The 144,179-nt window shown below is 35.6% G+C and overlaps 1 long non-coding RNA gene and 2 pseudogenes across 1 annotated transcript; 2 read left to right on the top strand and 1 right to left on the bottom strand.

Annotated features, from left to right (window-relative positions):
* Positions 1-27,982: 27,982 nt before the first annotated feature.
* LOC140598568 (uncharacterized) lies at positions 27,983-110,764 on the top strand. The gene is made up of 3 exons (XR_012001020.1): positions 27,983-28,547; positions 29,947-30,053; positions 110,563-110,764. It is a non-coding gene; the product is annotated as an uncharacterized lncRNA (long non-coding RNA).
* Positions 54,116-72,798, top strand: LOC112931018 (ATP synthase subunit alpha, mitochondrial pseudogene; annotated as a pseudogene).
* LOC112931019 (KAT8 regulatory NSL complex subunit 3-like) lies at positions 100,379-103,824 on the bottom strand (annotated as a pseudogene).
* Positions 110,765-144,179: the final 33,415 nt, after the last annotated feature.

The raw sequence follows: 144,179 nt of genomic DNA, 5'->3' as shown, positions 1-144,179 counted from the left end.
TAAAAATTAAACGCTGGGACACCTGGGTGGCTCAGCAGTTGAGCATCTGCCTTCATGCTTAGGGTGTAATCCCGGAGTTCCAGGATTGAGTCCTGCATTGGGCTACTTGCGAGGAGCCTCCTTCTCCCTCTGCCTGCGTCTCTGCCTCTCTCTGTGTCTCTCATGAATAAATAAATAAAATCTTTAAAATAAATAGATAAATAAATAAATAAAATGCTGTAAGCTTTGCAATTTGCAAATTAGTAAGATTAGTTTTATTTAAATCTAAAACATTGCACTAAATATCAGATACTCAAGAGAGATAGTGACTAAATCTATCCCTTTTTCACACCTAAATTCTTACTCAGTTGAGATAATTTCATGTATTCTTGCCATTAATCACATTAGAGATGTAAATAGAATGCACAACTTGGTGGGAGAGTGAAAAATAAAATTCCATAACTTATCTAGTAAACTAGATTTTTTTTTCCCAAAGAAGCAGATTTAATTAATTCAGCAACCTTGCAAAAAAGAAAAAAAAAAAGTATTGGATTTATACTTACCAGGTTATTACATTTCTTTTAAAAAATATTTGTATTGTTTGTGTAAAAGGGAGAAAAATATAAAAAACATCATGGATACATGTCATTATACATTTTTCCAAAATCAGAATTTGCAACACCAAGAGTGAACTATGAGGTTTAGGTGATTACGATATGACTATACAGAGAGGTTCAGCCTTAGTAAAAAACGTACCATTTTGGCAATTGATGCTGATAATGGGCAGGTTTGTTATGTATGTGTGTGTAGTAGAAGGTATATGGAAAATCTATGTGCCTTCCTCTGAACGTTGTTTTAAACCTAAAACTGCTCTAAAAATATCTTTAAAAAATAATTTTCAGCCTTTTAAAAAATAATCACTCAAAAACAGTAGAGGAACAGATTTACATATACTGGTAAAATGACAATGGCTATGATTTTTTTTCTCCTAGTGGGATTATAGGATATTGTGAGCAATTATGACAAATAGTCTCTTTTTTTATCTGATGGGTGATTTACAACGTGGGAGAGTAGATAAATTATTTTTACATTAACATGTCATAGTTTCTATTTTATTCCCATTTTCAGCATTGTACTATTTTACTGTAATATTCAATTATCAAATCCTTTTGCTACTCTCTCTCATCATCTGAGTGTCACTGAGGTTGGTGTCACTCTTAGATCTGATATAAACTTAACATGATGTCAGACCCTATTTGATGTCTGACTCCATCCCCTGCACTTTGATAACCATCACTGAGACACCCCACTTTCTCTAAGATTTACTACTGGCCTTTCTCTGGGAAATGGCTTTCTTAATAGGTATTATTGATAACATTGAGATTATTTTCTGATCATGAAAAGTTATTTCCTCTAGAGTGAAAACAACCTGAATTTAGAAAGCAGACACACACACACACACACACACACTCACACACAAGAGAAACTCAACAAAGTGATGCCCATCATTAACATCTTAGAGTACATCATTCCAATATCTACTAATAACACAGATGCCATTTTTGTTTCCTGTTGATATGGGCAAACTCTCTCAATCATTTCAAACCTCAGTGAGAATCCTCACAGGACTTTATATCACTTACTGTTTTCCACAGGGGTTTGTTTGCTTTGCTTTTTTTTTTTTTTATTAGTTTCAGACGTAGAATTTAGTGATTCATCAGTTGCATCTAATACCCAGTACTCATCGTATCAGATGTCCTCCTTAATGCTCATCACCCAATAATCCTTTCACCCCACTCACTACCCCTCCAGCAACCCTGTTTGTTTCCTAGAGATCAGAGTCTCTTATGGTTTGTGTCCCTCTCAATTTTCTTCCCTTCCCTTCCCTTCCCCTATGTTCATCTGTTTTGTTTCTTAAATTCTGCATATGAATGAAATCATATGGTATTTGTCTTTCCCTGACTTATTTTTGTTTTTTTTTTAAAGATTTTATTTATTCATGAGAGACACAGAGACATAGAGGTAGAGACATAGGCAGAGGAGAAGCAGGCTCCCCAAAAGGAGCCCAGTGTGGGACTCGATCCCAGATCCCAGGATCATGCCTTGAGCCGAAGGCAGGCACTCAACCGCAGAGCCACCCAGGCGTCCCTCTGACTGACTTATTTTTGCTTGACATAACACACTCTAATACACTCTAGTTCCATCCAACTCATTACAAATGGCAAGATTTTATTCTTTTTGATGGCTGACTAATATTCCAAAATAGATAAGTAGATAGATGATAGGTAGGTAGATAGATGATAGATAGATAGATAGATAGATAGATAGAGAGATATCCCACCTCTTTGTTATCCATTCATCTGTCAGTGGACATCTGGGCCCTCTCCATATTTTGTCTGTTGTGGACATTTCTGCTATACACATTGGTATGCATGTGCCCCTTTGAATCACTGTTTTTATACTTTGGACAAATACCTAGTAGTGGAATTTTTGGGTCACAGGGTAGCACTATAACTAGAGCTGAATTCCTGAATTGTTCATTGTAGCCATTCTGATTGGTATGAGGTGGTATATCATTGTAGCTTTGATTTGCATTTCCCTAATACCCAGTGTCTGTTCACCATTTGTATGTCTTATTTGGAGAAATGTCTGTTCATATCTTCTGCGCATTTCTTGACTGGATTTTTTGTTCTTTGGGTGTTGAGTTTGATAAGTTTTTTGTAGGTTTTGGATATGAGGGAGTTCTTTATCTGGTGAGACATTTGCAAGTAACTTCTTTCATTCCATAGGTTGCTTTTTAGTTTTATTGACTATTTCCTTTGCTGTGCAAAAGCTTTTTATCTTGATGAGGTCCCGATAGTTTATTTTTGATTCTATTTCCATAGGTTCTTAATATAACAAAACCTATTTATCATTTTTTAGCTTTTATTTTCAATTCTTTTGTTGTTTGTTTATTATTTATTTATTTATTTATTTAATTTTTAGTTGCCAGAGACTTGTGGAATCATGGAGATGTCATCACTTAGTACACAACAATGCATGCAGCACTCTATGTTACTTTCTTTTTACTCCTTGGTAGTTAGAGTAACCTCATTTTTCTACATGAAGCCAAAAGCTGGTTTCAGCAAGAATGAATCTTCCCTGAAAAAGAAAACTTAAATTCTTTAGTAAGGTAATAACCTTGCATTCTCTCCATGTCCTTATATGGAAATATTATCCAAAAAATGAAAAAAGAGAAACAGTATCAGAATTTTACCATCAGCAAGTAAGCAAATGCCTAAGTCAGACAGAACTGAGTAACAGAAAATATGTTGGCTTACACAAATGATCATTTGAGATAGGATCAACTTCCAGAATGGTGTAATTCCTGATCCATTTCACTGTAGTTTTCTTGTCTTTTCTTTCCATGTAGCAAGACGGCAGTGTAATTCAGGTTTAACATCGTATGTAACTGCCAGGAAAGCTGAGGGAAACTTCCTTGAAGATTTCCCAGTGATCTGAATTTTAACATCTGTCCATTCTAAACTCATCACTGGTAAAATAAATAAATAAATAAATAGATAAATAAATAAATAAATAAATAAATAAATAAATAAATAAATGCATATATTCTTAGACTTGTCACCCAACATTGCCAGTGTTGGGGGATCATGTCATCCTCTCATGGTTTATATGGGTTAAATGAAGTAAAGTGTATATGCCGAACAAAATAGATGCTCAGATAGGAAGGAGGAAGAATGGATGCTCTTTGGGCAAGGAGTAAGGCCCACAATAGGTACATCTTCTTATATAAAATATATTGGATTTATTTCTTTGTTTTGCCAATTTTTGTTTTTGTTTGGCAATATAGCATTAAAATGTCTGCATCATTGGTTTTAAAAAATTCTTGCTCCAGAGCTGTAAATGCTTTAGGTGGGATGCATGTTATAATTCTTTGCTTCTTTAAATTAATATTTTTATTTATTACTATTTATTTAGCCAGGTAGATTTTAATTATAATAAAGTAAGTGTGCAAAAGGTATCATTCAATTTATGCATGTACTAGGCTCACTACTTGATTGACCATAATTATCTTATAATGATCTTATAATGATCCTAATCAATCAATATATACATATGAGTACCCGAGGCTATATTTATTCAAAGACATGCTGTCCATATGAGTGGTTTGCCTGACACATCTAAGGCCAATCAGTTTACTTTTTCAAAATTTTCATTGAGGTAGGTAAATGATACTGTACTAGAGACAGAAGGCAAACTCTTACTACTAAGGTTCCTAAAGATTTCATGATTGTTGATGTTTTCAAATCTTTGTGGTTCATGGTTTCTTTTCTGTGAACTACCACTGTACCCTTCAAAAACAATTCCCTTCATTATACAGAGCCAAAGTCAATGTTTCAAATTTGAAATACAAAGCATCTATCCCTAACAATGAGGAAAAGTGGAAGTTTAGAGAAGAAATGACAGGAAAATAAAACCATCAACATTATCATTCTTCCCTTATTAATTTCCAGTATGGATTTAAGCACCAATGTATGCAACCAACAGAATGAGTGGAAATGTTCAGTCAACTGGAATCCTTAAAAGCTGAAGTATTAAAAATTATAAACCTATCAACTATTCTTCCTTGAGTTCAGTGATTCTTTGATACTGAGCAGGCAATTGACCATCTCTAATGAGTATTGAAAAAGGAAAACATGGTAATTTACTTGAGTTGTACTGTTTCTTACTCGACCTCTATTATTTTAAAAACATTTTAGAAAACTGCGTTATGTTAGTCTTTCCTCTTCAACTGTTTGATTTTTTATATAAACATATTGGGTTCTCAGAAGCATATATTTATATCACAACCTTTATGATGTAATTTGTAAGGCATTTTCTTTTCCTATCCTTGATACTTAGGTGGTAACATCTGAATCAAAATATTCCAGTGAAAATGTATTCTAACAATAAGAATCAACAGATTAAAGATTCCCTACTGAAACACTGACAGTCTAATGAAAGGGTTCTAGAAGTATATCAATCTTTTTTTAATAGACTTTATTTTTTAGGCAAGTTTTAAGTTTATAAAAAAAAATTGGTAGAGACAACAATTTCCCATCTGTTTCATGCTTCTCTATATGCATAGATTCCCTCATTATCAACATTTCACACCACCATTGTCCATTTGTCAAAATATATATACCCATGTATATACATCATTATCACCTGAAGTTGATAATTTATATTAGGGATTACTCTTGTTTTGGATAAATGTATAATGACATACATCCACCATGACAATATCATCCAGAGTAGTTTTTGCAACCCTAAAAATCCTCTTTGCTTTGCCTATTCACTACCCCTCCACCAACTCCTGGCAACCACAGATCTTTTTATTATTTTCATAGTTTTGCCTTCCTAGAATGTTGGAATCACAAAGTATGTAGGTTTTTCATTTGATATCTTTCACTTAATAAAATATAGTCAAGATTCCTTTATGTCTTTTCATGGCTTAAGAGTTCACTTAGTTTTAGTGCTGAATATTATTCCACTGTTTGGATGTATCACAGTTTATCTATTCACTTACCAAGTTTATTTCTTGCTTCCAAGTTCTGGCAATTTTTGAAGTAGGCTGCTATAGACAACTATGTGCAGGTTTTTGTGTAAACACAAAATAATTAACTCTTTTGGGTACATATCAAGAAACATCACTGTTGGATTGTATCATAAGAGTGAGATTAGTTGGGTAAGAAATCCAAAACTGTATTCCAAAGTAGCTGTGCCATTTTGCATTTTGACCAGCAATGAACAAAAGTTCTATTGCTGCACATCTTCATTAGTATTGGGCATTGTCAGTGTTCTGCATTTTGGTCATAGGTGATTTTAATTGTGGTTTAATTTTCATTTCACCGATTAACATACGATGTGGGGCAACTTTTATATAATTATTGTATCTGTCTACCTTCCTTTGTGAGGAATCTATGAAGATCCTTTTTCTAAGCTATTTGTTTCATTTTTAAATCAAGTAATTTGTTTTCTTATTGTTGAATTTTAAGTATTCTTTGTGTATTTTGCATAATATTTCAGATTTATTTTTGCAAATGTTTTCTTTGAGTCTGTGACTTGGCTTTTCCTTCTCTCGACAGTGTCTTTTGCAAAGCAATAATAATAATAATGATAATTTTAATGAAGTTCACCTTGCCAATTCTTTTTTTCATGGATTGTGTCTTGGTGTAGTGTCTAGAGTTATCATCATATCCAAGATTATCTAGGGTTTTTCTTGTTATTTTCTAAGAGTTTTACAGTTCTGAGTTTTACATTTAGTTCTATGATCTGTTTTGGGGTCTTTGTGTGTGTGTGTGTGTGTGAAGGGTGTGGTTATGTTTAGATTCTTTTTTTTTTTTAATGTAGGTGCCCATTTGTTTCAACACTATTTGGTTGAAAAAACTTTCTTTCCTTCATTGTATTACTTTTGCTCTTTTATAATAGATCAGACTATATTTATCTTGGTCTACTTTTGGAATCTCTATTCTATTCCATTGATCTATTTGTCACCTTTTTAGCCAGTATTATACTCTTCCTATTTGTAGCCTTATAGTATGTCTGAAGTTTCATAGCATTAGTGCTCCAACATTGTTTTACTCCTTCAATATTAGGGTGGCTATTCTGGGTTGTTATCATTTTTGAGTTTTAGTTGGTCTCATGAACTAAGTTTGTAAACTAACTTTTTCTATTCTCAGAAAGAATTTGTGTATGATCAACATTATTTTTTTCCTTAAATGTTTGAAAAGATTTATCAGTGAAGCTAGCCATCTTGACTTTGATGTGTTTGTTTTGTTTGTTTTATCTTGGGGTGAGGGAGTAATTTTCCAGAACAGATTCAATGTCCTTAAAGATACAGGGATGTTATATATTTTTCTTTTTTCTTTTTTTTTTAAGATTTTATTTATTTATTCATGACAGACAGAGAGAGAGAGAGGAGCAGAGACACAAGCAGAGGGAGAAGCAGGCTCCATGCAAGGAGCCCAACGCGGGACTCTATCCCGAGACTTCAGGATCACACCCCAGGCTGAAGGCAGCGCTAAACCGCTGAGCCACCGGGCCTGCCCTATATTTTTATTTCTTATGATAGTTTTGATAAATTGTATAAAAATTATCAATTTGTTATATTTATATTTTGTTGTCATAAACATACTTTTACAATAACATCCTATTAATTTATTTTTATTTTTATTTAAAATTTTATTTATGTATTTGAAAGAAAGAGAGAGAGAGCATGAGCAGAGTGAGAGGGTAAAGGAAGAGAGAAAAGCATACTCCCTGTTGAACAGGGAGCCCAATGTAGGACTGGATCCCAAGACCCCCAAGACCCTAGGGTCACAATCTGAGCTGAAGGCAGATGCTTAACCGACTGAGTCACCCAGGGCCCAAATATGAATGTTTTATAATGTTACATGCTGGCACAATTCTTCCTGCTTTTCAGGAGAGAATAAAGCTACAATGGGAGCATGTCCTGAAACATTCGTGTTATTCATCATTCAAATCTCTCTAAATAAACAAAATATCTCTGAACTTACGGGACACTCAAAAGAGAAGTGGTGCTTATTAATTCATAGAAATTGCATATGTTCGTGTGTTTGATGATGAACAAACCTCAGATAACATCTCATATCTGCCCTTCTTGCAGGTGGAACCAGTTATAGCACCTTTCAGAAAAAAAAAAACTGTCATCTTTTGTGTAAAGAGTTTGTAGTTGTTTATATCACAATATACTCACATGTCTTTAAAAAGTATGTTGAAGTATCTACAATTTTGAATATTCACTTTTAAACTAATAATGAACATGCACACTGTAGAAAAAAATCCAGGACAGATAAAATGTCCAAAAATTATTCCATCATAGTATTTTAGTTTAATACCTTAAACACAAAATAATTTTTATTAAATTCAGAGTGCATCCCAGAGAGTTCTTTGGATAGGGGGAATTTTGGAACCTGAGATAATAATAATAACAAAATAATAATAGTAGTAATAAAACAACAATGTTATCTAACATTTATTAAAAAAATTTTAAAATATTTTATTTATTCATGAGAGACACAGAGAGAGGCAGAAACATAGGCAGAGGGAAAAGCAAGCTCCCTGTGGGGATTCCGATGTAGGACTTGATCCCAGGACTTTGGGATCCCGACCTGAGCCAAAAGCAGATGCTCAACACTGAGCCACCCAGGTACTCCCTATTAAACACTTTCAATGTGCCAAATATTTGTTAAACATTTTTTGTAAATCATCACATTTAATAATTTCAGACTGGTTAAGGGTAAATGATATTAACATTTAATTTCTGCACGTGAGGAAACATATATATAGTCAAGTTAAAATCTCAAAGCTAGTAAGTGCTGGAGTTGTTTGACAATATAAACATCATTCCCTAGTATCTCCAAACAGTGGCCATAACTCTTAGAAACAAACAATAGTAGAATTGGACAGGCATGCTTTCTAGACTGATGTATTGTTTAGTCAATTAATTCCTCATGGTGGAAAAATTTATGATCTCACTGGGTCAGTTCCTCAGGAAACAGAGTGCCTAAGTGAGGAATCCATTAGCTATAAAAGAATAGTAGCATCTTATAACTGATGAGAGTGAAAAAGGACCATCAATTTAAAGATATCAGCTAAACAGAATTTGTAAAAGCATTATTTTAGGAATAAGAGAGTGTTAAGTTTGTTAATTGAGTTAGCTAGGTATAATTCCCAATAGAAAAAGCACCTGATGATTTGTAGAGGAGAATATTAGAAACAAAACCACCTTTTCAAAATTTGGCTAGTATTCTGTTTTAACTAAGTCTGTCAAAGGAAAGACATTGTGCTTAACATGGGATCTAACACAAACTCATGGAAGGGGAATTTAGCTTTGAATTTACACAGGCTTGAGTTCGAATTGCAACTAAACAAGTTTTGAATTATAAGATTTGGGACCAGTTACATGCTTTCAATAATTGATTTTTAATCCCTTGCAAAACTAATATTAAAAACATTACTAAAGATTTATTTTGTAAGACTAAGAAGTAACTCTCTTAAGTAACTGTTAAACAAAGATGGTCTTAAAATTGCAAAAATTATAATTATCATTATTATGTTTGAAATTTATTTTACTGATTCTTAAAATTAGTGATCACTTGAAAATAATTCTCCCAAGTCAGGTTAATTGAAATCAGTAAAGTTATTTCCTAGACAGTAAACCTTTCTTCAGATGTTTTCCAAAATGTAAAAAAGACAATTTTCATTCTTATTTTAGGTTACTTTAAAGCATGCAAACATGAGAAAAATAAATTAAAATAAATTAGTGTTCCTGAAATTCAAAAATCATAAGAAACTTAAAAACTGGTAAAGCCAAAAGCTCCAATATAACAGTCTTCCTAGGTCTTTCCTTTAAAACTTAAAAAAAAAGTCTTGAAAAAATATGTAATGGACAATAACAAACACTGTATTTCCACAACCACTTGTTGGCACCCTGTAAAGCTTGGAATAAAAAAAATGTCTGCTGTGGAATTACACAAAATCACATCCTGTTCTTGTGAGAAAAACTCTTAGTGATAAGTTTCAACTTCAAAATTACATTTGAATGAGAAGGTGAACTTTTAATGGAACTTGTATAACTGCTTGCATATATTGTGTTTATCTGTATCTTGTGTGAAAATTTAATCAGAGATGTCGGAATAAAAGAACAGATGGAAGCTTTATTTAAATTTAGAGAGAATGAATACCACATGCTGAGCTCAATAAAGCAATTTAAATAAGTTTTCCATCTTATATAAATTTTATTTAATGATGTATTCAATTTAGGAATTCTAAAATAGCAAAAACACTATTTATAAAACAACTAAACTTACCTTTATTTCTCACATGTAATAAGCATAAAAATACATTCTGAGACTATGGAAAATTTTGTGTTGTTGTCCAAAGAATATTAAACTTCCATTATTGATTGATTAGGCCATTTTTTTAAGTCCATCCTGTCCCACAAAAGAAAAACTAAATCACTAATGATTCCAAGATATAAACAAGGTTTGTGGTTGAATGCAAAGATGATAATGCATTTTAAGCAGATCCCAGTGAGCTGTCATAGGCATTAGCAGCCTCATAAGATTTAATGCCAGATTTTCTTCAATTACTATCCTTCTTTTCATTTTTGGTTATTATTGTGTATTCCCCTCCCTGGTTTAGTTTCATAAATTAAATGAAAATAATTTTTTTGCTTCACCTTTTTTTTAGCACTGTAAAGATAAAGAATATAAAAAAGACTTTTTGTCTTTTAACTATTTTTCTTTATTACAATGCATAAGAATATAAAATATTTACAGAACTAAATAATACAAATACAGTAGTATTAGTCATCTTTATTATTAATGTAATTGTTTGAAGATTGATAAATAACATAGAATTTATCCAAGTTAGAAAATAGGTAAGGAGAAGGATTTTGATAATACCTTGGTATTAGACCAACTTTTGCAGAGGACAAAGTTATATACTCTGCACAATACTTAGAAATATTTAAGGTCACTAGAAAGTGACAAAAAACAGGTAGAAACTTGAGGATATTTGACCCGTAACAAAAGGGAACTACACGGAGTGAGTCTTACTAAAATAAAACTTTTCTGAGAGCGTTCCACAATCCAAGTCGCTCAGCACACCTAGAACCTAAGCAGAGAGCCTCTGAATTGGACTTGAGGTGTCAGAAAATGGACCTGAGAGATGACCAGAGTGGCAGGGAGTTGAGAGGTGCATCCATAAAGGAATGAATTGTGGCAGAAGCCCCCAAATATACATACGAACCCTTTCCAAATCCTTAGATTGTATCTAAACTCTACATGCAGAAGGAAACTTCAAAGTTTTCAGTGCGAAGCCACAGCAAAAGGTTGAAAGAACTAAGCAGTTATAGCTTATATGCATGACTCTTGGGTTTCGAGTTCAAGGAGTTATTTGACTACTAGAACAAAGACCAACACACTTAAGAAGTAAGAAAACTAAACAATAAACTTTTCCAGATGTGCAAAGAACAGTGAAAAATCACCAATGGTTAACATAAAAGTAGTTGGGGGGGATGTAAACCTGAGGTGATCTAAACATACACACAAACACACACAGACCAAAGGAAAATATCATAATAAATGGCTTAATGGGGAATCGAGAAAAATAGCAAAACAAGACAAAATAAAAACAGAAACTCTACGACCAAAACGTTAAATAATCAAAATGAAAAATAACCTTATAGGCTTATTAGAGGTCAGAGAGAGCAAAAGAATCTGGAACCAGATATCTACCGAAATGACCCTATCTGAGGGATATAAAGAAAAGGGTTTATGAAAAGTGCAGAACATGGACTTTTGCATAATACCAAGCAATCAATTTAAATATAATTGGATTCTTCATAAATAAAAGAGAGAAAGAGAGAAAGAACGGTTCAGGGAAATAGAGTGAAGAATTAATGGCAAAATTTGTTCCCAATTTTGGTGATGTTTTCAGGTATTTTTTTACAACTATACAGTAGACAGTCTGAGAAGTAAGCATAGCAATTTTGCTGCTTGTCCTTTTATAAGTGTCCCCCAGGTATCTAGGATTTTCATATACTGCTTCTTGGCTATGCAGAAGGTCTCAATATGGTTTATTTCAGTATATATCAAGCACAATTAAATTTTGTTTTTAATATATCACTAAAGTATATTTCCCTCAACTTATCTACTTCTTAAGAAAATAGTAATTTGTTAATCAGGGCTAAGGTGTAAGAAACTGAGTTGTAACCTACTCCCAAGGTATCAGCATTATAAATAATAAATTTATCTGCTCATAAGAATCAGTATGGAAAGGGAAAATTTTGCATATTTAAAGAAAGATGGTCTTTCCCAGTCAAATTGTCAATTAATAGCCATAATTCCTTTAGGATGGGTTCTGGATGTGCAGGTGTGAGTATACAAATTATTTTCTTTAATAGACTCTAGTTAGATGGATGAGTTTCTTTTTCCAGAGTAGTTTTACACGTGTCTCTATGAACATTCTTGAGGTAATTCATTTGAGAAGAAGCATATATCCATTTATCAATGAAAATAGGGCTGGATAGGGACACAGTGAAAAAAAAAATCAGCAGGAGAAGCATGTTAAAATTTATGTGACCTAGTGCTTCTTTAAATTACTATATCCAGTCCTATCTTATCTGTGTTTCTGTATCTGGAATCATGATGCCTCAGACCTGGGAAAACTTCCCCCTGGAATTAACATGTCTGAATATTATTCATTCTTCACATCTTTTCTAACACTTCATCTTTATCCTGACAACCTGTGCTTATTATCCAACTAAATGTGCTCAGATTTTTACAACGTGTATTTTTTTTGCTTATGCATATGTAAATTCAATTTCAAGTTTAAGAAAATCTACACACTTTGATCTAGACTGCACAACCCACAGCAGTGCACATGCTAAGATGCTATTTGAAATAAATTATTTGTTTAAAAAAATCAGTGAAAACAGAGCAGTGTAATTTAGAGGTACTCAAGAATATACAGTTGGATTCCAGGGCATATGCAATCTTCAACGTTTTCAGAAATATATTTGCTCTATTTTCTGCTTCTTTGTTAATGAGTATATCAACATTTTGAAACCTAAATATAAAAGGTAAGGAACTTGAACAACAGAACATGTCATGTGAGCATTTTTTTTCTTTGCAAAGCCAGAGTTAAATCTATAGAGAAGAAAGGAGGCTTGTAATGAGACATAAGTAGTTGTGAGAAAAAACATCACAAGCAGTTTCCTGACTGAAAGACTGAGATTTAATCACCAGAAGTTGCTTTTGCAGCCACTGCCAAAGCTCACTAGCTTCTCTGTCAGGAAGCAGGATGCCTGTGAAGCCTCCACTAAAGCAAACCAAATTGCTGCCAATGCACCGCCTCTGGACAATAGATAATCTTCATCGACCATTTATTTTACTTCTGCACATTTTGATCTTGTGTTTTGTTATCTATAAAAGAAATACCCGGCCTTTATATCACTAGAAAAGGACATCCAGGGAGAGAAGACTGCTATTAAATCTATGAAAAGGAGGAAAATGCTTCTTCAGGGTTTAAGCCACTAGGCAGGATCTTGCTGTTGAGAAAAGCAAAGATTTATATTGAGCACATATCCAAAACCTTTCACCTTTAGAGGAACCCAATTAAAATATTTCTTTGAAAAGAGAGGCAATGATAGGTATTATATAATCCATGTAATATTGTAATACTTTCAAATATAAACAAGTCCTTTAAGCTAGTTACGTCATACCTCTTGCGTGATCTTGAATGAGTATCTTAACCTCTTAATTGGTTTCCTGATCCAGAAAGTGGAAAAGTACATTTCTTTCACTGCTTAACAGAGAAGTAAGTTAGATGACCTATGTATGCTAGGACTCTAGCATATGATAGATACTTAAGACAAATGATCTTTCTTCTATTTTATAGAATTAAAGTAAAATCCTAGATCAACTGTTCTCATACAAGGAATCCACATCTGTTTATTATAATACTCATAGCTGTTCACTAAATATTCGCATAATTAAGTTAATGTGTGAACAGTAATATGTTCTAATGCTCACTTCTGCTGGGAAAACATGATACCTGAATCATGACAAAAGAGGACAGCAGTAAGAGACTGTCCACAGCATTGGAAAGAAGGCCAATTAGACTTAGGGTTTCACTACTCTCTCAATTCATTTTAATAGACATAGTGTGGGCTTTTAGAAGTGAAATTATGTGAAATTTTAACTTTCTAGGATCCCTCAAAATGTTATATTTTAGCTTTATAAATCTATAAAATTAAAAAATACTCAATATTATCCATTAGGTATAAGAATTACAAAGTGCTCAGTCTAATGAGTACTTTAATATAATATACTTGAATATACCATCTCACCTATTTCTCATAACTAACAGATACAGCTTTCTCTGAATATAATGTGTGTATGTGCACAAATGTGTGTACATGTATACACTCTGGATCACTTGTGAACTGTGTTACTGAGCCAAGAATTAAACTCAAGTATGTTTACCTTAAATGCCTATGCTACTTCTTTTTCCCTGTACTGGAAACAGCATTATAAATGTGAATGGTGCTGGTGATTAAAAACAGCCTAAGTGCATTAGAGCTGTCTGTACAGAATTTGATAAAATTACAGAAATTAATTGAGCCCTTCTCCTAGTTTCATATGAAAAACTGTCACTATACAATTATCTGCCCTAGCATATTTACAAGCACAAGAAAAAAATCTTTTATATATTTCTAACCACTCAGAGCCCTTAAAAAGATCTCCATTTCCATTTAGTCATACAAAATAGGGCTATGAAAAACACCAGGTCAAGATAGTTGGATGTGGTACCTATAGAAATATTCTGTACCTTCCCAAGAAGGTGAAAAGATAATTATAATGCAGAAAAAATAAAATTTCTATATCCATAGTTGGCTGATTTAGACTTCATGTGGCCTGGGAAAAAAGAAAGTAGAGTCAGAGAAAGGGACTTTTCGTATACTTTAACTGTTTCTCTACTAAACATATCATGAACAGGAACTGTAAATGTTTGTCATCTGCTGAATTTTCCCATTTTGCTGAAGTATATTTCCAGATTTGTAACTCATTGTGGTCTGAACTGCTGGCTCAAAACTGTCATAGTAAGAAAGTACATTCAGAGGCACAAAGCTTTGCATGTGGTGAAACCTCTGTGGTACAGCAGCTCTACAGTCACCAAAAGACACCCTCAAGCAACTATAGCAATGTTTAATTAAGTACTAACTGGAGATATCTGTAACTCCTTTCAGATGCTTCCTATGACAGAATCAAAGAAAGTCCCCCTTCAAATAGAGAGTCTATGAAAATGAAGGCTGGCATTCATAAGGCAAGGGTTGGCAAGTAAGTTTAGTTAAAATGACACTAACTAGGAATGCTTATGCTTCTATCTGTGAAGAATTAACTGCAGAGAATTACCTTCCCATGGAAAATAAAAAGAACTAGAAAAACTGGCAAATATATGAAAAGGAGATTTTTGTATATTGTCAATAGGCAAGGGAGGACTAATATATGAAAAGGAGATTTTATATTTTGTCAATAGGCAAGGGAGGACTATCTACTGATAAGTGAGAGGAGAAAAGCAAAGTATAGAGACTGCATCTGCCCCATCTTCAGTCCTGGAGGCAGTTTCTGAGCCTTGGGTTAGGAAGTAGAAGCTGAAACCTGTGCGGTAGTCATGATCAGTTGAAGAGACAGGGATTGGAGTTTCAAAAGACCTTTTCTTCCTCATGTTTATCCCCCTATAAAACATAACTGCTCTTCTGGTTCTGAATAAGATGGAAGATACAAACTTGTCCTTACCCTTCTTGGGACTGACAGTAAAAGCCCTGCATGGGATTTGTAAAGCAACCTACAGAGCCCCTGAAAGGTAGAGAAGAAAAGGCAACTAGGGGCGTGAAGAACTTGGGGCGTGAGACACAACACAATGATGAGGCCTCTGTTTTGCTTTGTTCTGTTTCTTTTGCCTCCAGTAAAAGTAGAATTTCAATAATCCATAAATTCAGCTATTGTTTTTATCAGTCATATTATTCTCTGTGATTTTTACATGAAGAATAATTCCTCCCTAAATAAGGAAGAGAAAAGAGACCTCTAGTGCAGGATATCTAAACTAGAAACTTACTTAAAAGGACCCAAGTCAGTGAACGTAAGAATGCCCTAAAATTCAAAGTTCAACCCTTCCATTTATACCAAACATGCTTTGTCATTCAACAAAATAAGACAGTCTTTTCTCCCCAAGACTCTCAGACTTTTACTCTAATATCATCCACCTTTCAAAGAGCCATTTCTTGTAGTCGATACTATTGCATCCTGTTGCAACAGTTTATTTAACTCAAAACCAAGAAGCATGATCAAGAAAGACATAAAGGTTGTTAATCCCATGAGCTAGTTGGGCAGACAATTTAGCAGTTCACCACAGACCGGGGAAGCCTAGGCCAGGGAACAAAACTCTCCCACAAAGAAGTAGTGATGGTGAGGATGCTGATATGGACTCTTAAGGACAGCTACTGTCTAAAGAAGATGGCTGACTTTGGTGGCAGCCTAAATAAATTGTGAGGGCATTTTGCATATGACACATCCTGTAGTTTTTATTGTGGGTTTCTAAACTGATTCTACATCTGGCCACCTCTCTGGTGTATACTTCAGCCTTACACTGTCTTCTTTGAGCTACCTTCTGATAAAGTTCCAAAGACAGCAAAAACACTTGGGTTATAAACACCAGAGAGAAAGTACATAATATAAAGATTCTGAAATCTACAGAAAGATTCCTGACTTTTCATGTCAGGATGGTGATTTTGTATGTCATACTGACACTGATGGAAAAACCACATACCAGAAAAAAAACACATTTATGAGAAATTCATTGGAGAATCACAGTGGCCCTCCTGCCATCTTGTTCAACAAATGGTGGACCCCCATATGTAATTTCATTTTTTCATCTGTTATGCTGGGAGTGGATCTGTTGTACTCATGCAGTCTCTGGCCAAGTAAGGGGAAAAATGAATACTGTGGAAGCCAGTAGAGTTTTGGTGCCTAGAATGCCAACACCCATAGAAGATCACCATTGCTTCAGTGTAGGATGGTATTGTGTGCTCCCATGACTTTTGTATCTGAGTAGCTCTTGCTGTCCCTGGTCTGCTCTCATACACTCACCTCTGTGCTTTTACTTTCTTTTCTTTGGTTTTACTTTCCCTCAACTTCTCCCTAAGTTCAGAATTTAAAAAAAAAATTACAAAAGAGGTGCACAAGAAGGAGAAGACCATGGGGAAGTGGCCTGAGATCTAAGTATTGAGGGGGCAAAGGTCTAGGGAGAAGGTAACTTTAGTGAACATAAATAAAGCTCAGTGGTCAATGTGTGCCATTATGGGGGAATCAAAAACAGAAACTAAAGCACCAGGTGAGTTATGAAGGCAGAAAGCACTTACTAAAATCATGGCACTCAGAGACGAAACTGTTGTTAGAAACAAGACAAACACCTACTTACCTGCTGTGGGACACCTGAGTAGTGAACTAAGTACCTTACTTATTCCACATCCTGGGGAAATGACCACTGACACAACAGAGGTTTGAAGGATCCAGCTGTAAAATTGGACATCCAGAAGAGATTAAAGGAAGATATTACATCACAAAAAGCAATTGAACATGCAAAAATCAACTTGTATTTATAATTGGGTTGTACACTAAGATTTTGAGAAAAATACTTCTTTTTGTAATATTAAACATAAATGGTAAAATATATGCTTGTTTTTATTTAGGTCTGATTTAAGGGATTTTCAAAGTGGCTATTTTATATCAGAATAGTTAGAAAATAATTTTGTATTTGATTCTACCTCTTTACTTTCATTAATTTAAACAAGAAATATCCACCTCAAGTTTAAGATCATACCAGATCTGAAATCTAACGATTTTCCCAAAGAACAAAGTTTGAGACATCCTGGGAGCTATTAAACATTACTCAAGTAAGGATGATGTGGAACTAAGAAAAAGTTTATCCTCGAACATAGGAGTATCATTTTTTGCTGGCCATCTTTCTGCTCAGACAGAAGGAAATGGCACCCTGCTCAATTCCAAAATGAAAAAAAAAAATGTGTTTTCTTTGAAAAACAACAACATTTTAATTTTCCCTAAATTTATATTTATTTCCAATTCCAACATAACAAAATTTTTGGAGACCAAGGAAACTGAACCAAGTGGAACAGAGCAACTGTGTAAGAACATCAACGGAGTCCCTCCCAGATGATTTATTTGCATATCAGATTGTGACATATCTCACACTTCTTTCTTTTTCTTTTTCTTTTTTCTTTTTCTTTTTCTTTTTCTTTTTCTTTTTCTTTTTCTTTTTTTCTTTTCTTTTCTTTCTTTTCTTCTTTTCTTCTTTTCTTTTCTTCTTTTCTTTTCCTTTTTCTTTTCTTTACTTCTTTTCTTTTTTTTTTTGTTTTCTTTTTTTCTTTTTTCTTTTCTTTTGATAGAGAGAGAGACAGCGACAGCGACAGAGACAGAGAACAAGGAGAGGCAGGAGAAGAGGGTGAGAGAAAATCTCAGGGAGGCTCCACACCCAGGGCAGTCTAACCCAGGGCTCCACGTGGGGCTTGACTTCACAATGCTGAACTCAAAGCCAAAATCAAAAGTCTGACGCTTAACCAAATGAGCCACCCAGGCACCCAGAGCTCATTTCTGATTAAGAAAACTAAATTGTGAAGGTCGGAAACTGCCAAGGTTAGTTTGTGATGTTGCTTAACATAAGAGGAAGCAATCCTGGTATACTTGAGATGTTGAGATAATAGAAACAAAATCTACTCTTCTCACTTGTCATTTATCTCAGAAGAAGATTGAAATAATTGAGGTTGTTGAAGTCATAATTACTATTTGAAGGCTGAACACTCTCTTATAAAACTCAAATAATCTGGGAACGCCTGGGTGGCTCAGCGGTTGAATGTCTGCCTTTGGCTCAGGGTGTGATCCTGGAGTTCCAGGATCGAGTACCACATCAGACTCCCTGCATGGAGCCGGCTTCTCTCTGTCTGTCTGTCTGTCTCTCTTTCTCTCTCTGTGTCTCTCATGAATAAATAAACAAAATATTAAAAAAAAAACCACTCAAGTAATCTGATAGCATTGGAAATGTACTAAACATCTTTTCTAAAATACATATGTTTTCTAAATATCAGAGAAGAAATGGGGAAAGTAGGAACCACCAGAAACAAAAGTTAAATAGGGATAATTAAATCAATATTAATTGTGTGTTTTCTAGGGGCTCCTGGATGGCTCAATTGGTTGAACTTTTAATTCTTGATTTTGGCTCATGTCATGATCTTGGAGTCCTGGAATCAAGCCCCACCTTGGACTCTGTGGTCAGCGTGGAGTCTTCTTGAGATTTTCTTTATAAAGATAGTCCTCCTATAATGTTCATGCTATCTCTCTAAGACAAATAAAACATTTAAAAATATATTAATTATGTGTTTTCTAAATGTAAGTGATAGGAATATTGATAGCAGCTAGCAAATACAAAACATAGTCCCTGCTTTAAAAGCAGCATATAGGGATCCCTGGGTGGCACAGCGGTTTGGCGCCTGCCTTTGGCCCAGGGCGCGATCCTGGAGACCCGGGTTCAAATCCCACATCGGGCTCCCGGTGCACGGAGCCTGCTTCTCCTTCTGCCTGTGTCTCTGCCCCTCTCTCTCTCTGTGTGACTATCATAAGTAAATAAAGATTTAATAAAAAAAAAATAAAAGCAGCGTATATTTTAATCAACGGTCATAACAAACTAGAAATTAAAAATTATTTGTGTAAAAAAAGATAAGATGGGGTAGTTGAGACACATTATAAATGAAAGTAACAATCAATACAGAAGAAAAGGAATGAATCAAACTGTGGGGATTTCAGAAAAACAGTTTTATAACAAGGTGGAATTTAAAGTAAGTCTTAGAAGATGGACAATTTAGAGGTAGGTATATGTTACTTTACACATGGGATGTGCAAAAATGTATAATTATTTTACTCAAGTCAAATGTGGTCTATTGACTGCAGGTGACTGTTTCTATGTCAAGTTTGCACTCTAGAATCTTTGCTCCTGGTGCAACCCTGTAACTTAGATCTCTCTGGCTTGAGGATACCAGAAATCAAGTCAGTACCCACTGCTGTGTGGCCACCTGTTCTGGGCAATACTAGGGAATGAGCACTGTTCTCCTACACTCTCATTACCTGCTAATCTGCTTCCCCCTCACTTAAGGGTTTCCTTTATTATTATTTTTTCTCTCCCCACCCACTCTGTACTTTCTCCACTCTCCTTAATAAGTAAAGATCCCTCAAGATGTGTGGCCTTCTGGGAAATAAAAAATCCCACAGAATTAAGAAAACATGTTCCATGACAAATTTCTTCTTTCTCTGAAAAAATAAGTTTCCTTAGTCAAGATCTGTATGCTTGGGAACCAGTTTGGAATAACAAGATGAAAATAAACACCTAGAAGAATGTAAATTGATGTCCCAACAAATTATCCTTCCATTTGTGTGTGAAAAAAGATATGTTGGTAAGTCCAGGTTGGGAAACAAACACCCAAAGGAGCTAGTTGGGCAATGAGGTTTAAGAAATAAGGAACAAAGTGATCTCATATCTGCCAACAATTCTAATTCTCTAAAAGAGAATCTAGGGACCCCTGGGTGGCTCAGGAGGTTGAGTGTCTGCCTTTGGCTCAGGGCGTGATCCTGGGGCCCTGGGATCAAGTCCCGTATCGAGCTCCCTGTGAGGAGACTGCTTCTCTCTCTGCCTGTGTCTCTGCCTTTCTCTCTGTCTCTAATGAATAAATAAGATCTTAAAAAAAAAAAAAAAAAAAAAAAAAACAATAAAATAAAAGAGAATCTAAACAGGAAAATAGTTTTCTAGATATTCTAAATTAACATCTAAGTTAAGTTTGGGCAAAATTTAAAGAACATTGAATATAAGAATAAAAGATGTATAGAGATTACTCTAACCAATAAGGATTATTGATATTTTTTTGGCAGAAGGATAAGTTAATCAAATGATGTCTTAAAATTTCTTGGAGGACTAAAACAAAGACTGATAAAGGGAAAGGCTAAAAGAAAAAGAGTGAATAGTTAATCCAGTATGCAAATAAAGGATTTACCTTTTAGCATATTTTGTTTATGGTAGCTGTGTCATTAGTGAAATCTTGACAAATTAAAGTACCATTGAGTTGACTGACAAAATTAAGGGCAGTAGATTGATGGAAAAGGGAGTAAGGAATTAAAAACAAAAAAGATGATGAAAAGGGATTCAAGATACCAGTGGAATTTTAGGGTTTGTATAGAGAATGTAACCAATTCCTCATAAAAAAATCATTATAAATAATATCACAAATCATTTATTATTCTGAGAACTGCAAGAGACACAGAGGTCGGCATTTTGAAATCCCACTGTTTGGAGGAGACATTTGAAAAATGAGCAAAGTGGAACAAAAAGCTTTATTTAAATAAATTGTTTCAAATGTCAATGCCATTGGCGTGTTGAATGATGGCAAAGTTTCTACATTTGCATGCAAAATGCAAATCAAATGGGCAAAATTAATTTCCATTTTAATTAACTTTAATTTTTAAAAAGGCATTGCTTTAATGTTGGCAGAATGCCTCACACTTTTTTGTGGTTGCTGAATCTTTAAAGGAAATTGGGGTTTAGGAGGTCACATTAAAAAAGTTTTAGGAACCTCATAGTAGAATTTATACTTAATCAAAGAAAACAATCTCTAAATTTTATATGCCTAAATGCTAAGGCATCTTAAAAGGGTTTTTTTAGTTCTAATATTCATAAAGAAATTAAAACTTCATTTGCTTTTTAAGCTTGGCATGATAAAGAAGTTTTAATTGGTAGACAAATATATTGTGTAAAAATGACAATCCAGGATCCTTGGGTAGCATTGCCATTCTGTAACCAATTAATTCTGTGATCTCAGCTCTTAGTTCTTAGTTTCTTAGATGTTAGCCTCACTTCATAAGTTTTATATCCTAATTTCCAAAATAAAAGACTTTGAGCTAGAACCAGAGCTACATATGATGGTATCTTAATCCACTTAATCCACTCAATCCACTGCTGTAACAAAATACCACAGACTGGGTACCTTACAAACAACAGAAATCTATTTTGAACAGTTCTGGAAACTGAAGGCCCTAGTGGAGGACGCCATCATGGTCAGGTGAATAACCTTTTCTGGATTGCAGACTTCTTATATTCGCACATGGTGGGAGGGGTGAGAGATCTCTGTGGGGTCTTTCTTATAAGAACATTAATCCCTTTCATGAGGGTTTCATCCTCAGGATCTAATCAACTTCCTAAGTCTATACCTCCTTATGCCATTACCTTGGAGGGTTAGGTTTCAACATATGAATTTGAGTTGAGACAATTGCATTCATATCATGGGAGATGGCAAAAATCATTTAGTTGGCCCATGGTGTTATTTTTTTAAACATTCCAATGTCAAACAAAATTTTATATCAAAATCTATATGTAGAACTTCTTTTGTGCCTTGGGTCTATTTTCTCACTCAGTTGCTGTTGTCCTAATTGCATTGGTTACAGACTATAAGTGAAACCTCATCAGCTTTATCTATGTTATTGGCCTGGTCCTATTGAAGTTAAAAAATTCCTTATCTAGACTATGACTATGTTCCCCTAAATATCTAAGGCTGTTGGACACTGTCAAAGGATGGAATGGGTATAGAGGTATGTATATCTAGTATCTGTTTTTAACTTAGTTTTACAAATAATTTATTTTGTTATTTTCATTGTGTGTATTTCCCTTTCTCAAACAATATACTGTTGCTCTACATCATTTAAAATTTTAACTAACTTTATTATTGTGTATATTATTCCTTCACAGGAGCCACAGGTATTTTTGGAAATACGAATGAATGATATCTCTAGCACTATCTATACAGATACTTACATATACACACCCCGTACACATATTATATCAACATACATATACATTACATGCATATATATGAGAGACTACATAGAGAGAGTTAGCAAGAGGCAGACAGAAAGGGTATGGATATGTGGGGTTTTTTTTTTTGTGTGTGTGTGTGTGTGTGTGGACAGCAAAAAGAGAAAGAAAACAAGAGAGAGTGTATTTGATCATCTAACTCTGTGATATGACAGATTATATATATCCATTGTGAGAGTCACAAAAACTATCCTGTCCTGCGAATGCTCTATATAGCATTGAATGGTGCTATAACATTAAGCAAGTATGAAGGTAGCAAGGTATAAAACTATGAGCAACACAAAGGAATTATGTTTTTCTGAAGTATTTTAATGAGTAGATAAAACATTATTTAGTCACTAAGATGTAATATAAGCATTAAAATATTAACATATTTTAAAAGAGAAAACTTTATTTCATTTTTCTTCTAGGATATATTCACATTTCACTTGGTCTTGTAAATATTTGAGAACATAGTCTACATCAAGTTGCACTTTTCATGTTTTCGAGATTTAGCATTATAGCAGGTACATTCTTCAATGTCTAAATCATATTTCTAATTATTTTAAGGGCAGCATAATATGCTTTCCAATGAAGTACTTTAGTTTGCTTATTTCAAAATATTTATACAATTAAATGTGCCATTTTTATTTGTTATACTTATTGCTGCCATATGCTTCTCTGCACTTAATTTCCTCATTTTCTGTCTTCTTTTTCTTTTCCTACTCTTCTTCCTCTTTCCCCTACTTTTTCATCTAATCTTTTTCTTTTTCTTTTGAAGTGTTTCTATAAAGTACTTTCTCAAGAGAAGAATTATTGAAATAAAGGTCAAAGAGGTTTTTTAATAATCTATAATATGCATTGCTACATTCTTTTTTAAATAGAAGTATGAATTTGTATTGCCACAACAAATGAACCAGTTTTGTCCGAAACTTTGCAACACTTGGTTATTAGTATTTTAATGTCATGCTAATTAAAATATCTGATACTTATTTAAATTTTTTCATGCTAATAATGGGTGTTATTAGACTTGTAGTTATTAAAAAATAGACTGAACAACTAGGGTGCTATACATTCAAAACATTATCTTGCATACACATTGATTATTAAAGAGATTTTTCTTTCTACTTTTAGCCTACTTTTCTTTTTTCTTTTTTTTAGATTTATTTATTTATTTGAAGGGAGGCAGAGGGGGAGAGAGAGAGAGAGAGAGAGAGAGAGAGAGAGAGAGAGAATTCCAAGCAGACACTCCACTGAGTGTGAAGCCCCACGTGGGGCTTGATCCCAGGACCCTGAGATTACCACCTGAGCCAAAATGAAGAGTCAGAAACTTAACTGACCCAGCCACCCAGGCGCCACTCTACTTTTATTTATTTATTTTTTTGGCAAAATTGAGACAGCATATTGCAGGAAGTTAAGTTTCTATTTGAAGTATATGTTGTTAAGAAATGAGACTACAGATGCTATGGGATGCCTGGGTAGCTCGACTGATTGAGTGACAGACTCTTGGTTTCTTTGGCTCAGGCTGTAATCTCAAGGCTCGTGGGTTTCTGGTGGTGTAGGGCTCTGTGCTGAGGAGCTGTGTGGGGAGTCTGCTGGAGATTCTCTCTCCCCTCCCCCACTCATACTCTCTCTCAAATAAATAAATCTTAAAAAAAAAATGAAATGAAACTACAGATGTTTAATGCTATGAATTGGTTAACTTTTTTCAAGAAAATTTTTGTGTTCTTTCAGAAGTTAAATCTCAAAACCAAAATAAATTTTTTAATAGCTTTGGCAAAATTAGGAATTCTTCCCACTTTGAGATTGTGATAGTCATGGATAATTTTTCAAGTGACATCATTCCTACAGATATATTTTTTGTCTAGTAGTTTCATTCAGTTAAAGACCAAGGGTTTATAATGTAAGAAGTCCAGCTGAGTGATGATAATCTTTTCATTCATGAGGTAATTAAACAGATGAGACAAACTACAGGGAGCTGTTCAGTTAATGGTACTTCTTTGTATCTGATGCAGAGGGCATGTTGGCTACAATGATTTAGAAGAATGCCATGTTTCTTCACACCCCCTGATATGTCTCCTCTCCTCAATTTCATGCCCCCAAGTCTTTGGAGATCTGAGCGCAAGAGGAAAACTGTAACAGTTATTGGTTTTCTGGGAAATGAATTGCTTGACTCATGTCTTTTCATTTTGGTGACTTCCCTCAGTCTCCTGCTTTTCCATTATTGCCTTTTTCTGGTTGTGGCTGTTACCTAATGACTATGGATCTTTTCTCAACGCAATGATTGATTCACAATCTCAATCCCTCTGATCAAATCCTCTTGACTGCCTTCTGGCCTTGTGGGTCTTTATGATGATTGTAGCTTCCTGACTTCTGGTGATTGTCACTTCCTAGCCTCATGACCAAGTCATTACCTTTATGGATATCAATGAGCCCAGCTCTGTGAACATCTCTCCTGCTATTAACTCATGTCCACAGAGGAGAATCTCCACTAAACATCTTAGTAATGCTGGTGCCCTCTCACCATTCCTGATGACCTTCATTGAGTAGTATTTCCTCTGACCCTCCTGTGAAATATGATCCACTGGAGGTATTTTCGTCTCAAATAATATATTCTCACTTCCTGTAGCTCCTTTAGTCCCTTATCTGCTGTCTGCCAGAGCAACTAATGGTTATCAACTTGACTTAGTCTTAGCCATCACTTTTTAATAACCATAGTAGCAGCGAGTTCACCTATTCTCTTGGGCTCCTTCCTAGGGTATTCTATCTCATGTCCCAAGAAATTTGCCTCCAGTCAATAAATTCTTGCTTATTCAGTGTTAAATGTTTTGGTCATCTTGATCAAGCACCTACAAAACTTCATTTCAAAATGCTCATCTGGCTCCTGTCTGTAGATCCTGATTCATCCAACTTCTCTTTCACTCATGTCAAGCTCAGCATATCCCCAGTCAGGTCATGCTGGGATTTATCCCTAGATAAGGGATTTAGAACCAAAAGAGTAGGTGCGTGAAAGTGTTGAAGGGGGTATGTGGAGGGAAAAAATAAATCTCTATAACATTTTTTAGCACAGCATTATCTCTTATTTGGAAGTTGTGTGTGTGTGTGTGTGCGTGTGTGTGTGTGTGTGTGTCGGGGCGGGGGGGGGGGCAACTCTGCAAAGTGTGAGGATCCGGGTGGTTTAAAAAGCCAGGATCCTCAGAAGCATCCATCTACATATCAGCATCCGTGTTTTGGCATCCCATTTTTCTTTCCCTACAGGGGCTCTAATCTTAGCATAACAGACCTGAAGCAGTGGAGCATTTAAAAATCTCTAAAGCTAGGAAACTCTAATTTGTAATATTACAGAGTTCCGGAACTATGTCTTTTTATCTCTGATTGGCCTGCTTTGGAGCACAGTACAGATTTCTGAAATAATCGTCATTAAGAGGAGAATAAGTAACTTCTATTAAACAGGCTAGGACTATGTGCCCTGAATCAGGGCAGGAATTAGCATCACCTGAAGTAAATAGACTGAGACCAGGGAATGAGTCATCATTTATAAGCAAAATTTGGGTACTGTTTCCACAAAAGGGAAGGACTGATAGGCAGCAAACCTGCAAATATATATTTTTTTTAATTTTAAGTACCAAAGATTGATTCCTTTTTTTTTTTTTAAGATTTTATTTATTTGTTCATAAGAGACACACACACACACACACACACAGAGGCAGAGATACAGGCAGAGGGAGGAGCAGACTCCATGCAGGGAGCCTGATTCCAGACTCGATCCCAGGACTCCAGGATCATACCCTGGGATGAAGGCAGACGGTAAACCTCTGAGCCACCCAGGGATCCCATTGATTCCTATTTAATATATAAAGTATTTAAAATATTTATATGTTCTGAGCTACTTGGAACTAACAGAAATTTATAAAAAGGTAAAAACCTAATAAACCACAAATTTTAGATAGCAAAATCTCACATCTTAGATCGAAAAGCGATTATCGCAAACCAGTTCCTTTATTATTCATTCAAGGAAACCATCAGCTTGAAGCCACCATGTGACAGGGACATGGAGTTGATTCCGTAGATAAGACTCAACATCTCAGTTCTACTCTTAGCAGAGTTCTAGGTCTGTCCAGTAGGTGTGGATTAGAGAAATAAAGGAAACTGCAGAAGGGCAGGGAAGGGGGCAGGGGAGCAGCAATCATGGATAAGTAACGCCGAGGCCAAATGGCAGATCCCTGTACTCTACTGATAGTTATTGCCATTAGCTGAAGCGTAGGAGGAACTGCGCTTCCCACAGCCTGTCGAGGAGCGCAAGGTGAAGGCCCTTGGCCTAGGACTCCACTTGGCAGTGCTCCAACACCCATCTCCTGCCACCTGCGATACAGACGCTCCCGGGCGGCGCGACCCGCGTCACCCTTGGCTTGGCGGCCTCCACCCTCTGCGGGCAGCGGGCGACAGAAGCCCCCGCAGGGCGGCGCCCCCCACCCCGCAGGGCGCCCCCACCCCCACGAGGCCGCCAGACCCAGGCGCCGCCAGACCCAGGCGCGCCCCGCCCCTAACCCACCCACCCTCGCCCGCAGGGCGCCCCCCCATCCCCTCCGTCGCACGAGGCTGCCGGACCAGGCGCCCCCCGCCCCGCAGGGCGCCCCCACCCCCGCGTGGCCGCCAGACCCAGGCGCGCCCCGCCCCTCGGCGCCCCCCTATCCCCTCCGTCGCGCGAGGCTGCCGGACCAGGCGCCCCCCGCCCCGCCCCCACCCCCGACACCCGAAGGGCGCCCCCCTTCCCCTCCCCCGCGCGAGGCTGCCGGGACCAGGCGCCCCCCGCCCCCACCCACCCTCATCCGTAGGGAGCCCCCATCCCCTCCCCCGCCCCGCGCCAGGCTGCCGGACCCAGGCGCGCCCCGCCCCACCCCCGCAGGGCATCCCCGCTGGGCACCCCCGCCCCACCCCCACCCCACCCCGGGGCACGGAGCGGGCGCGCGCGGGCCGGGAGCGGGGAGCCGGGGCCGCGGGGCGCGTGGGAGCGAGCGCACGAGCCCCCGAGCCCCCGAGTCCCCGGGCGCCCGCCGCGCTCGCCCCGCCGCCGCTGCCAGCCGGGCCCCGCCCGCGCTCCCGCCCGAGTCGCCCCCCGGACCGTCGCGGAGGCCGCGGACCCCGGGAAGGAGGCCCCGGCGGACGGCTGCGGCCCCAGGTAACCGGCGCGGAGGACGGACGGACGGACGCACGGACGCTCCTCGCCCCAGAGCGCCCCCCGCGGCGGGGAGGGCGGCCCCGGAGGCGGCGCTGGGGGGGGGGGGCGGGGGGCTCGCGGCTTTGAATTGACAGGGTTGAAACGGACACTCATTTTAATAGCTATCTTTCCTCTATTTTAAAACAACTTTAAACCAAGGAGTGATACTTCCCTGGAGTTTTGGGGTTGAAACATTTTGAAAGTTTTTGTATGTTTTTGAAAGATTTATTTATTAGACGCGCAGAGAGAGAGGTAGAGACTCAGGCAGAGGGAGAAGCAGGCTCCGTGCAGGGAGCCCCCACGCGGGCCCCGATCCCGGGACTCCAGGATCACAGCCTGGGCTGAAGGCGGCGCTGAACCGCCGAGCCACCCGGGCTGCCCGAAAGTTTTTGTACGTTGTGGTTATTTGTGTCTGCATATCGGACTTTCTAGCTGATTAGAAACCCTTAAATTAACTCTTTAAAGCGCCCTGCAGGAGCGCTGGGGCACTTGAGCATCGTCTATCCGTGCAATCAGCCTCCGCCTTCTAGGGGAGGCACCACAGCGGGTGCCTTGCTGAGGGCTGAGCTTGCTGCACGCGGCTGCTGCGTTCCGAATCTGAGCGGTTCGTAGACGTCGTGGAGCTGTGTCCAGGGGCCTATTACACCCCCCAGATGACAGGGCCACCACCACGTAGGCCGGTTCCTGCGGAGACTCTTTCCAAAGAGCCTGAACGGATGGGAGTGGACACTGCAGGTTTCTGCTCTTTTATGCCTGCCTGTCTGAAAGTTTTCTGAAGTACTGACTTCTTCAGCTCATTGGCATTTAACTTTAAGTAAGTGTGTACGACTATTTGGCCTATCCAATAATAATAACCCATTTGTAAATATATTAACTTTTAAAACAAATTAAGCAACTTGCTGTTAGATTTAATTACTAAGATCATTTTGAGTTGACCAAGAGACTTAATTTTGTTCTCTTGGAATCATTTCAATTAAGTTACACCGAGTAAAACAAAATTAAAAAAAAAAATACTTCTGTGCTATTTGTAATTTTCTGCTTTGAAACATTCCAACATTGAAAAGAGTCACAATCCCCGCCCCCCTTGTAATTGTCTAAGATCTCTGTAAAAAAACCAAAAAAACAAAAAACAAAAAAACTTGCAATTGCCTTGTTAATGAGTGTGTTAAACAAACTAGGGTTCTCTGTTACTCCAGTGACTAGACTGGAATTGGGTAACAGATAGCAGGGATTCCTACTTGACACAATGCATGTTATTTTCTTTAATTAGTTGCTTAGAACCATTTGAATTTCATATTTAGTTAGGAATGAAGCTTTACTTCTCTTTTTATGAAAAATTATAGCAACAATGTAATAAAGAAGGATTTTGAGAATAAATATTTATTTATTTAATTTTTATTTATTCTTTTTGAGAATAAAACTTTAAAATAGCAGAAATGCCTTACTTAAAATTATTTTTTTCCCTTACTTAAAATTCTAATACTTAAGTATTGAGACATAATTGAAGCCAATCTCAAACACTTAGGCATTCATACTTTGTCCTTCAAAAGCCATATGAGAACAAAATATTGTTTAAGAAAATTTCTCAAAAGTCTACATAGAATGCAAATTTTTTTCTTTCCTGGATTTAATGAAATAGAGACTACTAAAAACAGGACTATAAATATCAAGAGGCTTCCTCTTATAGAGCTTATCTTTTTTTTTCCTCCCCTCCTCCCAGTTACAATATTTCCCTTACCTATGATATGCTAATATTTTTTAAAATTATTTTTCTTTAAATTCATTTAATGGGATAAATAGGCTATTTCCTCAGGTATACAAAATATTGATTCTAGGTGGTATCTCACCATTTAAAAGTTTTCTTTAGCATCTTTAAAATGAAGAGATTTCAAAATATTAAAATATCTTAGAATAGTTGTATTTTATTAATTTGATGATTTATAATATGGCATTTTCTTTTAGCGTTTTTTTGGGGGAAATAGTATTTCTGAAAATTATGGTCTATATTTGAGTAATTTTGGTAAAACTGAAAATTAGTTTTAATGATAGTAGGGATACTGTTTTATTTTTTTCTGGACCATATATCACGCAGATAAAGTATATTAAGCTAAAACTGAAATGTGCAATGGTTGATGTCATTCTGGAGAAATGATAACTTTAATATACATATATTTTTAGTTAAGGAAATGTTTAACTATCTAACTTTCTTGCAGTCAAGCTGTGCTTTAGCTGCTTTTTGGTGCTGGAGGCCAACTCATAATAACACAGCTACAGCTCTTCTGATACCCACTCCATGAGTAAACTTCAGGTCTTTTTCAAGGTAAAGTGCCATATTTATTGCAATATTCATGTATTTTTCAATCATTTAATATGTACAAAATTGTGCTGCCACATTAATTAGGTTCTAACTTTATTTTGTATGTGTCACTGACAAAGTTTCTGAGCTGTATACACCTAACTCTGTTTTGCATAGACTTTGTGGCTTACATTGCAAGATTTTTGCATAATTAGTGCTTTTGTAGCACTGCCTTTGTCAGATTATAGCAGAATTGACTATACATATATATGTATATTTAGGGATTTTATTATGTGTAGTCTAAAATATATACTTCATAGAATAAGTAATGTAATTATACTTACTGTTATGCCAAAATATAATATCTGTTTCAGTTATATATTGCTGTATAGTAAGTGATCCTGGAATTTAGTATCCTAAATTAAAATTAGAAACTTAAAAGCTATTAGCTTTTGATATCTCTCATGGTTCTGTGACTTGAATGGGCTCAGTTGGGCAGTTTCCCTGATCTCATTTGGGTTCTTAGAGCATTATAATCAAATGGCATTGGGGCTGGAAGCATCTGAGGTCAACTGGCAGGCCGTGATGGCCATGCTTTTCTCCAAGTAGCCCAAAGTCTCTTCTCTCCACCTGGTGGCTTTTTGTGTCATTCTTAACGGGTAGCCATGTTCCTTACATGAAAACTCAGGGTAACCCACAAGCACAAAAGTAGAGACTGCCAGGAGTTTTTGAGCCTTAGACTAGAATTGGCATAGCTTCCCTTTCCCCAACTCCAGTAGGCTAAGCAATTATAGAGCCAGCTCCAACTCAAAGAGAGGGGAAATCAGTACTACGTCTTGATGGGGGATGTAAAGTAGCCTCTCTTTTTAATCTACCACAATGTTCTTTACTAATAATTTTTCAGATGACTATCACAAGATTTTAGACCCAGAAGATTTAAGATCATTAGTTTGCTTGCAAAAATACTGGAACATACTATTATAATAATGGGAAGACCTAGAGCTATGACTCCCTCCCACCTTTTAAAAAAAAAAATTCTCAAAACACATGGAAAAGTGCCTGGGATATGGTAGGCATTTAATTATACTGTTTACATGGGACTTTATTAATAAGTAAAACCTAAGATTCTAATAGTCAAAGAAGCACCCGCATTTTTAACTTCTTAGAAATATGCCTGAATTTTCCAGAAGGCATTAGAACTTAAAAGAGATTTTAAATAGTACCAGAACAAGATATTTCAAAAACTTTTAACTATTTTTACATAATTAATTATTATTCTTTCCTTAAACATACATAAACACAGGGAAGTGGGATGTTATGATAAAATGACCCTAAGGTAAATTTTAAGGAATATATGGCATTGCATCATGATCTAATACCAAATTGTGCCTTAGGAAATGTTTGACTTCTCAGGTTTTGTCTTGAGAGATATCTGTGTAAATATGCATTTCTCAAAAAATAAATCAGGATGGGTAGCCTTATTTTTATTACCAAAAGGTTACATATTAATAAATACAATAAAAATGATTTTGATGTGAGCCTAAATTTAAAAATGTATTGACTAACAAAACTCATTGTGTATACGGCCACATAATGGGGAAAAAAGTTTGTTCTTTCTCTTTTTGAAGTATAATTGACATACAATATCCTCTTAGTTTCAAGTATATATTATAGTGGTTTGATATTTTTATGTTGTGAAAAGACCCCATGATAAGTCTAGTTATAATCTGTCACCATATGAAGTTATTCATATATTATTGGCTCTGTTTCTTGTGCTGTATATTATATGCCCGTGATTCATTTATTTTATCACTCAGTTTGTACCTCTTAATGCCCCTCATGTTCTTTACCTAACCCCCAACTTCTTCCCTCCTCTGGTAACCCATAGTTTATTTCCTGTATCTATGAGTCAGTTTCTATTTTACTTTGCTTTATTTTTTAGATTCTACATATAAGTGAAATAATACAATATTTGTCTTTCTCTAACTTATTTCACTTAGCAAAATATGCTCTAGGTTCATTCATGTTGTCAAAATTATAAGTTACCAGAGGGGAGGTTGGTGGGAGGATGGCTTAAATAGGTGATAGGGGTTAAGGAGCACTTATATGATGGGCACAGTGTGATGTGTGGAATTTTTGAAAAAACATATTGTGAACTTGAAACTAATATAACATTGTATGTTAACTATACTAGAATTAAAAACTAAGAAAGATAGAAAAATGAAGGGAGAAGGAATAAAGAAGGAAGGAAAGAAAGAATGAACAAACTATTCTGAATTAAAAAAAAAAAAAAAGCACCTGGGTGGTGCAGTTGGTTGAGTATCCAATTCTTGGTCATGATCTCAGGGTTGTGAGATTTAGTCCCATGTGGCTGTGGCTCCACACTCAGCAAGTAGTCTGCTTAAGACTCCTTCTTCCTCTGCCCTTCAGCCATTATCTTTCTCTATATATAAAATAAATCTTTTTAACAAAAAAGGAAAAGAAAAGAATGTGTGCAGACTCACTTGCCCTTGGGCACAGTAAAAAATGGTGGTTTAATGTACAACTAGATTATAAGTGAAGGAAATTCAATTACTAACCTTAGAATATCTACCGTGTGGATGGTAAACTATTGGAGCTCTCTCCAAGGTTGGACTTGCCAGCAAGCACTAACTTTCTGTTTTATTCCTCCGTCTTAATAGTCCTGGGTTCAGGCATGCTTGCCTCCCTGCTCGGGCTACCTCAGCACAGTCAAGCCCCTTTCCCAAACCAGCTCCAGCCATCTCCCTAAGGTGGCCTTGGGACCCCCAGTGGTCACCTGCTCCAGATCCGGTTGTCCCTCTCTTGGGACCCCTGACCTATATTGCTCCAGTTCTAGCAGTCTCATTGGGGCAGCCCTGTGAGGTACACCTCAGGACCTCTATTCTATAAACATTCCCTCTCTGGCCATCTTGTCAAGTGGGCCCTGACAGTGTGCCCCAGAAGCTCCCTAGCCTTTGCCCATTCCAGCTATGGCTAGCCTGCCACCAGCCATACACAGTCTGCCCAGGGGACACATCCATACAAGACCACTCTTTCAATACTCATGTATTTTTGAGAGAGATAGCTGTTTTGCCTAATCCATAGAAGCAAACACAGAAAATCAAAGAAGATGAAAAGACAGAGGAATATGTTCCAAATGAGCAAGATATAATACAAAACTGCAGAAAAAATATACCAATGAATGGAGATAAGTAATTTACCTGATAAAGAATTCAAAATAATGTTTGTAAAGATGCTCACCAAACTTGGGAGTAGAATGGAGGAACATAGAAAGAACTTCAACAGAGAGTTAGAAAATGAAAGGAAAAAAAAAAAAAACCTATTCAGAGATGAAGAATACAATAACTGAAATGAAAACTACACTAGAGAGAATCAATGGCAGATCAGATAATACATAAAAATGGATGAATGATCTAGAAGATAGAAATCACTCAATCAGAATAAGAAAAAGAAAAATAATTTAAAAAATGATACTTTCAAGCATAATAGCATTTGTATCATAGGGGTCTCAGAAAGCAAAGAGAGAGAAAAGGGCAGAAAAAGTATTTGGAGAAATAATGGCTGAATAATTTCTTTACCCTGGGGAAGAAAACAGACATTTAGGTCCAGGAAGCACAGAGAGTCACAGAAAAGTTAAGTCCAAAGAAATCTACACTGAGATTATAATTAAAATGGCAAGAGTTAAAAATAAAGAGAGAATCTTAAAGGCAAGAAGAGAAAAACAAATAGATACATGTGAGGGAAACCTCATAAAAGTATTTGCTGATATTTCAGCAGGAACTTTGCAGGCCAAAAGAAAGTGGCAAATATTTTTAAAGTTCTGAAAGGGAAAAAACTTCTAACCAAGAATACCCTACCCAATGAAGTTATCATTCAGAATTGAAGGAGATAGAAAGAGTTCTTCAGACAGGCAAAAACTAAAGAATTTCATCAGCACTAACCTGGCCTTAGAAGAAATATTTAAGGGTCTTTAAGTGGAATAGAAAAGGCCATAACTAGAAATAAGAAAATACATGAAAAAAAATCTCACTGGAAAGACAAATATATGGTAAAGGTAATGCATCTTACACTTAAAAACTAGTATAAAGGTTAAAAGTCAAAAATAGAAAAGTCAGCTACAGGTACAATAAGTAGATAAAGGATACTCATGCAACAGATGTAAAATGTAATGTCAAAAACATAAAATGTGATGAGGTGTAAAAGTGTAGTGCCTTTAGAATGTGTTCAAAATCAAGTGACTATCAGCTAAAATAGACTGCTATAAAAGTAGGTTGATATATATGAACTGCAAACCAAAAACCTATAATAGATACATAACAAAAGGAAGATAAAGGAACTCAAGCATAACACTGAAGAAAACAGTCAAACCACAAGGAAAGAGAGCAAGTGAAGAAAGGAGAAGAGAAGAATCATAGAACCAACCAGAAAACAATTAATAAATTATAGCAGTAAGTACATACCTATTAAGAATTCCCTATTTTTAAAAAGATTTGTTTATTTGAAAGAGAGCATACTCTCGAGCATAGCAGAAGGAAGCCGAGAGAGAGGGAGAGAGAGTCTTAAGTAGACTGTTATGAGCACGGAGCCCAAGTAGGGACTCAATCTCATGACCCTGAGATCACCACCTGAGCCAAAACCAAGAGTTGGACACTTAACAAGACTGGGCTGCCTGGGTGCCCAACTAATTCGTTTAAATGTAAATGGACTGTTCCAATCAAAAGATAATAGGCACTTTTTCAAAAAAAAAAAAAAAGATAATAGGGTAGCTGAATAGATTAAAAAAACAAAAGCACAATACCCACCTATGTACTGCCTACAAGAGACTCACTTCAGATCTATGACTGAAAGTGAAGAAATTGAGAAAGATATTCCATGTAAATGGAAACAAAAAGCTATGGAAGTAATACTCATATCAGACAAAATAGACTTTAAAACAAAGACTGTAGCAAAAGACTTAGAAGTATAGTTCCTTTAAGTGAGGCCCAGTTTGTGAACTGGGAACATTCAAACCAAAACATCAAAGGAGGCTCAGGGATATATTGTTGTTAAACAGCTGACACAGTGAGAAAGCAGTGACTAATCCTCACTGTGATTGGTTATAATGTTAGAATTTCTTGAATGATAGGGAATTGGTCAGTGATTATGTCATATCAGCCTTGGGTTCAGGTTTTGCTTGTGATTTGCAGAGGCAAAAACAAGAAATGGCCTAGGTTAAATGAGTCTTGAAAAATAGGCTAATTTGAACTTTTCTCAGAGAATTTTTAAGATTGGTCTCTGTTTTCAATTTTAACATTTTCAAGTGTTTCTGACCTTTTAGTATATATGTCCATTTTAGTTTAGCTCTCTCTTGCCCCACTTCTTTTTTTTTTTTTTTTCCTTTTTAACTGGTATTTTCATCTTACAATCTGTACTGTCAGCAACCTCTCTCATTAGCAACCTTCTCTCACTCTTAGGTGTCTTAATTATAACAACAATTGTTCTTTCCTCTCTGCTTAAGCTCATCTTCCTTATTTATATATAAATCTGTTTGTGTCCCATTTGTAACTGAACTAAACTTCATATTGTCTTGTTTTAGTTTTAGAATTGCTAATTGTCTGTTTTTCTATTGGGATTTTTCTTTTTGTTATTTATTAATATTGCTTCCCAAAGAAAAAAAAAATATGTATTAATTGGGAATAATAGGATTTGCTTGCTTTTCCTAGTATTTTTCTTTATTCTTATAACTAAAGGAAGGAATTTATTTTCTTATAAATTCAAGTCTCTGTTGTCAACATTTCTTTTATATATATAAAATACATTTATATATTTATATATATCATAAATATAATGGTTGGTTACTTAGTAAATGAAGCTCTAATGTCTGTGCTTCCAGAGAAGTACATAAAGCTTCTTATACATTAGATTTAGGAAAATCTCACTGATACTATAAAGAAGGGCTTGTGCAAGCTCCTTTAGAAATACCAAGTCTCAGCATTTCATGTTTCTCCTCTGTTTTTATTTCTATACAGTAGGAACCCAGTTGATAGTTGGTGGCACGTTAGCCTTCATGTGACTTTTCCTCTTCCAGTTACAATCCTGGGCCTAATTCATTTGTAAAACTGGGAATGAAAATAGCCACGCATCTTATTTTAAATGGCTATTAATAGAATGCAATGAGCACAAATTATAAATTTTTATCTGTTACAAATTATACATTTTTATCTGTTTCAATTTCAATGTTAGAAAACTTGAAAATTAGATTTAATCATTCCTGAAGTTTCTACTGGTTTGAACTATGTGAGGTTCTCTAAAACTTACTAGGGCAAATCCAGCACCTACTGATTTAAACATAGTAATTATCTGGTAAAATTGAGTAAACAGAACACCCTTTTTTGAGAGCTAAAATCCCAGTCATCCATCCACGTGGTAACCTTTGTTCAGCAGCTCTGCCACAGGGCTTGTATGAAAAGGTGTGGTGGGCCTCCCTGCATTAAAGCTGAGGGATGTGACTTTAAGACACCCTGTTCCCAGGATGAGTTCTGAGTTTCGCATCGAGCTCCTTGCAGGGAACCTGCTTCTCCCTCTGCCTATGTCTCTGCCTCTCTCTCTGTGTTTCTTATGAATAAATAAATAAAATATTTAAAAAATAATAAGACACCCTGGTTTCCCTGTTATCCATCTATAATATAACTTATTTAAAATATTTGAAGATATTTCTATAGTTATGCTCTACCATTTGTTATTATAAGATTTCCAACAGCTTACTTCTTATATGAAATTAATTTACCAGCCCCTCACCTTAACCAAGTAAGTCATTATTCTGCTCCTACAATTACACAGCTGAACTATTTTCCTCATTTTTTTTACATTTGTGTTTTAAATTTTTTACTGGTTTCTCTTTTCCTTATTATTTATTTACCCTTACTAGATACATAACTGGATACATTTGAAAGAGCTTGACTTTTAGAGTAAGATAAACCTTCATTTAAATATCAGCCTTGAAGAGTTATGCCTGTGGTCCTGAGCAAGTTCTTTAACTTTTGTTGGCCTTGGTTATCTTTCTGTGAAATGAGAATGGGGACCTCATAGGTTGTATGCATTATCTATGAGAGTTAAAGTCATATAAAATGCTTAGCACAATAAATCCTTAATAAATGTATACTATTTGTCATAATTAGACAATGAGTAAGGCTAGTATAATCAAAACATGTAGGTGAAATTCTAAAATGAGTAAAGTGAGTTTCCTTAAAAATATGAGAGGTATAAACTCAGAGAGTAGGATCATTTTTGGCATTCATTTGTTCAAAAGATACTTCAATGCTTACTATATGCCAAGCACACTTCCAGGAGTTGACTTTAAAATTTTTTTTTAATTTAATTTTATTTATTTATGATAGGCACACAGTGAGAGAGAGAGAGAGAGGCAAAGACATAGGCAGAGGGAGAAGCAGGCTCCATGCACCGGGAGCCTGACGTGGGATTCGATCCCGAGTCTCCAGGATCGCGCCCTGGGCCAAAGGCAGGCGCCAAACCGCTGCGCCACCCAGGGATCCCCAGGAGTTGACTTTAAAATGATGGACAATACAGGCAAGTCCCTCCCATTATGTAGCCTTTCTTCTAGTTTAGGAAAGACTGAAAATTAATACAAATAAATGTATGTGCAACTTCAGATGTGATAAGAACTATGCAGAAAACAAAATAGGTTATGTGATAAAGCGTGACAAGTGTGCGCAAGGAGGGCCATGTTGGTGATGGTAACTAAGGCAAGACTCTGCTGTAACACTGGAACGAGGACCTATAAGATTGGCAGAGCCTATAATCTGGATATCCAGGTTTAGAGACTCTAAAATGGAATATGCTTTTTATTATTCAGGGAGAGAAGGAAGACCAGTGTGACTAGAGAATGGTGGATGCAAGGGAGCCTGGAGTGAGCTCTCTGGGGGGATGGTTGGTCCTGGAGAGGAGCTTGGATTTTATTTTAATTTCAGGAGGCCTGTAGTGACATGGCCTAATTTGGTTTTAAAATGATCACACTGGCTGATATAAGGAGAAAGGACTTTAAGAAATGTGGAATATCCTATTGATGTACCTCAACTTAAAATGGTGGGATGTACATCGGGCTCTTGGTCTGGAGCCCGCTTCTCTCTCCTCCTGTGTCTCTGCCTCTCTCTCTATGTCTATAATAAATAAATAAATCTTTAAAAAATGGTGGAATGTAAGAGGCTGGTGACAGTGAAGATGGAGATAAGTAATCAGGTTTGAGGTATATGGTGAAGGTAGTGCTGAAAAGACATGCTTAATAATTGCATGGTAGGAATAACTGAAAGTAGAAGTCAGGGATAAGCCCCAGAGATTTGGCCTGCCTATTATATGGGTAAAAGTACATTCCTTTGGCAGAGTTGACTAGGAGAAGGAGAGGTGTGTAGTGCAGTGATTGTGAAAATGTGGACACTGGAGACAATAAAGATTGTTTGCATCTTCATCACTTACTGGCCATTGGCAAATTTTTAAAATTCTCTACACCTTAGTTTTCCCACTTATAAAATGAAAATTATGAAACCTGTCTCATCACTTGCTCTAAGAGGAGGCATGAAGGAGATTGTGCATTAAAATTGTTTATAACAGTGGTTGGCATATGGTATGTTTTATCTCTGAAAGAAGACCAAGAGAGAAAAATTAACACATAAGGTTTGAATATCTATTGGACATATGAACAGATATACATGGGTATGCCACAGGGTAATGGCTGTGAAGATGCAGAAAAGTGATCCCGTTTGAGATGGGTGCTGGAGGTAGATATGGAGAGATTTGGTGATAGTGTCATGGTTGATTGGAGGGACTCTGGAAGACAATGACTTTGCAAACCATTTTCAGCACTTCCTAGTCATAGGTGTGTTGTAGCCAGAATGCCTCAGGTTCTTCGTTTTCAAATTAGAAGCCTAATGGAAACTATCTCATAGTTTTGTTCTAAGGGTTAAACATCTAATTTATGGTATGTGCCAGTTAGGGAGAATGATCACAAGTCATATTTAGACAAAGTAAGTTTGATATGGGCTTTCAACATACAATGGAAGATGTGTTGAATAAATAAGTCTAGAGTTCAGAAATACTCAAGATATAAGTTGGGCATTCATCAGCACAGTGGTAGTATTTAAAGCTCCAGGACTAGATGAAATCTCAAGGGTTAAAAGGTAATACATATTACCTCTTAATTATTGTTAAGGGGAAAAACAAATAATCGAAATAGAAAAGAGTACAAGGTTGGGACATTTCACAATTAAAGTCATAGCTCAGGTATACTCAGGCTAGTAGTAGTAGGGAGTCAGAAATAAGTCCATGCCTTACTATTAGCGAAACTCTTATTCCTAAATTTACTCATGAAGCAGTCTCATTGGAAGTCTGGATTACAAACTATCCTCCATTTACCGTATCTCTTAAGGCCTTCAAATTAGATTGTAGACTTCTGGTGGATCACAAAATGTGGAGTATTTTTTTTGGTTTGTCACTGCCCCTAACATGGTGTAATGCAAATAGTGCTCATTTTAATACCCTCTTTAAATGATCATTTAATGTGGTGACTAAAATATTTTTTCCTTAGTACCTTATGGTAGACTAGCCGTAGGGGCCCTGAATCATTTTATTATAAGGAAGACATTTAAGTGGATAATTCACTTTATTGCCACACCTCCTCACCCCCAGTGGATTATTTTGGAAAACTAATCAAACTTAATGATTAAGCCTCAAAATATACCTTAATTTATACAAGTAGAATCCAGGAATTATATTTATCCTACTATAAAAACCTATATGGAAAGTCAAAAGATACTGTGTTTTGGACCTGAGCAAGCTAATGCAGAAATTTCAGATACACACTAGAGCAAGACCTTGCCAATTTCTTAATCTTCTGAACTATAGTCATCTTGAATGTAAAATGGAAACAGTACCACGTCATAATGTTTAAAGAGGCTGGACAAGGGTGTGTCCTTAATTACCTATCCTACAAAATATGTTTAATCTCAGGAAATGTTTTGAGCGTTCAGAAATTTCCATTTGACTGTGCCTACCAACTACAAATACACTATCAATTCATTGTACGCTTAAAATACTTAACCTATTTTGAAAAGGATGTATATAACCTAGTATTAAGTATTTGAATATAAATTTGTGGCTATAAAATTACAGAGTTGTGGAATTGTGCTTTTTACTTTCACAGATATAAATTACTTTTCTTATCATTTCTAAATGATTTTCACATGTCTATTACATGAGGGGCTTCTTATAGTTATACTAGTTTTGTTTATTTTTGTTCCTTTGCTTTGAAACAGATTCAACAGCATTCACAGTCAAGGACTGTCATGGTCTCATTATTTCCTGGCCCACAATGGAGAGCTGTGCTAATTAAGTATATTTAGTGGGGGAAATTAATGTTTCTTTGCCTATGTTCTCCTTGAGCAACTATTTCTTTACTTAGTTTTGGCTTGTTACAGTTTATTAACCATGAAGTTAACCATGAAGTATATATACATCCAAGTAAATGAAACCTTCCTTCTCTGCTCTCTGCCTCCCCACACTGAATTTACCAGGTAGAAAATTTGCATAAGGTTACAAACCAGTCAGCTTGAGAAAAAATGTGTTACTGAACAATTTCTTTTAGTGCTAAAGCTCAGAAAAATTCAACAGTGTTTGTAGATCCAACACTGATTTTCATTTTCAAGCCAGGAGCTAAATATATAAATCATGTTTAACACAGTGTACCTGTCTTTAGAAAGCTGTTTATAGTCATGTATTATATATTAGTTTTCCCAGTTGAGAGCTGCATGTTTTCTTTGCCCTCCTGTTCTTTGTATCAAGGCAACAACAACTCTCTCTCTCTCTCACACACACACACACTCTCTCTCTCTCTCTTTCTTCCCTATTACAAATCTGGTGCATTTATGACATTTTATTGCATGGTTAGTTTCTCCACCTATATCTTCATACCACTGTTTGATTGATACTTTAAATAAACTGGATTCTTTGCTATACATGGTTCTTTTGCAAGCTTTTGTCACTACAGTTTTTTTTTTCTTTTAGTATATTTGTAACAAATTAATACTATTATCAATACATGTGTTTTGAAAATTGCATTGATTTATTCCATATATATATAATCTTTAAGTTGTATTTTTCTATTCTAAAGAGATACTACTGAATTCCTTGGTTTTTGTTTGTTTGTTTGCTTTTAATGTCTCTATTTTTTTAAGGCTTGCCCAATCTACTTAACCTCTGTGTACTGATTTTCTCATCTATAAAATGCATTATATGAGTGAACTGGAGATAGTCCATGTATAATACTTAGCCCAGGGCTTCATTTAACTCTTATAACTGGTTGTGCAGTTATCTCATGAAAATATGAGATTGTTGTCCTATCTCTTTGAATCTTGAGGGGCTCTGTAATGGCTTTTGCTAATAGGAATGATTCTATAACATTTTCCCAGCCTAGGCAATTTTAAGCTATTATTTCTTGACAGGACATGGTGTGTTGGGAGTTCTGAGATGGCATGCATGTTTTCTGATTGCTCTTGAGATTGCCATGTTGGAGAGGCTATCTAGTCCACAGCTTTAGCCTAGGATTATAGCCATTTCCATCAAGACTTCAGACATGTGAATAAATCTCTCTTGAATGTTCCAGATTAATACATCTACCAGCAGAACACCACAGAGACCTTTGTTGATGTTCCATACAATAGAATAATTTCCTAGCCAGTTGAATTCCTGACCCACAAAACGTTGAGATTTAAGAGAAACTGTTGTTGTCATATGAGCCAGTAAGTTTTGGGCAGCAATAAATAACTGGAACACTGATATATGGAAAGAAAATGGCTTTTGTATCCTATGATATTACTAAAATCACTTTTTAGCTTCTAATATTTTTCTGTATAGATCCCTTACATATATTCCATATGTATATGTACATTCTTAATGTACATATGATTTTTAAAATATAAAATCATTTGCTTGAGAATAATTACTTTTATTCCTAAATTTCAATGTTCATTCATTCATTGTTTCTTCCCATGACTAGGACTTTTGGTATTTGTTGAATAAATGTGATGACAACAGAAGAGTAATACTCATCTTTATTTCTGTAGTAAAGCTATTAGGAATACTTCATTCAGTATGATATTTGCTTTAGGTTTTTTTAGATACTTCTAAGAAAGCTCCTGACCATTTCTGTTTTCCTGAGAGTTATCTTTTTAAGAAAGAATGGTTTTTGAAAGTACTTTTTAAATATATCTGTATATTATTTTTCTCCTCTAATATGAAAGCTCTAAGAGGTTATATATGTTATGTATGTTTATTACTATAACTTTAGCAACTAGAACAGTCATTGTTGAATAAATTTTACAGATACATAAATAAATAACAGAAAATATATTTGAGCATGTGGAAGTTAAACCTTAATGTTTTCTATTAGTATTTCTATAGAAAAACTAATCAGTTGAATTTGAAGATGTGAAAAACTATGGAAGGAAAGCAATTGTCAATATTAGGATGGATGAAATCTCTTTTATTTTAAATGCGCTTCACACTATCAAACATTACAAGTCTGAGGATGACAGAATTTCATAATTGAGCTGATCAACATATACTATTTCCCCCCAATTTTGTTGAGATATAATTGACATATAATACTGTATAAGTTTAAGGTCTACAGTGTAATGACTTGACATATGTATAGCATATATATTCATATATATGTGTATATATGATAACCTAACACATAACCATACCATGGGATAAGGTGTAATTCTTAAAAATATGAAGGTGCTAATACATAGTTGATAAGGAATGATTAGAAGTGATAAGATTATAATTTATATATAAAATGATGTTTATCTAATTCAAGATTCATCCACCTATTTTGTAGCTTAGGAAACTGAGTTATGGGTTGATTAAGTAACTTTCCCATGGTCACGTAGCTAGGTAAGTCTCTTATCTGAAAGTATTCATAATAAATTAGTGAGACTAGGCATTTCTGGAGAAGGAAATTGGGAAGTGGAAGGTAAAGGACAGAAATGAAAGAGATTTCTTACTTTATTGTTTCTTATACTTTTGAATTTGTATTGTATACATGTATTGTCTATATAAGTATGTCATATCTTTTGGTAAAATAAACACAAGTGATTTTTATTTTTATGTATTTTTTTAAAATTAATTTTTATTGGTGTTCAATTAACCAACATACAGAGAAACACCCAGTGCTCATCCCGTCAAGTGTCCACCTCAATGCCTGTCACCCATTCCCCTCCACCCCCCGCCCTCCTCCCCTTCCACCACCCCTAGTTCGTTTCCCAGAGTTAGGAGTCTTTATGTTCTGTCTCCCTTCCTGATATTTCCCAACATTTCTTTTCCCTTCCTTTATATTCCCTTTCACTATTTTTTATATTCCCCAAATGAGTGAGAACATACACTGTTTGTCCTTCTCCGATTGACTTATTTCACTCAGCATAATACCCTCCAGTTCCATCCACATCGAAGCAAATGGTGGGTATTTGTCGTTTCTAATTGCTGAGTAATATTCCATTGTATACATAAACCACATCTTCTTTATCCATTCATCTTTCGATGGACACCGAGGCTCCTTCCACAGTTTGGCTATTGTGGACATTGCTGCTAGAAACATCGGGGTGCAGGTGTCCTGGCGTTTCATTGCATCTGAATCTTTGGGGTAAATCCCCAACAGTGCAATTGCTGGGTCGTAGGGCAGGTCTATTTTTAACTCTTTGAGGAACCTCCACACAGTTTTCCAGAGTGGCTGCACCAGTTCACATTCCCACCAACAGTGTAAGAGGGTTCCCTTTTCTCCGCATCCTCTCCAACATTTGTGGTTTCCTGCCTTGTTAATTTGCCCCATTCTCACTGGTGTGAGGTGGTATCTCATTGTGGTTTTGATTTGTATTTCCCTGATGGCAAGTGATGCAGAGCATTTTCTCATGTGCATGTTGGCCATGTCCATGTCTTCCTCTGTGAGATTTCTCTTCATGTCTTTTGCCCATTTCATGATTGGATTGTTTGTTTCTTTGGTGTTGAGTTTAATAAGTTCTTCATAGATTTTGGAAACTAGCCCTTTATCTGATAGGTCATTTGCAAATATCTTCTCCCATTCTGTAGGTTGTATTTGAGTTTTGTTGACTGTATCTTTTGCTGTGCAAAAGCTTCTTATCTTGATGAAGTCCCAATAGTTCATTTTTGCTTTTGTTTCTTTTGCCTTCGTGGATGTATCTTGCAAGAAGTTACTGTGGCCGAGTTCAAAAACGGTGTTGCCTGTGTTCTCCTCTAGGATTTTGATGGAATCTTGTCTCACATTTAGATCTCTCACCCATTTTGTGTTTATCTTTGTGTATGGTGAAAGAGAGTGGTCCAGTTTCATTCTTCTGCATGTGGATGTCCAATTTTCCCAGCACCATTTATTGAAGAGACTGTCTTTCTTCCAGTGGATAGTCTTTCCTCCTTTATCGAATATTAGTTGACCATAAATTTCAGGGTCCACTTCTGGGTTCTCTAATCTGTTCCATTGATCTGTGTCTGTTTTTGTGCCAGTACCACACTGTCTTGATGACCACAGCTTTGTAGTCCAACCTGAAATCTGGCATTGTGATGCCCCCAGCTATGGTTTTCTTTTTTAAAATTCCCCTGGCTATTCGGGGTCTTTTCTGATTCCACACAAATCTTAAAATAATTTGTTCTAACTCTCTGAAGAAAGTCCATGGTATTTTGATAGGGATTGCATTAAACGTGTAAATTGCCCTGGGTAACATTGACATTTTTACAATATTAATTCTGCCAATCCATGAGCATGGAATATTTTTCCATCTCTTTGTGTCTTCCTCAATTTCTTTCAGAAGTGTTCTATAGTTTTTAGGGTATAGATCCTTTACCTCTTTGGTTAAGTTTATTCCTAGGTATCTTATGCTTTTGGGTGCAATTGTAAATGGGATTGACTCCTTAATTTCTGTTTCTTCAGTCTCATTGTTAGTGTATAGAAATGCCATTGATTTCTGGGCATTGATTTTGTATCCTGCCACGCTACCAAATTGCTGTATGAGTTCTAGCAATCTTGGGGTGGAGGCTTTTGGGTTTTCTATGTAGAGTATCATGTCATCGGCGAAGAGGGAGAGTTTGACTTCTTCTTTGCCAATTTGAATGCCTTTAATGTCTTTTTGTTGTCTGATTGCTGAGGCGAGGACTTCCAGAACTATGTTGAACAGCAGTGGTGAGAGTGGACATCCCTGTCTTGTTCCTGATCTTAGGGGAAAGGCTCCCAGTGCTTCCCCATTGAGAATGATATTTGCTGTGGGCTTTTCATAGATGGCTTTTAAGATGACGAGGAAAGTTCCCTCTATCCCAACACTCTGAATGGTTTTGATCAGGAATGGATGCTGTATTTTGTCAAATGCTTTCTCTGCATCTAATGAGAGGATCATATGGTTCTTGGTTTTTCTCTTGCTGATATGGTGAATCACATTGATGGTTTTATGAGTGTTGAACCAGCCTTGTGTCCCGGGGATAAATCCTACTTGGTCATGGTGAATAATTTTCTTAATGTGTTGTTGGATCCTATTGGCTAGTATCTTGTTAAGAATTTTTGAATCCATGTTCATCAGGGATATTGCTCTGTAATTCTCCTTTTTGGTGGAGTCTTTGTCTGGTTTTGGAATTAAGGTGATGCTGGCCTCATAGAACGAATTTGGAAGTACTCCATCTTTTTCTATCTTTCCAAACAGCTTTAGTAGAATAAGTATGATTTCTTCTTTAAACGTTTGATAGAATTCCCCTGGGAAGCCATCTGGCCCTGGACTCTTGTGTCTCGGGAGGTGTTTGATGACTGCTTCAATTTCCTCCCTGGTTATTGGCCTATTCAGGTTTTCTATTTCTTCCTGCTCCAGTTTTGGTAGTTTGTGGCTTTCCAGGAATGCGTCCATTTCTTCTAGATTTCCTAATTTATTGGCGTAGAGCTGTTCACGTTTTTAAAATCGTTTGTATTTCCTTGGTGTTGGTAGTGATCTCTCCTTTCTCATTCATGATTTTATTAATTTGAGTCTTCTCTCTCTTCTTTTTAATAAGGTTGGCTAATGGTTTATCTATCTTATTAATTCTTTCAAAGAACCAACTCCTGGTTCTGTTGATCTGTTCCACAGTTCTTTTGGTCTCGATTTCATTTAGTTCTCGAATTTTAATTAACTGTGTTTTTCTGCTGGGGGTGGGGTCTATTTGTTGCTTTTTCTCTAGTTCCTTTATGTGTAAGGTGAGCTTTTGAATTTGAGTTCTTTCCAGTTTTTGAATGGATGCTTGTATTGCGATGTATTTCCCCCTCAGGACTGCTTTTGCTGCATCCCAAAGATTTTGAATGGTTGTATCTTCATTCTCATTAGTTTCCATGAATCTTTTTAATTCTTCCTTAATTTCCTCGTTGACCTTTTCATCCTTTATCAGGATGGTCCTTAACCTCCACGTGTTTGTGGTCCTTCCAAACTTCTTGTTGTGATTAAGTTCTAATTTCAAGGCATTATGGTCTGAGAATATACAGGGGACTATCCCGATCTTTTGGTATCAGTTCAGACCCGATTTGTGACCCAGTATGTGGTCTATTCTGGAGAAAGTTCCATGTGCACTTGAGAAGAATGTGTATTCAGTTGAGTTTGGATGTAAAGTTCTGTAGATATCTGTGAAATCCATCTGGTCCAGTGTATCATTTAAAGCTCTCGTTTCTTTGGAGATATTGTGCTTAGAAGACCTATCGAGGGTAGAAAGAGCTAGATTGAAGTCACCAAGTATAAGTGTATTATGATCAAAGTATTTCTTGAGTTTGGTTATTAATTGGTTTAAATATTTGGCAGCTCCCACATTCGGGGCATATATATTGAGGATTGTTAAGTCCTCTTGTTGGATAGATCCTTTGAGTATGAGATAGTGTCCCTCTTCATCTCTCACTATAGTCTTCGGGGTAAATTTTAATTTATCTGATATAAGGATGACTACCCCTGCTTTCTTTTTAGGACCATTTGAATGGTAAATGGTTCTCCAACCTTTTATTTTCAGGTTGTAGGTGTCCTTCTTTCTAAAATGAGTCTCTTGTAGGCAGCAAATAGATGGGTCCTGCTTTTTTATCCAGTCTGAAACCCTGCGCCTTTTGATGGGGTCATTAAGCCCGTTCACGTTCAGAGTTACTATTGACAGATATGAGTTTAGTGTCATCATATCTATTTAGTCCTTGTTTTTGTGGATTGTTCCACTGAACTTCTTCTTAAAGGGGAATTTTAAGAGTCCCCCTTAACATTTCTTGCAGAGCTGGTTTGGAGGTCACATATTCTTTCAGTTCCTGCCTGTCTTGGAAGCTCTTTATCTCTCCTTCCATTTTGAATGAGAGCCTTGCTGGATAGAGTATTCTTGGTTGCATGTTCTTCTCATTTAGGACCCTGACTATATCCTGCCAGCCCTTTCTGGCCTGCCAGGTCTCTGTGGAGAGGTCTGCTGTTACCCTAATATTCCTCCCCATAAAAGTCAGGGACTTTTTTTCTCTTGCTGCTTTAAGGATCTTCTCCTTATCTTTGGAATTTGCAAGCTTCACTATTAAATGTCGAGGTGTTGAACAGTTTTTGTTGATTTTAGGGGTGGTTCTATTTCCTGGATCTGAATGCCTGTTTCCCTTCCCAGATTCGGAAAGTTTTCAGCTAGGATTTGTTCAAATACATATTCTGGCCCTCTGTCCCTTTTGGCGCCCTCAGGAACCCCAATTAAACGTAGGTTATTCTTCCTCAGGCTGTCATTTATCTCCCTTAATCTATCCTCATGGTTTTTTAATTGCCTGTCTCTTTTTTCCTCATTTTCCCTCTTTGCCATCAACTTGTCTTCTATGTCACTCACTCGTTCTTCCACCTCGTTAACCCTCGTCGTTAGGACTCCTAGCTTGGATTGCATCTCATTTAATTGATTTTTAATTTCTGCCTGATTGGACCTAAATTCTGCAGTCATGAAGTCTCTTGAGTCCTTTATGGTTCTTTCTAGAGTCACCAGTAGCTGTATAATAGTGCTTCTGAATTGGCTTTCTGACATTGAATTGTAATCCAGATTTTGTAACTGTGTGGGAGAGAGGGCTGTTTCTGATTCTTTTTTTTGAGGTGAGGTTTTTCTTCTAGTCATTTTGCTCAGTGCAGCGTGGCAAAAAACAAGTTGTATTGGGAAAAGGCGAAAAAGAGAGAGAAGGAAAGAAAAGAGAAAAAGAAAAAAGAGAAAGAAGAAAAAAAAGGGGGGGGAAGAAGAAAAAGAGAAAGAAAAAGAAAGGAGAGAAAAAAAAGGGTGGGGTGGGGTGGGGTAAGCAATCAGAAATCAAGGAGAAAGAAAAAAAAAACACAAACCAAAACAAAAACAAAAAAAGAAAAACAAAACAAACAAAAAAAAACACGGGGGAGTATCTTCCGATTCTGTATACTTTAGGTGCCTTGACTTCCCCTGGAACTGGTCCGTCTCGCTGGTCTTCTGGGGGAGGGGCCTGCTGTGCTGATTTTCAGGTGGAGCTGCTCTGCCCCTGCCTGGTGCAGGGCTCAGTGGGGGGTGTTTACCCCGTGAGGCCCCGGGAGGAAGCCACAGTGGCGGGGGCAGCTCTGGGACCCTGGAGTCAGCTCCCGCAGTAGCTCCGGGGCTCTCCGTCTGCAGGGCCTGGAGGCTCCGGGGGGCGGGGCCGCTGATCTGCTCAGTTCCAGGCAGGAGCGTCCTTGCTGTCCTGGGCCCTCCCGGCCTCTGCCTGTCCCGGGGGAGGCCGGATCCTGGGCTGTGTCCCGGCGCCCTGTGCTCCGGGGCCTGCGCTGTTGGATTCGCGCTCCCGCCCCGCAGCCCCCTCCGCGGAGCCGCCGCCCGAGCCCCTCCGAGCTGCTCCGGGTCCCGCCGAGCGCTGCAGCCCTTAGGGAGCTCGGCGCACTCTCCGGGGCGCAGTTCCTCTGTTACTGTCCCAGGGAGCCCGAGGGCATCCCCGCCTTTCTGGGGATCCTGCTCCAATTCCCCGGGAGGCCTTTCCGCGGGGAAGGTCGGTGCAGCTCCTGCTCCTCCGGGACGGGGCTCTCCTGTCCTGGGGACACTCGCCCCGGCCTCAGCCCGGCTCCTCGCGGGGCCCCTCCCCCTTGGAGGCCTTTTGTTTCTTTATTTCTTTTTCCCCGTCTTCCTACCTTGATAGAAGCGCGAACTCTTCTCACTGCAGCGTTCCAGCTGGTCTCTCTTTAAATCTCAGGCCGGATTCGTAGATTTTCAGGATGATTTCAAGGTTTTCTAGGTAATTTGTTGGGGACAGGTGACTTGGGGACCCTCCTCTTCAGCCATCTTGCCCCTCCTCCTCCAACACAAGTGATTTTTAAAACTGCTGCTATATTTACATAGGTCCGTTGTGACAATTTTGTATAATTGCACATGCTTTTACATTTTTTTCAGTACTAATGATTCCATTTTATTTTTTGAGACTTCTCAAGGATTTAATAAGCATAAAGATGAATAAAGTGCTGCTTAAATACTAATACCATTGTTAAAACTTCCAAGGGCATAAGAAAAATGCAAATATGTTTTAGAAAAAGTGAGGTCACATTTGTTTCCATGAAATTTAATGAAATGTGGGCCTTGATTCTAGTACGGTTGATATTACATTTTAATGAAAATTTGTGTTCTCAATTCGAGATTTTTGAAGGTTGTAAATATAATTTTAAGAGCTCCTAAAGGCCTTATTCCTGTAAGTGCCTTAATTTAAGTGAATAAAATAATATTCAGAACAGAATGCTGAATACACATTCTGTCCCTATAGTTCAAGTTTTGAAATTACATTATTATTGGGTCCTTTACATCCTAATAATGAAAATAAAAATGAATGTACAAACCCTAGAATGATGAGTGATTTTTTTGTAAGAATACCTCATGCTGCATTTTGATAGGAGTAAAACTTTGTTTGCTATGCTTGAATATACTTTCCCAACAAAAAACGTTCCTTTGCCTATTAACATGTTTTCCTCAAAAGTAGTTAAATTTGGAAACATATTTACCTCCTGCTGCCTTCGCATATGGCTACCTTGCTTGGAAGAGATAAATACCTGCTGTACTCCAAAATTATGAACATATTTTGAAAAGTACTGAAAAGTTCTTACATGCATTGCTAAGGAGAGGAATCACTTATAAATAAACTATAATCCATTATGTAAGGTTTTATGTTACTTTGGATGTAATTGGTATTCAAGAAAATTATAGTTCTGACACTAGTGAAAATGATAAGGAAGACTTTATCAGGATTATTGTGATAGGTATTGAGACTATAACAATCGAGGAGGGAGAGATCAGGCTTAACTGAATACAGTAAGCATGGTTGGGGATTTATAGCCTAAGAGCAGAATGGGTGAGGGGTTGGAAATTGGTGGATGGAAAATTACTAAGAGAAGATATCAAGGGCAGGGGGATTCTTGCTAAACCAACATAACAGGATTTGTGCTGAAGGCAGATCAAGGTGATCAGATATTAAGAGAAAAAATAAGGAATTTGATCATATGTCAAGGGTGGTACGATCAAGGGTGAAGGGAAGCTTATTTAACTGACTTAGTAGGATTCTTCCTACAACTGACTGAAGCCAAAGGATGAGGCATAGACGGAAGCACCTTCAGAGGAACCTGTTTAAAGTCTGGTCATTGAGAGAGTCTTTGTCACCAGTCAGAATATAGCAGGTGCTACTACAAATCAATAGAATATGAGACATATCCAGAGCACCCAGACTCCCATTAGCATATAGGGCAGTCTAGCATGCCAGATATGATGAACATTGACATTGACTTCCTGCATCTTTCTTGAGTGGGCTGAGCTGCTTTTGGTATGCCACATGCTGACCTTGAGGGGACACCTGACCTTCAAGAAAATAGGAAAGAGATATTCAAGAAGAGACCACTAGACATGTCAGCTAAGAGTAAGCAGTGGTTAAGGCAATGGGAGAGACTGGTCATTCCTACATTGGTGCACATCATCCACCCCATCACTTCCTCCTTGCTCACAGTTGCTATTAGCTTATTGAAGCAAATAAATACATGAAAGATCTTTAAGCCAAATCATGTTGATGTGAAATTTCTCTTGATCTTATCTGCTCATCTTCTTCACTTTAGTCCTTGTTTTGACATTGAAGCATGGTTATTTGGAATAAAAAAAGATATGACCGCTTGATGATCTTTCTTAAAATTTCTTGGTTATAGGATTATTGTGCCATCATCACAGATATTTATGGGGTGAGAGGCACAATAGTTCCTTAATGGCCCTAACAAAATTATAACCATAGCACTGCTAAAGTCAGTATAGGGAACACCATGACATTAAAGGATAGAGGATTGTTCACATCACTTTAAGCTGGCCTAATCACAAGATGGTTATCTTAGATGCCTTAGCATTCTTTGTATATGTGCAGTGGGGGAGGAGGTGTTGGATGAATTACTGAACACATAGGGGGTCCTGGAGTGCTTGAGGAATGACCCAAACATATGTTCTGGACACTTGGACCTTGATAGATCTGTGAGGCAGTGGGAAAGGGGAAATTAAAGGGAAGAACCATATAAACAAACTCTTGCCTACTACATTTATTCAGGAAACATTATATGGAAACTGAATATTTCTGTTCAATTCTAAGTCTTAAAAAATGAAGCCTTCTTCATTTGTTGTTCTTTGATCACAAACTTCAGTCTCTCTTTGTCCTTCTTGTCATCCAAGATATCCTTTTTCTTTCCCCAAGAAGCTCCCGCAGCTTCCATGATAATGTTCTTGAATTGCACAGGAGAACAAGAAGCACTGGGGCATGCATGCTACAGCCAAGGCTGGGGGAGTGTTGCCTTGTCAGATATCTGTATAACATATGTGGCTGCCTCAGTACTACAACCAGAATTCCAAAGAAGAGAAAAAGCATAAGGCAGTGAGAATTGTTAATAAATTGTAATCATGACTCTGAAATCTTTAAAACTGGGAAATTGCCAGCTTTGAAAGTAAAATAAATACTTTCCTTTTCCTATTGAAAATATCATCCATTTAACCAGCTTAGAGTAGGAGGAGAAAGTTCTGTCAAACAGTGTATTTGACTTTATTTTTTGAGTTCTGACTGTGCGACATTTTTTTTCTATGAATAATGGAAGGTTTGCATATTTTGTGAGAAATATAAAGATGAAATGTTAAGAAATAATACTTGCCCTTTGTTAAGCACTCATCGTGTTCTTGGCACTGTGCTAAGTGATTTCCTAGCGCTGTCTCATTGAATTCTAGGAGGCAGAGGCAATGTCTAGAAACCTTGTGTATAGATAACTGCTTAAAGATGCTCAAGGTTATACTGTTAAAAATAGTCTTAACTCTTATTTCATTTTCTACCTGACTGGTGATTTAGGACCTTTTTTAAAAAAAAAATTGTTATTATTTGGAAGGCAATCTGTGGCTAAGAAACTGAAATACAAAATACAAAAAAAAAAAAACAACAACAAAACCAAACTGATACTTCTTTGTTAATGGGTTGTCTAAGGCTAGAAGTGCCTGGGGCACTCACTTGGGTCCCTCCTTATTGAGGTGAACTTCCCTGGGTATTTCCCCCTTTCAGAGCCATTCTTGTGGCTAGACTGGCCCTTGTGGTTCTTATTATGATTGCAAAATGCACCTCAGCAACAACCAGCAAGGGATTTTGAGAAACCAAGATTTGTTACTTAAAAGTCCTAGAGCATACACCTGGCACCTCAGGGTCCACATAGGTCACTGGTAGAGGAAGAGGAAGAGGGAGGAGAGGGATAGGAGGAGGGAACCTGGGGTTCTGCCTTTATTGAGGTTAAGGGTGGGATGCTTAGGGTTTTGTGAATTTACTCTTTACTGGTGAATTTAAAACATAAGAGCAAGAATTAGGGCACAGGAAGGGAAAAGCGGATCACTTGGTGGTCAGTTATCTAGGTCACCCACAGCTTTCTATAAGGGGAACTTCATGGGTGGAGTGGCCTGGTTTCTTATCTAGTTCAGTTGTTTTACTAGTAGCTGTGTCATGCAGCTGGCAATATGTTTATTCCAGATGAATGTCTTTGAAGTGGGTGTCTGAGTGATGTTGCGCAGTTACACTACATTCTTACTTAGATTTGTGAGTTTTCTGAAGTCACTAAGCTCCAGTAATATTTGTAAATTCTAAAAATAGTCATAGAATTAGTTGCAAATTTAAGTAAAATCATAATTTTAAAAAGCAAACATATTCCCAAACTGTATGTCATATAAAGCACACAGGTTTAGAGTTGTTCAAACTAGATTTGAATTCAAATAACTTCCCCATAAATTCTGTTGACTTGGGGCAAATTACCTCTGCTTTCTGAGTCTCATTGGTCTCCTCTGTAAAATGGGGCTAACAGTGAGTTACCCCCTGGGGTTATTTATGAGAATCAAATGAGCTAATCTTATGAAGCATTTAGCAAGAAATTTGACACTGGTAGGTTCGTAATCAATGATTGTTTTTATATTAAGTGTAGGAAATTCTATGGATTAAATACTAGAGAGTTCTAAATTGTAAAAATAGTCACATACTATCAGTAGGTGATAATTTGCAATAATACAAAGAACATAATCTTTTCATAACTCAGGTGAGAGCACTTAAATTGAGGAATTTAAGGTCTAGCTCTTCTTTCTGTAGTTCTGACAAACATGGGGAAAATGTGAAACTGAAGGCACCACAAGACTTACCACAAGGGTAAGTCATCCATGAAGGACTAAATTCCAGCCTTTTAAAAAAAAATATAGAAGAAATAATAAGCAATGGACACTTATAGTAATATAATCAATTCTAATGTAAATAAAAACATCCTTAACTTGAGATTTAAGGATCCCAAAAAAGGCAGAGTCATGGAGAATAAAGGAAGGTGGGTGTCACTTGTTTAACTCCTACATGATTCAAATGCATGGATATTGTACCAGGATCACAAACCTGCAAACCCAAACCAAACACACAAGATTTGTTTCTCTGCCTTAATGAAGTTTGGACAGAGGACAACTAGAAAAATGAGTGAAGGAGAGATGGAGGAAAGATACGGGTAAAGATGGGAGTTGAATTGACCGAGAACATCGGTGGGGACCGCTCATCAGTCTCCGGTCTTGTTAATCATACTCGTTGCAGGGAGGAGCAGAACCACAAAAAAGTGACCAGACTATCTGGTTACTGCTGGAACTCTGGCCAATATTTCTGCTAGTTCTTAGTTTGGGAAGGAAAAAGAGCAGGAAGTAACTGATTTTCATGCTAGCTACTGTGTTTGTAGGAAATTATAAAAACAAAACACAAAACAGAAAAACAAAACAAAACAAAAACCCCAAACTCTCAGCAACTGGAAGATAGCATGGATAAAAGTAGAGATACTCAATTATGAGGAAACTAAACATCCCCCTCATGTCATCCTGCCCCTAAATCACCAGCCACATCTACAAAATCTATTTACCAGGCCCTCTTCCTTTACTCTGCGAAGGTTGCAAAGCCCAAAGCCTGGCCTGGATTGAGCTTTGCAAAGATAATTGTAAACCTTCTTTTGCATCTTCTTTTTCCTTGGCATTCCACCCACACCAGACAGCTTTCCTAGGCTGTAAAATAAACACTCTGAAGTCCCAGGAATGTGAGAATGGTTTACTCATTCGTCATGGTGTTGGAGTCATCAGGATGGTTTGGTCAGTCAGTGAACCCATTGTCCCCTTTGCCACAGGACACTCAGATGATATCCTGAGCCCAGAGGTGTGGGCATAATGACAAAACCCCAGGGAGGGGGCACCTGGATGGCTCAGTCACTTAAGCATTTGACTTTTGATTTTGGCTCTGGTCATGATCTCAGGGTGGTGAGAGTGAGCCCAAATTCTCCATGGCGCTCTGCACTGAGTGTTAGAGTCTGCTTAAGATTCTTTCTCTTCCTCTGCACCAGTGTCACCCCCAACCCCTATAACTCATGTGTTCTCTCTCTCTCTCTCAAAAACTAAACAAAACAGAAACTAAAACCAAAACCAAAACCAAAACCAAACAAGGAGATTTGGAACATGAGGATAACAAGAATGGTGGAACCCAGATGGCATTAGGAATACCTTAGTTATTTTTTGAGTAAGTGTAATTTCTATACAGTAAGTATTCTTTGCTTAAAAAAATGAGAGAATTACATATGAGCTGAAAATTTCCAATTCCAGTAGCCTGTAAGTTTCCACTACACAGTACCAAATGACGTACACTGTGGTACATCATATGGTATATGACAAAGAGGAAGAACAAGGAAAACACAGAAGATGTCCCTTATAACATTTCTTAGGTTTATAGGTTTTTTTTTCTTTATGATTTAATTATTCATTCATGAGAGACACAGAGAGAGAGAGGTAGAGACACAGGCAGAGGGAGAAGCAGGCTCCTCACAGCAACCCCAATGTGGGTCTCGATTCTGATCCTGGGATCACGCCCTGAGCCAAAGGCAGATGCTTAAACATTGAGCCACTCAGGTGTCCTAGTTTTTTGTTTTATTAAGATATAAGTGACATATTATATTAATTTCAAGTGTACCTCTTTTAACTCATGGCTGCCTGGATGCATAAAGGATGTTTTCAGTTTTGTTTCTTTGTTGTCTTTGGCTAATCAGAGTTTTCAAGAGTAGTGATATTCATTTAAGTGTAATGGCATTCTGCCTGAAACTGCTGGATCTACCCTGTTTGGGCAGCTGACTCATATTGTCCCTTACTCAAAATTATAATAAACATAGTTAGAATTTATAAACTCTACTTTTTTCACAGTTGTAAAAACAGAAAACTATTACTTCTTGGGTAGCATCAAGAGTCCTACCTTTTCTTTATCTTCAAGTATAGAGGTATAGTTTCAAGTACACATTTGCCAAACATTGCCAAATCCTTTTAGACCAAAAAGAACCTTTTTTTAAAAATAATAAGTGTAATCCATAAATAGCAGTTCTCTAGATTGTAAACGTGGGCGGCATTGACAGAGACTGTAAACGGAGCATTAAAATTCCGACCTAGATTCAGAAAGCTTTCAGACTCTTCCTTCTGAAGTTTCAGATTACTGCTATTGGCCGTGACAACGATATGAGGGTGCAGAGAAATGATTTTATGTTTAATTCTCAAATCTGTGGAAGAAACTACGCAAATAAATATAGTAGAAATCAAAACAAAAAGTGAGGGAGGAATTAATGCTTTGATTTGGGGTTTTTAGCCACTGGCACTATATAGTACAAAGGCTGATAGGATGAAATAAATGATATTCATTGCAGTGTTCCCACAGTGAAAGGGAGCCTGCAAAATAATAGGCTTTCAGTGTGTTATTTACCCATCATATTACTTAATAATGCATAAAGGAATAAAGAGTCCTTTTTATATTTAGAAAAATTATAAGTATTTCAAAACACATATTGAAAAGAATTTAATGTTGAGCTATAAGAATTTATTTTTTTTATTTTTATTTTTTTTAAATCAATTTATTTATTTATTCATGATAGACAGAGAGAGAGAGAGAGGCAGAGAGAGGCAGAGGAAGAAGCAGGCTCCATGCTGGGAGTCCAAAGCGGGACTCGATCCCGGGACTCCCTGACCGCGCCCTGGGCCAAAGGCAGGCGCCAAACCACTGAGCCACCCAGGGATCCCCGAGCTATAAGAATTTAAACAAAACAAAAGAAAACAAACCAGGGATGCCTGGGTGGTTCAGTGGTTGAGTGTCTGCCTTTGTCTCAGGGTGTGATCCTGGAGTCCCGGGATCGAGTCCCACCTCAGGCTCCCTGCGAGGAGCCTGCTTCTCCCTCTGCCTGTGTCTCTGCCTCTCTCTCTCTCTCTGTATCTCATGAATGGATAAATAAAATCTTTAAAAAGCAAAACAAAACAAAACAAAAAACTAACTTCTTTTGTGACTTTAAATGAGGGAGAATATCACTAGGAAAACAAAATAACATTAGATTTAGACATCAGTCAGTATCATCTGTAAAGTGTACACAATTGAAAAATGTGCTTACATTTTGACAAATACATTTGGGTTTTTTAAAATGACAAAATAACTTTGCAAATATTAAGTGATACACTTTAGCAACTATTACAGTATTACTAGATAAAAATCAATGTTTCTCAAAATATAAAATCTTACTAAAGGCCTACCATTTGCCTTGTCATCATTCTTTCAGATACTGGAATGTTCTTTCTTGCTCTTTTCTGTGTTTGGCATTTTGCATTAGCTGGAATGTATATTCTCAGTTTTGCAAATTTTTAGATACTGAGCATATTTAATTTTTAATATAGAAAAAATATTATAGTATCAAAATGTGATTTGAAATACATTGCTGACATAAGGAAAGTAAGATAATATTTTAATTAGTTTACCCGCCTCCTAGAGATTTTTAGGTAAATAAATCCTATCATTTTCAATTTAGTAAGGCTCTTTTCATAAAAGCATGCTAGATTTACTTGAAATTAACGACCAAGCTCTTCAGAATACCAAGAAAATTGGACATGCTCCTCTCTAAACAATTGGAGGTTACAAGTTAAAATAACAGCTAAAAGATAGTGCATCCGAAAGTCTTTAATAGTTTGTAGATGTTCTGTAATATTTCCAAATAGGAATTAAGTAAGTGTTCCATGAAATATATTAATATATATATAATTGTAACCAAATACTCAATAAAACAGATAAGTCAAATGAATAAAAAATATAATTAACCTAGTGACTTTAAAATTTTACAACTCTACCAATTTTAAAAAGAAAGTGTTATGTGCATTGGGTTCAACCATTAAGCAAAGAGAAGAAAATATTTTTCAGTTTGTGGCCCTACCAAGACCTTTAGTCACTTAGTTCTTTCAATCTTACCCAGTGCTCTGCTTACATTTCCTGAGTGAGTCTAAACTCCCACTCAACCACTCAGTGTTTTCTTTTTTCACCAGCCTAGATTTCCAAGCCCCTTGGCACCCCCATGTGTCCGTGCCATTCTTCGTCTCTGTACCAGTTCCAAGAGGAGGACATCTAGTAATAACTGGAGAGGTAAACAGAGGTCTCATCTCTTTCTAAGACACATGGTACAGGTAGCTGAGGCCACTTGGGCTGCATATCTACTCTCTGCCATCTTAGGCTTTGAGGCAGGCTGTGCAAAAGGAGCCTTAATTCCCACATTTAAGGCCCAGAGTCAGGTCAGTCTTGCTTTGTGATCCATTTGTACTTTATGCCTTACATCTACTATCCAAAATCCAGCCTCATTCTCTTTTTCCTGAATTGTGTAGGCATCCATAAGAGGTTTGGTCACCAAATTTCTGCCGTGTTGTTTATGTCTTCCCTGGTTTTGTCCTTTGTCTTACACCAGTCCTGCCTGGTTTCCTGCCACCTGCTGAAAGAATTATATAATATTTCCTCTCTTAATCTTAGAATACTTTCGTATTTCTAAGTATCACCCATGCAAAAAAAATCACAGAGATAGTTTAAGATCAATCTATGTAAGACCTATACTTAAACATTTTATTTTTTTTATTTTTATTTTTTTAAAGATTTTATTTATTCATGAGAGACACAGAGGGAGAGAGAGAGGGAGAGTGAGAGGGAGAGAGAGAGGGGGGGCCAGAGACACAGGCAGAGGGAGAAGCAGGCTCCATGCAGGGAGCCCGATGTGGGACTCTATCCTGGGGCTCTAGGATCATGCCCTGGGCCAAAGGCAGGTGCTAAACCGCTGAGCCACCCAGGGATTCCCTACTTAAACATTTTAAATGAGACAAATTTCATCCATTTTGCAAGCAAATAAAATCTATCCTACTTAAAATCTTTCAGAGACCTTTTACAGTTTAATACATAATTTAATTTGGTTTTTGATACATATAATGCCTTCATTTTATATATAAATTATTTAAACGCCATATATTAAAATAAGATTTAAATAGAATTTTAATCTCTCCCCATTTGTACATTTGTACATGCCCTAACATTTATTTCAGTACCAGTGCCATGTTTTTAACTAATCTTAGAGTTATTGGATTTCTAAATAATTTATGCTATAGGATTTTTGACATTTTATTTAAATAATTCAGTTATTATATCTTATCTTCTAAAGTAACAGTTTTGTTACATTTATGTACTAAATAACAATCTCATTAATCAAACTTCTATTACCTTTATAGTTTATAAACTCATTTTTCTCCTTTGTTCTAGATGAAGATCAGTCTTTTTTATGTAATGACATGTGTATCTGGCCACCTTGCCAGGTGGTCACTACCATTTCTTACCTCCCCCCAATCACAGCAGCTGCTCTATGACTTTTCCTTCACCAGGTGTCAGAATTTCCACATTCTCCTATAAAATGAAATATGTGTATAATCAATCAATTTCACCTGAGGAAACACCCTTAGGAAACACATTGTCTTAAAATAAATAGACTCATGACTTGTTTCCCCTCCTGTATACAGTTTGCATTCACACACACACACACAAACTCACACACACACACACAGACTCATCTTCCAGAGAGATGTATTTTCTTATATACGTAGTTGCTAAATGTGAAATGATTCAAATGCTATCCCTTTTGAAGAAACCCCATGGAAATCAAAGCAAAATTACATTTATCTAGATGTAGCTCCAAAACATACCACAATATGAAAACATTTAGAACATTTATTTTGCATTCATGTAACTATAAAGGTAAATTCCCTATATTGTGAGATTGTTAACCAAGGCATGTATTTCAGTTTCTCCTATTTTTTGGAACTGGGGAATTCTAACCAAAGTGAACGTTTCCCTTTTGTAGTTCAGTGAATCTGCTTACCTTCCTGTCTTTATCATGATTTTTAAATTACATTTGTTTACAGACTTTCTTGTATAAAAAATATTGAAAAATTTAATAGGTGTTCTTTTCATCAGTAGAAATATAAAAGGTTTTTTCTTCCTCAAAAAGTACGAAATGAAAAAATGTGTTAAAGTAAAATAGTACTCTTAATTACTAGGATGAATTTGAGTGAACCTCCCCCCAAAATTAATAAGAATAGTGACAAAAATGATTTATTTAGTAATGAGGCTTAATGTGTTACTCTTACCAGATGAAATTTAACTGTTTTCTGTTGTCGAACACTAATATATTTTTATTTTTAAGGAAAAACAGCACCATTTGTTTGCTTCTTGAAATTGTATTGGTTATAATTCTCTTTTTAGAAAATATTTAGTGTATAATCTAGAAAAAGAATGCAGTGATTAATTTTGTAAAGTAACTTAAATACATAAATGCCTAAAAGTTAATTATAATTTATGTGGTAAAATGAAATGAAAAAAATTCAACTATAGGGTCAAAGGCATTGTCTACATATTCATTATATGAGTATTAAAGTTTCTCTGTGAGTTATTCAGTATCTATTCTGCATATAAATTGACCACTTAATATTACTAACATAATTGAATAAAGGAAAAATAGAACAGAGGATGGAGGCTATGAATTCAGCTTTTGTTCAGAAATATTTAGTGCTTGCTATTGACAAGGAACTGAGGCTATAACAACAAATAAAACAAATGCAGTATAAACTTTCATGTATCCTACTGTTTAGTGAGAGTACATAATTATGCAAAGAAATATCCATTAAAGGCTGTATTTTATACTTGAAATACAAGAATGACATAAGTTGAATGACAGTGGGGAGTAGTTTAGAATGCAGTTGGTTTTTATGTAGAGATGTAGGAAGATTAAAAACTCTATCAGCACTACTCCTTTCATAGAAATCTTTTAGGATTAACCCTTCAATAATGCGTATTTTCTACTATTTTGAAATTTTCCTATTACAAAATAAGCATTTATTGTCAAATTCAAAAACTCAGAAATAAGCTCAGACTATATGAATACACACACAGACACACCCTATAAAACATGGTAATCAGTCTTGTAAAACAGTCAATCTTTTAGTTGAACTTTTTCTTTTTTTTAAGATATTTATTTCTTTATTTGAGAAAGAGTGACAGAGATAGTAAGACAGCAGGGGAGAGAGGGAGAAGCAGGAAGCCTGACGTGGGGTTCAGTCTCAGGACACTGGAATCATGACCTGAGCCAAAGGAAGATGCTTAATCGACTGAGCAATCCAAGTGCCCCTAGTTTAACTTTGTTCAGTGAGGTCATACTTTGGTACTACTGGTGGAAATCTTGAACTAATTTCTGCAGTCATTAACCAAAAATCATGTTAAAAGTGGCTTTCTGTTCTCTTTTGACAGCTTGAGACTTGATATTACCAGTGGAGGGGATTGGGGTCAGAAGGAGGTGTAGAAATGGCTTGGGAAATAGGGAAAGACACACATCTTGTCAAGAGTGGGCCAGTAATAATGCAATATCCTCTTCATAGTGGAGAGCCAACACATTTGTAATAAGTTAGTGAAAAAAAAAAAGCAATGGAACAAACATAGAAATAATGACAATAATAGATAATATTGACTGATATTTATCATGCGTCAAGATTACACTTGTTTTTATATTCTTGATTTTATTAATCACTCAAAGGTAAATACTTGTATTTTTGGCACTCTATAGAGGAAGACACTAAGATTTAGAAAGTTTGAGTAAATTCCCAAAGGTGACTTAAGTAGTTAGTGGGTGTGGTAGGCTAAAATAACCCCTCTGCAAAAGATATCTACCTCCCAGACCCTGGAATCTATGAATGCTACTTTAAATGGCAAAAAGAATGCCATTTTACACCTTTTTTTTGTAATAAGGGTTTTAACATGGAGATTATCCTGGATTATCCAAACGCAATCACATGTATCCTTATAAGAGGAAGGCAGAGGGATAGTTTACACCTGACACACAAAAGCAGAGATTGGAGCCATGTGGCCACAGGTCAAGGAATGCTGGCAGCCTGTGAAAGCCTGAAGATGCAAGGAAGGATTCTCCCCTAGAACCTCTCCAGGGAGCACAGCCTGTCAACATATTGATTGCATTCCACTGATACTAATTGTGGGCTTCTGGTCTTCAGAACTGTGAAAGAAAAAGAAATATTCTGTTGTGTTAAGGTTAGAATGTTGTGGTAATTTGTTGCCATAGCTATGTGAAACTGATAAGTTATAGTTGTGAAATAAACCAGATATGTCTTAAGAAATAGAACTTTCAACCACTTACCAGATCATACTTGTACCATATAAGCATAGACATCAGTTTTTCCTTAGTGCCAAAAGCTAGAGGGAGAATAATTAAGGTGTGTGTGTGTGTGTGTGTGTGTGCATGTGTACCATATGTGTGTGTATATATGTGTGTGTGTGTATATGATATATTATAAACATGATAATTTTTATGAAATCTTAAGGTCTTAAAAGTAACATCATAATTTTATAATTTATACACACACATCTGTTCACAAATATTATTTAGTTAATCCCAAAGTAAGGGCAATGTCTATATCATGCTGTACCATACCTTTATTATACCGTATTCCTGAAGATACAGTTAACGTTTTTAGATAATTAAAACTAGTTCAATGTTAATCATTCCTTAAAGAGAAATACTGTCCTCTAGAGTTGGATTTCTGTGTGTAAGAATTTTAAAATTTATCTTTACTTAGTCTTCTCATTTTAAATCTCTCATAGCCCTTTAAAAGATTAGTTAACCTGATAACTAGGTTTTTTCATTCATTTTCCATGGTTTAAGTCTACTTCCTTTCATCCACTTCATTATCATTGCCCCCTGTACTATAACTTTTGTAGAGAAATCCTGTACTGTACTTTTCTTGAAACACATTGTGTATTTGTGAAGTTCTAAGTTTGGTTCTTGGATAAATACAATTAATCTTGGCCTTTTTTTTCTACTCCTCAGAAACACTTTTGGGGTTCCCCTCCCCTCTAACACTCCCCAAACCTTTTCCCCTAGCAGCATTATTGTGATTGATTTTTCCAGGTTATCAGCTATGACTGACTAAATGAATAGAATTAACTAAAATAAGAGAGAGAGAGTATTTCAAAGGGGATAATAGATGCAATGCTTGAAGCATAGACAGAGGCTGTGGTGGTTGCTGATGAGAAATGGCATATAGGTAGGTTGAGATCATAGTTTATTATGTGAAAATGTCTAGACTGTAGGTATCATCCATTTTTCCTGTATTTCCAAGTGCTTCATATACTTTTCCTCCCTTATCGGTATCCGTTAGGTTCAAAACATAAAGCCAGCCATAGTTTTCCAATATCTACATCAGTTTGTGCAGTTTCTATATTTCTGTGATTTTTAACAGCAAGACACCTCACCTCAGTGGTCCGTATATGAGATGGCTCTCTCGATGCACAAAAACCAATGAGTTGGACTTTTGGTAACAGTAAAACAATATAAAAGTAAAGGCTGAAAAATAAAAGTGATCATTCTGAAGAAAAAGAAAAGCATTTATAGAATACTGATAACTATGGAAATGGAAAACATGTTCCTTCTCTTTTGCCTGTGTATTTGTTGTTGTTGTTGTTGGACCAAATAGGATGTTTGATGGAACATTTTTGGGGAAGAAAATCCATCAAAATTATGTGAAACTGTTTCACCAACCCTATCACAACAACAACAACAGAAAATCATTTTTAATGCTTTTAGGTATCAGCCAAATTTGTTATTTGGAGTGACAGGACCTGATGGAGGTCATATGAATAGAAGTATCACAACACTGGATAATTTATGAGCTTAGTGTGTATGTGTAGTTTTGAATTCTTATCAACTGTAACAGTTTTCTGGTCCTTTTTTTTTTTTTTCAAATTAACTAAATTCTAAGATTATTTGGCACTTTCAGAAACTCTAGCTCTCACTATGAGAATGACTTAACATTCAAAGAAAATTGCTTTATAGAATCTGACCATACTATCTAATTTAAAGTTTTTGCTTCTTTGGAGTAAGGCCAACATTGTTTATTACTGGTCCATATGCTAAGTGACTAACAAATATGACAAACTTGATGGCAAATGGGAGGTGGGCAAAATAAAATCTCATCAGAAAGCCTCGTATACTTAGAGTGTGTTCTGCTTCTCCAGTAGATGCTTATTTAATTTTTTGAGGAATGCTTAGGTTACTTGCAGCAGGTGTTTGTCATTTATTCCACTGAAATTATCCGAAGTGGAAGGAGTGTGGGCACTAAGACAAGGGTGTGCTGAATGGGGGATATATCATTCTCTGAAATTACTGGCCCCGTCTCCAACTCTCAAACACAAAGATTCCAATATCCAGCCTATTGGAGTATCTATGATAATTCACGAAGTCTACAGTCTTAAAAGTAACACCTTAAATTTACCATGTAAATTTGACTAGATGTATTTGTAGTACATTTGAAAATCTTAGGGTAAAAATAGTATTACCCTTTGGCTAATGCTGCTAGGTGTTCTGTGGGGCCTCACTTGCCTGTGGTCCTGAGGTATAGTGCCAACTATGCAATAATAATCAGTGTCCTGCTGGCACAGGGTTAGAGAGCACAGGGTTAGGGTAATTTTCAGGGTTTCGCTGGTGTCCTAACCTGGAGAAAACGTGTCTGATGGGAAATTGCCCAGCCAGAGGAGCCTAGATACTTGGGTGCAGCCTGTTGCAAATATTTGCGATGTTTAAGATAAACTGAGGCATATGCAAAATTTCAGTGGTATATTGGAACATACATCAGTTGGAATTGAGTAGTTATTGGGAGTGTTATGTGGACAGGAACTAGGAAGAGGGTTCTATAGAGAAGAAGCCAAAGCAAAGCAAGGACATTATTTCATTGGCTATAGCTAAAGTGATTGCCTTATTCTGGGAATGCTTGTTGGCTGTTTGTGGTGGATTGTTCTTAAGTTTTACTTCCTTAAATTCAAGTGCATTGACTCTTAGGTTTCGGTTTGCTTACAAAGGATACCAAGGCATTAGAGCACCTGGTTTAATGGCTTCCCTGTTTAATTGGCAGTAATTTCCTATCTTTGATGGATGCCCTCATGGTGACCATATTTGCATTTGAGTATACTTGCTGCTTATGGTTCAGTCTTAGGTCTCAGCAGAATTATAATTCTTCCTGAAAGTTACATGATAACTGCCTTCAGAGGTGATATAGAGACAGATGAATAATTAGGCTTTCCAGTTTCCAGGGTCAGCCACATTTTTCCTTTCAAACCAGTGAACCCTATGTTAGGAAGGGCTTATTGGTAATTTTCAGGGTGTCAGGAGCTCACAGCCAGAGACTGGGCCAGTGAGCAGTGTGCATTCTGGGAGTGCAGAGGAAGGACATGCTCACTCTGTCTCTCTTTTATGCTGTTCCTCCTGGACATTGTCTATAAAATATCTCAGATAATGATAATGTGAGACCCTCTTACTAGGAATTAGATAGTTAACAGAATTCAAGTTTTCCCAAAGTATTATCAGTATGATACTGTGCCATACTTTTGCAAGATGTTAACTATGGGGAAAACTAGCTTAAGAGTATAGGAGATTCTCTCTGAATTTCTTTCAACTGTTTGTCAATTGATAATAATCTCAATAACATTTTCAATTAAAAATGTATTATCAGACCATCTGAATGCTCCTTATAAGTTGGTATGAATAAAGTGAGCAGACTCCAGATGAGATTCTCTTATCTGTAGTAAGTCTGAAAATCAGTCACTTGGAGCAAACAGGACAGCCAAAACCCAGGGACGATTTACTAGGTGTCCTTTGTAGTAAAATCATGGTTCTGAGATTGCCTTTTTCCAACTTGGAAAAGCCCAAACAAGGTTTATATCATATAATATCAAAATTCAGGTAAATAATTTATCCTAAGGAAAAAGAAGACAGAATGAGGGGATGCGGAACTGCATAACATAAATAGTAAATGTTAATTATAACAGTATATTATAATAAAATGAAGAAAGAAAATGGAACATATAACTGTAAATAACTGCTTAACTATGTTGTGTTTATGAAAGGTGGACTAAAATGGAGCGTCCAATAGATATTTAAATGTAGGTGTATTACTTAACTGAAGCCCTTCACTGGAGGCAGACTCCTAATCATTGTGCTTGCTTCTTGTCTACCTTCCATCCAAAAGCAGAATAAATATGACTATGCAGGTATAGGGATTTTAAAGCTCCTTTTAAGTGTATGTTAGAAAAAATAAGGAGTTGAGCCATTAACTGATTTTTTTTTTTTTGTAAGTGTGGTTTAAATGACTGCTAATGTTCCTATAAGACACAATATTTGTAATTTAAGTGCTGGGTGATCTTTATGGTCTTCTCATGCATTGGGAAGACAGCATGGCCTTGGATTTTGTTTGTTTGTTTTTTGTTTTTATTTGAACTAAAAAGTTTGGAGATATCCTAGAGAGCCTGTCTATCTAGTTCTGTTTTCTAGAGATGAGATGAAAATTCTTCAGATTTTTTAATATAAAGAACATATTTCTATTTAGAAAAACTTGCATTGCTATTTTGCAAATTTTTCTACTATATTTACAAGGATAATTGGGCTTGGTGCATTATATATCGTAAAACACTATTTTTGTTAATCTCTGAATTAATGAAGTTTATGTTCCTGATTCTGTATCTGCCTGGATTTAGTCTTTCTTTGTAAAGTGATCTCAAAAGTGCTGTCAGCCTGTTCATAAAGCATTTATATTTTCAGTCAAAATGAGACAGATGATTTTGATAGCATCCCACTAGGCTAAACATTTATAGTATATGCATTTTGTGTGTATGTTGAAATATACCTCAACATTTCTTGTTGAGAAAATATTATAAGCATTTATATCTTTTAGCTTGGATTTTACTCTCACTTTTCATTGACTCTCAAAAAAGAGTACTTTAAAGTATAAATTTGGAAAGAAATGGATGAGAAATTTCAAAATCTGATGAACCCTATAGTTATAAGAAGAGCCATGATACCCTAGAGCACAGAATCTCTCTCTCTCTCTCTCTCTCTCTCTCTCACACAGACACACACAGCCTTATCTGAGTACTGGGTGTTATATGGGAGTGTTGAATCACTACATTGTTCATCTGAAACTAATATTACACTGTGTCTTAACTAACTGGAATTTGAATAAAACTATGAAAAATTATTATAAAAAAGAAATAATAAATATATTAAATAAGGCAATTCAAAAGACAATTATAAAGAGTGTTAAAGAAAATATGAACCAACCTAGAATTCTTTCTTTTTTATGATAGTCACACAGAGAGAGAGAGAGAGGCAGAGACACAGGCAGAGGGAGAAGCAGGGTCCATGCACCGGGAGCCCAACGTGGGATTCGATCCCGGGTCTCCAGGATCGCGCTCTGGGCCAAAGGCAGGCGCCAAACCACTGCGCCACCCGGGGATCCCCCAACCTAGAATTCTTTACACAGAAAAAAAAGTTTCTAAAATGAAGAAACAAAGGCATTCCCACAAACATATAAACTTGTAGAATTTGTAACCATTGGATTAATCTTATAGAAAAAGCATTCTTTTGTAGAAGAAAAATGATTTTTATTTGGAAATGTTGATCTATAAAAGCAACCAACAGAGTAATTGTTGCATAAATATAAGTGATACATCTTGTACAAAAACATAATGGTAAGTAAGGTCTTATGGGATCAAAGGAATTTGTAAAGAAATCTTTACATTTAATAACAGTTTAGCAAGGTAGCTGGATACAAAATTGATACATACAAGAGAACTATATTATTTTTTACAGGAACATACAATTTGAAATGAAGCAACATAAGCTACCATATACATTAATATAAAAATATGAGGTAATTTAAATAAATCTAGCAAAGGTTATGCAATGTCCTATATGAGAAAATCTGTAAAAATTTTCTCAAGATTCACTTTAAAAAAAGACCTAACTTAGTAGACAGTTACAACACATTCATGATTTTGTAATCATTATTCTACAAAAATATAAATTCTTCCCACATAGGTATAAATTCAGTGTAATTCCTAGTGGTTTTTGTGTGCGTGTGTGTTTATGAACATGTGTGTAAAATATGACAAGGTGAGTCCAAAACTAGCATGGAAATGTAAAGGGCAGAAATGGCCTTGAAAATGACTCTTGAAAATTAGGCTGTCAAAATTTATTTATCAGTATAGGTGGATAGAAACATAGATAAATCAACTTAGATGATGAGACAGAGATGGAGACACAGAGATAATTTTGCATGCAAAGCCCAGGAACAATCTCACATATTTATATACACTTGATTTCAGATAATCTTGTTGATGACTTTTTCAGGCAAATAAATAATTTGTATTGCAGAAAAATCTATGAGGGCATATGGATCCAGATTTTATTTTATTTTATTTTATTATGATTTTATTTATTTATTCATAAGAGATACAGAAAGACAGAGACACAGGCAGAGGGAGAAGCAGGCTCCCTTTGGGGAGCCCCATGCAAGACTAGATCCCAGGACTAGATCCCTGAATCATCGTGACCTGAGCAAAGACAGACACTTAACCATTGAGCCACCCAGGTGCAACCATATCGATCCAGATTTTAGATTATTCTCATTTTATTGCCCAATGCAAAGTATATTTTGGTGTTTTCTGGTGAATCCATTTTCTAACAATAAAATAATATTAACTGTCATAGCAAAGAAACTGTAAGCTTTATATTTATGTAAATATTATCTAAGAGGGCTCTGATTCTTTATAATTTAAAAATTACAGTTTTTTTATAAAAATTTTATTGCATTATTAAGAATGCCTGTGTGTAGAGACACCTGGGTGGTTCAGTGGGTTCAGCATCTGCTTTCGGCTCAGGTCATGATCATGGGGTCCTGGGATGGAGTCCTTCCTCAGATGCCCTGCTCAGTGGGAGTCTGCTTCTCTCTCTCTCTCTCTCTGCCTCCTCCCCCCGCTCATGCTCTGTCTCTGTCTCTCAAATAAAGTCCTCTTTAAATTTTTTTAAAACCTTTTTTAAAAAAGTGTTTTAGGTGTGGACTATGAGGATGCAGCTTTGCTCCTTCTAAATAAAGAAATTCAAATAGCAAATTAAATCAGACTTTTCAAATAATAGACCTTATTAGGCACATGGTTGTCAGATACAAGAATCTAGAATGAAAAAAAGAGAAGAAAATAAAAGCCAGTAGGACATTTATCCACATGAATTCAGATAAGGGATCATAAGAGGAGAAGGCTGAGAAACTGTGCTGTGAGGTATAAAGGTAAGCCAGTAAGATACTCTCTTTCTATTTATAAGAGTTGATGGAAAATGCACACACATTAACAATTACAGTAAAAATGTCTAAGCATTGCATAAAGCCAAATAAAAAGTTTTTTATTATGTATTGTTAATTCATATTCAGAAGCACAGAATTGACTTGATTGAATTCATGGCATTGTGGTACTGCATATCTTATTTACTCATGATTTTTCTTCGTTAATTTATTACGTTTTTGTCTTTACTCTTCATATCTCAACTCTAGTACCATTTCCTCCTCCACATAAGCACCCTTTCTTATGACTTAAATGTTTTCTTTCAATGCACTGCTAAGTTGAAGTTCATTTTCTTATATGTATATTTATGGCAATATGAACTATTAATTTATGTTTTTGGTAAGATTACAAACATGTTTTCCTATAAATCTGTTTTTTAAATTAAGAATCATGTATTTTTTCATGTGCCTACATTCAATATCTACAAATAGTTCATTTTGTTTCATTATGGTGTAGTATATTATTACACACATTTAACAGATGCTACTTCAGTATTGTTGCCATAATAGACATTTAGGTAGCCTCCTGCTACTTACTAAAAAAAAAAAAAAGAGAAAAAGAAAAAAAGATTATTGCAGTAGATATCTTTCTCTCCTATTCCCTTCTGGAACAGTTTTCTAGGATTTTGCTTAATTTTATCTTTTTGAAAACATGCAAACATTTACACGGTTGAATAATTCTTTACTGAAAATTAAGATATATTCAAACAAAGGTAGAAGAAATGAAAAATAGGAGCAAATAAGAAAAAAAAAGGAAAGATCATGTGGATAGACATAATGAGAAGATAGTAAGATAAGCCAAGTTGCCAATATACTATTTGGAGTTATCTAGAAAGAGCAACAGGAGTAAGTAAATAGTGAGTATCTGCACAGAAACAAAACAAAACAACAACAAAAACACATATTAAAGAAAAATAAGAGGGAAAGATGTTAAAGGATGTCTATAAATATAAAATAGTGAAGAATGTGATGGGAGGATGAAACAATTAGAATACAACAAAAATTCAAATAATAAATTAACTGTATCTAAGGAAATATATTTTTTTCTTTCTAAAGTAATTGACATCAAAACAATAGAAACCCCATAGGTTAAATCTAATGATACCCAAAGACAAGAGTGGCAGTTTCTCTTAAAAGAAAAATCCTTGTGGGGGGGATTAAAAGATCCTCATATAAATTAGCTTTTATAACAGATTTTTATTGCTAATTAGATTCAAATATGTTTAAAAGTCAAAGTGGGTCAAAGTTTGTTTAATTCAGCTAAAAGAATACAATTTTTAAAAATTCATAGTATTAGAGAATTTTATTTTTTTAGAGAGAGAAATTTAAAATGAAATGTTAAACATTGGCACAAAAATATTCCATTAAGCTAAAAGAAATAAATAATAAAAATGAATTTAATTTTAATTACATATAAGAATCTTCTAGAGTCCGGATGCCTGAATGGCTCAGCAGTTAGAGTCTCTGCCTTACGCTCAGGGCTTGATCCTGGGATCCTGGGATCGGGGATCGAGTCTAGCATCGGACTCCCTGAGGGGAGCCTGCTTCTCCCTCTGCCTATGTCTCTGCCTCTCTCTCTCTCTCTCTCTCTCTGTGACTCTCATGAATAAATAAATCTTTAAAAAAAAAAGAATCTTTTAGAGACAAATTAACAATATGTTTGTATAATATACCTACTATAATACAAATATATCATTATCTATTACATAATATATTATTATTAATTTATAGGGTTAAATTAACATTGTAAGTATGTGTAATAGGTACCATATTTTGTATTAAGATTGATGAGAAAAATAATGAATTCTTAAAAAATTAAAACACAAATTGAAAATTAAAAATTAGGAAATGCGGCCACTCAGCCATTTTGTCCCAGTCAGTCCGGAGGCTGCGGCTGCAGAGGAACCCCCCGAAGAGAGACACTGCAGAGATGCTGTCCATGCAGCAAGCATGTGGCTTGCACCCTCCCTCGGTGGGCTGGGCTGGTCTCCAAAAATGCTTTGGGATCATCCTTCATTGCTGCAAGGAACCTCCATGCCTCTACCACTCGTCTTCAGAAGACTGGCACTGCTGAAGTGTTCTCTATCCTTGAAGAGTGTATTCTTGGAGCTGATACCTCTGTCGACCTTGAAGAGACTGGCCTATCATTGGTGATGATATTGCCTGTGTACATGGGCTGAGGAATGTTAAGGCTGAAGAAATGGTAGAGTCTTCTTCAGGCTTCAAGGGTATGTCTCTGAACTTGGAACCTGACAACATTGGTGTTGTCATGTTTGGAAATGATAAACTAATTAAGGAAGGATATATCATGTAAAGAACAGGAGCCACTGTGGATGTTCCAGTTGGCAAGGAGCTGTTGAGCCGTGTTGTACATGCCCTTGACAATGCCATTTATGGAAAGGGTCCAGTTGGTTCCAAGATCCATAGGCGAGTTGGCCTGAAAGCCCCTGGGATCATTCCTTGAAACTGCACGCGAAACCAATTAAGGCCGTGGTGCCAATTGGTCGTGGTCAGCGTGAGCTGATTATTGATGACTGGCAAACTGGAAAAACGTCAATTGCTATTGACACAATCATTAATCAGAAATGTTTCAATGACGGGACTGATGAAAAGAAGAAGCTATACTGTATCTATGTCGCTATTGGTCAGAAGAGATCTATGGTTGCCCAGTTGGTGAAGAGACTTACAGATGCAGATGCCATGAAGTTCACCATTGTGGTGTCAGCTACTGCTTCCGATGCTGCTCCACTTCGGTGCCTGACTCCTTATTCTGGAGGGGGGTGGAGAATATTTTAGAGATCATGGCAAACAGCTTTGATCATCTACGATGACTTATCCAGACAGGTTGTTGCTTATCGTCGGATGTCTCTGCTGCTCCGCCAGCCCCCCGGTTGTGAGGCCTATCTGGGTGATGTGTTCTACCTACATTCCCATCTGCTAGAGAGAGCAGCCAAAATGAACAATTCTTTTGGTGGTGGCTCCTTGACTGCTTTACCAGTCATAGAAACACAAACTGGTGATGTGAATGCTTACATTCCAACAGATGTCATTTCCATCACTGACGGACAGATCTTCTTGGGAACAGAATTGTTCTACAAAGGTATCTGCCCTGCCATTAACGTCAGTTTGTATGTGTCCTGTGTTGGATCTGCTGCCCAAACCAGGGCCATGAGGCAGGTGGCAGGTGCCATGAAGCTGGAATTGGCTCAGTATCGCGAGATTGCAGCTTTTGTCCAGTTTGGTTCTGACCTTGATGCTGCCACTCAACAACCCCTGAGTCGTGGCGTGAGATTGACTGAATTGCTGAAGCAAGGACAGTATTTTCCATGGCTATTGAAGAACAAGTGGCTGTTATTTATGCTGGTGTAAGAGGATATCTTGATAAATTGGAGCCCACCAAGATCACAAAGTTTGAGCATGCTTTCTTGGCTCGTGTTATCAGCCAGCACCAAGCCTTCTTGGACAATATAAGGACCGATGGAAAGATCTCAGAACAGTCAGATGCTAAGCTGAAAGAGATTGTAACAAACTTCTTGACTGGATTTGAAACTTAAAGTCCTGTGGATTCACATCAAATGCCAGTTTGGTTTTGTCATCGTTTATTCTAGTAATCGGTTCCATTAGTAAAAGGATTACTCTCATGCTCCAGATGTACAGAAATTACCTTAAAAATGTTCCATATTGCTTGGTAAAGAAAAAAAATAGGAAATGCACTTCTGGTTTATCTGTTTTTCTTTTTAATTATTTATTCATTTGAGAGCAAGAGAGAGCACAAATGAGGAGAGGGGCAGAGGGAGAGAGAGATCCTTCCTGCTGATCAAAAGCCCAATATGGGGCTCAATTCCAGGACCTGGAGAATATGACCTGAACCAATGGCAGATGTTTACCCAATTGAACCACCCAGGTGCACCTGGTATATATGTGTTGAGACACAATTTGTTTTTTCATTTACTAGTAGATGGACATATGGGTTATTTGCAGCTTTGAGTCATTCTGAATAAAGCAGCTATGAATATTCACATACACATCAGTATAAACGTACATTTCCAGCTCTCTTAAGTACCGAAGCATGGGATTGCTATTTTGTACAGTATGTATGTTTTACCATATATGATACAATATAGTGTTTTCAAAAGTGGCTAACAGTTTGCACACCCACCAGCATTGTGTGAAAGTTTCCCTTACTCCCTCTTCTCAGCACACCTGAGGATTTTAACTTTAGCCATTTTAGTGTATGCGTATTTAGTTGTATTTCAACGTCCTAATTCATATTTTTCTGATGGCTAGTGATGTTTAGGATATTTTCACATGAAAATTTGCCAGTGTTCATCTTACTTTGTGAAGTGTCTGCATCCATCCTGTTGATTTTTTAAGTAGGCCATACTATTATTTTGGGGTTGTAAGAGCTCTTTACATCTCTTGTATAGAAACCCATTGTTGGGTCTGCAAAAAATTTCCCTTAGTCTGTACTTTGCTTTTTTCTTTCCTTAGCTATGTCTTTCAAAAGCAAACATTTTTTTAATGTTGATGAAGTTTATTTTATCAATTTTTGTACATTTTATTTTTTCTGTTGTTTAAAAAATTAGCCTGATCTAATTCTCAAAGATTTTGTCCAGTTTTTTTCTTATCTTCCACATTGATGTCTTTATATGAGAGTAAAGATGCATATTCCCTCCTTGTTAAGATATTTTTTTTTATTTTAGAAACTTTTAGGTAAATCTAAAGGAAGTAGATTTTTTTAGAAAACAGTGTATTGAATTAAACACATTGCCAACACGTCTAATCAAGAGTGCCATTTTACCTGTTATTTTTCTTAAGGTAAGTTTTGACCATTTATGCTCTCATAATTGCAATATATGTTCCAATATAGTTCCCTTTGGGGACTGTGTTAGCCAAAGTAAATTGATGAGAACTATAATAATGTAAAGAAATTGATAGTAACATAAAATCACTTAGAATTAAATTACATAGAAAAATAGCCTTAATAAAACTGTAAGGATTGGTGAGTACTACCTATAGCTTACCTCCTCCAAATTCTTTTTCCAGAAGTTTTCCATAGTGCTATCATGTTTTCCTAAAGATCTCTTTATAAATAAACTCTAATTTAAAGAAATATCCATACTACTGTGTCTCAAGTATGATATTATGTAAGACCATTATTACTGAGAATTTATTTGGTGGTTTCTTTTTTTCCTACTTTAATTGTGATTTAGATCTTTAAAGAAATGATGCCTTAATTTTCTTCCAAATGCATTTATGATCTCTAAGTAGATATGATATACATCTCACAACAAGGTAACTTACAGATTTGTTAAAGAGTATGACTTACACATCAACACAAACTGAATTTTTTGAAATTAGGTATTTATTCATAAAAGATGGAGATTTTATTATTAAACTTTATAATACCTACATATTTCCTATAGTTAGAAAAGAGAATATGTAGGAAATCTCTTAGTTAATTGTGAATATCTAAGAATAAAGGATGAAGAAAAGAGAAGTACATGAAGAAGTTTCCCCTTTTCTCTGGTGAATGGAATTCATAACCATATTTGCAGTATGTTGTATTTTCCAGAGATGGCCACATAATCCCTTCTCACTTGCTGTTCTTACAATGTAGCTGGTACTCTTGGTACCCAGGAAGTGCGATCTATGTTCCCTCTTCTTGAATATGGGTTGAAATAGTGTTTGTCTCCATAGAAAATGGTGGAAGCAATTTTTTTTTTTTTTGTGATTTCAATGCTAGATCTTAAAAATGTTACAGTTTCTATTTGGTTTAGGACACATGGAGATGGAACCCAGGCACTATGCTGTGGGGAACCCTGAACCAGCCACATAGATATGAACTGAGGTTCTTAGGTGACTGCCACTATCAACCATTAGATTTGTGAGTAAATTATCCTTCAAAAGATTTTAGGTCTCAGTATTTGGGGTTCATGCATGAAACTACAGACATTGTAGAACAAAGACAAGCTGTCTATGCTATGCCTGTGTGAAATTCTGACCACAGAATCAAAGGTTGCTTTATGTAATTGTTTTTTAAGATTTTATTTATTTGAGAGAGAGAGAGAGAAGAGCGCGCACAAGTAGGCAAGGCAACAGGCAGAAGGAGAGGAAGAAGGAAACTCCTTGCTGAACAGGGAGCAATGTGGGGCTTGATCCCAGGACTCCAGGTTCATGACCTGAGCCGAAGGCAGACGCTTAACCAGTTGAGCCACCCAGACACCCCTGTAATTAAGTTTTATAATAATTTCTTATAAAGTGTTAAGTAACTGGAATAATATTTAATTTTTTAAAGAAGTGAGTATATTTTGGAATAACATAGTAGATAATAGATCAAAGGTTGCTTTTTATCATTCATGAGCCTTGGTCATAAAGTTAATGAGTGTCTATGTATTAGTATGCTTCACCTCACCAATCAGACTAATACATACGTCTGTGTGTTAGTATGCTTCATCTCCATTTAGGTCAATTTTATTAGGTTTAAAATTTTTCTAAATAGGTCTCAGTAGTAGAGTTAACAATATGAAAGAAGAAGCTTCTGTACCTCATAGAAAAGAATTGGGCATTAGAACCACTAAGGGTTTACTAATCTCTTTCTACATGAGCTGACAGATGGGACCACAATTAAAGATCTTAGCCCTTGCCCTAGATTATAGGTGTTATGGGTTGGCACATTTTTTCCTATTTCAGTGTTTTGGTAATATCAGAAACCTCTCCTAATTTTGATTAGTGGGAATCAATTGCAGTAAAGTCATAGTCCAGCAGCTTGAAATCATCATTTTCCTGAGAAAGAATGGCTGCTTTGTGAAAGCAATTTCCTGTAATCAGAAAGGGGAAAGAAAGAAATGGGTGGTTGATACTACTTTTGTCTTTCAACAGGTAGACTTATTTTGTGCTTGTTGTACCTTGAATGGGAGGGAAGACATACAGAAACCAGTTACACACTCTAATACACAGAGTATAGTGGAAAAATGTGAATCTTTGAAGCCACAGAGAAACAATCTTTCATGTTATAGCTGTGTGATTTAGGACTATTTACTTAACATATCTGAGAATTTTCATATTTGTTTAATGTGGTATTAAACCTATTGTACAGAGTTGTTGACTAATAAATGACATTATAAGTGTAAAATCCTTGCACAGTACAAAAATAGGCTCCCTTTCTCCTCTATTTCTCTCTCTATGTATTTATATATTATAATTTAAGATTATATATATAATATATAGGCTGCAAATTGTAACCCAAGATGCACTCATTCCCTCTTCTTTTTGCATTTTGCCTTTTCTTTAGAAGAGCTCATCTAGTCCCATGTATTTAAGTATCATTTATGTGGTAAATTTATAACTGCATCTTCGAAGTACCAGACAAAAATAAGAGTGTTCTGGAAACAAGAATGATACATCCTATCTAAATAGGTAAAGGAGTGAAGAGAAAGAGAAACTTGGACATAAAAATGATAGAAGAATCCATTGTCCTACAAAACTGGCTTAGGAAAGACAAAATGCTGGACAAGAAAAAGTGTTTTAAGTTATGGAACAGGAGTTTCAAAGGGCATAGTTAATGGGTTTGTGTTGGAAAAGAGAAGTGTGATATTAAGGTAGGAAGAGGAAACAACTGTGAATAATGCAAGAGGGAAAATTCTTGGCAAGGGAAAATGATGCTGAAGTGAAACAGGGATGTAGAGCTTGGTGGATTTAATATTGCTCATCACCTGAAGACGGGTGAGCATTGCTGGTCACGGTGCTCAACTAAGGCCATTGGGCACTGAATGATTCTGTCCTTTCCATTTTGCTCACAGTGATGAGTCCTCACAGCAGCAGGCAGAAGCCAGAGTATGGCCATAAGACCTTTGTGACTTAGTTGAGATGCCAGCATGCAGAAGCCGTATTGTGTGCCACGTGCAGATGAGTGACAGAGTAGAGTGGTCTTATTTGAGGAGAATACGTCAGTTATAAGAATTTAGCACAGTATTCAGCTTGAATGTATAGTTGATTTTACAGAAAGAATAAACACAGTTGCTCCCTATGGCTTGATTTCTAGGTAAGACAGTTATGATTGCGACAGCCACAGAAGATGGCAGAATTTGACAGCATACTTATTAACATAAGGGGCCTCAGCACTGTATTATAGAGGAGGGAACAAATGACAGCCATGGTTTGAAAACTGAGCAGATTATATAGTTGGTCATACCTAATGATGGTTGGCAGTGAGGGGAGGAAAAAGAGGTACATGGGAGACATTGAAGTGGAACTTTAGATCTTGTGAGAGAGAGTGAAGCAACAACTTTAAAAATACCATATATATTTGTTTTAATCTTAGGTTTGTGCGGAGTCAGAAATACAGGTAATATAATAACTATTTGAGTCTCCAGTTTATTCTTAACAAGATTTACAATCTATTTTGTAGTTGTCCATTTATTTATTTTTTCATTCTTGTTTCTTCCCCTTGTGTAATCATTCTTTTCCTATTAATCTTTGTTTAAAATAGAAGATAAAATATTTTCCTTATGTAGTGAATGTTAGTTTTCTTTTTATTCAAAGCTTTCTTAAAAAAAAAAAAAGCTTTCTTGAAATTCTCCCCTTCTATGTCCCAATTTGTATTTTACTTTACTTCCTTTTAATTTTTCACAGCTAATATTTTTGGGTTTTAAACTATTTTCAAAATAATTCCTACACTGGATTTTGTTTTTTCTATAGAGCAGTAATTTCTCAACTCTTGCTGTATATGAGAATTCCTGGGTGAGAATATATATGAGTGGCACCCAAATAACTGGTCTTAATGTACAGACAAGGCTGAGAATCATTGCATTTCATATTTTCATAGCTCAGAATTTGTATAGGTTCCCTGAGTGATTTTAATATGGATTTAATGAATAGTGAAGAATCGGGATCTTAGAATATTTGAATGGGAAAATTCAAATAGAAATTGTTTAGGAATCAGAAATTATGAATTTCTAACAATGATTTATTGTTCACTTTGACGACACTTTTTATACAAATGAAAAATCCTACATTGGAATTTTATAAGCACTATTGCAGGTGAAGAAGGGATCATGAGGACACCAGTATAAACAGTAATACTTGTCTGTAACACAGCATTTCATATATAAGCCACTTAGTAACAGTCAGCTCTTCAACTTTTTTTTTTTTTTGAGAAAGAGAGAGAGTGCTCGTGTGTGTGTGTGTGTGTGTGTGTGTGTGTGTAGTGGGGAGGGACAGAGGGAAAGAGACTCTCCAGCAGACTTCACACTGAGCATAGAGCCCGAAGCCAGGCTCCATCTCACAACCCTGAGATGATGACCTGAGCCAAAAATCAAGAGTCTGACACTTAACGACTGAGCCACCCAGGTGCCCCTATGGTCTCTAATATCTTGAAAATTATTTTCTACATTAGTCAATTTATGGGCATATTTTGAGTGATATGTCACCAGGAGCTTCTTCATGATCTTTTCATCATCAAACACAGGTTCTCTTCTTAATAAAAAGTAAAAGGAATCTCATACACTCAAGCACCCATAAGCCTGATGAAAATATTGCTTATTTTTGTTTATATTTAGTTATTGAATAGTCTTTGTGTATAAACAGTCAGAGTGGCCACAATTATTCTGTTTTTAAACACTTGGAAAGGTTGCTAGGAAAATTTCATGCATAACTTGATTTTTTTTCTGGATTTCTTTTATAGGCCATCTGCTCATTGATAACTTTAATAGAGTTTTTCTTTATAATGTTTTGTCTCAGAATAATCTGTTTACTATTCTCAGCAATCCTAAAAGCAAACCAAAGGAAATCTGAATTTTATTGCTTTGGATGATTTGCTTAAAAATGTTACAAATCTGCTCATTCATTCAGGGTTATAATTCCTATTTGTTCGGTTGTTGCTTCATTTCTCCTTGTAATGATTCCTTGCTTAAATTATTTACTGTATACTCAACTGTACAAACAGAGACATACAAGCTACTCTGAAATGTTTCACTAACAACAGAACAACATGAGATCTATGCTGCCAATACAGGGTTTTAGATTTTACTACCACTCTGCCAGACTGGTAAACTGTCAGGTGAGGGCAGTTGCTATAGAGAGATACTTGTTGTGTCCATTACAGCCTCCTATGCCTTGAAGTGATGTCCAGATACTAAGATATTGATTAATTATTAAGATATCACTTAAGATATTAAGAAAGAAAGTTGTATGAAGGGAAGAGTATAAATTTTGTAGATAAATCTGAAGAAAGAATCTGTTGCTATCTTTAATATGCTAAATGGCAGTAGATGTGGAATTAATTCTTCCTCGACCTAAATGGTAGAGTTGTTTTCAGGATTATGTCTGACAAGTTATTGAAATTTTCCAGCACAGTGCTTAAAAAAATCAAATGGTGTTAGTAGTAACTGCTGGTATTATTATTTTTATTAAATATCAAGAGATAATCTAGGAACCTTTTTTTTTTTCACTTTAAATGTTTCTCCCCACAATAAATATCCTATCCTCTGTCTTGGTGAACTGAGGTGGACATCTATTTTGTTTTCTTACTCCCTCTAGGTCTAAAGTACAGCAGACCAAGTCTGCACTCCAGTCTCCATCTGCCTTTCTCTGGGTTCAACAATATATCTGCTTGATTTACAGACTTTGACTCTAGATTTGGGAAAAAGAGGGAAAGGAGAACTTCATATCTACTCCTACTGAAGAGTTTTCATTTCAACTGTATTTATTTATTTATTTATTTATTTATTTATTTATTTATTTATTTATTTATTTAAGATTTTATTTATTCATGAGAGAGAAAGAGAGAGAGAGGCAGAGACACAGGTAGAGGGAGAAGCAGGCTCCATGCAGGGAGCCTGATGTTTGACTCCATCCCAGGTCTCCAGGATCATGCCCTGGGCTGAAGGCAGCACTAAACCGCTGAGCCACCGGGCTGCCCATTTCAACTGTAATTAGACCTTACATCCAAATTGTATTCCTCTGTGGTTCTAAAATCTGTTCTTCAATTGCTCTAGCTAACAGTATGAAAATGACTTATACATCACTTCCTGCTTCTGAGTAAACAGGTGCCAGAGACTTCTTTACTTCCATAGCTGCTAGGACTTTTACAAACCATAGAAACTGAAAAAAGCATAGGAACCACAAAGGAAATTGGCCTTAAAAGACATCTATGAAATAAGTAGGAAAATTAAGTAAAAGGAAGACTAGGGATCTATGTCAACGTGAAAACTTTCGCTGCCCATGCATCTCATCTGGGGTTAGTTCATCATTAATATTGAACACTGTTTACAGGCTTCTGTGGTGACTTTTTTTTTTAATTGGAGTTCAATTTACCAACATATAGCATAACACCCAGTGTTCATGCCATCAAGTGCCCCCCTCAGTGCCTGTCATCCAGTCACCCCCACCCCCGCCCACCTCCCTTTCCACCACCCCTTTTTCATTTCCCAGAGTTAGGAGTCTCTCCTGTTCTGTCACTCTTTCTGATATTTCCCACTCATTTTTTTTTCTCCTTTCCCCTTTATTCCCTTTCACTATTTTTTATATTCCCCAAATGAATGAGACCATATAATGTTTGTCCTTTTCCAATTGACTTATTTCACTCAGCATAATACTCTCCAGGTCCCTCCATGTCGAAGCAAAAGGTGGGTATTTGTCATTTCTAATGGCTGAGTAATATTCCATTGTATACATAAACCACATATTCTTTATCCATTCATCTGTCGATGGACACCAAGGCTCTTTCCACAGTTTGGCTGTTGTGGACATTGCTGCTATAAACATCAGGGTGCAGGTGTCCTGGCGTTTCACTGCATCTGTATCTTTGGGGTAAATACCCAGCAGTGCGATTGCTTGGTCATATGGTAGCTCTATTTTGAACTTTTTGAGGACCTTCCACACAGTTTTCCAGAGTGGCTGCACCAGTTCACATTCCCACCAACAGTGCAAGAGGGTTCCCCTTTCTCCACATCCTCTCCAACATTTGTGGTTTCCTGTCTTGTTAATTTTCCCCATTCTCACTGGTATGAGGTGGTATCTTGTGGTTTTGATTTGTATTTCCCTGATGGCCAGAGATGCGTAGCATTTTCTCATGTGCTTTTTGGCCATGTCTATGTCTTCCTCTGTGAGATTTCTGTTCATCATGTCTTTTGCCCATTTCATGATTGGATTGTTTGTTTCCTTGCTGTTGAGTTTAATAAGTTCTTTATAGATCTTGGATACTAGTCCTTTATCTGATAGGTCATTTGCAAATATCTTCTCCAATTCAGTAGGTTGTCTTCGAGTTTGTTGACGGTATCCTTTGCTGTGCAAAAGCTTCTCATCTTGATGAAGTCTCAATAATTCTTTTTTTTTTGTTTGTTTCCCTTGCCTTCATGGGGATGTATCTTGTAAGAAGTTGCTCTGGCTAAGTTCAAAAAAGGTGTTGCCTATGTTCTCCTCTAGGATTTTGATGGAATCTTGTCTCACATTTAGATCTTTCATCCATTTTGAGTTTATCTTTGTGTATGGTGCAAGAGAGTGGTCTAGTTTCATTCTTCTGCATGTGGATGTCCAATTTTCCCAGCACCATTTATTGAAGAGACTGTCTTTTTTTTCCAGTGGATAGTCTTTCCTCGTTTGTCGAATATTAGTTGACCATAAAGTTGAGGGTCCAGTTCTGGATTCTCTATTCTGTTCCATTGATCTATGTGTCTGTTTTTGTGCCAGTACCACACTGTCTTGATGACCACAGCTTTGTAGTACAACCTGAAATCTGGCATTGTGATGCCCCCAGCTATGGTTTTCTTTTTTAAAATTCCCTTGGCTATTCGGGGTCTTTTCTGATTTTGCACAAATCTTAAGATAATTTGTTCCAAATCTCTGAAGAAAGTCCATGATATTTTGATAGGGATTGCATTAAACATGTAAATTGCCCTGGGTATCATCGACATTTTCACAATATCAATTCTGCCAATCCATGAGCATGGAATATTTTTCCATCTCTTTGTGTCTTACTCAATTTCTTTCAGAAGTGTTCTATAGTTTTTAGGGTATAGATCCTTTACCTCTTTGGTTAGGTTTATTCTGAGGTATCTTATGCTTTTGGGTGCAATTGCAAATGGGATTGACTCCTTAATTTCTCTTTCTTCAGTCTCATTGTTAGTGTATAGAAATGCCACTGACTTCTGGGCATTGATTTTGTATCCTGCCATGCTACCAAATTGCTGTTTGAGTTCTAGCAATCTTGGGGTGGAGGCTTTTGGGTTTTCTATGTAGAGTATCATGTCATCGGTGAAGAGGGAGAGTTTGACTTCTTCTTTGCCAATTCGAATGCCTTTAATGTCTTTTTGTTGTCTGATTGCTGAGACTAGGACTTCTAGTACTATGTTGAATAGCAGTGGTGAGAGTGGACATCCCTGTCTTGTTCCTGATCTTAGGGGAAAGGCTCCCAGTGTTTCCCAATTGAGAATTATATTTGCTGTGGGTTTTTTGTAGATGGCTTTTAAGATGTTGAGGAATGTTCCCTCTATTCCTACACTCTGAAGAGTTTTGATCAGGAATGGATGCTGAATTTGGTCAAATGCTTTCTCCATATCTATTGAGAGGATCATATGGTCCTTGTTTTTTCTCTTGCTGATCTGATCAATCATGTTGATTGCTTTACAAGTGTTGAACCAGCCTTGTGTCCTGGGAATAAATCCCACTTGGTCATGGTGAATAATATTCTTAATGTATTGTTGAATCCTATTGGCTAGTATCTTGTTGAGAATTTTTGCATCCATGTTCATTCGGGATATTGGTCTATAATTCTCCTTTTTGGTGGGGTCTTTGTTTGGTTTTGGAATTAAGGTGATGCTGGCCTCATAGAACGAGTTTGGAAGTATTCCATCTCTTTCTATCTTTCAGAACAGCTTTAGTAGAATAGGTATGTTTTTTTCTTTAAATGTTTGATAGAATTCCCCTGGGAAACCATCTGGCCCTGGACTTTTGTGTCTTGGGAGGTTTTTTATGACTGCTTCAATTTCCTCCCTGGTTATTGGCCTATTCAGGTTTTCTATTTCTTCCTGTTCCAGTTGTGGTAGTTTGTGGTTTTCCAGAAATGCATCCATTTCTTCTAGATTGCCTAATTTATTGGCATATAGCTGCTCATAATAGGTTTCTAAAATCCTTTGTATTTTCTTAGTGTTGGTGGTGATCTCTCCTATCTCATTAATGATTTTATTAATTTGAGTCTTTTCTCTCTTCTTTTTAATAAGGCTGGCTAATGGTTTATCTATCTTATTAATTCTTTCAAAGAACCAACTCCTGGTTTTGTTAATATTTTCCACAGTTCTTCTGGTCTCTATTTCATTGAGTTCTGCTTGAATCTTTATTAATTCTCTTCTTCTGCTGGGTGTAGGATCTGTTTGCTGTTTTTTCTCCAGCTCCTTTATGTGTCACATTAGCTTTTGTATTCGAGTTCTTTCCAGCTTTTGGATGGATGCTTGTATTGCAATGCATTTCCCCCTCAGGACTGTTTTTGCTGTATCCCAAAGATTTTGATGGGTTGTATCTTCATTCTCATTAGTTTCTATGAATCTTTTTAATTCTCCTCTTATTTCCTGTTTACCCTTCATCTTTTAGCAGGATGCTCTTTAACCTCCATGTGTTTGAAATTCTTCCAAGTTTCTTCTTGTTACTGATTTCAAGTTTCAAAGCATTATGGTCTGAAAATATGCAGGGGACAATCCCAATCTTTTGGAATTGGTTAAGACCTGATTTGTGACCCAGTACGTGATCTATTCTCGAGAAAGTTCCATGTGCACTTGAGAAGAATGTGTATTCAGTTGCATTTGGATGTAAAGTTCTGTAAATATTTATGAAATCCATCTGGTCCAGTGTATCATTTAAAGCTCTTGTTCCTTTGGAAATGCTGTGCTTAGAAAACCTGTCGATTGTAGAAAGCGCTACATTCAAGTCACCAAGTATAAGTGTATTATTATCTAAGTATGTCTTAACTTTCGTTATTGATTGATTGATATACTTGGCAGCTCCCACATTCAGGGCATAAATATTCATGATTGTTAGGTCCTCTTGTTGGATAGATCATTTAAGTATGATACAGTGTTCCTCTTCATCTCTCACTACAGTCTTCAGGATAAACTTTATCGGATATAAGGATGGCTTCCGGTGCTTTCTTTTGAGGACCATTTGAATGGTACATGGTTCTCCAACCTTTTATTTTCAGGCTGTAGGTATCCTATGTCTAAAATGAGTCTCTTGTAGACAGCAAATAGATGGGTCTTGCTTTTTTATCCAGTCTGAAACCCTGCCCCTTTTGATGGGGTCATTGAGCCCATTCACGTTCAGAGTTACTATTGAAAGATACGAGTTTAGTGTCATCATGATAACCTATTCAGTCCCTGTTTTTGTGGATTTTTCCCTTGGATTTCTTCCTTAATATTTCTTGCAGAGAATCCCGTTAGTATTTCTTGCAGAGCTGGCTTTGTGGTCACATATTCTCTGTTTCTGCCTATCTTGGAAGCTCTTTATCTCTCCTAATCTGAACGAGAGTCTTGCTGGATAAAGTATTCTTGGCTGCATGTTCTTCTTGTTTAGGACCCTGAATATATCCTACTAGCCCTTTCTGGCCTGCCAGGTCTCTGTGGAGAGGTCTGCTGTTAATCTAATATTTCTCCCCATAAAAGTTAGAGATTTCTTGTCTCTTGCTGCTTTAAGGATCTTCTTTTTATCTTTGGAATTTGCAGGTTTCACTATTAAATGTCAAGGTGTTGAGCGGTTTTTATTAATTTTAGGGGGGATCTCTCTATCTCCTGGATCTGAATGCCTGTTTCCCTCCCCAAATTAGGGAAGTTCTCAGCTATGATTTGTTCAAATATATATTCTGGACCTCTGTCCTTTTCGGCGCCCTCAGGAACCCCAATTAAACATAGATTTTTCTTTCTGAGGCTGTCATTTACTTCCCTTTACCTATCCTCATGATCTTTCATTGTTTTTCTCTTTTTACTCAGTTTTCTTCCTTGCCTTGTCTTCTATGTCACTGAGTCATTCTTCTACCTCATTAACCCTCGTCTTTAGGATCTCTAGTTTGGATTACATCTCTTAATTGATTTTTAATTTCGGGCTTATTAGATCTAAATTCTGCAGTCATGAAGTCTCTTGAATCCTTTATGCTTCTTTCTAGAGCCACCAGTAGCTTTATAATAGTGCTTCTCAATTGTCTTTCTGACATTGAATTGTAATCCAGATTTTGTAACTATGTGGGAGAAAGGACTGTTTCTGATTCTTTCTTTGGAGGTGAGTTTTTCCTTCTAGTCATTTTGCTCAGTGCAGAGTGGCCAAAAACAAGTTGTACTTGATAGAAGCGTGAACTCTTCTCACTGTAGCATTCCATCTGTTCTCTCTTTAAATCTTAGGCCGAATTCATAGGTTTTTAGGATGATTCAAAAGTTATCTAGGTAATTTGGTGGGGACAGGTGACTTGGGGACCCTACTCTTCTGCCATCTTGCCCCCTCCCTCCTGTGGTGACTTTAGAGTGAAGATTTGGAAGCTGTAGGATCCTTTATGACATCTTATTTCATAGTACTCTACCTTTAGTGTAGTAGTCTTGAAATAAATTCCCTAGTATACAGTCAAACTTTTAACCAAAAAAAGCCTCCCCAGTAAATGGAAACTGGAAGGAAAGAGAAGCCAAGAGATCCTTGATTTGAGTTTTGACTAGTCTTGAATATCTTCTTTCAGAAATATATATTCAGTGTTTTTATCTAAAACCTAAGTGCTATAGTGTACATGTCAGCTCTTAAATATACTGTTTCCATTTGATAAAAGTGAGGCTTTGGGCAGGGAAACTTCTAATATTGTTATAGTTACTGAGTCTGAGTTGACTCTCCCAAAATGGAAACATCAGATAAGTGAATTACATTGTTTCCATGAATGAGATATTAAATTTCAGTAAGAGTCCAGTAGTAGTATGCTCTTCTGATGGGTTTTTCCTGATAGCTATGTCAGAGAGGTGATGAGTACAACATCCAAAGGGACTCCTTTTCCCAGAGGCTCCAAATATCAAGGCATCAATCACAGAGACATTTAACTCAAAGGAATCTTAAAATTGTGCGGGCTCAAAAGTACTAGTACTTCTCTACCTCTTTCCAATCTATAGTTTACTCCATCCCCAGGATTTATGGGACAGAGATAGATAATGCATATATTCCAACTATACATTCATATATAGAACCAACAACAGCATACCAGTTTGCCCAAAAGGAGTTAACCACTAGTCTATATTAATGTCCCTTTCCTAATGTAAGCTTTGCCCAAACGTAGTCATTTTATGGTCATTAGAAAAGAAAAAGAAAAAGACCCTCAATATGTTAGTAATAATGGTATTTTGGAATCTGAAATAATTTGATATTTGCTTATAGTTAAGTTTAGGAAATTATATTAGAGAATTACTTTCTAAACTAAAAACAAATTTCACATAAAATATATAAGTAGGCTAAACACAAGCAAATTTTATCTATTTATTTATTTATTTTTAAAGATTTTATTTATTTTTAAAGATTTTATTTATTTATTCATGAGAGACACACACAGAGAGAGAGACAGAGACAGAGATATAGGCAGAGGGAGAAGCAGGCTCCATGCAGGGAACCCGATGCGGGACTTGATCCTGGAACTCCAGGATCACTCCCTGAGCTGAAGGCAGATGCTCAACCGCTGAGCCACCCAGGCATCCCATAGGCAAATTTTAAATAGAGAAAGAATTCTATAATGATAGTATATTTTACAAATTGCTATTTTTTTAAGATACACCTTTTTTTTTACCTCCTTATAAAGAGGCATTGAAATGTTAAAAGAAGTCATGTAATGAACTTTATAAAGCTGGCTATAATATATTAAATCTACAAATAGCTTCATGGAATTTTAATTGTTTCTTTTGGTTCTTATCTTCTCACCATATTAGTTTTCTTTGTTATCCTCATGTTAAAAATGGTGGATAATATATTCTAGTGACCAAAAGAGAACTTTGATATCACAGTCAATATTGTCAGGAGAAATAGAAAAAAAGATGAAAGCAAATTATTATCTAGAATTTGAGCAAGAATAGTCATAGATTTAATAGTTGTAGAGATAATTTATTATAAATATTTCCTATTCTTTGAATGTTCATTTTATACACTCATAAGACAGTTTCATATGTTACTCAATTATTTATTCTGTCCCTAATACTCATTATTTTCTCCAATATGAGGTGTAAAATTATCCTTATTTTTTCATATTCAGTATTTGAGGCTTTAAATAGAGGGTTTTAAAGCCAAACATTAAATAGTGTTTAATAATTCCTGACAAATATGAAATTAATTTTCATTCAAAATAAATACTTTATGTAATATTAATTTAATAAATAGTAATTTGATAAATAAGACCTAACTTTACAATGTAGTAGTGTTTTGCTTTTTTTCTTCCCCAAAATAAAAAAAAATCTGTAAGACTTAGTTTAGTGTTTAGTGGTTTGGTTAAAAATTTCATTTAGGAATTTGAGTGCATGTTTAAAATTAGCCAGGAGTATTTGCTTCAACGTGGATGGAACTGGAGGGTATTATGCTGAGTGAAGTAAGTCAATCGGAGAAGGACAAACAGTGTATGTTCTCATTCATTTGGGGAATATAAATAATAGTGAAAAGGAATATAGGAGAAGGCAGAAGAAATGTGTGGGAAATATCAGAAAGGGAGACGGAACATAAAGACTCCTAACTCTGGGAAACGAACTAGGGGTGGTGGAAGGGAAGGAGGGCGGGGGGTGGGGGTGAGTGGGTGACGGGCACTGAGGGGGACACTTGACGGGATGAGCACTGGGTATTATTCTGTATGTTGGTAAATTGAACACCAATAAAAAATTAATTTATTAAAAAAATTAGCCAGGAGTACAATGCATAAGTCAGTATAAGGAGCCTGCATTAATATGTAAATTCTATCCAGAACAATAGACTATTTTTCTGTTTCTATTTTTTCATGCTCAGGAAAACAAGCAAAAAACAAAACAAAGCAAAAACAAAAAACCCACAATCTCCAAACCTAATGGCTTAAAACAGTTAATCTTTACTTTGCATGATCCTTGAGATGGACAGATTTAGCTGAGAATTCTTGCCTCACATTCTTCATTTGATTGTGTCCCATGGTGTTGAGGCTTTAGTCATTAATGACTCAACCAGTGTAGATTTCCAGGGAGTCCCACTGCCACGAATATGACCGACAGTTGATACTGGATATTGACTAGGAGTTCAGCTGGAGTTTAGACACACACACACACCCCTACACATGGTCTCTTCATGTGGCTTGGGTGTCTACAGCATGGTAGCTAAGTTTTGAGAGGTAATATTCTAAAAGGAACATAATGAGAAAGAGCATTCTGAGGGGCTTGAGTAGAAACTATAGCATTTATTTGGATCTATTATCAGAAGTTCCAGAATATCACTTCTGTTTGGTAAAAGGTAAAGAAAATCACTAAGGATAGCCAAATTGAATGGGAATTAATTCACTTCTTGATAGAAGGAATAGTAAGGAGTACGCAGACATCTTGACCACTCACAGTCCAGTGATTTTTCAGAAAAGATTTTCAGTACTGCTCTGCCAAACTAATTTTCTAACACTTCAACAGAAGAACACAAAAGAAAGACTTTACAATTTTTGGGATTATTTTTATAATTCATTCACTTGAAGGAAGTGTAAGTACAATATTTTCATTATATTCATTATGTGAGGTTCTTTTTTGGAGAAAGAGTAACAGATTTGTTTTGTTTTATTCCAGAATTCAGGCAGGAGCTAAAATATAAATTTCAAATAATCAGATTTCATTTAGCTTAGAAAAAATGATAATAATTAGAGCTTCCCAAACCACTTCATGAATTGTCTTTTATTAATAAGTATCCAAATAAAATTTGAGTTGCCATCTGTTAATGCGATAATAGAAATTTGGATTAGATGACTTTTACAAACTTATTCATAAAACTACAATAAGATAATGAACTGAAGAAATATACATGCCACATTTTTTCACTTAAGATTCATTTTTATATAGTGTTAGGTATTTTAAAAATATTGAGAATATTTCTCCAAGTTTCTTTGATACATTTTGGGACACAGAAATTATAATATTCTGCCTGAGTAATTTGATATTTGATTTAGTGAACAGATTGATATAAAAAATCAGATATTTAACAGAGAAGTACTAATGTTTATAATTAGAGCAATTGCTTAGAGCTAGATGATTTTGCTTTGGGACTTTTATAAACCAACTTTATTATTACAGAAGACTTTAGATATGAATTTGATAGATAATGTGACAGAAACTGTGCCCTTAAAAAATTATAACAGATAAATTAATCACTTGTGTGGACTTACTTTTATGTTTTTTTTTTTTTAATTTATAGTCATTAAGATAGCTCTAATATGTCAATCAAAAATGGTTCACAGGGATGACATCAGAAAGAATAGCAAAGACCTCTAAAAATTCTAAGTTCCGTAAAAGGAATGAGAAAGCTAGCCAAAAATTCTTAAAAAGTCAAAATAAGTTTTTTTTTAGAACTCTGTAAATTAACTGAAGGCATGCAGCAATCTGGTACACATTTATTCAACAAAAACAAAAAATTAAAAGGTATGCTAAGAATATATATTTAACACAAAGAAAACAGTAATATAAAAGCAGAGGACCCAAGAAAATAACACAAATAGAAAACAAATTGCAAAATGAAAGATAACTCCTAGCATATCAATAATTATGCTCAATGAAAATGGATTAGAAATTTCATTCAAAAGGGAGAGATTGATATACATGTCTAAAAAATTGTGATTCAACTATGTGCTGAGAATTACACTTTAGATTCAAAGACACAAATTGGTTGAAGTAAATGTAAAACAAAATGAAAATGGATTGATTCTATTGTAATGGAACAGAAAGATATACATGCAAGCAGTAATCAAAAGAGCTGGATTGGATATACTAATATCAAACAAAGCAAACTTTAGTAAAAAATATAATTGGAAACAAAAAGGACATTTTATAAAATTATGAAAGTGTTAATATATCAGGAAGATAGAAAATTATAAATATATATGCACCTACCAATAAGTACTAAAACAAGAATTAATCGGAAAAATAGGCAACACAATAATAAGAATTGAAGAATTCAGTGCTCCATTTTCCTTAACGACTAGGACAACTAGTCAAAAGATCAATAAGGAAAACATAGAGGATTTGAACAATACTATGAAATTGTAGTATTTATGGGCATACAACTATAGAACACTCCACTCATGACAACAAAATGTACATTCTTCTCAAGTGCATGTGGTATTTCTAGGTATTCCATATGTTAGACTATAAAACAAATCTCATTATTTCAAAACTGTTTAAATCATACAAAGTATGTTCTCCAACATAATGCAATGAAATCTATAAACAGTAACAGAAATTTGGGAAATTAAAACTAGAGGGAAAATTTTTTAAAAAGGGATAAGTAAAATCTCCTAAATAAGCAATGAATCCAACAAGTCCAAGAGAATTTCAATAATAATTAGAGGCAAATTAAAATGAAATACAGCATACCATAATTTGTGAAGTACAGCTTCTTTAAACACTCATTATTACTTATAAAAGTCTCTATTTTAAAAGGGAAAAATATCAACTAACCTAAGTTTATACTCTGAGAAACTAGGAGAATAAAAACAAACTAAAAGCAAGCAGAAAGAAGGAAATAGTAAAGAGTAGAAAAACAATAGAGAAACCCGATGAAACCAAAAAGCTCATCACAACTGACATTCAACTGACCATCCAAGAGAAAAAAAAAATTTTTAAAGATTTTTATTTATTTATTCATGAGACAGAGGCACACAGAGGCAGAGACACAGGCAAAGGGAGAAGCAGTCTTCCTGCTAGAAGCCTAATGTGGGACTCTATCCTGGATCTTATCCTGGATCATGCCCTGAGCTGAAGGCAGATGCTTAACCGCTGAGCCACCCAGGTGTCCCGAGAAAAATTAGAGAAGAATCAGATTACTAAAATCAAGGTTGAAAGAACATCATTACAGATCTTACAGAAATATGATTACAGGGAATACCATGAATACTTTAATATGGGATTACATAACTTTAATGAAATGAAAAAATGTCAATTCAGACTACCAAATCTTACTAAAAACAGAGAATATGAATAGACCTATAACAACAAAAGAGATTGATTAGTAATAAAAAAGGAAATCTCCAAAACTGAATAGCCTACAATCTGATGCCTTCACTGTAAATTTTATAAATGTTTAATGAAGAATTAACAATGCACTTTTTACAAACCTTCTAAAAAGTAAAAGAGGAAACACTTTTCAACTAAATCTATGAAACCAAACTGGTAACAAAACCAAACCAAGATATCCCAAGGGAAAAAATGTGGAAAGTACATCCATCAATAATGTGATGAATTTTTCTTTTTTTAAATTTATTTAAACATTTTTTTAAAAAGATTTTATTTATTTGACAGAGAGAGTGTAAGAGAGCATAAGCAGGGGGAGCAGCAGAAGGACAGGGAGAAGCAGGCTCCCCAGTGGGCAGAGAGCCCAGTGTGGGGCTGGATCCCAGACAGGATCATACCTGACCCAAAGGCAAATGCTTAACCAACTGAGCCGTCCAGGTGCCTATGATGAATATATCATAAATGTTTTGTTTATCTAAGAATCTTAACATACTCTGGCCTATCAGCACTTATTTATTATTTCACCTACCTTATTGACTTTTAATACTATATATACATATATATATGTATTTAATACTATTTATACACTATGCTATATATATTTAATATCAGATACATGCACACACACATAAATATATATATATATACACACACACATATATATGGTATTTTATGATCTTTTCCATGGTTTTCTTGAACTTTGGAATATGGAAAAATGGTAATAATTTAAAACTGGCTTTAAAGAAATGCAGTTGCTTAAAGTCAGATATCACTAAATTTCTCATAGTGATTCCTTCTATTTTCTATGTCTATTCATCATACAACCCATTTCTAAGTATCTATACATAATGGCAACATTTATAGTAGCCTTCATTATCTGAGTTTGGTTATTTTAGCCCTAAAGACCTGAAGAATCAAAGTAAAATATTAGGGCATTTAATTAAAAAATCATTATCATTACCATTGAAGTCAGATATATCAGAATTACTTCCTTGGCTTTATTCTTTGATATCTGTGTGATTTGGGTTAATTGTTTAATTTTTCAACTGCAGTTTCTACAGCTATAACATAGGTATATCTATTTCATATGATTATTTTGAGCAATAAAATAAATGATATTGAAAGGTACTTGCATGACTGTCAATGAGATTTAATAAGCAATAGTATATCAATATAAAAATATTTTCATAGTAAATGCTCTATATTACAGAAATACTTTGAGAACCACTTAGTTACAGCACTTGCTGGAAATCCATATTCTTACCCCTACTTCTGATTCATATGGAAAAGGAGGAGTAGAATAAAAATTTACATTTTGAACAAGTACTTTTGAGACTATTTTTATGTTTTTGATAACATAATTCCTACTTCTTTGAGGACTAAAAATTATCTTTCTAGAGGTCCATAGACAAGATGTTATTTCAAAATGCTTTATTCAGCTTTTATATGGAAAAGGACAACACTGTTTGTTTTATAGTATCCAATATATTCATTTACATGATTTCATCATGAATTCCTTCTGAATGGTGGTTCAGAAATCCTGGACCGCCTAGCTTTAACTGAGCATACAATGTTACCAACATGATTCTTTGGACATCTGAATTTTTGTTTTAACTCACCAATATCTACAAACCACATACTTAGGTATGATGCCACCTCAGGTATACTTATAAGATCACATTTATTTCCTATAATAGGATATCTATGAAACATTCTACTAAAACCTACTCTTCACAAATTAAACAAGAATATTAGGAAATCTTCAAATCAAGAATAATCAGATTAAAACTTATTTTGTTGTCAGGAAATTGACACAGAACCTTGCATTGATGTTTTAAGGTCGTAAGACAAGTATCATCTGTTTAAAATCATAGGAAACTCAGCAATATACCATAAGCAATTCCAAGGGGATTACTATCAAAATTCAATTTTACAATGATTCCATTAACATATTAATGAAAGGATTTCAATTTATTCCACCTAACTAGGTCAGAAACACTAGTTGGATATTACATTCAGGAGTCATAATAATATTTTATAATGGTTTTATTTTTCAAAGTACTGTGTGCCAAATTAAACCTTGGAAGAAAGTTGATGAACCATTTGATTCTATAATTATTGACTTGGCCGTGGGCAAGCTTCTTACTGTAGATAGTTTTGACGGAAAGTGGATTGCCCAGCTGTTGCTGGCACATAAAGGAATTGTATAACTGAGCAATAGTTTTAACCCTCACCCCCAAGTTCTTTATTCTCAACAGACGTGGTAGTTTGATGATTTTTCTTTTTTTTGCTTTTTCTAAAGAAGCAGAAAATTCTTAAATATTGAATATACTACTTCAAAATGAGAAGTACAGTTATATAAAACATTCTAATTCATTTTAAAAGTATCGAATTATCAAAAATCATTGACTCATATGCCCATGAGCTGATAAGTAATCATGATATAATTAATTGAAATAAGTGTTACTTGAATGTTTTAATAAATTAAGCTATCAGTGTGATATATTCTCATAATAATATGTTTGTATTCTCAAGTAAAATTAAACTTTGATGAAATAGAATTAAATCTGAAATACTAATGAATACAGCAGCTTAACAGTTGTGTAACATTATTGAATTTAAATTTTCCTTTGCGTTATATTATGGGCTTAATGTTCATGAAACTATTAATTTAGGATATATTTTATATTTTATTTAGTTAACTTTCTGTGTACCTACCCCAAAACCTACTGGTTTTAAGTACTGTATTTGGCTACAGATTTTGTGGGGTGGTTATTTGGGTTGGTACAGCTGGGTAGTTCTACACATCTCAGCTGAAATCACCCATATTTATGCTGTCAGCTGCAGTCAGCTGTGGAAGAAAGCACCTGTTGTTCTAGGGCAGCCTCAGTTCAGGATTCATCTTTGTTCCATGACATCTCTCAGTGGCCCACAAGTTAGGTTGTTCATATGGTGCCATGTTTTCCAAATTCAACAAGTGAACTTGCCCTAAAACACAAGCAATTTTAAGCATATGCTTGTGTTACATTTGCTTATTATCCTATTGGTAAATCGAGCAACATAGCCAATCTTAAAGTCATGATGAAAACTTATTCCTGAAGGACATGGACCAAGAGAGAGAAAACCTTTGTAGCCATTTTTACAAACTACTAAACAGTCTTACCATTGGCCATCAATTATTCACAGTCGTTACACAGAAAAAGTTTCCTTATTGCCATTCTAGAAACCTCCATAAATTGAATAAAACCGTTGTATCAGCCTTGAAGTCCAGGATTTCGTGTACTTTAATTATATATTAAGGAGGTTTCTTGAATACAGAAACTGATGAACTAAAAAGATGTCTTCTGCATCTGACTCACCCAACATATAATGTTGAGACAGGGCGTTATCTGCTATGGACATTTCTATTCCTCTAACAGTTGCTGCTCCTTGGCATTCTGAAATCCAGTTGGCACATATTATAAAGGCTACCTTCTCTAGTAACAAATGATCTGTCTTTATTAGGCATAGATTTTGCTCCCTGGAAATGACTCCTCTGTCATTTTTTTTCCCTCCAATTTTCTCTAGGAATCCTCCCCCATTAAACATTCTTCAAATCTCTTGGCTCTGCTCTCAGGTTTATAAACTCTTTTCTCCAAGACTTCCTTTATATTTCCTAACAAATAGTCCATATTTGCTACTAAATAGCTGTGCCAGTGTGCTTTCTGCTTGTAGACAGTTGGGAGCCCAGTGGTCTCTTCCTTTTTCAACTCATACCCTTTTAATTCAAGCCCTTGGCCCTTTTGCTACTTCAACTTATATTTAAGTCAGTAAATCAGTGTTGCATGGTTTAAAATTTTGTTCATCTGCCCTTTAATTTTAATTATTAATCTTTTTTATGTTAACTCTTCTCTGTAATAAACTACCACAAAACAAAGTAGGGTTTTGTTTTGTTTGTTTGTTTTTGTTTTTAAACAACTATTAATCAAAGTACAAACCATAGGTCAGCAGTTTGGGTTGGGCTAAGTTGGGTGATTCTTCTGTTCATCTCAGCTGGGCTCACTCATATGTTTTCAATCAGATAACCAGTTTGGCTAGGGCTGGTTGTTCCAGTAGAGCTTCAGCTGATATAGCTCATATACTCTCCAGATACTATCTTCTCTTCCAGTAAACTAAACCAAGCTTGTTCACATGTGAATGGAGTTTTCAGTCTCAAGTTGAGTTTTCTGGAATCATATCTGGAGTTGAACTGTGAAGTGCAAGTTATTTATTTGTGACCAATACCTATAAAAAGAAGCCAAACAACAACAACAAAACAACAACAACAACAACAACACCATAGTTGGAAAGAGAGAAGTCAAACTGTGAAACTGGTCCACTGAATCCCTCTTCCAGTTCATCATGGAGTTCTAGAGTGAATAGTGAATACTAGAAAGGCTTCACCTCCAGGAACATGAATCATTGAGGCTGACTCTGAAGGAACTGATAACTATAGGTTATTTGCTAACTGTACTTTCTAAAGTTGGACAGTAAATTCTTTCTCCAAGGAGGATCTGGGAGATACTTCTTTAACTCTACTACATTTCCTAAAGGAACCATCAAACAAACCCCAGCATTTCACATTTGCTAATGTCTCATTGGTCAAAGAAAACCATATAACCAAATAATTCACTATAAAGAATATGGCCACAATGAAAGGATGGATTTGAGGCAATTTTTGCATTCTTCCATATTATGATTTTAGTATAGTGATGATCTTGTATTAGCAGTATAAATTAAAAATAACAGGCATATATTTCTGCCTCTTGATGTTGTAGTAGCAGCATAAATTAAAAAATAACAAGCACATATTTCTGCCTCTTCATTTTGAAAATTAACTTATTCTCCCCTAAATACCAATGTAAAAGAAGTCTACAAGTAAGAAATTCAGTTGAAAAAATTTGAAAGAATAAACCATAAAGAACAACAACAACAACAAAAAAAATCCAGGTTATTTTTAACACTATTTTAGGAAAGCAGGAGAATAATATGATACTTTCTCACAGAGTTTAGAGAGCTCAGAAGAATATACCTCACTAACATATGTTTTAGATGTTCAAATATTTTGGATTAGAAATTATAATGTTGCCTTTTTTTTTCTTACAATGTTAAGATCATTTAGATTTGAATATGACCTAAATGTATTTTCCTGCTAGGGACTGACATTTTCAATTTGGCTTCTATTTATTTTTTTCTTTCCAAACAAGAGAGCTTCTAAATTCTTAACAGAAGGCTCTGAAGACAGAAACAGCTTATCTTCCCTTCTGTTTATGAAACTTTTTGAGAAATATATTCATGAGTTGGCAGAGACAAAGCCCACACAGCCTGGCATAGCTGATTATCATGTCTTAGCAAATGAAGAGAGCCCTAAGGCATTAAGGACTCTCAACCATTAATAGTGGTTTTCCCGCAAGGTAGTTACATAAAATGATAGTTTGGCAAAGGTAGCACATCTTGCTTATCCCTCCACTGATTGACTCTGAAATTTAATTAAAAGTATAAAGTATTTTCATTTGCCCACTGTTACACTTAAAGTTCCAGGATTTCATTTTATGTATAAAAAACAGTTTGGATTGATGATAACATGTTCTTTATTACATTGCAACATAAAATTGTATACTCTGGTTCTTAGCTGTGAAAATATTGTGAAATGGGTGGTTTTGTTTCATAAAAGTATCAGCCATTCAGATGACTATAATTTTTCTTATAAAAAGTCTTATAATTAATATGAAGTAAATTTTAGCATTCATCAATATTATAGGGCAGGTGTTCCAAATTGTCTACAGCCTCATTGTATAGTGACTACAAATATTTCTCAGTGATTGTGTATATGATTCTCACAGAAAATGAAACTATTGCTTGAGAAGCACTATAATGACTCTGATATAGAAGCTGGGATTTGAGTATTAGCCAGTACAGGAAAACTGGTTCAGGGTTTGGGTGACATACCCTTTTTAAATTATTTGACTCAGGAACATTTTTGGACAGACCTATAATTTTTTTTTATTAGAGACAGAGGGCTAGTGGGGGAGAGGAGGCAAAGGGAGAGGGAGAGAGCAGGCTCCATGCTCAGGGTGGAGGCTGACATGGTACTTGGTCTCATGACCCTGAGATCATGACCTGAGCTGAAATCAAGAGTTGGACACTTAACCAAATGAACCATCCAGGCACCTCTTGGACAGACCTAATATTCCTATGGCATATGAATATATCTCAATGCATTTATCCATCATATGTTTATAAGTTCAAAGATTTTTTTGGAATGGCTTTGGACATAGAAACCAAAAACAACTGACGAAATCATTCCCACAGTTGGATGGATAGGTTGGATAACAGAATTGGATTTTTTTTTAAGAAATCCAAAGTTGCTTTTATTTTTTAAATTGTTTTTGCTAATGTAAGAACAGAATCAAGACAGCAGCTCAGCTCTATAACCCGCCCACCCCAAGATTGTTCTACTGGTGGAGCCAAGAACAGGTAGGAGATCTTCCTCCATCAGTGACCTTTTATTTTTTAAGATTTTATTTATTTATTCATCAGAGGGGGGGGGGGAGAAAGAGAGAGAGAGAGAGAGACAGAGAGAGGCAGGCAGAGACACAGGCAGAGGGAGAAGCAGGCTTCATGCAGGGAGCCCGACGTGGGACTTGTCTTTGGGATCAGGCCCTGAGCTGAAGGTGGCGCTAAACCACTGAGCCACCTGGGCTGCCCAGTGACCTCTTCTTAAAGCACAAGGACATCTTCCATAGGGCATCAACATGCACCTGTCATGTTGAATGTCAAGAATTTAACTAAAGCTTTCTTGATCCTTCTACATTCTCAGCCAGTAGTATTGCCATCTGAGGTTATGGACTCCAGGTCTGACTCATGATAGGTAGAAGAAAGAGCTTCCTTTCACATTTCGAGAAGAGTGGGTCCAGAAGTATGGAGTTGAAGAATATGACTTATGGACTTCAGCCATCTCCCCCTTTAGCCTGTCCCTCCAAGGTGAACAAACATCAATGTTCTCACAACTCCCCTTTACAGGTTTGGCTTTCTTCAAGGTGTACAACTCAAGCCTCACCCATGGGAAGCATACTAGGGTTTATACAAACACAGGACGAAAAAAAAAAAAAACACACAGGATGATGCATTAGTTTCTCCTTGGACCCCGGCATAGACTAGGCCAGTATTTTTAGGAGCAGCCACTCTAGCACTGTCTAGGCCATACTCCTAAGTCATGAATGAGTTGTTCAGGACCCTCTACCTGTCCTAAATGATTCCTAAAAGCTTCACAAAGTTTCAGTCTTACTGTCTTTGGTTTCTATTGGTGTATAATCCTACCTGTAAAGTTACTAAACCCCTGACCCATGGATGTCTCTTTCAGATTTAATATCTTCCTCAAACTTACTGATAGAATTTCTGAGAGCAGTTACCTACCAGCTAATGAGAGAACAAAGCCTAATTTTGTGCAAACCACTGCTGAGATCAGTTCTGCAGGAGGTTAAGGAGGGAGGGCCTGGTGTTCAGGATGTTCTTTCTATGTCTATCACACATACCCCCTCCCTGCCCACAGTACCCCTTTCTGCCATGTCTCAGTCTCCTACACAAGAGGTTCTCTCTCCTGGCTTCCAGTTAGACAGGCAGGTAAAGCTCCTGGACTAAAGACAGACAGCCTGATTTGCATATATGTTACACCACAGGTCAGGACCCTGAACCACTGCCATGGCATGCTGTGGACCTTCCTGCCTACAGATACTGAACAGAGTTAGAGTCACACCTGGGTTGTTCTATTTATTGTCACCTTGGCTGAAAACATTGTAGAGTACGGAAGGGCAGGCAACCTGATCTAGAGGACAGGTATGACACCAAATCTAAAACTACTTTGGTGTACAAGTATTGTGAGGACGTAAGGAGGGGCTCAGAGCTCCATCTTCAGTGATCACTTCTCCAGGGCTCAGGCTGGTACCAAGAGCCCCACACAGTAGAGTCAATGCCAATAACCTTCTCACTTCTAAGCAAGAAGACAAGAAGGTGCATGGAATGGAAACAAACACTAAAACGTGACCTTGGTCATCCTGATGCTTGAACTTCCTGGGACAGCCAAGATGTTAACTTAGCTGTTTCCATTTCACTTCCAAGCACTGGAGATGGCATTTTCAGGGGTTGGGGTTTCTTCCCTGTAACTTGGCAAATTCTTCTCATCTCCATGTCAAATCAACAGTTCCTTGGGTACTAGGTGCAAAGCCTCATACCCCAAGTTTTCTCCACAGAACTTACTGGCACAGCCTTTGAGCCACTTCATTTGTCCCATTCCTCTTCTTCAGCCTTTTTAGACCTGTAAGTTTTCTGGATACAGGAAATCCCTGAAGCATGGTGAAAAAAGGGGGCCAGGCCATCTTTTACTTCCTGGCAATAGCTGTTCCCCATCTATAGTGACCAAAGGAATTAAAAGGTAACAGCCCAGTCCTCTTTACTTTATCATGGATTTGAACTTAGGAATGCCCAGGTCTCAGCAGGTTACTCAATATCTGATATGGTTCTTAAGAGGGAGAAGCTGCATGGGGCACATTCTCACATGCCTGCTCAGGGAAAGCAACAGTGATGTCCAAAACCAGCCCTCTGGTACTGCACAACTGTCGGTAGGCCAGGAGGATCCAGTTTTCAGCAAAGTGCTCTCAATTTTAACTCCATAAAAGCCCCAGAGCCATGTGGACGTCTCCAACCAACTTGGCATGGGGGCGGCACAGACTTCCAAAAGGAACTCCTTCATTAAATGTCACGAGCAGTCCAACACTGCTACTTAGGTCAAGTCACAGCTAATGCTGGAGAAGTGCCTCTGACTCATGCACAGCCAGATCTGCAGAGGAACCTGGTGATTCTGGGATATAGACCCATAGGTGCCAGTGGACAATGTTTCCCTTGCAGCTAGCCTAATGGTTTCACAAGACCCTGAGGCCCATTCTGAAGACAGATGGCAGGGAGACAAAAATGGAGGTCTTAAGAGGTCTTCAGACAAGTGGACAGCTCAGCAAGACAGCACGTGTGCCCAGGGCTCACTGCACGGCAGCCATCACCAACCTGGTAAAGGAGGCTATATCGCACAGCAGCTTCAAGTGCTGGAGGCAGGCACTGCAAGCTGGAGGGCAGAGCCTGGGAGCTGGGCTTTTCTGTTGGGGCTGCTCTCGAGCCCATGGGGCTCAGTGTAGTGATTCGGCTCAGTTGGCCATGCAGTGTCAGAGTAATGGTGGTAGGGACCTTCAAGCCTGATGCTTGGTTAGAGATCTGAGCCAGGCCGGGGAGGCTGCTTGCCAACTTAGCAAGGCCCCCATTGGTCAGCAGCTGGTGGATAGCTGTGGGCTTCCCACCAGGAGTGGCTTCCAAGGAGGAGAGAGTGGTGGCCACAGAATGGTATGAACAATGGTGCTGGTGCCCATGGTGATGGCATCCAGGCTCTGCATGGGGGTGGGCAACTTCACACTGGTGGCCTGTGTGGCTGGCCCTGGGGAAGGATTTGCTGGGAGGCCAGAGGTCTTGCTGCTGATATCCTCCTGCAAGCTGAAGCTGAGGCTTTAAAGGAGGCTGCTGGCTGATGTGGGAGGGAGGGAGCTCCCAGGAGAGGTGGCCACCAGGCAGCTCTGGAGTGTGTGGAAGGCACCAGGTGCTGTGCTGCTCGACACTGAGGAGGCTGGGCTGGCTGAGACTTCCCCTTCAGAAGCACTTGACTTGGTGGTGAGAAGTCCTGTGAGATCCTTGGCCCCAGCTGAAGCCTGCCCCCAGCATCATGGTGATGGGCTTCCCTCCTGCAGCTTCTGGAACTCTTCTTTGGGAAGGAGTACAAGGCCCTCCAGCTGTGTCCCCTTGAGAGATAAGGGACACCTTAATGTTCGGTCGCTTGGAGGTCTTACTGCCAGGAAGAGGACTAGAGGGATGATGGTGCTTCAGCTGGACCCTAAGATCTTCTTTCTCTGCCTCTTCTGTTTGTTCTGATGAAATGGGAACTTGAGCTTCTTTGTGAGTCAGCACAGCTTCTGTCTGCTGCACATGTCTCTTCAGGAGCTGAGAGCTCCCGATCTGACTGGACTTCTGGGCAGAGGTCATTGCAGTCACTTTGGTCTTGGGACTTGAGGTGGGGCTGCTAGATACACTGGAAAGATCCTCCAAGCCTGAGGGTGAGGCAGGCAGCTTGGCAGCTAGCTGGTGAGGCAGGCCGACTGCCCCGCTCAGGGACCTCAAAGGCCAAGTGTCTGCGGGCTGCATCCTGAGGCTTCTTCTTAGCATCCTGATCGTGGGGCTCAGAGCCCATATGCCCCTCGGTGCGAGTCAGCACTCCAGTCAGAAAGTCCACGATCTCATCCTGAATACATCTGTCCACCATGCTCTGAGTCAGCCCCTCTGATTTCTGCTTTGCTTTATGTATTCTGAGATTATCATCAGCTCCCCCAACCACCACCAAGCTGTTCTCAGACCGAATCTTCTCCCGGAAATCCTCCATGGCTTCGGAATAACACTGCAAGGAATTCTGCCCAATGGCAAAGAGGCCTGGAGTCTTCATATCCACACGGGGATCATCCACATCCCCTCTGGGGCCATCCACGTTAAGTAAAGGAAACCCAAGGAAGACAGCCACAGTGACGTGCTCCATCCCATCTCTGACACGTGACAGGCCACCAAAGCTCCTGTACTCCAACTAATCAAGATAATATGTTTGTGGGGGAAATGGCTGTGAATCTCCAGCACTTTGCTTCTCACTGCCACAATCATATGCTCAAAAGACTGCAGAACTCCTACCCCACTACCATTGTTCAGCAGATGGGTGGCTACAGGGATGACCTTGCCTAAGCAGGAGAGCTGAGACTGCCAGAAGCGGTGGTGGCGTGAGGTGGGAAACACGGAGCTAGAAGGCCCGTTCAACCCCAGCTGCCCAGGCCCCAGGCTCTAGCCCCCAGCTCCTGTATGCCCTGAGAGTCCTCCTGAAGCCCTTGCCAAAACTCCTGCTCTCCCCCACCAGATCCGCCGGACCCACCACCCTGCAGGGGCTGGCCTTGCCTTCACCCGCAATCCGGAATTGGGTTTCAAGTTAATGTTTGTTGCTTAGGATAAATTGAAGGCTGGCCCCAAATATAAAATACTTATGTATAAGATGGTATAAATACAGCAATTCGTAGCGGTATATTTGTGTATATAGAAATACTCTGTGTATTAACTGAAACGTAGAATAAAACTGTAAGGTAGAAACAAAATTTTTTGTTGTTTGCTTTCACTTTTTATTTAATTATTTCTGTAGATCTTTAATTCTTATTTCCTTAGTCCTAGAAGAAGGCATAAGTAATTTCTATAGGATTCTGTGCAGGTGATATGGTGTCTACATATGCTGCCCTGACTCTCCCATGAAATGCAAAACTAAAACCTGGACAGGATGCCTAGGAAAGGTATCTAAGGACTGAAAAATAGATAGAAACTTCTGGGCCAGAGAAGAATGCTAAAATTCGAAGCACTATTAAACCTACATGAGCTTATTTTTAATTTTCCTCACAAATGCCTTTAGTCCACCACATAAATTTAGCTGAGCTGGAAATCTGGTTTGAGTATCAGGATAGAGATACCTAGAAGTGAATCTTCTTACATATGGCTTAAGGAACAGGAAATGTCTAATGCTCAGAGTGAGGAGAGAAAATCCCATGTAGTTTTTTTAAACCTTTCTCTTTTTCCTCATACCCCAGATCACAGTTTCATGGCATTGAGAGCTGCATTGGTAACAAGGAAAGAAACATTAGCTTAAAAGGATAAGAATTAAATTTTTTCTCATTAGAAACCATGAAGTCCAAGATGGAACTGGTGTGCATATTTAAAGTATTAGGAAAAAAAAACTGTCAATGTTAAATCCTATACCCAGTGAAAATATGTTTCAGAAATGAAGGTGAAATAAAGATATTCTCAGATGAAGAAAAACTGAGACAATTCATAGCTAGCAAATATGTTTTAAAATTGTTGGTAAAGAAAGTCTTAAGACCAAAGGGAAATTATATCAGTAGGCAACTTAAGACACTAGAACATCCAGAAGGAGAGGTTAGCAACAGAAATGATATATTTGAGTAAACGAAATAACTATTCTCAAGAGTTCTTTTTTTCTAAGCTATTTTTTTTAATTTGACATGCAATTGATATATAACATTATTGAATTCCATTTCTAACATGGTGTTTAGACATTGATATATATGGTGAAATTATTATTGTTCCTTGTCCAGCTATCATCTGTCACCACACAAAGTTACATATTTTTTTCTTCTGATGAGAACCCTCCAGATCCGCTGTCTCAACAACTTTCCATTATGCTATATGATATTACTGATTGTACTTACTTTGTTGTATACTACACCCTATACTTTATTTTGTAAATGGAAATATAACTCCCTCACCCATTTCATCCACTCCACAACCCCCATTCAGTTTGGCAAACACCAGTTTTTTTCTATGTATCTATGAGTTTTGTTTTGTTTGTTCCATTATATTTTTAGATTACACATTTTTTTTTTTAGATCTGACTGCAAATACTTTCTCCCATTCACTATGTTACGTTTTTTTGTGCTGTGCAGAAACTTTAGTAGCATGTAGTCCCACTTGCTTAAATTTGCTTTTGTTCCCTTTGCTTTTGGAGTCAGAGCTAAAAAATCGACCAAGACTGATACCAAGTTGCTACTGCCTATTTTTATCTAAGAGTTTTATAACTTCAAGTCTTACATTCAAGGTTTTAACCTATTTTGAGTTAATTTTTGTGTCTGGTGTAAAATAGTGGTTTAGTTTCATTCTTTTGCATATGACTATCCAGTTCTCCCAGCACCATTTATTGAAGGGACCATCATTTCCCCACTGGCTATATATTTGGATCCTTGCCATTTGGTTCCTGTGACCATTTTACACATGAGTTTATTTCTGGGCTTTCTATACTGTTTCATTGATCTATGTTGCTGTTTTTATGCCAATGTCATACTGTTTTAATTATTATGCCTTTGTATTATAGCTTAAGTCAGGAAGAGTCATTCCTTCAGCTTTTTTTTTCCCCCCTCAAGATTGCTTTGGGTGGAAAAAAAGGAGGCTTTGGGTATTCAGGGTCAGTTATAGTTTTATACAAATTTTAGGGCTCTGTGCTCTATTTCTGTGAAAATGCCATTGGCATTTTGATAGAGATTCCATCAAATCTGTAGATTTCTCTGGGTAATAGTTGCTCATCAACTTAATATTAATTCTTCGAATCTGTGAGCATGGTATATCTTTTCAGGTATTTTATTATCTTCAAATTCTTTCACTAATATAGTTTTCAGAGCACAGATCTTTCACCTCTTTGATTAGATTTATTTCCAGGTATTTTATTCTTTTTGAGGCAATTGTAAATGAGATTATTTACTTAATTTCCCTTTCTGGTAGTTCATTGTTAGTGTATAAAAATGTAACAATTTTGTATGTTGATTTTGGACCCTGAAAATTTGCTGAATTCATGTATCAGTTCTAACAACTTTTTGGAGGACAAACACTATATATATATATATACACACACTTATATATATAAAAACTTATATATATATATATAGTTACATATATTATATATAGATAACTTATTTAGATAATTTATGTACATAAATCTATATATTTATATACAATTATGTTGTGTACATATAGTGAGAATTTTACCTCTTCTTTTCCAATTTGGATATGTTATTTTCTTTTTTTTTCTTAATTGCTTTGACTAGAACTTCAAATACTATGTTGAATAAAAGTGGCCATGGTGGCCATTCTTGTCTTATTTCTAATCCTAGAAGAAAACTATTCAGCTTTTTTACTTATTGAGTATGATGTTAGGTGTGGGCTTGTTATATATGGTCTTTACTATGTTGAGATATGTTCCTTCTAAACCAACTGTGTTAACAGTTTTTATCATGAATGAATATTATATTTTGTCAAATGCATTTTCAGTATCCTTTAAGATGGGATTTGTTCCTCTTTTGCTATTTCCTTTAGGTATAAGGTTAAATTGTATGTTTAAGATGTTTCTTGTATTCTGAAGTAGGCCTGTATGTATTGCTATATATTTCTCTATCAAAACTACCTTTTGCTTGGTCCTAAAGATTTTGGACTTTTTTTTTTTTCATTTTCATTTATCTCCATGTATTATTAAAATTTCTCTTTGATTTCTTTTTGACCCATTGTTGTTTGGTAGCATGTTGTTTAGCCTCATACTATTTGTTCCTTTTTCCAATTTACTTTCTTTAATTGACTTCTAGTTTTGTATTGTGGTCAGAAAAAAATGCTTTGATATGACTTCAGTCTTCTTAAATTTATTGGGAAATGTGTTTTGAACTAACATGTGAACTATTCTGGAGAATATTTCATGTGCACTTGAAAAGAATGTGTATTCTATTTTGTTTTGTTTTGCTTTGTTTTGTTGAATGGAATGTTCTATATATACCTGTTAAGTCATCTGGCTTAATGTGCTGATCAAAGCCACTGCTTCCTAGTTGATTTTCTGCCTAGGTGATCTATTCATTGAAGTAAATGGGTGTTAAAGTTCCCACTATTATTATATTACTGTTAATTTCTCCCTTTACGTCTGCTAAAGTTTTCTTTATGTATTTAGATATTCCAACGTTCCAAGGATATTCCAACGTTCCAACATAGATATTTACAATTGTTATATCCTCCTGTTTGATTGATCCCGTTATCCTTATGTAGTGCCTTTCTTTGTCTCTTGCTATGGTCTTTGTTTTAAAGGTTATTTGAGATTCTACAAAATATTTTTTCTTTGTGAGTTACTTTGAAGTTCACATGTAACAATCTATATGTATAACAGGCTATCTCAAAGCAAGTTTGAAAGCATTTTAAAGCTGCATTTTTACTCCCACAGAAAAAGTTTTTTTTTATGTCACATTTTAAATCATTTTGTCAATTATAGTTGTCCTTAGTTTTTACTATTTTTCTCTTTTAACCTTCATAGTAGCTTTATACATGATTAATTTATTATCTTTACTATATATTTACATTACCAGTGAGATTTTTACTTTTATAAGTTTTTGTGTAATTAGTGCCATTTATTTTCAGCTTAACCAAGTCCCTTTAGCATTTCTCATGAGGCCAGTTTAATGGTGATGAACTCCTTTAGCTTTGTTTGTCTGGAAAACTCAGGAGGAGACTTCAGTTCTCAGTGATAACTTGCCAGGTAGAGTATTTTTGTTTGGAGGATTTTGGCTACTCTCTCCATTACCACCACCACTTTGAGTAAATCATCGCCCTTCCCTCTAGCCTATAAAGTTTCTGTTGAGAAATCTGCTGATAGTTTCATGAAGGTCCCCATGTATGTAATAAGCTGTTCTTGTTGCTTTTTTTTTCTCTTTTTTTTCTCTTGTTGCTTTTAAGATTCTCTCTTTATCTTAAAATTTTTACATTTTAATTATAATACATTTTAGTGTGGATCTCTTTGGGATCATCTTAATTAGAACTCTCTAGGTTTCCTGGATCTGGATGTCAATTTACCTTCTCAGATTTGGAAAGTTTTCAGCCATTATTTCTTCAAATCATTTTTTTTCTTTTTGTTAAGATTTATTTATGTATTTTAGAGAGAGAAAGAGAGAGAATGAGTGTGATCCAGAGGATGGAGAGGGGAAGAAGGAGAGAAACTCAACTGTCTAGTGAGTGGGGAGCCTGACCTGGGGCTTGACATGGGGCTTGATCACACAACCCTGAGCTCATGACCTGAGCCAAAACCAAGAGTTGGGCACTTAACCACCTGAGGCAACCACGTGCCCCTCAAGTAAGTTTTCTGCCACTTTATCTTTCTCCTTCTGGACTGCTAATATACCAATGTTATTTTTGCTTTTTGTTGTCTCATAGTTCCCTTAGGCTATCTTTAAAAAATATATTTTTGACACTCTGGGTTGGTTTTACTGCTTTGTGTTCCAGAACACTGAATCTTTCTTCTGTCTAATATAGTCTGCTATTGAACCTGTCTGGTGTACTTTTCAGGCAGTTATTGTATTCTTTAGTTCTCTACTAGTTTGGTACTTATAATATTTCCTGTCTCTTTTTTGAAGTGCTCACTGTGTTCACCCATTCTTCTCCTGAGTTCTGTGAGCATCTTTGTGACCATTACTTTGAACTCTTTATCATGTAAAATACTTCTGTCCCTCTTTAGCAAATTTCTTTTTTTTTTCTTTTTTCTTAAGTTTTATTTTATTTTTTCATTTGGAACATATTCCTCTGTTTTCTTATTTTGCTTGATTCTCTGTTTCCCTTTTTTCCCCCTTGTCTTTCCAAGTGTTTATTTAAATTCCAGGTAGTTAACATATAGTGTAATATAGGTTTCAGTGTTTTACAATTTATTAGGTGAAAGAGCTACCTCTCTCAGTCTTGAAGAAGTGGTCTTATTTCAGAGATAAACCTCTTGTTCCATATTGCCATAGCTCTTGGTTGTCTCTCACACCGTTGTGATTATGTAAGAGCCTGATTTATTCTTGATGCATCCCAGTTGTTGGGGGTGTGCCAAGATCTGTCAGAACCTAGCTTCAGAATGATTAGAAGCCAGACCCACAAACAGCAATTTTTAAAGTGTGCAAATTTATGCAGTCTTGTGGGACCATGTGCTAAACTCTGCTGGCCTCCAGACCAGATTCCCGGTGTGACAGTTGCAGAAATCAGGGCTCCAGATATGTGTATATGGAAGTGTTCCCAGGTGACAGTTGCAGAAATCAGGGCTCTGGATATGTGTATAGGCTACTTTCTGTGAAGTATGAATGAGCTCCAAAAAGGCCAAGATAGAGGGCAAAGATGGCATTCCTAGCCATTATTCCCTGAAAGCACCTCTGAAACCTCTAGATATGTGGCAAACGTGAGGTCCAACCCTCAGGGTATAGCCTCAAGACAAGTAAACAGACCTCTTTCACAGAAATACCAGGAGTGTGTTTTAGGCTGCTCTCTGTGCAATGCTCTGAGACTAGTAGCCTGCTAAGAAATGTCTCTTCAATTTTATAATCCCATAGAGCCAGAAATGCAAGCCAGAACCATGTGATCAAAGGACATCCTTGTGTGGACTGCATGTACCCTGTAGTTTTAGCAATGCAGCTGGAGAACGTAGGGCATGGCATGCCTGCCAGCCTTAACATTTCAGCAAGAGAGCACAAGGTTAAGCCTTGCCTGCCAGCTTTTTTTGAGACAGCAGAAGGGTGTTATGTACACCCACTGGTGGTAGCAAGGTAGAAGGAGAATGCAAAAATGGTGCCCACCAGTGCCTCCATCCCTGGAGAGAGTTCTAACAGACCTCTGCCTGTCTTTCAGGCACTTTAAGATTAGAAAATGACTCTCTTTTGTATTAGTCAAGTGCCTTTCAAACTGCTGTTCTTGTACTTGGTCCCAGGTTGATTGAGTCTACATGCAATTCATTAAAGAGAAGTATCTCAGTTCTCTAGGTGTAATCCCCATTGATTTGCAAAGCCAGACATTTTGGGGTTTAATCTCTCTGGTATAAGTCCCAAGGGTTGGTGTGTCTCATGTGGAGCACAAACCCCTTGCTCCTTAAGGAAAAGCTCCATATTTGTGAGTTCCCTCTTTATTAGGGGTTAAGTTTTTGACAAGGTTGTATCTCTGCCTCTCCTAACCATCTTCATTTGGCCCTTTTGTCTTTTGTTTTGGAGGGACTATTCAGCTAGTTTTCAGGTATTTTTCAGAAGGAATTGTTCCATATGTGTGTCCCTGGAAAGAGGTAAGTTCCGTGTCTTTCTATGCTGCCACCTCGAACTTCAGCCTGTCCTCTAGAGTTCTTAAAATTTGATAATTTGTGTGTGTGTGTATGTGTGTCTGTGTCTGTGTGTGTCTGTGTGCTTCTTTTCCCCCTTGTCTGTTCCATGTCAGATGACTATCCTGTGAAAAAGGAAAGATTCTCCTCACTCAATTTCTACTTTTTCTAAATTTGCTCAATTTGATACAGATTCTAATTGCTTTGGCCAAAAAAACAAACAACCATGGTTTCATCTTGAATATCTCTATCTCATCTTTCACATGAAATTCATTAGCAAATCTAGTTTGAAACACATTCTGAATTAGATAATGGTTGTTTAGCCTATGTTCATGTGTTCAGGCACCATAATTTTTTTTTAAGATCTTATTTATTTATTCATGAGAGACACACAGAGAGAGGCAGAGACCTAGGCAGAGGGAGAAGCAGGCTCCTCCTAAGAGCCCAATGTAGGACTCTATCCCAGGACAAAGATCACGCCCTGAACCAAAGGCAGATGCTCAACGGCTGAGTCAAGCAGGCATCCTGGCACCATCATCTTCACTTAGAATTTTGCATTAGCTTGCTGAAAGTTCCTTTCTTTTACCCTTGTTTCTATATCCACCCACTATATTTTCCACATTTTACCCTAAGAATGATCTTTCAAAAACTGAAGTTAGGTAGTGTCATGTCTCTGTATTTCTCTTCTTACAATAAAAACAAAGAACTTCCATGTCAAGTAGGTCTCTACATAATTCTTCCCCTACTGACAGTCTATCCTCAGTTCCTTCTCCAATACCATTCCAGCCACACTGGTTATACTCTGCTTTCAATGCATCAAGAATGTTCCAGTCTCAGGTCCTTTGTAACTACTCATCTTTCATCCCACTGTGCTAATCCACATTTGTATCTGTGGCTTTCACTTGCAATCTTATTAAAAATGCTGTATCTGTCATCACTTTATGACCCTTAACCTTTAACCTATTTTTTCTTTCTTCTAGTATTTTATACCACTTGCCATATTATGCATTTGGCATAAAATGCCATTCTCATTTTCCTCCAGTAAAATAAAGCATTATAAAAACAAGGAATTTTTCTTTTATTCTGTTTTCTTTATTTTTTCATTGAAATGAAATTGGTATACAGAATTATATTACGTTCAGGTATACAACATAATTATTCCATATTTGTATTATTACAAAATGATCATAATGAATATAGTTAACATCCATCACTGTACATAGTTACAATTTTTTTCTTCCTGATAACTTTTAAGATCTATTCAACATCTTTCATATATGCAATGCCATACTATATTACTAACTATAATCACTACGGTGTGAATTACATTTTTGCAGCTTACTTGTTTTATAACTGAAAGTTTATATTTTTGACCATCTGTCTTTTTTGTTGTTGTTATCTGTAGTATCCCCATTACTGAAAGTGAAGACTGGCAAGTAGCAAATATTTGACAAATGAATAACAAAATATAAAGGTAACCAATGTTTCTGAAACTTAGAGAATGAAGATCAGAAGGAATAGTGGGAGACATATGGAAGAAGAACAAAGGCAATGAGAAGCCACTCCATGACTTGAAGAAGACATATGACATTAACTGAGTTAGAGTGGTAAGTGATCACCTTGTGTGCTATGGGAAGAGTGGATTTTAGGAGAAACAAATTAGAGAAAAGTGAAGAGACTAGTAAATAGTTTAAGAGAGAGCTTTTGGCCAAATATGCATAATAGTGGATTCCAACATTGGCAACAAAGTGGGTGGAGGTTCAATTCACTGAAAACAGAGAAGTCCTCAATAATCCAAGAAGGCAGATTAACATGGGCATCGGAAGATCAGTGCTGGAGATCTCTCTGTGGGAATCTCCAGCATGGTGTCTAAAAGCAAAGGATCAGGTGAGATTATTTAGATAAGTAAGGTAAGTGCCCTAGCTAGTACAACAAATGAACTTAGGTATTTGAACACAGCCCAGAAAACAACAACAGGAACAACAAAAGGAGTAGCCCAAAGTGTAAAACTATAAGCCATGGTAAGTCAGTAGAAACCAATGGAAATAAAGTGTTTCAAGATGGAGAAGAGCCGTTCCAGAGAGAAAGTATGTTGGTTAAGAATATAGAATCAGCTATTAGATAAGCAATGTGAAATTTCATAAAGTTTTCATTGACACAGTGCAAAACAGTGTATTATTATACTTTGGAGTGCACTAAATTTTATGAATGAAGATAAAGTTACCAAGCTAATATATTCTAGTGGGCAACACAGACATTAAGTAATTGATTCCAGATAAGTCATTTTATAATTTATATTTTTCAAAGATACCATTATATAATCATTTGAACTGACCATTTTAATTCAAGGAATTGATTCTACAGATGCATTTGGACACACAAAATATATGCAGGTTATTTATTGTACCATCACTGATTGCATCATTATGTCTGATAGCAAAATAATGTTGAAACAAGAGGCTCTTCCCCAGGAGACTGAGTAAATGTTATGTCAGGAAAGTGTCTATGTGGCTGAAATATGAATGAGGACTGTGTTTATGCACTAATATTAATCGTCCATTATGATACATACACAGGCATGAAATATGTATGGATATAAAATAGCTGAGTATGGAATATTGCCAATAATATGATAGCATTAGAATTCCCACATAAGGCTGTGGGGACCTGAGAAATTTCTAGGAATTTCACCATTTACTTGACAAAAACTGGACATAAGAGTAATAATATGGCACCCTTAGTGTAAAAAGCAGAAAAAAGAGTACACATTTTGATTTGAATATATATAACATATTTTTAGAATTTTATTCAAAACACTGTGTGTTTTTAAATTTGCATCTAGATACAGGACTAATTATTTGAGGGCACAAGTATGGGGACTAGACTTTTACAAGTGTATTGTTTTACAAATTTTAAGTTTGATAACATGAAATATATCACAGTATACATACAAAATAGGCATTTAAATTATAATTTTAATGGGGTGCAGAGTACTGTGTTCATTTCTTTTTAAAATTGTTGTTTGTTTTATTTCTTTTATCAGTGGTCTGAAACATTGGAGACAATACAAGGCAGCATACCTTTGTGAGAGATAGGAAGAAAACCCCCTGTCATGAATCCTTCTAATTATGTCTCTTCCCCTACCTCATCTTTACAGATTGTTTATAGTGAATCTCTCGTCACTGATACTGATAGAACTGTATCATATCCTTATGTTAAAAAATGATTGGCTCAGAAACATCTTTAGAATAAAATACAAATCACTTATTAAAAAGAAGTCAATATTAGTAACTGTTAGATAAATGATATATTGCAAAGATCTTTGCTTTGTACTGAACTCTATCTTTAGCCAATGTAAGTCTTAGAATTTTTTTCACCTGTTAATAATTTAATACCTAATATCAGTTTGTTATTAAATATGTAGATAAGTAAATTCAAAAGAATTAATTATAACATAAACCTAGTAGCTATATACTTTTAGCAAATTTTAAATGTTATCTCCAGGATTCAGAAAACCATCTTACATTTAAAGCATATATTTTCTAAATGAGTACAGATTTTCTGCTTGATCTATGAGCAATCAGTAGTTGATCAGCTCTCTTCACAGAGTGGTTGGAAGAAACATAAGATTAAGTTTTGAGCTTCTGGGTGCGGAAGTGGCCAATTAGGACAAGGACCCCCAACTGAAAGTAACAATCAAATCTTCATTCATTTACTGCAGTAATGTAAGTAAGAGACCAATAAGGGAGGTAGGCAGGAATGTTTCATTTTCCCCCATAGACTAGTAAAGGGAGAGTGTCAGTCAGATGACAAGTAGTACAAATGGGGGTAATCCTCTCACTGCTGTGGAGCCTTGAATAAAAAGCTCCTGCCATTTCATGGATCTAGGGAGTCTGAAGGAGGGAGAGAGAAAAGAGCTAGTAGTGGAAAAGTCCTGAGTCAGAATGGAGAAATATTTTAGTCAAGACTTTACCACCAAAAGTCTAAGCAGAGCTAGCAATAAAGACATGTTTATGAGCTTGGCAGGCCATGGCAGGAATGACTTGGTAGAGGGTGTTTGGGCTGGGTCCTAGTCTGCTCCTCCCTCTAAAAAAACTGTAATGCACTGGTTGGACACTCAGTCTAATGTGGGGAAGTTTGCTTTCCCCTTTAAGACTTGCCAGGAAAAGCCTTGTGATTGCCTATGGTTAGCCTTGAAAAATTGTACTATGATTTGGCCTAGAACTGGACTCTTTAATAAGTTATATATAGCCATATTTCTGAAACTATAAAACATTATTTTTATTTCAGTCATACATATTAATACAATTAAAATCATGAGTATCCAACCAATATTTCCTTATACAGAGAAAATAATCTATAAAATATTTAAACCTAAAAAATTGTTATTTTACCCTTGGTTTAATCTCCTTTTATAGACAAGTACTGGAAAGATTTTAATATTAACCAGAAAATAAATTGTCATTATGGTAATAATGGAAAATAGTTAGAAATGATACTTATGCTGAGTAAAATGCAGAGGAAACTTTTCTTTATTGGGAACAATGAGTATTGGTAGGTGGAAATATGATTTGAAATCCAAATTTCCTGGAAAATTTGAAGTGATTCTCTGAGCAGGTTATACACAATATTTAAACTTTTAAATATTTCTAATATAATTTTATTTTAATTGATTTAATCTGTGTTGTATTATGGTTGTCCGATTCTAGTTGGAAATAGTCTTTGGCCTCCTCAAACAGCAGCAGATGCACTATTTGCATAAGTAGGATGCTTTATGTAGGCTTGTATTTTTTGATGCCTCTAGATTTATGACACCAAATAATGTTGTATGTAGATGGAAGAAAATCTGATGATATAATGGATGTCAGTTTAAAAAAATAATTAAGTTTCCTTTAAAAATAGTAAATGTTTTTACAATTACTCTGGAATATATTTGGATATATGAATTGATTGCTTCATTTGTGGGTGTATGATCTCAAGTAGAAACATTTTTAAGGAAATAACTGTTTTTAATTTTTAAAAATAGTTTGCTTCCTTGTTCCTAATTTTATTCAATTTTTATATGTTTGATCTCTTTAGTAACTATGTATTAGTTTTCACTATAAGTTATGGATGTTATCTGCAAACTGTAATTATATATCAATTTTAATAATTTAAGGTAAACATAATGACATTTAATTTTTAGAATATATAATAATTATATATCTTTTGGTATAAAAATGCTTTCAGAGTGAAAAAGTTGGGAAAATGAGTTCCCATTTAAAATATGATACACAGGGATCCCTGGGTGGTGCAGCGGTTTGGCGCCTGCCTTTGGCCCGGGGCACGATCCTGGAGACCCGGGATCGAATCCCACGTCAGGCTCCCGGTGCATGGAGCCTGCTTCTCCCTCTGCCTATGTCTCTGCCTCTCTCTCTCTCTCTCTCTCACTGTGTGCCTATCATAAATAAATAAAATAAAAATAAAATAAAATAAAATATGATACACATATATTTTATGAATGTTCAACTCATTTAATTCTAATATTATCAATTAGAGACATGAAGCATAGTGAAATGAGCATTAGCTTTGACTCAAGAATTCTTGGGTTCAAATCTGTGTCCTATACATATATTGATAAACAAAGCTCAGTGGCATTTAAATGACTAATAAAATCACCACACAATATTATATATTTATGTATGTATGTGCCTTTTATGCTGTTATACACATATATACATATATATGATATGTGTGTATATATGTGTATATACATCGCTAGTACTGAAGATACAAATAAAACTAGCATCCCTTTTACAGAAGGTGATGGAGACAGAGATAAAATGGGCAGAAATGTAGGGTATTATGGAGAACCAATGAGAGGCAATCTGAGCAGAGTAAAGTGTTTGGGGAAAAATGTGAGGATTGGGTATGGCTAAAATCCAGTAGAATTTATAGAAATTTCTGGAAGAAGTAGCATTTCTGGAAATAAGTGACAACATAAGAATAAAAATTAAAAATAAAGACTGTGTCAAAGGGGAATATAGTTGACTCATGTTGGAAGCATAAAGAGACAGAAGAATGAAACAAGATTGTGTAAATGGGAAAGAAGTTTTTCTTTATTGTTGTCCATGATTAAGCAAGAGAGAAGGAGGTAAGATGAGGGTGTAGATGAGTAGGAGATTTTGTGTGTCATGGAAGATACTTTGGATTTGGTTTGGTGGGACAATGACTAATATTAATCTTTTTTTTTTCTCAAAAATTACTTGTGGAAGCTAGGTGGATACTGGATTTGATGGTTTAAGTTTTGAAGCAGGAAAATAAATTAGTTGATTATTGTCATTTTTAGCAAAGAGGTGATAGAATTCTAAATAAAATATAATGTAAATAGGAAAAATAGGAAACATAAAAATATTTATAAAGTATCTTAAAATTGGTTTTTAAAATATGTATCCCTTAGTGCATTTTAAAATTTCACATTCTGTATATTTTTTATATTCTAAACAGCAAGTGCAGTGATGTTTTACATTTCTACACTGAATAATTGAAGACCTAAAATATATTTTTTACACACTTGTCTCTTAGAATCTGGCCAAAATATGTCATATTTCAGACAAACTCCTTATATCTCTACTCGTTTATTTCTGTGTTTGTGTTTATCATTTCTCCCTGTGGAAAATATAAATGTAAATCTTCATAACTTTTCTGCAATGCACTTTGAACAGTCTATTTAGGCCCTCTGCCCATAATTTAGGTTTTTAAAAAATGTTTACAAATTTTAAAAAATGTATTTATTCATGAGAGACATACAGAGGCAGAGATATAGGCAGAGGAAGAAGCAGGCTCCATGCTGGGAGCCCAATGTGGGACTCAATCCCAGGTCTCCAGGATTACGACCTGAGCCAAAGGCAGAAGCTTAACCGTTGAGCCACCCAGGCTTCTCTTTATGTTTATGTTTTTGTTTTGTTTTGTTTTTTGGCATCAAGTTGTATTAGTCCATTTTAATTTGATATTAACTACTTCTCAGATATATCATTTACAAATATCTTCTCCCATCCAGTTGGTTGCCTTTTTGTTTTGATGATGGCTCTCTTAGCTGTGTAAAAGCTTTTTAATTTTGATTTAGTCCTAATAGTTTATTTTTGCTTTCCTAATAGTTTGATTTAGTCCTAATAGTTTATTTTTGCTTTCGTTTCCCCTTGCATGAGGAGACCTATCTATATATGTTGCTAACGGTGATGTTCAAGAGATAACTGGCCATGTTCTTTTTTAAAAGTTTTATGTCTCAAATTTGGGTCTTTAATTCATATTCAGTTTATTTTTGTATATGGTGTAAGAAAATGATCCAGTTTCATACTTTTGTGTGCAGCTTTCCCAACTTTCCCAACACCATTTATGGGAGAGACTGTATTTTCACCTATTTTGTATTCTTGTCTCCTTTTTCAGATTATTTGATCATATAAGTGTGGATTTATTTCTGGGCTTTTTATCTTATTCCATTGATCTCTGTGTCTGTTTTTGTGCCAGCACCATATTGTTGTGCTTGCTATAGCTTCGTAGTATATAAAATCTGAGACCTCCAATTTCATTCATCATTCTTAATTTTTTTTTGACAATCAGATTTTTTTGTGATTCCATACAAATTTTAGGATTATTTATTCTAGTTCTGTGAAAAATGCTATTGGTATTCTGTGAAAAATGCTATTGGTGGCAATAACATTAACTCTGTAGTGCACTTTGGATAGTATGGACATTTTAACCATATTAATTTTTCCAATCCATTAGAATGGTATATCTTTCCATTTGCTTATTTCATCTTCAATTTCTTTTAGCAATGTTTTATAGTTTTCATTGTGCAGATTTTTACCTCCTTAGTGGAATTTATTCCTAGGAATTTAATCATTTTGGTGCAAATGTAAATAGACTTGTTTTGGGTGCCTTTTATTTCTTCTCCTTATCTAATTGTTGCAGCTAGGACTTCTAGTACTGTGTTGAATGAAAGTGGTGAAAATGGCATCCTTGTTTATTCCTGATCTTAGAAAAAAAAGTTCTGGGTTTTTTGTTTGTTTGTTTGTTTGTTTGTTTGCTTTTTACCATTGAGTATGATGTTAACTCTGGGTTTTTTATATATTTCTTTTATTATGTTGAGGTATATTCCCTCTAAACCTACTTTTTTGAGAGTTATCATGAATGGATGTTGAATTTTGTCAACTCTTCTTAGGTCAATTGAGAAGACTATATGATTTTTATTCTTTGTTTTGTTAATGTGATATGTCACATAGATTGATTTGTGAATATTGAACCATTCTTGCATCCCTGGAAATAACCCCACTTGATTGTGGTCAATGTATCTTCTAATGTATTATTGAATTCAGTTTGCTGATATTTTGTTGAGGATATTTACATCTATGTTCATCAGGGGTTTTGGTCAATAGTTTCTTTTTTTCTGCAGTGTCTCTCTGTCTGGTATCAGCTCTTCTTTAAATGTTTTCTACGAAACATTCACCTGTGAAGTTGTCTGGTCCTGGAATTGTGTTTGTTGGTAACTCTTTTGTTTACTGATTCAATTATGTCACTGGTAATCTTTTCCAATTTCTTTTCTTCCTGATTCAGTTTTGGAAGATTATATGAATCTAGCAGTTATCCATTCCTTCTAGGTTGTCCAATTTGTTGGCATTAAATTTTTCATAGTAGTCTCTCAAGTATTTTGTATTTCTGTGTTGTTGGTTGTTGCTTCTCCTTCTCCTCTTCCACTTCTGATTTTGTTTGTTTAGGCCTTCTCTTTTTTCTTGATGATCATGGCTAAAAGTTTGTCAATTTTATTTATCTTTTAAAATTCAATTCTTGGTTTCTTGATCCTTTGTTTTTTAATTCACAATTTATTTTTTCTATGATAATAATTTCCTTCCTTCTACTGAGAGTTCATTTTTTTTTAATATGACTCTAGACTTTATTCTTTTTTGTTTGTTTCTCTAGGTGTAAGTTAAGATTGAGATTTTAGTTGTTTCTTGAGGTAAGCCTGTTATGTTATTAACTACTCTCTTAGAAATTGCTTTCACTGCATCCCAAATATTTTGTACTATTGTGTTTTTATTTTCTTTAGTTTCCATGTTTTTTTAAATTACCTTTTTGGTTTCTTTCTTCATTGACCTATTGGTTATTTGGTGGACTGTTTTTTAGCCTCCACATGTTTGTGTTTTCTCCAATTATTTTTCTCATAGTTGATTTCTAGTTTCACACCATTATGGTCAGCAAAGATGCTTGATATTATATCAGTCTTCTGGAATTTATTGAGAATTGTTTTTTGGCCCAATCTGTGACCTAACCTGGTGAAAGTTTCATGTACACTTTGAAAGAATGTGTATTCTCTTATTTTTGAATGGACCATTTTGCATATACCTATTAAGTCCATCTAGTCTAATGTATTGTTTAAAACCAATTTCCTTCTTGATATTCTGTCTGGGTGATCATATGTTGATGTAATGGGGAGACTTAAAGTCTCCTACTATTATTGTATTGCTATCAGTTTCTCCTTTTATGTCTGTTCATGTCTGCTTTATGTATCTTGGTGGCCCTGTATTGGGTACATAGATACTTAAAATTGTTATATCCTTTTGTTGAATTGATCTCTTTATCATTATGCAGTGCCCTTCTTTGTCTCTTGCTACAGTATTTGTAGCAAGCTTATTAATAACAAAATAAAGTATATTTTGTCCAATATAAGTATTCTTACTCCAGCTTCTTCCTTTATTTCTTTTGCGTCTATTTGCATGAAATATCTTTTCCCATGTCTTCACTTTTAGCTTATATTTGTCTTTATGTCCAAGTGATTATCTTGTAGGCAGCACGTATATGGTCTTTTTTCTCTTTGTTTTTTTGTTTAATTTTATCCATTCCATTGCCCTGTTTCCCTTGATTATAGAGTCCTAAGTCCATTTACATTTAATGATAAGTATATACTTATTGCCATTTTGTTAATTTCTGGTTTATGATGTAGTCTCTTAGAAATCAGTAGTACAGGATTATTGACAATAATTACAATGCTGTGCATTAGATGTCCAGAATGTATCATCTTCTAACTGCAAGTTTGTACCTATTGACCAAACTCTTCCAAATTCCTCCACTCCTTAAATTTTGACAACCATCATTCTATTCTCTGTTTCATTTGACTTTTCAGATTCTGCATTTAAGTGATCCTAATACAGGATTTGTGTTTCTTTGGCTTATCTCACTTAGCATAATACCTGCAAAGTCCATCCATTTAGTCACAAGTGGCAAGATTTCCTTCTTTCTCATTTTCTTTATAATTTGTTGGGAATATAAGGCTTGGATTGATTGATTGATTGATTACTTATTTATTTATTTTAGAGAGGGAAGTGGGGAGGGGCAGAGGGAGAGAGAGAAAGAAAGAGAATCTTATGCAAGCTTCATACCAAGTACAGAGCCTGATGGAGGACTTGATCTCACCACCTCGAGAGAGAACCCTGAGATCATGACCTGAGCTGATATTAAGAATTGGATGCTTAACTGTCTAACATCCAGGCACCCCAAAAGCTTGGATGTATTATTATAGAGCTCTGCAAATGGTTTCAAAATATTACAAAACTAAAGAATATTTTTTATAATTTTAATTATGATATAAAGTTTATTATTTTCAAAAATAGGCTTTTTTAAGGTTTCAAGTTAATCAGCTATTAGTTTGAGTAGGCTTTTTTGTTACTCTGAATGACTTTTTAAAATATTTTATTTATTTATTTGAAAGAGAGAGAACATGAGTAGGGTGTAGGGCAGAGGGAAAAAGAGAAGCAGACTTGCAGACTCCCCACTGAGCAGGAGCCCTATATTGTGCTTGATCCCAGAACTCTGAGATAACGACCTGAGCCGAAGGCAGAAACTTAACTGACTGAGGCACCCAGATGCCCCACTCTGAATGATTTTTAAGGCTCTCTGTGTTCTGAGAGTCAGAAGATATTTAGAAATATTCTTTCTAATGTCGAATACTTTCTTAACACATAAGCAATGAAGTGAGAAATTGTACAGCAGATTATAGATATGGGTACACAGATTTTTTCTTCTTTTCTTTTTTCTTTCTTTTCTTCTTCTTCTTCTTCTTCTTCTTCTTCTTCTTCTTCTTTTCTTCTTCTTCTTCTTCTTCTAGTATAGTTGATACCATTATTACATTAGTTTCAAGTATACTGGGCAGGTAGGTTTCATTACACGCAGTAATGGACAACATATTCAGTCCCTCCAGAAATTGGTAGGCTAGCCGGTTCTTTTTAAGGGAATCATTTTTCACTAAATAGTGCCAAAATAAGGATGATAATAACTCTTTAATAATTAAGAAAATTTAATGTGAGATTAATAACTGAAAAAACTATTATATGGAACCAGAATAATTTCACTGTATATATGCATTTATTTTTCATATTTGGTATTTTTATTTTAAATTCATGACTTTTAAGTTATTCAAATTAATTAAAATTACTTAAATCAGGCCATATAATGTTCATGATACAAAACATTATATCTTGAATATTATTAAGATTATATATAATTTATATTTGAAAAGATTTTAACAGTTTAATTTTAAATTACAGAAGTTTAAAGGGTACTCAGCATTTTACATTTGAAAGTATTTGATCCTAAGTCTAGCATACAGAATTTTCCACAAACAAAATTTTTATTAATACTACATATGTCTTTTTAGAGATTCAAGTGTATATTTATTTTTATATTTTTACACAAATACTTTGTAGCACTTTTTCTCCAGCTTCAACATTTTTTCCCCAATGATTAAAAAGGGGATTAAATTTATAACTGACATATTTTTACATTTTGTTACACACAGACATACATAGACACACACATACACACACACACACAGGTGTTCCCCCAAAACAATCTCACCATTGACACATGCCAGTCATACACATGAAGCAATTTTTGTTGTTGTGTTTTACCAGACTTGTAAACAGTCTTCATTTAGCTCTCTCAGAGCTGTATTATAGCTGATGTGTAATTGGCAAGAATCATTTTCTTCTTTAAAACCATAATTATAACAAACAACTTCCAATAAGCATATGGAAATGCAAAATAATCTGGGCCAATGAAGAAAATATTTTTATGAAGTCCAAGTAATTCCACGTGATGGAGCAATTATCAAAATGCAAGTCTTATGCCAAAGGATATAGATATATTTGTTTGTTTAAAACATATTTAGTCTTTAAACCATTTCAAAGTATATCACATTTTTGACCTACAAATTTTATCTTAAATGAATATTTTTATATTATAAATAACTTTCAAGGTTAAAAAACACAATAAGGTAGACTTAGGTTAATTTATTTTTTTCCAAGTGCCTCTAGCAGAAATGTATGATGGATGGTTATCAGGCAAATAGAATCATTTGCAATTGATTATTTCCACTTCTCTTATTTGTTATTATATCTATACATGGTTGCTTATCACACTGACCCATTCAACTATTGCTGAAAGTTCAAAAATGTCTTCAATTTCTCCTGTAACTCTAGAATTCATATGAGAGCATCAACCAATAAATCCAGCAAAATTCTGGCTCATTAACCTTTTAGATAAACATTGGAATTTTGATCTTGGCATGTTCATGTTGAATATCATAAAATAATGTACAGATGGCATTGTTACTATTGCATAGTTTAATTCTATATTCAAACATATCATAAAAAGCAAATCTAAGACAATTATCATTGCAAAAAAATAGCATTCTATACAAATGCATACCTTAACATACATAAAGTTCAATTTTGCTAAATTTTTCTAGAAACATGAGTTTTCTTTGTAACAATTTGATGTTTTATCATAGAAAGGCAGTTAATTTCATAGTTAATTTCAAGGCAGGATAATGAGGCTGGTCAAAACTACATTTTTTACTGTGCTAAAGAAATAATTAGTGTCTAATTATGTATGATATGCTAATAGAATATGAATTGTAAAAATTTCAAAAAGAAAATGCAGAGTGTTAACTCTTATTTTATTAAAGATTACTTGAAAACCACCTTGCATACTGATTTTACTTCATTCTATGCAATGCCAATTATAACATCAAATGAACCTCAAGATAATAAGCTTGAATGAAATTTTCTGTAAAGATTTCCACATTGCTTTGGTAGCAAGTTATATCTGTTGAAGTTATATTAAAGTCAATTTTCACCATAATTTTTTTACTTAAATATTTATATATTGTAAGTCAAACATGAATATTTGATGCATTAAATGTCTCAAGACCTTAAAGAAATACACATACAGACAAGGCTGATGTTTTGAGAAAATAAAACGTTCTAAACAAATGACATTTAAATTCAAAGCATGGATGTTTCAAGTCTTTACAGACTACTTTTATTTAGCTGCTTGACATTTATATTCACAAATAAATATAATCATATATAATCAATGGCAAATTAAAACTTTGATGAATTTATATATTCCTACTTTGATCCCTAAATCACTAGACACTTGGATTTGAATTGTAAGAACTTTTGAGTCACCATACTCTATCTTTTGCACTAAACCCTTCTTAGCTAGTAATTAGTCTTTTTTTCTCTAATGATTCAAAGTCAGAAATTAATTGTACACATTTCAGATTGCTTAATGGAAAGAACAAAATAATGAGTCACTCACATAACCTGATTAATCCTACAAAATCACTTAATATGGCTGTAGAAGTAGCTGAAAAAATTGACAAAATTCACCTATTAAAAAAATTGGAATGCGTTTTTATGATTAAAGAAATAAACCTTTCAAAGGAACAGAATTAAATTCACTTCTTATGTCCCTTTAGTGTGATACATTCACTGATACTGATGTATTTTTTAAAACTCTGCTGGCATGACTGTGAGACCAATGCCAGGGAAAAACTTTGCTTGCAGTGTAACCTCCATTTCTCCTACAATTTTAGAGTTTTAATACCTACAATATTACTTCTAACTCTATCCATCTACTGGCAAATTAAATAGCACATGAAAAAAATGATGTTATCAAATAGTCTCAGTAGGGAGCTGTTTGTTTTCCTAAAGCATGACTTTCTGCATTCAAACAAAATGTTAAGTTCCATAATTGCTTTTACTAGATTAAAATTATAAATGATAAATATCAAGAAATGCTATTAATACACTCTAATATGCAGCTAAGAACAAAATTAAAAAGACAGTTTTAAAATTTACTGTACTCCCTCCCAACTCAGGGTACAAGTGGTAAATTTTTAGAATAGAACATTTACTCTGTCTGCAATTTATTAAACTAGACTCCTGAAATGTGTATTCTAAATACTGCCATCCTCACGCATAATAGCTAATTAGAATTAGAAGCCACAGTTTCTGTTTAACCTGTCATATGCCTTAATAAAAAGTTCAAGTCTCACTCCTCTAAAGACTCATGCTTAATGCTAAGCATGTGATAGAGTTATACCCTCTGCATCCTTATTATTCACCTTTTATCATCATTATCATCATTATCCCTAAGAGTTACTATATATATGATCTCATGTCTCCAGGAAAGTCAAGTGAATAAGTATTATGCTTTACATTTTATATATGAGGAATCTCAGAGAAACTATGCTGTTTGTTATATATATTCTACTTAGAATTTATTCCTAGAATACATTATCTGCAAGATAAGCAACTTTTGACCAACTAAGCATTCCTTGCAGCTACAGAAACAAGAGCAAAGAGCATAACTTTTCATAGCCATACTTTTTTAAGAAAAAGAAAAAGAAAGTAAGCCAAATATTCTCAGGTAATAATGAAAGGCCTGTAATTTGAGCTAACAAGGGAAGGAGGAAGCAGTGATGATCACTAATGATATTAGTTATCTATTACATTGAAATTTCAAATTTTATCTTCCTCAGATCAAAAATCTATATTATATATTTCAAATTGCACTGTGAAAAATAAAGGCAATACCAAAGCATGCAGCTTGTCATGATCTTTAAACTGTTCTCTATGTGAATCTATAGTTACCAAGTGGATACCATTTTTTAAAAATCTCTGAAGAAATTATCTACCATTATGGTGTATTATTAGTTTAATCAATGTAAATATAAAATTAAGATGACTATATCTTGATAATAACTAAATGGTTTTTATGAATTAAAATTGATATATATAGTAAATTCACATTTTTTAGAAAGCCAAGTATGATATTTATTTTCTATAATATTATTTTAGAACTCTGAAAATTAACTTAGGTTTGAAGAAATATGCACACAAAACCACATCTGTATACATATAAACACAAAGATTTAAAACTGACTTTACATAAACTAAAATGTGTATGGGTACACCTATGAAAATCATTGTGCTATGCTTGAATTATATTATGAATTGTGTAAAATTGCTGCATGTAAATAAAGGAAAATGATTATTTGAAGATGTTTAATATTTTGAGTGTATTGGGTTACATAACAATATTTGGTTTATTAGTAAGATATAAACAGTGACCTTCAATTATTTTAGTTTTCAACCAAATCTCTGGATGATATCTTTTTTACATCATATATGGGTCATTCACAAATGAAAGCAGAGACATTTGATTCTTAAGCTTTATTCTGTACAACAGCGTCAATTTTGGATGACATTTAGGATGAAATCAGAGAGTAAGCTTACATCTTGTTAAAGGTGCATTTTTTTCCTTCTAGGTATTAAATATCTCTCAATTATTAGTGATATTAATTACTCTTGTTAAATAAGCTAAGAATATATTAAATGTTATCAGGTAAGTATGTGAAGACAAAACAAAACAACACTTTATGTACTCTGGCAACATTTAATCTCTCCCCTTTCACATAATACAAAAAATAATAATAAAGTTATATTTAGGTTTTCAGCTAATTTTGAAATCCAGTGTTGTATATGAGCTGAATTAATGTTTCCCACCAAACATATTGCATGGTGGGGAAAAAATAGGATATAAATAAACTTGTCTAATGTTTCCACTTTGAAATACATTTTAAAACCTTTCAAATTTTCATTCAAATGCTAATATACTGCTGTAGAAAACAGTAGTCTGGCCATTAGTGAATTCATATGTAAGCACAATTTTATTCAAAGTAGGTAATGCCTTTCTGTTCTATGGGTGAATCAATTTCCCAAGGGTATGCAATGTAGAAGCCTATCAAACACATTTAGGAGGAAGCAAACAAATGTAAAATACTTTATTACCTGCTCATCAGTAGGTAAAAATATGTTTATAAATTACATAAAGACTGAAAAGATATATTTTGAATTCTTTGGGATTTGCTCTAATTCTTAATTCTATATAAATAATTTGAATTATATGATATAATTCTGAGTCACACATTGGATTGCATCTCAGAAAACTAATTCCATGGCAAGGAGCCTCTAATCCTGGTTAGGATCTTCATGGTTTTGAGCCCTGAATGTTCAATTTTTCAGCAGCTATCACTGCCATTCCTTGTGCCATGCACAGGTAATTAACATGATACAATAATAGGTAGGTATGGCTTCCATTTAAAATGCTTATTGAGGAAGATTTATGGATACATAAAATATAGATCAATAGATAGGTTGCATGTGTAATAGTAAAGATGTCCTTCAGTTTTATTTAAGCACAAAAGATTTTTGGAGGAGGTAAGGCTTTGGGGAACAATGCAGCTCTTGCTGTCTTCTAGAAACTATATATATGAGAGAATGTGAATGCAAACTACAGTAATATGATGAGTAAGAAATCTATCATAGATGTTCAGACAAAGATGATAGCTTCTTAAAAGGGGCTCAAAAGTGGGGAAGAAAAATTTGGATGGCAACTGTAAGAACATGTCAGTGATTTTATTTATAATGAAGAGTTAAATCCTATTTTGATGTTTGACTGTAAGCTTTTAGACTTCATGTTTGCCTCTTCTTGTGCCCCACACATGGGCAAGATGATAAAGGAGCCTAAACTTCCCCTTTAGCATCTTCAGGAGATTCAAACTACCTAATTTCCTGCCTTCCTCTTCACCTAGGCCCATCCCCTGATCACAATAAAAGCCCCAGTTTAGGATGCTTTCCTTGCTTTCTCAAGTTGTTGTGGAACTTTTGGAGACTGCTCTGCTCATCTCTGAGACCTTAATTATGTAAGAATAATAATTTTTTTTGTACATTTCTGGTGTGTGTGGCATCATGTGTCTCTGTATTCAAACCAAAGTGGGTGGGTGGATATTCCTTATGTTTTAAGAAGAGGTCAAGCCAAAGCAGTGTTGAGAGTTTATTGGGCATGATTTATAGATTTTTGTTGTAAGTTACCAGGTGTTGGTAGAAAGAGCTGGATCATAATGAAATTCATTAGAGGTCACGATGAGTTTTCAGTTTTATACCTATTGAATTTATGGTGCCTGTCTAGTTGTTTAGCCAGGTACCTGGCTTACGGAATTGAAAGAGGGAACATAGAATTCAGGGCCATTTTAGATGGATAGTAATTAAATTTGGGAACTTAGGCTATTTCAGTGACCCAGGGAAGCACAAAACAATAATCTAAAATGAATCTATAATTTTAAAATCTTGCAAAGCCTACCAAAAGGGGGGGGGGGGGAGTCACAACCTGAATGGACAGAGCAAGCATTAGAACCAGGTAGGTCAGGGATGTTGAAAGTATCAGAATGGACATTTAACAAAAGTGATCAATATGATAAAGTTCTATGGATAAAGTAAACATCAGGCAAGACTGGAGGGCAGTGTAAACAGATTAAAATTCCTAGAATGAAAACAAAGCAATAGAAGACCCCAAAATAAAACAAACAGGGATGCCTGTGTGGTTTAGTGGTTGAGCATCTGCCTTCAGCTCAAGTTGTTAACACAGATGTGATCTCACTTAATTGGAGCTCCTTAGTTTGGTTGTCTCCCACACTCTAAGCCTCTGGTTACTTGATTTTACCTAAGGCCCTCTCTTTCATTTCCAAATCACTTCGTTGCATTTTCTGGAAATATTCTGTTTTGGTGTGTATGTGTTGGGAAAAAAATTCTCATCCTAACTTGTCCCTTCTACATTCCCTTAGTCATGTTGTACTGAAACTGGAAAATTCTTCTGTTCTCGCAGTTGAGTAGTTTATTCTCCATTACCCATGGCCCTAAAAACAAGCTGGGAGCCCAGACCTGTGTGATATCTACTGCTGCTTGTAAATGCCCCCCTAACTCCGGCCTTATGTAAAATAGTCATCTTCCACTGCGGCTAAAAACCATAAACTACAGTACTCTCTGAGTTCTTGTTTACAAATAAACTTAAATTCATTTAGTATTGATTTAGAATGTAGAACACACATAAGATTTTTGCAAACTTCTGGTTTTGTTTCTAATATCCAAGATCATCTAGTATTTTGGTTGCATGATACCCTCCTACCCACTGGGCTATCTTGCATGACTGTTTCAAGGATATATTACTTTTAATAACATTGTCTTATTACATCTTTGAAATCTCAAATTCAAATTACATATTTTAGGTCATTTTTCCTCATTCAGTTATTTCCACTATATTCTTTGGCTTTATTGAAAACCCTAATTTTGTAACCTATAAATCTAAGAATTTTCTTTTTAAATCTGCTTTTTCATTTGTCCTTTCAGCTATCCAGTAGATTATTATGATCTGTCATTTCAACTCCTTTTTTCTTGGTATTCTTTAAACTTTTCTAGTAAAATTGTAGTGTGAGAAACTCCAACTATTCCTTCCCTATGCCAGATCTGAGACGACTGAATACTCCTGTATGGATCATAAAAACTCAAGGTTTCTGCTACTCAGTTAGAATGTTCAACTCAATTGTGCCTTCATCGTTGCAGGACAACCTTTCATTTCTTTCCTATCTTTCAGCTACTTCTGTAGCTTTCCAGCCCTCTTAAATATGTGGCCATCTAACTCTCAGCATTAACAGCTCACAGTTTCTTCAGAGAAAAGGAAATCGTTGATTGATTGCATTACATTGATACTTTGAATCAATCAGAGTATGATACTCTGATGGTTATGAATAGAGTTAGAAAAAGTTACAGAATTTCAAATCTATTAAGATCACTTTCTAACCTAGCAACATATAAAATAGAAAAATATGGCTTAAGGAAGATTTTGGATAGGTAAAGTTTTCAGATTAACTATCAAAATTTAACTTTTATTCCACTGTTCAATTTTAAAGAAATTTAATTGCAAGTGAAATTATCAAATAATTATTCGCTAATCATTATAAACAAAGATTTACTTTGGACATGGAATTCTCCTAATTCCATGAAGATGTTTAAGCAACTCTTAATGTAAACTGGTATTTGGAGAGAAGTAGTAAATTATAGCTTTATTTTAAAAATTTTAAAAAATTATTGTTTTATTTTGTTTTGTCTCTAGAATGTAGAAGAAGAAAGTAGTGCATCTTTAGTTCCATTAGGACATAAGCTTACTTAAATGAACTTGTTTATAGATTGAATGTCTAACTAATGAATTATGGGAAAATACCACTTTTATTAAATATCTAGCTTCACTACTTATATATGCTTTTAATTTAAATTCATGACTTGAGCTTGAAATGACTTCAAGACTTGGTTAAACCTGAAAATACTTGTGTAGTAAAGCCAGTTAAGAATCTATTTCAGACATACTTTAGGCATATATGATATCCAAGGGATTTTTTAAACTTAAGACTTGCTATTGCACTACACAGCAAAACTGATGAAATATTTGATCAAAGTTGTTAGTCAAATCAACAAAAAAATGAATCACTTCCAATTAGCTTAAATTAGTATTTAATTTGAAAATAATATTTTTATTGTTTGCTTGCATTGTATATTTATTAATACCAAACCTAGAAATATGTCAAAAAGGTATAACTCATTTTACTATTTTATACATTTTTATCTCAAGAGTTTTAATTCGAGTTAATCAAATACATATGCTTGGTGTCCCATTTCTAAGTAGTTTAAACCTTTGTACTCTGGATTTGATCATTGGACCAATGATGTCAAAATCATGGACATGGCTGCTATTGTTCTAATTTTCTATCATTTCTTGGCCCTGAGATGGAGTAGTGTTGGCCCTAAATACATTAATTCTTCCAGGAAACCTTTCACTGTCCTTGGAACACATGATTACCTACAGGAATACTCAACTTCCTTTAGGTCTAAATATTTTTGCCATAGGGCTTTTGGGTAATGAGCCATGACTACCTTGAGGGCATTTGTTGTGATGAGCATTGAGTGTTATATGTAAGTGATGAATCACTAAATTCAATTCCTGAAACTAATGTTACACTATATGTTAACTAACTGGAATTTAAATAAAAAACTTGAAATGAAAAACTGTTCCACACTGCCTGATCTCTACTTCATTTCACTTTTTTAATACAAAGGAAGAACATAATTCTTAACTCGGGGAGGAATCATTTTTGTGAGGAGAAGGGGATTATCAATAAATCTGGGCATTTCTCTTACTGAGAACATTTTTTTTGGGACTTTAGCTGGCGAAAGGCTAATGTTCGCTTTCATAAAATATTGTTTTGGTTTGGATTTTAAATGTAATTTTTCTAAAGAATAAAATATCAAAAGGCATTGAAAATTTTAAAACTTGGGATTTGCTAAGATAAACATGTGAACTGGCTTAGCATAATTGCAAACTTTTCCCTCTTAGAGTTCTTTATTTCTGCTTCTGATGGTATTTTTTCTTTAATAACCAGACTCAGTCATTTGTTCCTTAATAAAAATATATATTATAAAATAAGTGCCTTATTTCTTTAATCTTTTTAACTTAGATATTTCTGAGCAAATCATTGCTATTATACTTTCAGATATCAACTTTAATGAACTTCTATCATTCAGAATTTTAATTTTGCCCCTTCCTGGACATAGTTCATTCATTAAATATTTTGATCACTAGTTATATACTATGGTATCTATCTGAAATTATAATTTGTGAATAACCACAGGAAAAAATGGAAGGGTGTGATTTCAAGGAGATTACTCATCTTTCTTTTTTGTTTTGTTTTAATTAAATGAAACCTTTTACTGAAGTTGTCCAGAGCATTTAAACTATAGTTCCATAAAGACAAATGCCAAAATTCATTAACATTTTTCAGGAGTTTGGGGAATGATCCAGAGCTCCTTTGCTAGGGATCAGGTACAATAGTTAAAACATTTAAGTTGAAGCTGGTAAGTACCTATATTATTTAGTACTAATAGAATAATTACTTACTAAGCACAAAATATATATAAGTATACTATTCTTGCAGTTAAGAATTTAAAAATTTGTCATAGCCAATGCCCTCACAGGTCTTGGTCTCTTCGATCTCTGGAAGGGGTGTGTGTATGACCAAGGGTTAGTATTTGTACTGTATTGTGCAGTCTTATATACATATATCACCCCATGTTTGCATGATGAAATGATTATCATTGTGGGAATTGCATTATTGTGAAGAAAAATAAAAACTACATTTACATTTTGGACAAGAAGAAACAATGTTAAAGTTTTGTTATCGGGGTGCCTGGGTGGTGCAGTTGGTTAAGTGTCTGCGTTTGGTTTGTGTCATGATCACAGGGTCCTGGGATTGAGTCCAGCATCAGGCTCCCAGCTCAACAGGAAGTCTGCTTCTCCCTCTCCCTCTGCCTGCCACTTCCCTGGCTTGTGCTCTCTCTCTCTGTCAAATAAGTAACAATTTTTTTTAAAAGATTTTATTTATCAGACATTTTTAAAGAACTCTGATTTGGTTCTTTGTTTTTCATAGAAAATGTTTTTCCATCTCTTGGTAGCATAATGAGGATGATCTCCCTAAATAATTTCAGCTATACTTCAACTGTAGTGTTATTAACTGGTACAGAAAAATACTCTTCCTTAAAACTTACACAATCTTGCTGTGGTTGCTGAACTGCTAGATATAGGCCCAAGAAGAAGGGATGTTATTCCCCTGGGAAGTAACTCTTAGAAATTTCTAGGGGGGGAGGGGAGATCCCTGGGTGGCTCAGCAGTTTGGCGCCTGGCTTTGGCCCAGGGTGCTATCCTGGAGTCCCGGGATCGAGTCCCACGTCAGGCTCCTGGCATGGAGCCTGCTTCTCTCTCCTCCTGTGTCTCTGCCTCTCTCTCTCTCTTTCTCTCTGTCTATCATAAATAAATAAATCTTTTTTTTTTTTAATAAATAAATCTTTAAAAAAAGAAAGAAATTTCTACAGGCAATGAATGAGTAACATGAAGGAAAAATTCAGTCGAAAAAGATACTACAAAAACCTGAAAAATAACTTTGTTAGAAACTACAGCCACTCCTGAAGACTTCAGTGTTCTTAGTCTCTTAGATGGGAGTATTAATTTTCAGTTATCAATATATGTTTTCCTCAGAATACATGAGACAGCCCTGTCTGTATCACCAATCAGTCTGTCCTGAACAGACCCTGATATATTCAGAAAATATTTTAAGTTCTCAACAGGGATTCAGAAAGACAAATGAGACTAGGAAAAAAAAACAATGCGTAAAAATACTGAGGATGAGCAAGGGAATGAATGTTATCTAAAGTCAAGGAATATTTGAATATTTCCTTCATAAGATGAAGCTCTCCATTTATACAGGTATTTTAAAAGGATAATGGATAAGCTGCCTTTGAATTATTTTCATTCTCCAGCTTTTGTCTCAGGGTGACAAAATTTTGAAAAAATAATATATCAAAACACCAAATAAACTTAGTGGGAAAAGCAATCAAAACAAGTTTTTTGTCTTCAATCAGCCTTTTTTTGTAGCCACAAAATTTTACATTGTTCAATTGATACTTTGAGAACTAAGTGCAGTATTGCCTTTGCTCAGTTCATCCACTTTTTTTTTTAAGGATCTTATTAATTTATTCATGAGACACACATACAGAAAGAGGCAGAGGGAGAAGCAGGCTCCAAGCAGGGAGCCTGATGTGGGACTTGATCCCAGGACCACAGGAATATGACCCGAGCCGAAGGCAGATGCTCAGCCTCTGAGCCACCCAGGCATCCCAGTTAATCCACATATTTAAATTTCTTCCCTTTGCAGAAGTCAAATGAAGACATTTTTTCCCCTAAAGTAACATAAAATTGAATAACTAGTTAATGAGGACAGTGAGAGCTGGTCGTCATTATGAATGAAGTGACCCACAGTGAATGAAATTTTAAGGTGTAAAAAAACCTTTAATTTGGAAGTGAATTTTTCTTCCAAATGATAAACTACTCTTGGAATTGATCTTAGTAAAATGTAATTTTAATATATTTATTTAAATTTCTTGTCTCTTTTGGAATGTCAGTTTATTCTCTATGTTTTTTTGTGTGCGATAAATGTCAATTTTTTCTTAAATTTTGATTCCTACAAGAATGTGCTCCTCTACTAACTTAAGAATGTTTTTTGTTTGGGTATAACACACTTCTAGAATCTTAAGAATGTATTTTTTTTGGGGGGGGGTAATAACACACTTCTAGAATCACACCATATATATTACAGACTCAAATTCTAAGAACCTCCTATAACTTGTTTTGCTTTATTGTTTTTTCTAGACTGTGCTCCCTCTGAGTAGAAAATGAACAAGCACCAGTAACAGAACTTGGATAACTTAGTGCCCTGGGAAATATAGTTGAATAAATGACCAGAAGGTACAGAGTATAATTAGTTCCTGACTTGATGTTAAGCAACTTTCACTAATGTTCTTGTCCCAACTTTTGTCTAGCAAGACCTTGAAAGTTTTACAAATAGTAGCCAGAAATTCCCCTTTGTCCTTTTCCACTGAAATACCAAGTAACAGATAGGAATATTTATACTATTGAAAGTTTATTTTGATTTTTTTCTTAGATAATCTCATTTACATAACACATTCTTTATAGAATATTTTCCTCACCATGAGTGAGATTATTTTGCTCATTATAAAGATGTAAGTTTCTTAACTTTTAGATTGAGAAATTTTATACTCTATATTACTGTTTAGTATGTATCTATTTTTAAGATAGCCAATGACTTAAGCAATTTTGAAAAACTATGTTAAAATTGTATATATTCTTCAAGTCATTATATTTATCACATGCAGATTAAATTTAAGAATATATACAGAGGAAAGCCAAGACTGCCCATAATGAACTGTGAATTCTAATGACTCAATGATTCAGCCTTTTAAATTTATAATATAATCATCTTCTACAAAACTATTATGATAAAAGCTATTTATCAAATATATAAATAGCAGGTGTTATGACAGGCTGAAATTCCTCTCCACTAAAACTAGATGCTCAAATCCATATATTCAAATAAGGATAGAGAAATATTTTTGTTTTAATACCTTTGAGCTGTGTTCTACAATTGTTACATATAAAGCATTAACAATATGGAAATTAAACATGTATCTAAGTTTTCTTGATATGGAGGATTCACATAATTTTTATTTTTATTTTTTTCACATAATCTTTAGCACTTGCAGTAACAGATGGTGAATTGTCTACATAATCGCTTTACAACTTCAAGTGTGGACAGTGATCATTTTATGTATTGCAAATCAGAAAAATAATACATTTTTAAATGCTAGCCATTGTAAAATTTCTTTACCCAAAAGTTGGAGATACAAAGAATACATAAAAATAATACATGTTTATTTTCTTTTTTAAATAAGTTTTGTTTAATTCAAGTTAGTTAACATACAATTTAATATTAATTTCAGGTGTAGAATTTAGTAATTCATCACTAACATATATCACTCAGTACTCATCACAACTGCCTTCCTTAATCCCCATCACCCATTTAACCCATTCCCACCCCACCCTACCTCCCCTCCAGTTTTTTCTCTATAATTAAGTCTGTTTCCTGGTTTATCTCTTTTTTTCTTTTTACCTTCTATGTTCATCTGTTTGGATTCTTAAATTCCACATGTGAATGAAATCATATGGTATTTGTCTTTCTCTAACAGATTTATTTTGCTTGGCATAATACACTCTAGTTCCATTAATGTAGTTGCAAATGGCAAGATTACATTTTTAATGGCTAATATCCCATTGTGTATATTGATACCACCTCTTCTTTATCCATACATCAGGGGATGAAAATTTAAACTTTTTCCATAAGTTGGCTATTGTTGACAATGCTGCTATAAACATCGGGGTTCATGTGTCCTTTTGAATCAGTATTTTTGTATACTTTGTAGTAGTGCAATTGCTAGATTGTAGGGTAGTTCCATTTTTAACTTTTTGAGGAACCTCCATACTGTTTTCCAGAGTGGTTGCAGCAGTTTGCATTCCCATCAACAGTGTAAGAGGGTTTCCCTTTCTCTACATCCTTGCAAACACTTGTTTCCTGTGTTTTGATTTTAGCCATTCTAACAGGTATGAGGTGATGATCTTATTGTAGTTTTCATTTGTATTTCCCTGATGATCAGTAATGTTGAGTATCTTTGCCTGTGTCTGTTGGCCATCTGGATGTCTTCTTTGGGAAAGTGTTTAATCATATCTTCCACCCATTTTTTAATTGAATTATTTTTGGGGGGGTGTTGAGTTTTATAAGTTCTTTATATTTTGGATACTAACCCTTTATCAAATCATTTGCAAATGTTTTCTCCCATTCTTATGGTTGCCTTTTAGTTTTGTTGATTGTTTCTTTGCTGTGCAGAAGGTTTTTTTCTTGATGAAATCCCAATAGTTTATTTTTGCTTTTGTTTCCCTTGTCTCAGGAGACCTATCTAGAAAGAAGTTGCTACAGGCAATGTCAAAGAGGTTACTGCCTGTATTCTCCTCTAGAAATTTTATGGTTTTAAGTCTCACATTTAGATATTTAATCCATTTTGAATTTATTTTTGTGTTTGTAGTGTAAGAAAGTGTTTCAGTTTCTTTCTCTTTCATGTTGCTGTCCAGTTTTCTCCACACCATTTGTTAAAGAGACTTTTTCCCAACAGATACAAAAAAATAAGGCTATTAATCACAAAGAAAATTCTTTTTAAAAGTATCAATGTAATATATGCTGATATATACACATAAGGATAATTGAAAGGAAAAAAAACATGATTCTAACATGTATCCAAGATCTTATTTAACATATTAATTTAGATTATAATCCAAACATTAAAAACACAGGGATGCCTGGGTGGCTCAGCGATTGAGTACCTGCCTTTAGCCCAGGGCATGATCCTGGGGTCCTGGGATTGAGTTCCACATCAGGCTCCCTGCATGAAGCCTGTTTCTCCCTCTGCCTATGTCTCGGCCTCTCTCTCTGTGTCTCTCATGAATAAATAAATAAAATCATTTAAAAATAAAATAAAAACATAAAATGAGTCAAGAGATATATAAAAATATAAAAATATATAAGTATATATAAAATATAAATAAAATATATAATATATATATGTATTTGGAGGCTATAACTAAAACACAGTACAGAATTAGGTTATTTTTTTAAGATTTTATTTATTCATTCATGAGAGGAGAGAGGCCAAGACATGGGGAGAGGGAGAAGCAGGCTCCCTGAGGGGCATCTGATGTGGGACTTGATCCCAGGACCCCAGGATCACAACCTGAGCCATAGGTAGATGCTCAACCACTGAGCCACCCAGGTGCCCCAGAATTAGGTTATTTTTAATAAAGCAGTTTGGAGTTTTGTTTACCTAATAGCTCATTCTTCAGAAATGGCATGCCACCATTTCACTGTAAAGGGAAGTTTAGATTAAAAATGTACTGATGAAATAATAGGAAGAGATAATATTGTAAATTTATTATTTTTTTCTCAAAAGGTCAAGCTTCTTCATGCTTCCAAATGAGAACTAAAAAAAAAAAAAGGGAGATTAGGCAACTAAACTACATCACTAGACAGAATTTTGAACGATGTATGGCCTATGCTATCTTTGAGTGAGAATATGAATAATTAGTGCACCTCAAATACAGCGAGTAGGAGAAAGCATTTTCATATATGTAGTAAACATAAAAACCCAGAAAGAATGGTGCCTCGGTTCATCTCAGTTTGGATACCACGATAAAGACAAATGCAATTTGATTTTCTGGAAATTAAAAGTATATCAGTTATACATATAGTTAAATGACAAATACTTGGCAAGAAATATTTCTGTTTCTAATGTAGAAATCAAAGTGATTAATTTGCATCATCTAAAATCATATGAGACAAGGTTTATCTCAAATATTTAATATATTAAGTGTGTTTTCTAACTTGTCTCTCAAGGGTCATAGTTCCTCTTTTATACCAAGATATATACATATTCCAAGAATACTATGATCCAAGTGCCAGACCAGGAGTTTTGCTTGTAGGAATAAGTTCTCTTTTGATGAACTAGATAGGAGTCTAGGAGGAAATTGAAGAGCAATTGAATAAAAATGGAAGAGTAAATATGGTTGTCTGGTATGCAGAAAGAGAATCTTCCCTTGTAGTGGATCAGGGAGCAGAGTTTATAACACAACAGATACATGTACCAAAAAACTTGATTTAGTTTTGTGTGTGATGTAACTGAAAGACACATTTATATTCTAGTTAGATACTGGTGCCAATGTTTTCTTTCAGATAATTTATTCATGATTGGAATTAAACCAACATCTTTATAATTGTTGAATTCTCTTATATCTGCTTGATTTCCCGTATGTGTCCTGTGATATATTTTCTGTTGCCCTTAGGACATATTGATCACACAGATTTTATTATGTATTCTGCTAGCTGGTAATGCAAAATCCCTAACCTAATCTTAGTTTTAGTTTACTGCATAATCAGATATTTTAGAATTTTTATTTAAATCCCAGTTAATATACAGTGTACTATGAATTTAAGGTGTGCAATATAGTGATTCAATATTTCTATGTAATACCCAGTGGTCATTGCAAATGTACTCCAGATTTTAAGTTTTTTTTTTTTCTAAGACTGAGAGGCAAAGTTCTGATTAGCGTCAATCAAATTTATATCACTTAAAAGGAATACACAGGGAATACTGAAACATGATATATCTTGCTCTTTGTTCAGACTTTGTTTCACATTTAAGTATCACTTCACAGTCTTCATATAGGTCTTGATACATACCTTTCTAAGTACTTAGACTTATTTTCATTTCTGAGTACTATTTGTTCAAGTAAATCTGTTTTTTTTTTTAATGTTTCTAACAGCCACCTTATCACATTTAAAAAAATACTCAATTTGTAAAATTATATTGTATTGGTCAGGTATAAAAACAGAACAGCAAAAATTGATTATTTCTTTGACAGGTTATTTCGTCTGTGCTTGCATATATTTGCCCAAAACCTAGACAATGTTAAATGATGGCAATGTATGGTATTTATCCTAAGTGAAATGATTTCATTAATTTTCTGTCAGTCTTTAGGAACCTTTCTTTTTTTTAATAATAAATTTATTTTTTATTGGTGTTCAATTTGCCAACATACAGAATAACACCCAGTGCTCATCCCGTCAAGTGCCCCTCTCAGTGCCTTTAGGAACATTTCAAGTATCATGTTATAGATAGGATTCTATTTATTTTTTATATAACATGATTTATATTTTTAAAATGCTGTTAGTTATTATATATAACTTTTTAACACTTATTGTGGTTATTAAAAGTCCTGTCAGTTTGGAATGATGTACTATTTTCATTAGTGCATTTATTCAACTATTCAACTATTCAAATAAGATCATGTTGTACATGATCTTATTTTTCAGTTTAAACACTTTTTCTTACTTTATATTGTGTTAGTATTATTCCTATTAGTTTCCCCTGTAGTCAGAAGAAAACCTGATGCCCTAAAGTAAAATTGACTTTGTTTTACTATCCTGCGTGATCCTATAGTCTCTAGGATCCAGGCACCTGAACACCAAACAAGGAGTTACAGTCTCTTTCTCACTCCAGCCATCTTCATCCAAACCATACAGTGGCCTTACTTTTGGATTTATTTTTTATTAGCTTTCCATTTTCTACATGAAAATTAGGCTCAGTCCTTAAAACCTAATCTACTTTTCTGGAATCTCAGTGTGTTCAGAACTTGATTTTGCCTGTGCCCACACCCCTCCCCCAACCCCACCAGAAGGCTGTGGTTTAAGTCCTCAATCCATAAACTAACACTTTGTTTTAGATTGAGCCAATTATCAGATCTAAAGCCTTCAATAAGCCTACATATTTTACCTCAACCTTATGACAAATGCATTATCTGTTCTCCATCTTCATCAAGACTTACAGATCATAAGCCTTTACCTTTCATGTAAACAGCTATTATTTTCGAGGTTCTGCTTACTTGGCTCAATTCATCTAATCGTCCTTAACTTTTCCATAAAAGTATTTTGAAGTTATCAAAGGTTATATGTTGGCAAGGAGTTTCCATGAAAAATAAATTCTTCATATTAAAAAAATTATTTAGACTTATTTTACCTAAATGAAATATTAACTCTATCCTAAGCATGTTTTAAAAAGTCTGTAACTCATGATTTGCACATATTAATGCTTTTTGTTAAGTACCTACCATGTGTCTCGCCCCATTATGTCCTAGAAGCTGATCTTACAGCAGTGAATATTTGCTCTCATGATACCTAAATTGGGAGACGAGAGCAAATTAGACATGTAAATAGACAAATTGACATTTCAATGATAAATGCTATGAGAACATAAAAACATGGAGAAATGATAGTGTGGTGGAAAATTTCAGTTGGCCTACTCAAAGTTAGTTTCTACAAAGAAGTGACATTAGAAATGATATCAAGGGCAGCCCGAGTGGCTCTGAGGTTAGCGCCGACTTCAGCCCAGGGTGTGATCCCCGAGACCCAGGATCGAGTGCCACATCGGGCTCCCTGCATGGAGCCTGGTTCTCCCTCTGCCTGTGTCTCTGTCTCTGCCTCTGTGTGTGTGTGTGTGTGTGTGTGTGTGTGTGTGTGTGTGATTAATAAATAAACAACCTTTAAGAAAAAAGAAATGATATCAAGAAGCAGCCAAACACATGTAGATTTGAGAACTAAAAATTCTAGAAAGAAGGATATCCACGTTTAGAAGAAATCTAATAAGCATATTGCACATGAAAAACAAAATGACCCCTGGCTAAAACTTAGAAAAGAGGGGGAACAGGTCCACCCCTCTCAGGAGACACAGGTGATAACAGGAAGTTTCAATGTTTTTGCAAAGCTAATAGGTATTCTTTAGCTAACACGTGATTCTTGACTTTTATATCTTAGTATTAACTTTATATGGAAAAATACAATATAGGACAGTATCACATGAGTTGTTTCCATATTATGTGAAAGGTGCTATTTTTTTATCTTAGACCTGGATTTTTTAAAAATATAAATAATTACACATTCTCCATTAGTTACTGCATAGGTCCATTTATCACCATTTTTAACATACTCAGTTGACACAGACCTTGTATATCCTGACAAAAAAATTTCTCAATGGGACTCTTATCTTTTCAGTTTTTCATGTCTTTGGCATATACAACAGAAGGTTTGGACATTGAGTCTTTTTAGGAGGCTAGGTTTATCTTTACTATTTGGCTTTTCTAAGATGGGAGAATGTGATATAGACCTTGGTAACCCTCTACTTTCTATATTCTGTTGTCACCACTGAGATCAGGTGACCAATTGTGATGTTACCGTAACTTGTCTTTAGAGAACAGCCTCTGCAGGGCATTCTAGGGGTGCTGATATTTCAGTAACCAATGAACCATGCATACCTTGTTATAAACTATAAACTAAGTGTTTGGATGGTGTGGAGTCAATCGCATAGATAACACACTCTTTAATATCCCCATATTTATAAAACTCTGCATTTCTTCCTATCTACTGTACAAAGTAAGAACTGGTATTGTAAATTGATATACACTTGGGTAGTTTCCAGTCAACCAAGCAAGCTTTTACTCACTTCACACATTTCTTTTTTCTTTCATTTTTTTTCTTAGAAAATCTTTGATTAAATATATTATTAATTTCTTTTTTTTAATAATAAATTTATTTTTTATTGGTGTTCAATTTGCCAACATACAGAATAACACCCAGTGCTCATCCCGTCAAGTGCCCCCCTCAGTGCCCATCACCCATTCACCCCAATCCCCTACCCTCCTCCCCTTCCACCACCCCTAGTTCATTTCCCAGAGTTAGGAGTCTTCATGTTCTGTCTCCCTTTCTGATATTTCCCACACATTTCTTCTCCCTTCCCTTCTATTCCCTGTCACTATTATTTATATTCCCCAAATGAATGAGAACATATAATGTTTATCCTTCTCTGATGACTTATTTCACTCAGCATAATACCCTCCAGTTCCATCCACATTGAAGCAAATGGTGGGTATTTGTCGTTTCTAATGGCTGAGTAATATTCCATTGTATACATAAACCACATCTTCTTTATCCATTCATCTTTATTTTTTTAAGATTTTGTTTGAAAGTGAGAAAGAACAAGTTGGGGGGGAAGAATAGAGGGAGAAGGATAAGCAGAGTCCACTGGGCATAGAGCCCATGTGGGGCTTAATCTCACAATCCTGGAATCTTGACCTTACCTAAAATCAGGAGTTGGATGCCCAACTGCCTGAGCCACGATGTGCCCCAGTCACTTCACTCTTTCAGTATCACACAAATTCTATTATTTGCACTACTAACATAATTAGATTCTTTGTCTATGACAAGCAGCTTCCTCACACATTCATAAGTATCTAGAAGTATAAATTGACCATTTTTGCAATTATTTTACTGAGTATGAGAAACTTTCACCTGAAAGGATGGTCTGTATGACTCCTGGGTCTGAAAGGATAGAAGTATTAGTCTGAAAGAAATGAAATTTGGTCAAAGTGGGTCCCAAGAGGAATCCGCATCTCATACAAGTAAACAATCAGGTGAGATATTTGATTTTTAAAGTATAGCTGCCCTATAATGTATTTCAGATGAACAACATAGTGATTGGATAATTCCATGTTACTCAAAACTCACCATGTCTCCATACAATATGACAATGTTTTTTACTATATTCCCTATGCTGTACTTTACATCTCCATGATTGGAAGATAGTACCTCTTAATCTTCTTTACCATTTTCCCACCTCTCATCTATGTCCCTTCTGGCAACCATTAGTTATCTGTATTCAAGAGTCTGGGGGGGTTTTGTTATTTCTTTCTTAGATGCCATGTATAAATCATATGGTATTTGATGTATTTAAATTAGCATAATATGCTATAGGTCCATTCATGTTGTAGTAACTGTCAAGATCTCATTTTTTATAGTTGAATAAAATATTCCATTATATATAATGGATATATATATATGGATTTATTTATATGGATTTATATCCATATAAATACAGTGCTTCTTTATTCACCTGTTAATGGGCACTTGGGTTACTTCCATCTCTTGGCTATTATAAATAATGCTACAATTAATATAAGGGTACATATATTTTCAAATTAGTGGGTTTTTAAATTTTTTATTGGAGTTCAGTTTGCCAAAATATAGCATAACACCCAGTGCTCATCCTGCCAAATGCCCCCCTCAGTGCCCATCACCCAGTCACCCAAACCCCCTGCCCACCTCCCCTACCACTATCCCTTGTTTATTTCCCAGAGTTAGGAGTCTCTCATGTTTTGTCACCCTCACTGATATTTTCAATCATTTTCTCTCTTTTCCCTTATTCCCTTTCATTAATTTTTATATTCCCCAAATGAATGAGACCATATAATGTTTGTCCTTTTCTAATTGACTTATTTCACTCAGCATAATAACCTCCAGGTCCCTCCAAGTCAAAGCAAAAGGTGGGTATTTGTCATTTCTAATGGCTGAGTAATATTCCATTGTATACATAAACCACATCTTCTTTATCCATTCATCTTTCCATGGACACCGAGGCTCCTTCCACAGTTTGGCTATTGTGGACATTGCTGCTAGAAACATCGAGGTGCAGGTGTCCCAGCATTTCACTGCATCTGTATCTTTGGGGTAAATCCCCAGCAGTATAATTGCTGGGTCTTAGGGCAGATCTATTTTTAACTCTTTGAGGAACCTCCACACAGTTTTCCAGAGTAGCTGCACCAGTTCACATTCCCATCAACAGTGTAAGAGGGTTCCCCTTTCTCCACATCCTCTCCAACATTTGTTGTTTCCTGCTTTGTTAATTTTCCCCATTCTCACTGGTGTGAGGTGGTATCTCATTCTGGTTTTGATTTGTATCTCCCTGATGGCCAGTGATGCGGAGCATTTTCTCATGTGCTTGTTGGCCATGTCTGTGTCTTCCTCTGAGATTTCTGTTCATGTCTTTTGCCCATTTCATGATTGGATTGTTTGATTATTTGCTGTTGAGTTTAATAAGTTCTTTATAGATCTTGGAAACTAGCCCTTTATCTGATACATCATTTGCAAATATCTTCTGTAGGTTGTCTTAGTTTTGCTGACTGTTTCTTTTGCTGTGCAGAAACTTTTTACCTTGATTAAGTTCCAATAATTCATTTTTGCTTTTGTTTCCCTCGCCTTCGTGGATGTATCTTGCAAGAAGTTGCTGTGGCCAAGTTCAAAAAGGTTGTTGCCTGTGTTCTCCTCTAGGAGTGTGATTACCACACTTATCTTGATCACAGCTTTGTAGTACAACCTGAAATTTGGCATTGTGATGCCACCAGCTATGTTTTTCTCAGAAGTGTTCTGTAGTTTTTAGAGTATAGATCCTTTACCTCTTTAGTTAGATTTATTCCTAGGTATCTTCTGCTTTTGGGTGCAATTGTAAATGGGATTGACTCCTTAATTTCTCTTTCTTCAGTCTCAGCGTATAGAAATGCCACTCATTTTTGGGCATTGATTTTGTATCCTGCCACACTGCCAAATTGCTGTATGAGTTCTAGCAATCTTGGGTGGCGTCTTTTGGGTTTTCTATGTAGAGTATCATGTCATCTGCAATAGGGAGAGTTTGACTTCTTCTTTGCCCATTTGAATGCCTTTTATTCCTTTTTGTTGCCTGATTGCTGAGGCTAGGACTTCTAGTACTATGTTGAATAGCAGTGGTGAGAGTGGACATCCCTGTCTTGTTCCTGATCTTAGGGGAAAGGCTCCCAGTGTTTCCCCATTGAGAATGATATTTGCTGTGGGCTTTTCATAGGTGGTTTTTATGTTATTGAGATATGTTCCATCTATCCCTAGATTTTGAAGAGTTTTGATCAGGAACAGATGCTGTATTTTGTCAAATGCTTTCTCTGCATCTATTGCGAGGATCCTATGGTTCTTGTTTTTTCTCTTGTTGATTTGATCTATTACATTGATTGCTTTATGAGCATTGAACCAGCCTTGCATCCCGGGGATAAATCCCACTTGGTTATGGTGAATAATCTTCTTAATGTACTGTTGGACCTTATTGGTTAGTATCTTGTTGAGAATTTTTGCATCTGTGTTCATCAGGAATATTGGTCTATAATTCTCCTTTTTGGTGGGGTCTTTGTTTTGGAATTAAGGTGATGAATGCTGGCCTCATTAAACAAGTTTGGAAGTACTCCATCTCTTTCTATCTTTTCGAACAGCTTTAGTAGAATAGGTATGGTTTCTTCTTTAAACGTTTGATAGAATTCCCCAGGGAAGCCATCTGGCCCTGGACTTTTCTGTTTTGGGGGGTTTTTGATGACTGCTTCAATTTCCTCCTTGGTTATTGGCCTGTTCAGGTCTTCTATTTCTTCCTGTTCCAGTTTTGGTAATTTGTGGTTTTCCAGAAATGGGTCCATTTCTTCTAGATTGCCTAATTTATTGGCATATAGCTGCTCATAATATGTTTTTAAATTCCTTTGTATTTCTTTGGTATTGGTGATGATCTCTCCTTTCTCATTCATGATTTTATTAATTTGAGCCTTTTCTTTTTTTTTTTTTTAATAAGGTTGGCTAATGGTTTATGTATCTTATTAATTCTTTCAAAGAACCAACTCCTGGTTTTGTTAATCTCTAGAGTTCTTCTGGTCTCTACTTCATGAAGTTCTGCTAGAATCTTTATTAACTCTCTTCTTCTGCTGGGTGTAGGTTTTATTTGCTGCTCTTCTCCAGTTCCTTTAGGTGCAAGGTTAGCCTGTGTATTTGAGTTGTTTCCAGTGTTCTGAAGGATGCTTGTATTGCGATGTATTTCCCTCTCAGGACTGCTTTTGCTGTATCCCAAAGATTTT

Source organism: Vulpes vulpes, chromosome 4 (assembly GCF_048418805.1).
Source record: "Vulpes vulpes isolate BD-2025 chromosome 4, VulVul3, whole genome shotgun sequence".
Lineage (NCBI taxonomy): Eukaryota > Metazoa > Chordata > Mammalia > Carnivora > Canidae > Vulpes > Vulpes vulpes.
The sequence above is the reverse complement of the archived record's forward strand: the minus strand, read 5'-3'. Positions and strand labels throughout refer to the sequence as shown.